At 34.4% G+C, this 118422-nt stretch overlaps 8 protein-coding genes, 2 long non-coding RNA genes and 2 pseudogenes across 11 annotated transcripts in view; 7 read left to right on the top strand and 5 right to left on the bottom strand.

Annotated features, from left to right (window-relative positions):
- Window positions 1–9124: 9124 nt before the first annotated feature.
- LOC124449270 (collagen triple helix repeat-containing protein 1-like) lies at window positions 9125–10185 on the top strand. Its single transcript, XM_047000207.1, has 3 exons — window positions 9125–9130; window positions 9213–9440; window positions 9550–10185. The coding sequence occupies exons 1-3, from the start codon at window positions 9125–9127 to the stop codon at window positions 9901–9903; spliced, it is 588 nt and encodes a 195-aa protein (XP_046856163.1). The 3' UTR covers window positions 9904–10185.
- Window positions 10186–12220: 2035 nt separating this feature from the next.
- On the bottom strand, window positions 12221–18572 carry LOC124449269 (annotated as a pseudogene).
- Window positions 18573–25189: 6617 nt separating this feature from the next.
- LOC124447840 (collagen triple helix repeat-containing protein 1-like) lies at window positions 25190–26642 on the top strand. The gene is made up of 3 exons (XM_046998832.1): window positions 25190–25323; window positions 25680–25907; window positions 26014–26642. The coding sequence occupies exons 1-3, from the start codon at window positions 25246–25248 to the stop codon at window positions 26365–26367; spliced, it is 660 nt and encodes a 219-aa protein (XP_046854788.1). The 5' UTR covers window positions 25190–25245; the 3' UTR covers window positions 26368–26642.
- Window positions 26643–27679: 1037 nt separating this feature from the next.
- Window positions 27680–39589, bottom strand: LOC124449268 (putative 3-phosphoinositide-dependent protein kinase 2). Its single transcript, XM_047000206.1, is given in 19 exon segments — window positions 27680–28289; window positions 28360–28414; window positions 28605–28623; window positions 28626–28701; window positions 28788–28821; window positions 28871–28927; window positions 29650–29746; window positions 29867–30032; window positions 30248–30427; window positions 31252–31348; window positions 31436–31504; window positions 31824–31899; window positions 32380–32483; window positions 33274–33365; window positions 34627–34679; window positions 35054–35191; window positions 37836–37878; window positions 38797–38913; window positions 39338–39589. Coding segments are annotated over 19 exon segments (1605 nt in total). The 5' UTR covers window positions 39350–39589; the 3' UTR covers window positions 27680–28169.
- On the top strand, window positions 39551–42500 carry LOC124447838 (thymidine kinase, cytosolic-like). Of its 2 annotated transcripts, XM_046998830.1 has the most exons (7): window positions 39551–39932; window positions 40085–40116; window positions 40250–40363; window positions 41007–41100; window positions 41174–41263; window positions 41678–41797; window positions 42039–42500. In XM_046998830.1, the coding sequence occupies exons 1-7, from the start codon at window positions 39822–39824 to the stop codon at window positions 42150–42152; spliced, it is 675 nt and encodes a 224-aa protein (XP_046854786.1). In that variant the 5' UTR covers window positions 39551–39821; the 3' UTR covers window positions 42153–42500. The 2 variants fall into 2 exon arrangements, with proteins under 2 accessions (XP_046854786.1, XP_046854787.1); XM_046998831.1 differs by lacking the exon at window positions 40250–40363.
- Window positions 42484–84307, bottom strand: LOC124449267 (TATA-binding protein-associated factor 172-like). Its single transcript, XM_047000204.1, is given in 45 exon segments — window positions 42484–43213; window positions 43688–43909; window positions 44176–44253; window positions 44602–44733; window positions 45231–45379; window positions 45712–45825; window positions 46745–46875; window positions 47008–47149; window positions 47748–47813; window positions 47896–47959; window positions 48675–48752; window positions 49177–49325; window positions 50370–50449; window positions 50648–50708; window positions 51266–51415; window positions 51799–51947; window positions 52756–52957; window positions 53392–53498; window positions 53762–53850; window positions 53853–53905; window positions 55864–55956; window positions 56713–56943; window positions 57316–57433; window positions 58227–58303; window positions 58903–58987; window positions 59717–59775; window positions 59876–59986; window positions 60251–60416; window positions 61521–61630; window positions 62630–62779; window positions 62848–62958; window positions 63855–63912; window positions 63914–64125; window positions 64255–64572; window positions 78483–78578; window positions 79285–79374; window positions 80283–80351; window positions 80475–80601; window positions 80985–81130; window positions 82324–82496; window positions 83026–83178; window positions 83851–83965; window positions 84060–84073; window positions 84076–84182; window positions 84297–84307. Coding segments are annotated over 45 exon segments (5472 nt in total). The 3' UTR covers window positions 42484–42957.
- A 1078-nt stretch (window positions 84308–85385) lies between these two features.
- On the top strand, window positions 85386–88755 carry LOC124448273 (28 kDa heat- and acid-stable phosphoprotein-like). Its single transcript, XM_046999279.1, has 5 exons — window positions 85386–85595; window positions 85879–85982; window positions 86141–86251; window positions 87172–87448; window positions 88318–88755. Exons 1-5 carry the CDS (start codon window positions 85481–85483, stop codon window positions 88344–88346), a joined length of 636 nt encoding a protein of 211 aa, XP_046855235.1. The 5' UTR covers window positions 85386–85480; the 3' UTR covers window positions 88347–88755.
- A 3130-nt stretch (window positions 88756–91885) lies between these two features.
- Window positions 91886–92712, top strand: LOC124449428. Its single transcript, XR_006949394.1, has 2 exons — window positions 91886–92007; window positions 92147–92712. It is a non-coding gene; the product is annotated as an uncharacterized LOC124449428 (long non-coding RNA).
- A 3518-nt stretch (window positions 92713–96230) lies between these two features.
- On the top strand, window positions 96231–96658 carry LOC124448583. The gene is made up of 2 exons (XR_006949156.1): window positions 96231–96359; window positions 96453–96658. It is a non-coding gene; the product is annotated as an uncharacterized LOC124448583 (long non-coding RNA).
- Window positions 96659–108235: 11577 nt separating this feature from the next.
- LOC124447825 (gamma-interferon-inducible lysosomal thiol reductase-like) lies at window positions 108236–109250 on the bottom strand. The gene has a single exon (XM_046998819.1). The coding sequence runs from the start codon at window positions 109182–109184 to the stop codon at window positions 108417–108419; it is 768 nt and encodes a 255-aa protein (XP_046854775.1). The 5' UTR covers window positions 109185–109250; the 3' UTR covers window positions 108236–108416.
- Window positions 109251–115263: 6013 nt separating this feature from the next.
- Window positions 115264–116710, top strand: LOC124449266 (annotated as a pseudogene).
- The window catches only part of LOC124447824 (protein N-terminal asparagine amidohydrolase-like), a 29613-nt gene continuing 27897 nt past the window's right edge, over window positions 116707–118422 (bottom strand). The window contains exons 9-10 of the mRNA XM_046998818.1: window positions 117894–118016; window positions 116707–117650 (exon numbers count right to left, since the gene is read on the bottom strand). Coding sequence (XP_046854774.1) covers window positions 117480–117650; window positions 117894–118016 — 294 coding nt within the window. The 3' untranslated portion in view covers window positions 116707–117479. The remainder of the gene's footprint in view (window positions 117651–117893; window positions 118017–118422) is intronic.

Genomic DNA, 118422 nt, shown 5'->3' with positions numbered 1-118422 from the left:
CTAGAAGCTACTAATCCAAGGGATGTGCTACCCCATTTCCTCTAATCAGCAAAATGGGATGTGCTGCCCCAGTCCCAAATGTTAGCAAAATGGAATATGCTGCACCAGGTCCCTTGTCAGCAAAATGGGATATGCTTTCCCAGTCCCCTTTTCAGAAAAATGGAACATGCTGCATCAGTCCTCTTGTCAGCAAAATGGAATGTGCTGCCCCAGTCCTCTTGTCAGCAAAATGGAATATACTACCCCAGCCCCTTTGACACCAAGTCGGATGTGCTGCTCCAGCCCCCTTGATACAATAACTGTGCAACGCTGGTGCGTGATAGTAATAAAATATTGTGAACGGGCGGTGACTTCATCAAAACCGAACACAAACTCAAGTGTTTCATTCCAAAATGACAGTAAACAAAAACAATTTCGTGCCAGAGCAAAGCTTCGAAATAAAGGCCTCAATTTGAAAAGAAAAATTGCAGAATTGTTTACCTTGTTTATATATGGAAGCAACTCTCCTTTCTTAGCCAAACTTAAGCCAACATCTGTAATTAATTTATTGCGAATCAATGGAATACAAAAAATACTCCTACACCGACACCTGAGTAGCAGCTATAAATAGCCACTCCAGTCTGGTGTCTTCATCAAGAGTGATCTGATGTTGAAATTGAGTCCTTATATACTACAGTCTAGTAATTTTATCAGGAAGAATCTGATGTTGAATCTTGAGTCCTTATACTTTGGTTGCCATATAAATATTACGACATCCTCCTCTCGTAGCACATAGGGAGATTTTTTCTCTTTTATGATATGAAGTTTCTCAAGAGTTTTACCTAGAAAAAACAGTTGCCATCTATAAAAAATAGATCTAAAAATAGAAGTTTGTGCCCTATAAGGGTGTATAGTTTTATCGCTCTAGTTCTACCATTATCATTCAAGTTCTATACAGTTGTCACTCTAGCCATACATTTGTCACTCTAGTTCTACAGTTGTCACTATAGTTCAACAGTTGTCACTTTAGTTCCACAGTTGGAACTCTAGTTCTACAGTTGAAACTATAGTTCAACATTTGTCACTCTAATTGTACAGTTGTCACATATCGATTCAATAAATGTTGCAAATGTTGGTATTTTACATTTAAGGGAGTAGAATGTAAAATTTCTGCTCCTATATTGATGGAGTTTTTCATATGGAAAATGGAATGTCCCAAAATGTTGATCGACATCTTCCCATTGAAGCATTTTGTAACAAAATCAATAAAGGAAAAGTGCAAGTTGGTTTTTGGGTAGGCAATTGTGCTGCTTATAGTAACGCAGATGTACAGAGTCGACTTAGGTCTGTTTCACGTATTGTTATTAAAGAAGTTCCCCCTTCACAAGATTAATTCACTTCAAAAAAAGCAATTCTAAAATAACTTTGAGACCAAGCATTTTCTCACTCAGTGTTGTTCATCTTAGGTTCAGTTTAAAGACATACATTATTAGGACTTATATGTAAATAATATGGGAACTCATTAGTATGTAATAATGTAGCTTCAGAAGTCGCATCTTTTGAGGAAACAAGATTTCTTCCATGAGCTATTTTAGCGTTAACAGCTTTTTCCTACAGTCATTATATTTCTTATTTATCAATTACAGGTCAATTTAATAATGAAGTTGGTTTCTTTCTTAATAACCTTCTTTCTTAACCGACTTTTGAGCGTAATTTAGCACATTACCATATTTTTTAATTAAAACACAGTCGTGGCGGACAAAAATCAACAAATAAAGATTCTTGAGAATCAAATGAGTATTTCAAACAAAAGTTGATTTTATCTTATCGTATGGAAAAACAGTGTCATTGGAGAACATCAACTTGTTTCAGGAGCAAATTCGTAGATTTATTGTATTGATGTACAGTCATTAAAATAATAAAGAGGAAAAAACATAAAAATTATCCTGTCAGTGCTTTATCTATAGACTTACAGATGTAGTAAGCAGATAAACTGAAGGATGTCGAGGGGATTTTTTTCACATAAACGCTGGCTGCGCTGACTACATTACAGTTGTTTTCTTTTCTCCTTTGGTAAATTTTGCTAAACATTTGTGTGCATGTTCATTACAACAAAAATTATGACATACACAAAAAAGGACGAAATCTACAAATAAGTTTTCATGCATCGGAAATTCTCAAAAATTAAAAAAAAATTATTTATAGAATTCCTTCAATGTTAAACATGTTCTTCCTTGAAAATCACAAAAATTCACGGAATTGACAAAAAGATGCGTCAATTCTTTTAAAAATGGACAATAAAAGTGTAAAAGAAATTCAGGCATGGTTGCCATAACAACGCAAACGCATATCCTATTCAAGCATATTTAGCTTTTACTAACATTCTTGAATATTCCCCGTAGAAGAGATTTCCAAAGTTTGAGTGTGTTTGATCGGAAAGTTCAAATTTAAGAACTTAAATGATTTAGTCCATTCTGTCGTGTATGGGTGTTTTTGTGTTAGGCTATTCTTGCTCTTATGTTATTAGAGATAAAGTTGTTTTTCAATTTTAAATGGTAAACTTCAAGCGGGTATATATTGTTGATGAAAAGAAACTTGTATGCTTGACATTAAAATAGCGTTTTCTATAATAAATTAGTAAACACAAATTTTGTATTTTTACATGGGTTGTTATGCAAAGCCCGAAGGTATGGCCGAGTTTCATATTTGATTTGGCAATATGCTCTGAGCTATTTGTAAAGCGTGAACAACTTTTGTTTTCTGGTGTAATATAATTTCAATATAAAGAAAATGCTCAAGTCTGTCTTGTTTAAATTCCATCATTTACAAATTACAATGCTTCAAGTCCCTTTCTAGTTGACAGTTTTGAATCACAAATTTCATTGCCTCCCCCCACGCAATCATGGGTTAGGTCATACTGATTACGTTACTCTGACCAACTACCTGGACGATCTACATTTACAAACATGTTACTCTAATTACGTCACACTGTAGGACCAATTACATTTTGCTAGATACGCCAATGAGCCCAGTTCAATCTGTGCGTTTGGAATTTGTCAATCGTAAAACGCTGCCTCAAATTTAAAGAATCGAGAGGTAATGTCTTTGTTGTTCTAAACTTTAGTAAATCAGTGTTTTCAAAAATAGACTTTCTTGAATATGGGAGGTGAAGAAATTTATTATGTTAATAGTCCTTGATAAAATACACTTTTTGTGTAAGATTGAACCTCATGATTTGCATAACTATTTTTCATGAGTTACCAATTAATCATCTACCGACTAAATGTGTCAAATATTAAGACAGTTTTCAAAACTTATAGGACTATCGCCGCTTCCTGGTAAACATAGACAAGGCAATAAAGCTTTATTCAATGTATTACAGTTATTTTTTATAATGGTTATTTGTAGTATTGTTGCAATTGTGGACAACGTGGCAAGTTTGTGTGATTTGTGCAATATTTAATATTGTGTTATTTTAAAATAATTTTGTTCTTTTGGTTTTTTCAGTGAAAACAGATGCTTTTTCCTCTAATTTAGAAAAAAATACAGATAATCATTGGAGAATGTTGTGAAATATAATTCATATGATTCATGCCGAAGCATGCAGAAGGTTCTGCCATTATTACGTGGGGTATATTAATTGACTAAAATAGGAATGATTCTTTAGAATATTATTTAGCAATTACTATGCGAAATGCAAAACGTTTAGCTGTAACAAGTATACAGAAAAGAAATTTTAATACAGGTACTTATTTAAAATATATGGTGAAGTTTACGTCGAAATAACACTGTAAATTTTGCATGACAAAGCAAAGACTAAGTAATATTTGCAAACGTTCATGTATTCATAACATTAATTTGTGTAATTTTGTTGATCGAGTGATTTAACAACCATAAAGTTAAAATATTTTTTCATTTTTCAATAGAAAGGACTAAGGTCATTTTTTCTATTGATAATTTTCTAACGTACCTAACTCACAATTATTCTCTAATTTAATCATATGTAATATGTTAGTTGTCGTAATCGAACAACGTAACATGTTGACGTTTGCACAACAATGAACAAAATACTTTAATCAAAATTTCTTCAATGATAAAATATATTCTGAAAATAGTTTTGCAATCCTCTTCTTATAACTTAGCGAGAAAATACAAGACGCGTTTGGTAAGTCCTGAATTATGAATGACCTTACATTAGTGACTGTTGGAAGACTTCATGTGATGTAAGGTTAAGCACTCCTATCAAAGCAATAAGCATTTTTTTAACAATACGGGGAATCCATATAAGGTGATTGCTGTGTGTAAATGCTTGAAGACATGAATTGTCTTTAAAAACGACTGTTAGATAAAGATCAAATAAAGCAGAATAACAATTTTGCATAAGACTTAAAAACACAATAGATATCAGCATGCAGAATATTCTGTTAAAATGACTTAGATTATTCTACTGAAGCAATTTTACGTTCAGTGCACAACATTAAAAAGAATCACTTCAAGAAGTTGAAATTGGTTTAATTGATGCCAGAGACGAATTCATAAAATTTATAGTCTTTTCTAACAATACTACCTAGAGACAAATTTTTGTGCAAAAATATTGAACTACCTACTAAAGGAGCTTTTGCACTTTACATCGGTTTTAAGACAAAGATCGCAATGTTATATACGTGGCAAACATTACTCTTAGTTCTACTTTTAACAAAGAAGTTGGTGCTGAAAAAAAACAATGGTCTTGGTTATTTTGGTATATTAACACGAACTATCAATAACATTGTATTTTTACTGAAGTTTTCGTTCAAACAAATTCAACAGTAAAATTTATCACGAAATTATGAATCAAACTTGATTAAATATTTGCAACTCTTTCGCAATGTTATTAGTTGTAATACTTCAATTGTCATGATCAACGTGGCAAATTGTGTTATTTGCACAACAAAGATAAACGATTTTAAATTAAAATTTCCATATTGATAAATTACAAGTCAGCTTTGCTATAATATCGTTTTTTAACTTGAAAATCTGAAGAATGTCAATCAGGTTCATTACTATAATAATGCTAAACGATGAATTGTCTTTGTTTAAAAATATGTTTTCAAAAAATGTGTGATACAGAGTCAGTAATTCAAGATAATAATCTTGCATAAACAATCTTAAATAAATATAGGTTCTCACAGCATGTAGAAGAATCAATTACTTTTACGTCGCGTATAATTAACACAATGTGATTCTATTAACACAAGTTTGATATTAACTGATTTTTGATTGAAAATGAAAATAAAGATTAAGAAGCTCTGAATTTCAGTCAGAACTTTTTAGCCGATAGCTGATTCAAGTGAGTTCTTCTTCAAATGCAAAGTTAGCAATAGCAATACTTGTAACTTTTATTTTGAAAGATAACAAACAATCTGTAGCATAATTTTAATTTGTGTACATACGTAGTAATATAATATGCTTAATTGTACTTTGAAGTTTAAAACCAATAGCAACAACAATTTAATATCTTGCGTCGAAGTCAAAAATAGCCCAAATAATTGTTCAAAAAATGCTCAGGTATCCATATGTCTATTTACTTGTTCACGTTGTAAATTGATTGAGACAACTAGCTGCTAAAATAGTCAATCTATCGGAACAAGGACATTCTTATTTTTTGTAAAATAATGACTGTTGTAGACAACGTGGCAAGATTATGTCATTTGTTCAAGAATAAAGAATACTATTCAATAAACGTTTCTTTAAGAAAACATGAGACAATCTGAATATTTTGTTGTAGTTTAAATGTTCTTTCAGCAGGAAAAAACTTAAAAGCTGCTCGTAATATATTGATTTGCTTTTGACATTTAAACACGTTAAATTAACGTGGATTTTAGTTCAAATGTAAGAAAAAACAATTCTGTTTAAAGCCACTTGTAGGATGCCTAAAAGTTCATGAAACACTATGGCTTTGTGTTGTTAAGAAGGTATAGTAAATCAATGATTAAATTTTAATCTCTTTAAAAAAGTTGTGAAATCCAGACTAGATCATGCACGATAATAAGCTTGAATAACATTAAACACATAATAGTTGTCACAGTGTGAACCAGGGGCGGATCTAGGATTTTTCAAACATCAGTCATAAAACGTCGGAGGCGCTCCGCACCTGGGGGGGTCTGAGGCATTCTCCCCTGAGAAATTTTGAATTTCAGAGCCTTAAAAATACCATTTTCAGCGTTTTAGAGCAATACAAAATGTATTTTGTGGGCATCGTTTTTGCGTAAAAACAACACATTTTGCTTACGTTTTTTTCAAAAAAAAAATGAAGTGAACAATACTTGAATGTTTTGCCAAATATATGGCTCATTAGCATGTCTAGGAACGTAAAATTTATTTTACAATAATGCTATTCAAAAACAGATGTAGTCTTTAAAAATTTCTACCAAGTTGTCAGGCATAGACCCCCCTAGAGACCCCCATTCAAACCTCTATGTAATGAGTTAAATTAGAAATTTGGTACGACAAGTGACAGTTCATAGATAGAGAAAAGCTCAGACTTCAAACCATGCAAGTTTATTGTAACCCTTTACCCATCTCCACAACAGTGACAGCAAATTCACCTTTTGAGAAAAAACTCAAAATTTTTTTCTGCCAAAGATTAAGCAAAAATTATCTGAGTGAAAATTTGCAGTTAAGGACAGCTTAATGCCATAAATGTTTATTAGGCATTTCACTAGACTATTATCTTCTGCAAGGTGTGCTATATAGCAATCACTAGTAGCATTGTATTATCAAATACAAACAGAATGTAACCAACATGTCTTTAATTATATAATTACATGAATGTTAAAATTGGTTCATGTGTCATGCTTACTGGTTATGATAAATATTTTTTCATATGATCAAAGCTCGTTTAAATGTAAATCTGAAATAATTTAGTTTAGAAATTATAATGATCATCTGAAAAATTACCTAGTGATCATGAAAAATACTTTGCTGTTTTGCCAAATTTCAAGGTTTATCTGCATACATAGGAAGACATTTTTACTTTATAGAAAATGCTTTTCATACATCAATAGCCCTTTGGAATTTATGGCAAACAATCTGGTATGAGCTGTAGATTAACACACCTTTACATCTCTACATGAGGTGTTCAGTTAGAAAAGGGGACAATATGTGACATGGGACAACATTTCATGTATGTGAAATACTCAGGTTTAATACCATTCCAGTCAAATTGTCAAAATAAAAAGCTTCATGAATCAGAAGACTCAAAATCACAGGTTATAGTAAACAGCTTCTCATCTAATCAATGTTAGTTTTCTCAAATCTTAAACAATATGTAGTATAACTGTCCAATGATTGAATGATCAATGATCATTAACTGAAAAGCCCCAAACATTTGTTTATGATAAAGTAAATAATAGTATGGCGCCTTATGGCTACAGATTTTTTGTCCATTGAAATATATTTGCAGGAATGTAGGATTTCGCTGCCATATAACGGTCACGATTCCCCAAGCACCAAAGAAATCTTAGCTAAAAGTCCTTCGGCAAAAACAATTTTAGAAGCATCAATCTGCTTACCATACGCCATATTAACATAAATCGCATCACACACTCGCATAAATTGACTTTGATATATTACATTCATGCATACACTTCACTTGTCCTTTACTTACGATTTTGGATGTAAATTTCTGCTGATAAAACTCAAAACAATGTTGGCTTGCTTTTGAACATCAATGACTGAAATGTCGCTCGCGAGATCGTCTTTGCCAAGCATTTACAATTCATCCATAAATTTTTCGCCCTCTTGAAAAAATTCCCAGTTTGGAAAGCAGCATTCATGTCAATATATGAATTTTTAAAAGATTTCCATAAATTCCATGTGATTGTAATTTAGTTTCTATCATGCTTTAAAAAATTACTATGAAACGATCAAATATTCAATTCAGACAGTGAGCTTGACTATGTTAGTTCAGTTGGCTATCAGTCGAAATCGGTCAAACCAATCACAGTAAGACAAAAATTTAAACGAACCAATTACACGATAGCAAGTGGACTCCCTTATAGGTCCGGCCGCCCCGCTTATCGGTCGAGATTATTCCAGATCGTCCACTGATCTGGCTATTGACCAATGAAATAAGCGTTTTTGGCGCTCATAGACTCCTTTATCAGTCGAACCAGTCAAGCCACCCCGCTTATCAGTCGGTTATTCCAGGTCAATTAAAATTCAACTGATCTGGTTACCAACGAGATATTCATTGGATTAGTCATTAGTTTTCAATAACAAATAAAGCTGGACTTTTATCACGAAGTCAATGAGATAATAAAGTAAGAATAATTAATGAATTTTTAATTAATATGAATAGGTAATTTTTGAATTTCAAACATCAGTCGCGCGACGGATTTGACTTACTTTAGATCCGCCCCTGGTGTGAACAAAACTATTGCTGTTACGTGGCGAACACTAACTCAATCTATTGATGTAGCATTATCTTTAATATGACTAAAACATCTAACATATCCTGACAACATTTTGCATGGTGTTTGATTACGTTTTACAATAACAATTAAAGACTAATAAAACCAAGCTTAATATGTTTAACAGCAATTTACGTTTTTTGCAAAACAATGATGTATTGTAAATAAGCTTTTCGTGCTGAAGCGGAAGTGCATAGATTGCCATTGAAGTAGCATATAATGAAGGGCAGCTTTTAATTCAGCATTCAGCATTGGACACCAACTACAAGTTAACAAACTTTATGTTAAGAAAAAGTTGACGAACAGTAAAAATGAATATACTTCCATGGATGGTATTAATTTTATCCATATCAAAAAGTATTGCCACTTTAAAGAAGAATAAAAAGAAGGTTTGAAGTAAAAAGTTATCACTTTAGTTTTTGTAATGTTTTGCTTTTAAGTTTACTCCGCATATATTCTTGATACTTAGGAATTTGAAGGATTTGCGATTTCAACTTATTTTTGCCAAAGTTGAACAACACAAATTTTGATTCGAAAGAAACAAGTATGCTTATGCTTTGTTGGTAGCCTAAATTCCAAGTACAGCTAATTGATTTACTGCATATTATATTTGTTTGTATCAAAATTAACGGGGTTTCAACGTATTTATCATAAGAAATGTCGTGTAAGATAAACGAAAGAGGTTGATTATGATGGCTGTAGGCATTATCTTTACAAACAAATGAAAGTGGTGATTTATAAATCTTTTACTCTCAAAAGCACCTTCTCCATCTTTACAAGGGTCAGTGTTTGTCATGTTGTTCACCTTCTGGCATCCCTGGAATCCCTGGAATCCCTGGAGCACCAGGAGCAGCAGGACGAGATGGACACAAAGGAGATGTAGGATCTAAAGGTGAAAAAGGTGATCGTGGTAGTCCTGGTGTTTCTATGAAAAGTGAAATATTTAATTTGAACTGGAAACAATGTGCTTGGAAAAGGAGAGACATTAAAGATCATGGATTGATACAGGTCAGATTAATTAATATATATGAATTTTTCATAGTCAAGAATAAATGTCAAATATCAGTTGAAAACTTAAAAATTCATAATTTTGCTGTAAACTCTAACTTTACTTTAGAACTGCATTTTCACAAAAAAATTTGAAAACACATCTCTTCAAGTTTTCTATGGTGGTAACTTACGTATCGCTTTTTGCAATACTTGTTGCAAACGTTGGTATTTTACATTTAATGGAGTGGAATGTAAAAATCCTCTTCCTATTGATGGAGTTTTTTATATACAAGGTGTAAAATCAGAAAATATCCATCGACATCGTCATATTGAAGGATATTGCAACAAAATCCATAAAGGAAAAGTACAAGTTGGTTTCTGGGTTGGTAATTGTGCTGGTTTTGGTAATGCAAATGCAGACAGTGGATGGAACTCAGTTTCTCGTATTGTTATTAAAGAAGTTTCTCCTCCACAAGATTAATTCACTTTCAGAAAAAGCAGTACTGAAATAATTCATGATAATTTATGATCGTTTTTCAAATCTTGGGCTCAGTTTGATGACCTATGTAATTCAGACTTATGTAAATGTTATGTTAATTTATTAGTATGTGATAATGTACGTTCATATATAGAAAATTTTGAACAAAGATGATTTCTTGCATGAGCAGATATAGCGTTAACAGCCTTTATTACTGTCGTTACGATCCTTTTATATCAAGATTGCGTTACTGGTCTATTTGATCAATAAATTTGGTTTTTTTCTTAAGAATTTTCCTCTTTAACATACTCCTGAGCGTAATTTAGCAAATTACTCTCAGGCATTGCTCTCGATTACTGGCATTTTCTTTAATTAATACACAATCATGGCTGACAAAAATCAACAAACAGTTTTAATCATTTTAAATAAATAAATAGTAATGTTTGTTGCTGCGTAATAATGCATCATCCATCATTTCATGTTGTTGTGTTTTACACAAAGAAATCAGAGCTAAATTAAAAAAAGAGCATTTGAATATTCAAGATTTTTTTTACTGGCAAGAAGACAAACCTATTCATTTCAATAGACAACATTTTTGGCAAAGCCATATGCTCACACATGTGGCAACATAACACCAAACAACAGCTTACCAGATTCACCAGAGACTCGAAAAATAGACTTCAAAACCGTCAAAATGTTTATTTTTAAAAAATTTTTAGACAAACCTAATACATAGTTCAAGAAAAGGGGAAATTTAGCTAGCAGTAGAAATAATTCAGAAACAATGTTGCCTTAAAACTGCAAACAATTGTAAAAACGAACGAGGCACAGAATTAACCTCATCTAAACTATATACTACAGCGAAAACCAACGTTACCATGTTTGCCAATACATGATGTCATTGCTAAAGTGCGATAGTCATTCTTAATGGTTTGACTATTTATGCTATCTATTATGATTATTTATGATTATTAATGCTATTTAATGTATAAATGTACATAGCTTTTATTATCTTAGATCACCTGTGAGTTTGGTTTTGGTAAACGTTGCACAATTTTTGAGATAAAATTTAAAGTTTTCATATGGGTCATATTTTTGAAGAGAGGGCCATATTTCCTAGAGAATTTGGCCCAGGGAGGGAAATTTTACTGTGGGAGGAGAGGGGAGGGGCAAATTCCCATGGACAACGGAAGAAATGGTAAACAAAGTGAATGTATTCTTGTGGACTGGCAAAGAAACATATTTTCGTATTACGTTATCACGACGTGGAAAGTCATTGACTAAACAAATGCTATTGACGTGCTTAAGCTTCCTAAGGAAAGAAAATCTTTATTAAAGGAAAAAATATAGAACATAAACGAAGTAACAACATAGTGGCGTTCTTTTAATTTTATTTACTGTTGCGTAGGCATTTTATGAACGTAATTATTGTTGTAGAAAACACAATACAAATTAAAAGAAAATAAAACTAAATAAAGGATAGGAATAGCATACTATACAAACTGAGAATTATAAAATATACTGAATGACATAAAGTTTTCCTCATTATCTTACTTTATACAAGACTGCACGAGTTGTTTTTGTGCATTACTTCATGTAATCTTCCACAAATTTCAGACTCGTTCATCTAAAAAACATCTATCCACTCTATAAAGAGCAGCACTTTCCTACTATTTGCAGTCAAAAAATTAATATAATCTACACCCTACGTTATAAAAACTTCGAGTAAAGGTTTCTTCACGATACTTTTCTAACCAGATATTAACTACTGTTTTCAAGTTTTTTAAGTGGTAGATAGAAAAGATGTAATTTTACCACTGATGAATTATTGATCATAGTTGATCAAAGATTTGAATTCATCGAGGTGCCCCTTGTGTCTTCATCTCTTATTTCCAACCTCATCGTGTTTTTTAAAGTACATTTGATGAACTTCGTTGATTTTATTAACCCAGCCATCTGCATTTCCCTCTGGATCTTCCAAATAATAAGTTCTGTTAGGCTATAAGGCGGAAAATATCCAATGTGAACAACAGAGATGCAATTTTAAAGATGATAACTACTACACTCACTGTATGCACAAAAAATATGCGAAAGTTCTTTGCCTCAACCTATAAATCTTTCGTCCTAAATAAAACATAACAAAACACAAAAAAATAGATTAAACATTGTGATCGTTTTAATATCAGATCCCTTGCCATGTAAACAGTTTCAACATCAGATAACTCCTAATGAAGGAAGGCACTATATATTATACCACATAAGGTCTCAATTTTAACTTGACATTTCTCCATATATTAACTAGAAAAATCAACAGCCATGGTATCTGGCCTTTTAAAACCATTTCTTGTGGATCAACGTAGTACAAATGTGGTCCCTCATTTAGTAACAATTGTCTTCTTCGAGCAAACAGTCCCTAATTGAAATAGATTCTTAAATGATATTTTCAAAAGGGATTGGCTGATGTTGCTAGAAGTTCATCAACAAATTATCGTTCTTTACCCCTCCCACCCGCCCAGGCATCTCCGTGAAGGTACCTGAGTTTAAAATGCAGTAATGAATTGTTCCTTTCAAATTTTAATTACCTTTCTTTTGTCAATAAGTCCAGTCTTAAGAATCAAATTATTCCCACAAAACTTGCCCTGAAAGTTTTCAGAAATTTAAACTGATTAATTCCATGTAAACAAAGTTGAATTTCTCTTTTAGGGATAAATTTACTGCAGAAAAGATATTCCAAAAGCCCAGCAATGTTCACGATAGTTTAAAGCATGACGGGATTAAAAAGGGCTAAGACTGGGAGAAGGCTGGGGAAACCTAACCTGTGAGAGGTCCATATTTATAAGAAGAAGAAACATTTGCACAGTAATCTGTATGAAAATAAGAAATTTGGAAGTAGCACTTGCAAAACTGGGGGTTTAATTATTTTTACTAAGGCTACCCAAATGTGGTGTTAAGCCTCTACTGATGGTAATTTAAAACCCGAATTAAGATGGATGGATCTACTGTTTACAAAGTTTTGAGGTTTAACAAAGTAAAAGTTCGTCAGTAAGAGCTTAATTATAATTACCAAAAGGAGTATAATTCACTAATAGTTTACTATCTCATAAAAGCCCTTCAAAACGTTTATATCGTTAATTTTTGAACTTGCAACAAACTGAATTCAATTTTGCCACTACATCGTCTAATTTATCTGAAGAGTTATTACAAAACATTGACTAACAACTATAGTTGACATTAAATACTATCGTTTGTCTTAGTTGCATGGAACACATGGACTACAATAACAAAATCCGTCATTTCTCAACCCAGAAAGTAGCCGTTACGCTATGATTAAACGGATATTGCACTTTGTTGACACACATTCTATAATGCTGGTTAACAGACAATCAAAACATTCGCAAGTACTTCAATGTATGCAGGATAAGAGCCAATAAAAACATTTTCCACTATTTCAATGCAAGCTATAGCCAATGAAAACTTACATACATAAGTGCTCCAATGCAGAGCTATATATCCAATCAAAACAATCGCAAATACAACAATGTGTTAGTTTTGTTCTCCAACACATAGCTAATTCCTACCATAAAGAGTCTTTCTCTTGGGTTTTTAGTTATTCAAGGCGCTCTTGTTTATGCAACGTAAAGTCGCCATCACTAACCAAGTGAAGCTTTGTGGCTTCCTCTTCCACTATGCCAAGGTTCTCTAATATTCCAACATCAATATCACTATCCGTTGAAGTAAAAGAGTCGATCTAAATTAATTCAAAAAAAAAATTATTTCCTATTTATAAATTCAAACTTTGCAGTAAGTTTTGGTTAAGCATTTCATAAAGAAACAAAACTGTATGGACATCGCGTTGCAACGAAACCATTTGGTCATTACAATACATAACAATTGAATCCGATACCAACATGAAAATGACTTCAACGTATGATTATGACACATAAATATCAACTGTGTACCTGGCTATCCCCCAGAAACCTGGTTCATCAACGCTGATTGCAGGCAGATAAGGGAAAAGACGAGGTGGTGTATCTTGGGGTAGACTCTCCCACTTGATTTCTTCATAAAACAAATGTTCTTTTAATGTTTCGTAGCCGCCCATCTCATCACAACCAAGTCTTTGCGTTGGATCCAATATCTACGTCCATAATCATAAGTATACTTAATGTATTAAAAATGGAAGTGGGAATAAAGTTTACAAAGAGGCAATCCTAAGAGCGGGAGAGAGTAAAATATACTTTTTAAAGACACAGAAGCTTTTTTTCATTTGCCCAACAATGCTAACTACAGTAACTAAATTCATAGCTGAATAATATAGACTAGAGTAACCGCTGCCACTATATATATTGCGGCGAGAAGAGGAATGCCTGCTAATTTGAACAATACAAAGATGATGCTGGTACGTAAATGTTTGTCATTGTTTGAAATATCGTCACTATTAAAAAGTTACAGTTGAACATAGAAAAACGTTAATTCAAAAGATAACAAAATTTCATTAACCACGCTTTTAATACGTTTAAAGTCACACCCTATGTCCTTTTTACCAAAAGAAATTCAAATTGCAATCATTTTCGTAAATTAAATTTGCCAGTCGCATAGCAAATAATATCAAAAATTTAATTTGTCTGTGCATAGTATAAAAAAAGTACATGTCAATGCATTCTTAATGCATTAAAACAGAATACTATTTTAATTGATCCAACTGTTTGTTTTTGCCTATATCGCCAGTAATTTCAGTTTGAATTTGCTTTAAAGTTTCCGATAAATATTGCGTTTTTGATCTTTTTAAGTGGAAACAAACCATCCGGTTTGAATGTAAAAGTCACTATGCAGTAAACTATTCCTGCTCTCGTCGCTGAGTTTTTGCAACTGCATGGTTGACGATTGTAGCTACAACATAAGTACACACAAAAATTCGTAATGAGAAAGTAAAGTTAATCACTTACCAAAAGTTGTTTAACGAGTGATTTTGGACATTCGGGAAAACCATTTGGAAATTCATACTCCAACTTTATAATCTTTTGGAATATCTGATATTCATTTCTGAAGCATAACCGGAAGTAATTGGTGAATTAGAGAGGATTGAGAAACCGTACTATTTTATAATATCAAATTGGCGGATTTATTACCCTGCTCTAAACGGCGGTAATCCCGATAACAGTTGATATATGATACATCCAAGAGCCCAAAGATCCGAGCTTTTTAAGAAAAAACTCATTTTATTCATGTAAAATGTATATACGTACAATGAAAATAATAATGTAGCAAAAACCAAAGTTAAAACAAACAATTTTTACTCGATTTTGCTTTGAGTTTTGATATCTATTTTAAAGATCACATCAAAAGTATTCATGTTTCTTAGAAACAATGTGCAAAACTGTTGATGTTTTCTTAATCAAAGAACATGACGACATATTGACTCCCGTGCTGGGTGAAACTGAAGGGGAGATTCTTTGCGTACTCGTAAGAATAAGCTACGGATAAAAAACATAGCAATACAGCAGTGCACTGTACCTTTGCACGCTTTTTATCAGTTAAAAGTTCGGGTGAAACATATTGAGCTGTCCCAACCAAAGAATTTCGTCCTTCTAAAGACAAATCAAAAACCTGATCGCAGGTCTTTACTGACAAGAAATCACTTCCTAGAATTACACTTTCCGGCACACATTGTGCTTATGTAATACGACTTAATATTCAATCCTAGTTGGGTGTTGTGCATGTTTTTCGCACATATTTCAAAGACTTTTCCAACTTCGCAAAGCTTTGTATTCCTGTTAAGTATTTTTTACGTTTACAGTAACGTTCATTAAATTCCTTTTATCTGCATTTTGTAGAAAATCACATAAAAAAATGACAATGACCAACACAAGCAACTACAGTTGTTTGATCTCACAAGTAAACGGAAATTTCAAAAAATAAGAAGGATATTTTTTGTAATGAGAGAGATAATAACAAGAAAGATCGCCTTTCTAAAACTAGGAACATAAGATTTTCAAACTGTGAAAACCACTTCACACTTTATGTTTCTTTGTATATCGCCTGCACGCAGGCTATTGTCTACCAACCTTTTCCGGTTTGATCTGGTTTGTCGAGAATCTTCGCGGTTCCAAAGTCTGTGATTTTGATATGCATGTCATCACCGAGCAAAATGTTTTCTGTTTTCAGGTCTCTGAAGAGAAAACAACAAGCCCTGAAATAATTTCTAATTTAATTAGAACTAAAGTTTGCTAATTTAAAAATGCTGGCGAATCACGTAGCTATCACGTAGGATTCCTGCTTTGAATATCGTATTTGCCATATACTGCCAATAATTGACACTAGGCCTTCCTATAGCCAACTCATGCAAATAAGAAACACTAAAAACTGTTGTAAATGTGAGTTGAATCAACCACCAAATCTGCAAAATGCATAGCGTTATCTACTTCAACAAAAACTTAAGTTTTCGTTCTATTTTTGTATTAAAAGTTATGGAGAATGTGAACAAATACAATGCTATTACGATCACCAAGAAATAATAACAATAGAAATCCCAAACGATGGAGGTACAAAGGAGATTTCTGAAATTAAAATTGCCCATGTGAGGCTCCTCATCAATTCAACATATGACAACACAGTGAAAATATTACAAATAATTTATAAGTTTATCGAACTACAAACGCCATAACATTACAGAAACAGGCACATAGCAATGATTTCAATGAAAATGAGATATACGTGATGTTTATTGACCACGTACAGGAGGAATCACAATCTCGTCCCAGACTCGCTGCTTTGAAAAAACAGAGTATAATAAATTAGAATACTATCCGCAAATATGATTTTTTAATGCAAAACTTCAGTATCAAAGCTACCAAGTTTTTGGTCGTTATTTATCATGGCAAATACCCTTGGCGAAGTCTCTGTTCAAAATTTCAAACAAAACATGATCAATTATAAATACCTGTGTATAATTCCTAGTGAGTGCAGATACTCCATAGCAGAAACAATTTCAGCTGGATAAAACTGTGTACATTTTTAATCAAAAGAGCCAAGCTGTATAATGAATGAATAAAAGAATATGTGGTAAATAGAAAAATGTTCATTCATCCCAACTTTCAATTTACGGCAGAAAAGAAATGTTAAACGAAAAATTCTGTCGTTTTTAATCTTCTATTATAAAAAACTTGGAAAGCAAAAAGCCAACGTTTTGCACGAAGAAGGCATTTTACATCAGTAAAGCTTGCGCAAGAAACGTATTTTTTTTCTAATGTACTTGAACTGCATTTAAACAAATTTTATTAAATTGGAAAAAAAAAATTTTTGTTGGTTGGAAAACTAATTCTTTCATGCTTTGTCCTTCATTGCATATTTGTAATTTATTTAAGTAGTTAAAGAAAGAATTAATATAATTTATGGTAAAAAAACTAGAGTCTACTAATCCAAGGGATGTGCTGCCACATTTCCTCTAGTCAGCAAAATGGGATATGTTGCCCCAATCCCCTTGTCAGCAAAATGGGATATGCTACCCCAGTCCTCTTGTCTGCAAAATGAAATGTGCTGCCCCAATCCTCTTGTCGAAAAAATGGGATATGCTGCCCCAGTTTCCTTGTCAGCAAAATGGGGTATGCTGCCCCAGTCCCCTTGTCAGAAAAATGGTATATGCTGCCCCAGTCCTCTTGTCAGGAAAATGGGCTGTGCTGCCCCAGTCCTCTTGACAGCAAAATGGAATGTGTTGCTCCAGCCCCCTTGTCAGCAAATTGAAAAGTTCTGCCTCAACCCCCTTGTTACAGTAAGTGTGCCACGCTGGTGCGTGATAGTAATAAAATATTGTGAACGGGCAGTGACTTCATCATAAAACCGAACAAAAACTGAAGTATTTCATTGCAAAATGACAGTAAACAAAAACAATTTCATACCATCGCAAAGCTTCGAAACAAAGGCCTCAATTTAGAAAAGAAAAATTGCAGAATTGTTTATCTTGTTTATATATGGAAGCAACTCTCCTTTCTTAGCCAAACTTAAACCAAAATCTGTAATTTATCGCGAATGAAGGGAATACAAAAAATACTCCAACACCGACACCTGTGTAAAAGTTGTAAGTAGCCACTCCAGTCTGGTGTCTTAATCAAGAGTGATCTGATGTTGAATCTTGAGTCCTTATACTATTGTTGCCATCGAAGTGCCAGGAGGGAAATGGATTCTCCATATAAATATTAAAACATCCTCCTCTCATAGCACATAGGGAGATTTCTTCTCTTTTATGATATGACGTTTCTCAAGAATTTTAACTAGAAAAAACAGTTGCCATCGACAAAAAATAGATCTGAAGATAGAAGTTTCTGCCCTATAAGTGTGTATAGTTTTATCACTCTAGTTCTACCATTATCATTCAAGTTCTATACAGTTGTCGCTATAGTTCAACAGTTGTCACTATAGTTCTAAAGTTGTCACTAAAGTTCCACAATTGGAACTCTAGTTTCACAGTTGAAAATATAATTTAACATTTGTCACTCTAATTCTACAGTTGTCACATATCGATTCAGTAAATGTTGCAAACGTTTGTATTTTACATTTAAGGGAGTAGAATGTAAAAATTCTGCTCCTGTATTGATGGAGCTTTTCATATGGAAAATGGAATGTCCCAAAATATCGATCAACATCGTCCCATTGAAGGATATTGTAACAAAATCCATAAAGGAAAAGTGCAAGTTGGTTTCTGGGTCGGTAATTGGGCTGCTTATGGTAACGCAGATGTACAGAATGGATTTAGGTCTGTTTCACGTATTGTTATTAAAGAAGTTCCTCCGTCACAAGATTAATTCATTTCAAAAAAAGCAATTCTAAAATAACTTTAAGACCATGCATTTTCTCACTCAGTGTTGTTCATCTTAGGTTCAGTTCAAAGACCTACATTATTAAGACTTATATGTAAATAATATGCTAACTTATTAGTATGTAAGAATGTAGCTTCACATGTTGCATCTTTTGAGGAAACATGATTTCTTGCAAGAGCTATTTTAGCGTTAACAGCTTTTTACAACAGTCATAAACGCTGGCTGCGCTAACTTTAATGAAGATTTTTTTCATTTTTCCTTCGGTAAATTTTGTTAAAAGTTTGTGTGGGTGTTCATTACATCAAAAATTCTAACATACGCAAAAAAGAACGAAATCTACAAATAAGTTTTCATGTATCAGAATTTCATAAATATTTAAAAAATTATTTATAAAATTCCTTCAACGTTAAACATGATCTTCCTTGAAAATAAGAAAAATTCATCGAACTGACCAAAAGATGCGGTCAATTCTTTTAAAACTAGACAATAAATGTGTAAAAGAAAATAAGACATGGTTGCCATAACAACGCAAACGGTTATCCAATTCAAGCATCTTCACATTTTACTGGCATTCTTGAATAATCCCGCAAGGTTTCCAAAGTTTTAGTGTGTTTTTTAGGAAAATTCAAATTCAAGAACTTAAATGATTTAGTCCATTCTTTCGTGTAAGGGTGTTTTGTGCTAGGCTATTCTTACTCTTATGTTATTAGCGATAAAGTTGTTTTTCCAAACAATTTTAAACGATAAACTTCAAGCGGGCATAATTGTTGATAAAAATCAACTTGCATGCTTGACATTAAAATAACGTTTTCTATAATAAATTAGTAATAACACAGGTTATTATGCAAAGCCCGAAGGTATGGCCGAGTTTTATATTTAGATTTTCCTATAGAGTGTCTTCATCACTCGCCATTCTGGGGGAAAATCGCATATAATGGAAAGAATTTATGTTAATTTCATTCTGTGTTGAGGATCGTTACTTTGATGTAGTCCCCCAAAATGGCCGCTTTGACGTCACATGCAAACACTCTATACTGTCACAAGATTACAAAAACCATGCATGAATGACACGAAGTCTTTGAAAGCACCAAAATTTTTCTTGCCTGAATGGAATCTCACGTGAGTGTTACTAATGACACGTATGATGAGACATGATATGACTTACTTATAACAAGACGCCGACCACAGTATAGATATCTTAACAGAAGGTTCACTCGAGTCGGAAACTTTGATGTTTGTGTCCCCCACTTTTCTAAAGCAAATTCTAAAGAAGACACTCCTTCCGCAAGATTGCATTAGAAAATAGAGTTTTTTTTACAAATATATCATTTTGCAATAAAAAAGCTTGGAACCTTATCTCCTTCCCAAGATGATAACTCTTTGTAAAAATTTCGGCAAGCGTTTGCTTTACCTTTAAACGTAAATTTATAGTAAAATAACATTTTCGTTCAATAATGTTCCATATTGATTTTGTGGAAGTATCTTGCTAGGCCGTCACGCATGCGTAATGAAAAAATACGCAACGATTTTAGTGAGTGAGCCTTCTGTTAGATATCTGCTCTGTGACGCCGACATAGACGTACGCATACGATCGTTCTCTGATGATGAAACGACTTCCGTTTTATGATGACCTGATTCAAATACAAGCGAAGCTGAAAACACATATCGATTGTTTTTTACGGTATTCTAAACTCAACAGTATTTCAAGAGGCAAATGTAACAAAATTTACAGTACAATTACTTCTTTCACTATAGGCGGAGTATATGATACGGAGAAATGATACTGTTGTAAGTAAACTAAAGTTTCATGTCTAAGTTTTAAAACAACATTCTGCAGTAGATTAGCTATTCATAAAAGAAGACAACTGTGTTTCATACTTTATACGTACATGATGTGTTTAAATTAATAGATTTAGTGATAACTTAAATAACACTTAACAGAGCTAACTTTTTAAGGTTGTCATCTTAAATCGAAGACGTATTTTGATTCCTTTCTTAGAGGAGAACATCCTATCCACAGAGCAAAATTAAAAAATATTAACTATAGTTAATATGAGTCTATAAGTGACTATATAAAATATTTCTTTGTATGATATACAAGACATCAATGTTGTACTCTTACGATCCAAGTGCGTGAAAAGTTTTTAAATGGCAATAATGAAATTCATGATTTAGCAAAACACGATAATTTGGCAATATGCTCTGAGCAATTTGTAAAGCGTGAACAACTTTATTTTCTGGTGTAATATAATTTCAATACAAAGAAAATGCTCAAGTCTGTCCTGTTTAAATTCATTTACAAATTAAAATACCTCAAGTCTCTTTGTAGTTGACAGTTTTGTAACACAAATCTCATTGCCTCCCCCCACGCAATCATGGGTTAGGTCACACTGATTACGTCTCTCTGATTACGTCACACTGCACGACCAATTGTATTTTGCTAGATAAGCCAATGAACCCCGTTGAATCTGTGGGTTTACAATTTGTCAATAGTAAAACGCTGCTTCAAATTTAAAGAATCGAGAGGTATTGTCTATGTTCTCTTACTCTTTAGTAAATCAGTGTTTTCAAAACTAGACTTTCTTGAATATGGGAGGTGAAGAAATTTATAATGTAAATAGTCATTAATAAAATACACTTTTGGTGTAACATTGAACCTCATGATTTGCGTATCTTATTTGCATGACTTATAAATTAATCATCTACTGACTAAATGTGTCAAATATTAAGACAGTTTGCAAAACTTATATGACTATCACCGTTTCCTAGCAAACATAGACAAGTCAATAATGCATTACAGTTATTTTTTGTAATGGTTATTTGTAATACTGTTGCAGTTATTGACAACGTGGCAAGTTTGTGTAGTTTGTGCAATAATTAGTAATGTGTTAGAAATAATTTTGTTCTTTTAGTTTTTTTTAGTGAAGACAGATCCTTTTTCCTCTAATTTAGAAAAAAATGCAGATCATCATTGGAGAATGTTGTGAAATATAATTCATATGATTCATTCATGCCGCAGCATGCAGAAGATTCTATCATTATTACGTGGCAAATATTAATTGACTAAAATAGCAAAGATTTTTTATAGAATATTATTTAGCAATAAAAGATATTCTGAAAATATTTTTGCAATCCTCTCTTCTTATAACTTAGCGAAAAAAATACGAAACGCGTTTGGTAAGTCCTGAATTATGAATGACCTTACATTAGTGACTGTTGGAAGACTTCATGTGATGTAAGATTAAACACTCCTTTATCAAAGCAATAAGCATTTTTTTAACAATACGGGGAATCCATATAAGGTGATTGCTATTTGTAATGAATGATTGAAGACATGAATGGTCTTTCAAAACGGCTGTTAGATAAAGATCAAATAAAGCAAAATAACAATTTTGCATAAGAATTAAAAACACAATAAATATCAGCATGCAGAATATTCTGTTAAAATGACTTAGATTATTCCACTGAAGCCATTTTATGTTCAGTGCACAATAAAAAGAATCACTTCAAGAAGTTGAAATTGGTTTAATTGATGCCAGAGACGAATTCATAAAATATATAGTCTCTTCTAACAATACTACCTAGAGAAAATTTTTGTGAAAAAATATCGAACTACCTACTAAAGAAACTTTTGCACTTTATATCGGTTTTAAGACAAAGATCGCAATGTTTTATACGTGGCAAACATTACTCTTAGTTCTACTTTAACAAAGAAGTTAGTGCTGAAAAGAACAATGGTCTTGGTTATTTTGGTATATTAACACGAACTACTGAATTATGTATGTCCTTATAATTATAACTACTATAAGACTTCATGTCATGTAAGAGTAAGCATTCCTCTCTAAAAGCAATAGCCATTTGTTCAAACATAACATGGAATTCATATGCAGAATGTTCCGTTAAAATGACTTGTTATTCTAAGTGAAGCAAATTTACGTTCAATGCACAGCATTAAAAAGAATCACTTTAAGAAGTTGAAATAGGTTTAATTGTTGCCAGAGACGAGTTTATAATATATACAGTTTTTCTATGATTACCAGCTTGAGACAAATTTTTGTGGAAAAATATCGAACAACCTACTAAAGGAACTTTTGCACTTTATATCGGTTTTAAGACAAAGATCGCAATGTTTTATACGTGGCAAACATTACTCTTAGTTCTACTTTTAACAAAGAAGTTGGTGCTGAAAAAGAACAATGGTCTTTGTTATTTTAGTAGATTGACACAAACTACCAATAACATTTATAATTTTACTAAGGTTGCGTTCAGACAAATTCAATAGCAAAATTTATCATAACATTATGAATCAGACTTGATTCAAAATTTGCAGCTCTTTCGTAATCTTATTAGTCGTAATACATCAATTGTCATGATCAACGTGGCAAATGGTGTTATTTGCACAACAATGATAAACGATTTTAAATTAAAATTTCCATATTGATAAATTACAATCAATTTTGCTATATTATCGTTTTTTAACTTGAATAGCTAAAGACTGTCAATCAGGTTCATTACTATAATAATGCTAAGAGATGAATGATCTTTGTTTAAAAAAATGTTTTCAAAAAATATGTGACACGGAGTCAGTAATACAAGATAATAATCTTGCATGACAATCTTAAACAAATATGCGTTCGCACAGCATGTAGAAGAATCTATTACTTTTACGTGGCATATATTTATTTTAAAATTGATGTAAAGATTACTTATTCAATAATATTTACCAAATATTATTGCATATTCTTCTTTAATGAAATTAAACGACAAATATTAGCGGTTTTTTAGTTCACTATAACTTTAGGTAAGTTTGACTGATTCTATTAACACAAGTTTGATATTAACTGATTCTGGATGGAAAATGAAAATAAAGGTAAAGAAGCTCTGAATTTTAGTCAGAACGTTTTATCTGATAGCTGATTCAACTACGTTCTTAGTCAAATATATACACGTTAGCAATAGCAATACTTTTATATTTTATTTTGAAAGATAACAATCCATCCGTAGCATAAAATTGATACGTGTACAAGCATACTATTATCATATGCTTAATTGTACTTTAAAGTTTAAAACCTATAGCAAAAAGAATTTCAAGTCTAACATCGAATCCAAAATAAAAACCAAATAATTGTCAAAAAAATGTTCAGGTATCCATTTGTCTATTTATTTGCTCACGTTGTAAATTGATTAAGACAACTAGCTGCTAATACAGTCAATGTATCAGAACAAGAACATTATTTTGTTTGTAAAATAATGACTATTGTAGACAACGTGGCAAGATTGTGTCATTTGTTCAAGAATAAAGAAGATTATTTAATAAAATCTTCTTCAAGAAAACATGGGACAATCTATATATTTTGTTGTAGCTTTCATGTTATTTCAGCAGGAATAAATTTAAAAGCTGCTCTTAATATATTGATTTACTTTTGACATTTAAACACATTAAATATATGTGTACTTTGGCTCAAATATAAGAACAAACAATTCTGTTTAAAGAAATTTTATCTGCTTAAAAGTTTTTAAACACTATGCTTTCGTCTTATTATGAAGTTAGTTAATCAATGACTAAATTTTATTATCTTTACAAAAGTTGTGAAATCAAGATAAGATCACAAAAAATAATAATCGAGAATAACAATGAATACATATAAATTTTCTCAGCATGAATAAAACTATTGCTGTTACGTGGCAAACATTAATCAGTTTACTGATGTATAAAAATCATTTATCCTGACCAATATCCTGACAACAGTTTTCATTAAAAGTTTAAATTACTTTATACAATAACAATGAAAGGCTAAGAAAACTATAACCAAGCCTTAAATGTCATAATTATTCTCAATTTTTTTACTTTATAGAATATTTTAGTTACCACCAACAACGTTGCAGTTTTGTGCATATCATTTGCAAAACAATAAGAAATAATTTTAAATAATTCATGATGCATGATGCAATATACTTTGCAATATTCTATATATTCTTCCACTGACGAAACTGAAAACGCTGTACTAAAGATCTTAATGAACCCACACAATTAGAAATTAGTATAAACTAGCAGTTATTATATTGATTCTAAAATATGATCTTACTGTCGGAGAAATTTGCAAATAATAAGTCAATGATACAAGATAACAATCTTCAATGACCTTGACACCATAATAACTGTCAATGTATGCAAAATGTTCTATCAGTACAATTTGGTGTATATCTATGTTGGCAAATATGTACTAATATGAATATTTAAGATAAAATGTATTTAGCATACTCCAGTAATGTACTTTCCTTTACATACTCGCTATTGCAAACATTGTTGCTGCCATTGACAACATGGAAAACTTTTAGTTACAGCAAATTACGTTTCTTTGCAAAAACAATGAGGAGTTGTAAATAAGCTTTTCGTGCTGAAGCGGAAGTGTATAGATTGCCATTGAAATAGCATATAATGCAAGGGCAAATTTTAATTCAGCATTCAGCATTCGACACCAACTACAAGTTAACAAACTTTAGGTTAAGGAAAAGTGGAAAATTGGCAAAAATGAATATACTTCTATGGATGGTATTAATTTTATTTGTATCAAATAGCGTTGCCACTCTTAAGAAGAGCAAAACAAAGGTTTGAATTAATAATTTATCAGTTAAGTTTATTATCTGTGTTGTTTTGCATTTAAGTCTACTTTGGAGGTGTATTTTCTTAAAACAGAGATTTTGAAGGCTTTGCAATATCATATTATTTTGGCACACGTAGTTAGTCAGATAGAAACGAATATGCTGATGTTTTGTTGCTTGCCAATATTGTAAATTTTTGTGCAACTAATTGACTTGCTGCATAGTGTTTTTTGTATTCTAATTGACGAGGTTTTCAACATTATTGTCATAAGAATTGTTGTGCAATGTAAATAAGAGTTCAAATGCGATTTAATAACGAAGAGGGCCAACAATCTTGACTGCACTTTCTTCGTCTTTATATAGGACCAATGTTCAACAAGATGTTCTGCAAATGGCATCCCAGGAATCCCTGGAATACCTGGTGCACCAGGATCGTCAGGACGAGACGGACTCAAAGGAGATGTAGGATCAAAAGGAGAAAAAGGTGAACCTGGTAAACCTGGCGTATCGGTAAATAATGAAATATTTAATCTGAACTGGAAACAATGTGCATGGAAAAGAGTTTACAGCAAAGATCATGGATTGATACAGGTCATATTAATTAATACTTTCAAATTTCTACAAGCAATAATGTCAAATATTGATAAGAAATAGAAATATCTTATAACTTCTTTCATAAACTATAATTTCATTTTAGAACTGTATTTTTACAAAAAAGTTCGAAAACACATCTCTTCAAGTTTTTTATGGAGGTAACTTACGTATCGCTTTTTGCAATACTTGTTGCAAACGTTGGTATTTTACGTTTAATGGAGTGGAATGTAAAAATCCTCTTCCTATTGATGGAGTTTTTTATATACACACTGTAAAACCAGAAAATATCCATCGGCATCGTCATATTGAAGGATACTGCAACAAAATCCATAAAGGAAAAGTACAAGTTGGTTTCTGGGTCGGCAATTGTGCTGGTTATGGTAACGCAGATGCGGACAGTGGATGGAATTCAGTTTCTCGTATTGTTATTAAAGAAGTTTCTCCTCCACAAGATTAATTCACTTTCAGAAAAAGCAGTGCTGAAATAATTCATGATAATTTATGATAATTTGTGTTCAATTTGATGACCTATGTAATTCAGACTTATGTAAATGTTATGTTAATTTATTAGTATGTGAAAATGTACGTCCATATATAGCAAATTTTGAACAAACATGATTTCTTGCATGAGCAGTTATAGCGATAACAGCGTTTATTACTGTCGTTATAATCCTTTTATATCAAGATTGCGTTACTGGTCTATTTAATCAATAAATTTTGTTTTTTTCTCAATAACTTTCTTATTTAACATACTCCTGAGCGTAATATAGCAAATTACTTTCAGGCATTACTCTCAATTACTCTCAATAAGCATTTTCTTCAATTAAAACACTATCGTGGCTGACAAAAATCAACAAACAGTTTTCATCATTCTAAATATACAAATAAAAATGTATTTTGCTACGTAATAATGAATCTTGCAGCATTTCATGTTGCCGTGTTTCACGCAAAGAAATCAGAGTTAAATTAAAAGAGGATTTGAAATTTTAAGAGTTTTTCTACTGGCAAGAAGACAAACCTATTCATTTTAAAAGACAACATTTTTGGCAAAAGCCATATGCTCACACATGTGGCAACATAACGGAAAATAACAGCTTACCAACTTCATAAGAGACTCGAAAAATTGAAGTCAAAAAAGTCAAAGCGTTTATTTTTAAAAATTTTCTTAGACAAATCTAATACATATTTTAGGATAAGCCGAAATTTAGCTAGCAGTCGAAAAATTCAGAAACAATGTTGCCTTCAAACTGCGAACAATTGTAAAAACGAATGACGCACAGAATTAACCTCATCTAAACTGTATACTACAGCAAAAACCAACATTAACATGTTTGCCAATATATGATGTCATTGCTAAAGTGAGATAGTTATTCTGACTGGTTTGATATTATGCTATTTAATATATAAATGTACATAGCTTTTAATATCTTAGATCATCTGTAATTTTGGTCTTGGAAAAAGTTGCACCATTTTCGAGATAAAACTTAAAGTTTTCATAAGGGCCAAATTTTTGAAGAGAAGGCCATATTTCCTAGAGAATTTGGTCCAGGCAGGGAAATTTTATTGTAGGGGAAGGGGGCAAATTCCCATTGACAACGGAAGAAATTGTAAACAAGGCTAATTTATTCTAGTGGACTGGCAAGAAACATGTTTTCATATTACGTTATCACAACGTAGAAAACCATTGACTAAACAAATGCTATTTAGGTACTTAAGAAACTCTTTAGTAAAGGAAAAAAATATAGAACATAAACGAAGTAACAACATAGTGGCGTTCTTTTAATTTTATTTACTATTGCGTAGGCATTTTATGAACGTAATTATTGTTGTAGAAAACACAATACGAATTAAAAGAAAATAAAACTAAATAAAGGATAGGAATAGCATACTATACAAACTGAAAATTATAAAATATACCGAACGACATAAGGTTTTCCTCATCTTACTTTACACAAGAGTGCACGTTTTTTTTTGTGCATTACTTCATGTAATCTTTGCCAAATTTCTAACTCGTCCATCTATCCACTCTATAAAGGGCAGCACTTTCCTAATATTTGTAGTCAAAAAATTAATATAATCTACATCCTACGTTATAAAAACTTCGAGTGAAGGTTCCTTCACAATATTTTTCAAACCAGATATTAGCTACTGTTTTCAAGTTTTTCAAGTGGTAGATAGAAAAGATGTAATTTTACCATTGATGAATTACTGATCACAGTTTATCAAAGATTTGAATTCATCGAGGTGTCCCTTGCGTCTTCATCTCTTATTTCCAACCTCATCGTGTTTTTTAAAGTACATTTGATGAACTTCGTTGATTTTATTAACCCAGCCATCTGCATTTCCCTCTGGATCTTCCAAATAATAAGTTCTGTTAGGCTATAAGGCAGAAAATATCCAATGTGAACAACAAAGAAGCGATTTTAAAGATGATAAATACTACACTCACTGTGTGCACAAAAAATATGCGAAAGTTCTTTGCCTCAACCTTTAAATCTTTCGTCCTAAATAAAACACAACAAAACACAAAAAATCGATTAAATATTGTGATCGTTTTAACATCAGATCCTTTGCCATGTAAACAGTTTCAACATCAGATAACTCTTAATGAAGGAAGGCACTATATATTATACCACATAAGGTCTCAATTTCAACTTTACACTTCTCCATATATTAACTAGAAAATCAACATACCATGGTATCTGGCCTTTAAAACCATTGCTTGTGGATCAACGTAGTACAAATGTGGTCCCTCAGTTAGTATCAATTGTCTTCTTCGAGCAAACAGTCCCTGAATGAAATAAATTCTTAAATGATATTTTCAGAAGGGATTGGCAGATGTTGCTAGAAGTTCATCAACAAATTATCGTTCTTTACCCTCCCACCCGCCCAAGCATCTCCGTGAAGGTACCTGAGTTTAAAATGTAGTAATGAATATGTTCCTTTCAAATTTTAATTACCTTTCTTTGTCAATAAGTCCAGTCTTAAGAATCAAATTATTCCCAACAAAACTTGCCCTGAAAGTTTTAGAAATTTAAACTGATTAATTCCATGTAAACAAAGTTGAATTCTTTTAGGGATAAATTTACTACAGAAAAAATATTCCAAAAGCCCAGCAATGTTCACGATTGTTTAAAGCATGACGTAACAAAACGGGCTAAGACTGGGCGAAGGCAGGGGATACCAAACCTGTGAGAGGTCCATATTTATAATAATGTAAAAGAAGAAACATTTGCACAGTAATCTGTATGAAAAATACGAAATTTGGAAGTAGCACTTGCAAAACTGGGGGGTTTAAATATTTTTACTACGGTTCCCAGATGTGGTGCTAAGCCTCTACTGACGGTAATTTAAAACCTAAATTAAGATGGATGGATCTCCTGTTTACAAAGTGTTGAGGTTTAACGAAGTAAAAGTTCGTCAGTAAGATCTTAATTATAATTACCAACAGGAGTATAATTCACTAATAGTTTACTATCTCATAAAAGCCCTTCAAAACGTTTACATCGTTAATTTTTGAACTTGCAACAAACTGAATTCAATTTTGCCACTACATCGTCTAATTTACCTGAAAAGTTATTAAAAAACATTGACTAACAACTTCATTTTACTTCAAATACTATTGTCTTTGATAGTTGCATGGAGCACAGAGACGAAAATAACAAAATCCGTCATTATCTCAACCCAGAAAATAGCCGTTACGCTATGATTGAACGGATATTGCACTTGGTTGACACACATTCTATAATGCTGGCTAACAATCAAAACATTCGCAAGTAATTCAATGCATGCAAGCCAATAGCCAATAAAAACATTTTCCAGTGTTTCAATGAAAGCTATAGCCAATGAAAACTTTCATACATAACTGCTTCAATGCGGAGCTAAATATCAAATCAAAACAATCGCAAATACAACAATGTGTTAGTTTTGTTCTCTAACACATAGCTAATTCCTACCATAAAGAGTCTTTCTCTTGGTTTTAGTTTTCAAGCGCTCTTGTTTAGGCAACATAAAGTCGCCATCACTAACCAAGTGAAGCTTTGTGGCTTCCTCTTCCACTATGCCAAGGTTTTCTAATATTCCAACATCAATATCACTATCCGTTGAAGTAAAAGAGTCGATCTAAATTAATTCAAAAAAAAAACAAATCATTTCCTATTTTTAAATTCAAACGTTGCAGTAAGTTTTGGTTAAGCATTTCATAAAGAAACAGAACTGTATGGACATCGCGTTGCAACGAAAACATTTGATCATTACAATGCATAACAATTGAATCCGATACCAACATTAAAATGACTTCAACGTATGATTATGACACATAAATGCCAACTGTGTACCTGGCTATCCCCCCAGAAACCTGGTTCATCAACGCTGGTTGCAGGCAGATAAGGGAGAAGACGAGGTGGTGTATCTTGGGGTAGACTCTCCCACTTGATTTCTTCATAAAACAAATGTTCTTTTAATGGTCCGTAGCATCCCATCTCATCACAACCAAGTCTTTGCGTTGGATCCAATATCTACGTCCATAATCATAAGTATACTTAATGTATTAAAAATGGAAGTGGGAATAAAGTTTACAAAGAGGCAATCCTAAGAGCGGGAGAGAGTAAAAAATACTTTTTAAAGACACAGAAGCTTTTCTTCATTTTCCCAACAACGCTAACTACAGCAACTAAATTCATAGCTGAATAATATAAACTAGAGTAACCGCTGCCACTATATATATTGCGGCGAGAAGAGGAATGCCTGCTAATTTGAACAATACAAAGATGATGCTGGTACGTAAATGTTTGTCATTGTTTGAAATATCGTCACTAGTAAAAAGTTACAGTTGAACATAGAAAAACATTGATTCAAAGATAACAAAATTCCATCCAGGCATATAGAATAAAACCACGCTTTTAATACGTTTAAAGTCACACCCTATGTCCTTTTTACCAAATGAAATTCAAATTGAAATCATTTTGGTAAATTAAATTTGCCAGTCGCATAGCAAATAATATCAAAAATTTAATTTGTCTGTGCATAGTATAAGAAAAGTACATGTCAATGCATTCTTAATGCATTAAAACATAATACTATTTTAATTGATCCAACTGTTTGTTTTTGCCTATATCGCCAGTAATTTCAGGTTGAACTTGCCTTAAAAGTTTCCCATAAATATTACGTTTTTGATCTTTTTAAGTGGGAATAAACCATCCAGTTTTAATGTAAAAGTCACTATACAGTAAACTATGCAGGCTCTCTTCGCTGAGTTTGTGCAACTGCATGGTTGACGATTGTAGCTACAACATAAATACACACAAAAATTCGTAATGAGAAAGTAAAGTTAATCACTTACCAAAAGTTGTTTAACGAGTGATTTTGGACATTCGGGAAAACCATTTGGAAATTCATACTCCAACTTTATAATCTTTTGGAATATCTGATATTCATTTCTGAAACACAACCGGAAGTAATTGGTGAATTAGAGAAGATTGAGAAACCGTACTATTTTATAACATCAAATCGGCGTAATTTTTTACCCTGCTCTAAACGGCGGTAATCCCGATAACAGTTGATATATGATACATCCAAGAGCCCAAAGATCCGAGCTTTTTAAGAAAAAACTCATTTTATTCATGTAAAATGTATATACGTACAATGAAAATAATAATGTAGCAAAAAACCAAAGTTAAAACAAACAATTTTTTTACTCGATTTTGCTTTGAGTTTTGATATCTATTTTTAAAGATCACATCAAAAGTATTCATGTCTCTTAGAAACAATGTGCAAAACTGTTGATGTTTTCTTAATCAAGAACATGACGACATATTGACTCTCGGGCTGGGTGAAACTGAAGGGGAGATTCTTTGCGTACTCGTAAGAATAAGCTACGGATAAAAAACATAGCAATACAGCAGTGCACTGTACCTTTTGCACGCTCTTTTATCAGTTAAAAGTTCCGGTGAAACATATTGAGCTGTCCCAACAAAAGAATTTCGTCCTTCTAAAGACAATCAAAAAAACCTGATCGCAGGTTTTTACTGACAAGAAATCACTTCCTAGAATTACACTTTCCGGCACACACATTGTGCTTATGAAATACGACTTAATATTCAATCCTAGTTGGGTGTTGTGCAAGTTTTTCGCACATATTTCAAAGACTTTTCCAACTTCGCAAAGCTTTGTATTCCTGCTAAGTATTTTTTACGTTTACAGCAACGTTCATTAAATTCCTTTTATCTGCATTTTGTACAAAATCAAATAAAAAAATGACAATGACCAACACAAACAACTACAGTTATTTGATCTTAAAACTAAACGAAAATTTCAAAAAATAACAAGGTAATTTTTTGTAATGAGAGAGATAACAACAAGAAAGATCGCCTTTCTAAAACTAGGAACATAAGATTTTCAAACTGTGAAAACCACTTCACACTTTACGTTTCTCTGTAGTTCGCCTGCACGCAGGCTATTGTCTACCAACCTTTTCCGGTTTGATCTGGTTTGTCGAGAATCTTCGCGGTTCCAAAGTCTGTGATTTTGATATGCATGTCATCACTGAGCAAAATGTTTTCTGGTTTCAGGTCTCTGAGAAGAAAACAACAAACCCTGAAATTAGAACTAAAGTTTGCCAATTTAAAAATGCTGGCAAATCACATAGCTATCAGGATTCCTGCTTTGAATATCGTATTTGCCTTATATTGCCAATAATTGACACTTGGCATTTCTATAGCCAACTCATCTAAATTAAGAAACACTAAAAACTGTTGTAAATGTGTGTTGAATCATCCACCAAATTTGCAAAAATGCATAGCGTTATCCAGCTCAACGTAAATTTAAGTTTTTTTCCTCTTTATTTTTTTGTATAAAAATTTTATGGAGAATGTGAACAAATACAATGCTATTACGATCACCATAAAATGATATAAATAGAAATCTCATACGATGGAGGTACGAAGGAGATTTCTAAAATTAAAACTGCCCATGTGAGGCTCCTCATCAACTCAACATATGACAACACTGTGAAAATAATTACAAATAATTTATATAAGTTTAACGCACAACAAACGCCATAAATTACAGAAACAGGCACATAGCAATGATTTCGATGAGAATGACATATATGTGATATTTATTGACCACGTACAGGAGGAATCAAAATCTCGTCCCAGGCTCCTTGCTTTGCAAAAATGGAGTATAAAAAATTTGAATACTATCCGCGAAGATGATCTTGTAATGCAAAGCTTCAGTATCAAAGCTACGAAGTTTTTGGTCGTTATTTATCATAGCAAATACGCTTTTTGAGGCAATTTAGATTTTTTACAAAGGCGAAGTCTCTGTTCAAAATTTCAAACAAAACATGATCAATTATAAATACCTGTGTATAATTCCTAGTGAGTGCAGATACTCCAAAGCAGAAATAATTTCAGCAGAATAAAACTGTGTACATTTCAAATCAAAAGAGCCAAGCTGTATAAAGAAGGAATAAAAGAATATCTGGTAAATAGAAAATGTTCATTTATCACAACTTGCATTTAACGTCAGAAAAGAAATGTTAACTGAAAATTCTGTCGTTTTAATCTTCTATTATGAAAAACGTGGAAAGCAAAAAGCCAGCGTTTTGCACGAGGAATGCATTTTACATCAGTAAAGCTTGCGCAAAAAAAACATCTTTTTTCTAATGTACTTGAACTGCAATTAAACAAATTTTATTAAAATGGAAATAAAAATTTAACTTTTGCTGGTTGGACAACCAATGCTTTCATGTTTTGTCCTTCATTGCATATTTGTAATTTATTTAAGTAGTTAAAGAAAGAATTAATATAATTTATGGTAAAAACTATAAGTAACTAATCCAAGGGATGTGCTGCCCCAGTCCTCTAGTCAGCAAAATGGGATATGCTGCCCCAGTCCCCTTGTCAGCAAAATGAGATATGCTGCCTCAGTCCTTTTGTAAACAAAATGAGATGTGCTGCTCCAGCCTCCTTGTCAGCAAAATGAAAAGTTCTGGTCCAGCCCCCTTGTTACAATAAGTGTGCCACGCTGGTGCGTGATAGTATTAAGATATTGTGAACGGACAGTGACTTCATCATAAAACAGAACAAAAACTGAAGTGTTTCACTCCTAATAAGATCGTTGAAAAAATATCTCAATTCTGATTGGTTAAGACCAGTGCATCTTTTCCTAAACACGAGTGCAAAAAAACGAAACACCAGTGCAAAAATTACAATGGCTGGCGTAAGTTTTAAGTAAATTTTCTTTGGCGACGGAGTCAACGATTCATCGTTTGCAACAAGTTTCTGATAAAAAATACGAACACTGCTAAAGGTAGATATCTTGTTCTAGCTGCAAGTGTAGAAACTATGGTGTTATGAAAACATTAACTGAAGGAATTGAAAATACAAGCAGGTCGATAGTACAACTTGCCCGTTGAAATGTACGTACGCTGAGTTAAAAATCAACAGAATTGAGAATTTTTTTCATGTATATTATTAACAAGAAGCAGCATGATTTCTCGAGCAGTTTTGAAAACATGCACTCGTGAGTTTTCTAAAGACTTCAAATTGCACACGTCCTTTGAAAAATTCACTCGTGTATGTTTTTCCCAAATTGCACTCGAAACCATGCTATTACATGTACAAAATGACAGTAAACAAAAACAATTTCGTACCAGAGCAAAGCTTCGAAATAAAGGCCTCAATTTGAAAAGAAAAATTGCAGAATTGTTTACCTTGTTTATATATGGAAGCAACTCTCCTTTCTTAGCCAAACTTAAACCAAAATCTGTAATTTGTAGCGAATGAAGGGAATACAAAAATACTCTAACATTGAATCTTGAGCAGCAGCTATAAGTAGCCATTCCAGTCTAATGTTGTTTTTTTTTGTCAGGTATGGTCTTATGTTGAAACCTGAGTTTTTATGTACTTTAGTCTAGTTTCTTAATGAAGAGTGACGTGGTGTTAAAATTTAGTCGTTATATACTCCAGTCTAATGTCTTCATTAGAAGTAATCTGATGTAGAAACTTTAGTGCTTATATTATATATAATCCAGTTTAGTGTCTTCATTAGAAATGATGTGATGTATATATAAACACCAGAATCTAGTCAGAAATTCTATTAGTAAATCAAAGAAAAACTATTGTGATGAAAAAGGATACAAAGACGTTCCTTGTCTTGAAAAGTGAAAAACAACTGCACAAAAAAAGGATGAGACAGACGGCTCAAGACATCCTTCTCTCGTAGCACATAGGGAGATTTCTTCTCTTTTATGATATGACGTTTCTCAAGAATTTTAACTAAAAAAAAACAGTTGACATCAACAAAAAAGAGATCTGAAGGTAGTAGTTGTGTCCTATAAGTGTGTATAGTTTTATCACTTTAGTGACGAGAATTGTGCCTCCAAATTCGTCGTCCTCGACAAGTTACAATCAATCAAAGTAAACCAAATAACATCAAGCAACAATAAGGTTTACAAAGATATATTAACTAGCAAAACTTTTTAAATAATAAGTACGTTCGTTACTGTATTGTACAATGGACTCCGTCTTGGTCACATACGTCTTACAACTGACTCGCTTCTTCCACTCTCTATCCTCACTATCACTCCCTAGTTTTGACGTCATTACTGATATTTCGTGCATGCAACTAACTAATGATGAGTGATGCCCTTATCAGTTTCCGACAATAGTTCTACAATTATCACTAAAGTAATTCTGCAGTTGTCACAAGGCCAAAGTCAGTGATATAAACCAACACAATACAGGGTTCAAAAACGACCGATCAACGGACAATGACCGGCATAAAAATGCTGACTGACCACATTTTTACGTCTTTGCCAAAAGTATTATAGTCATGCGATACATGACAACATATTGAGAGATTAAAACGTCAAACACGAGAATTTGTCTTCCCAAAAAATTATCATTTTGCGTTCTTTAGTGCAATTTATGCATGAATTGAATGGCGTGAACCTAGGAGTATTGTTACATGTATGTTTTTAGATGGTAGTTCTGACAGAGACAGTGGGACTGTTGGTGTAGGTGTAGGTGTAGACTGACGTTTCGACAACGTCAGCAGTAGTTATTTTGTAGTGTTAAGCGAGGACTACAAGTACAAATACAAGTAAAGTAAAGTTGTCGTTTTACTCTGAAGATGACTACTTCCATATTGGTAAAAAATCATCAACAACAACACTAATAGTACCACTACTAGTGCATGGTCCTCATGACACCACTTCACCATGGTTACCCAGCAACTCATTTTTATTGGTGGTTATTGAGAGAAAGTCGTTGGTTCGTGCAACGATATTTAGATATAATAATGATAATCAGTTTTTCAGGTGAATCATTGGAAAGAAGACATTTTCGCAAATTCTATTTTGCTTTGGAATCGAAGCTGTTTTATACTTGTCACTATACATGGTGTCTTAAAAAACGTGATCCAACTTCAACACGCTGCTGCTGTGTGCAAGTTACTGAACATGCTACCATATAGTTTTGAATTATTATGAAAGATTGTAGTTCTAGTTATAGAATGTCATGTTGCTAGATACAACTGGAAGGAAAATGAGCAAATGAAAGCGCGTTAAAAAATATATGTCAAAATTGCATGCTCTAACATATGAGATTAAGGCTAAATATTTTGAAAATCAACGTTGTTTACTTCAGAGCCCTGTATTTGTAAGAGTTGGGAAACGTATTGTTCTCTAAACTTTGCATTATGATCAAGGTGATTCAGTGATTGGGTACATATGGTCATGTGGGGAAGTAGCGGCCATTTTTGTTCCAAAAGCGCAAATTATAACCATTTTTTACATAGGAGATAAACTATAAAAAAATGTTAAGAGCGATTTTATGTTGCGTTATAATAATGCCGATGACAGCGATGAAGAATAGAAACTCAAACGTACCCGATCCCTTGTGGAAAAAACAGTAGTAAAGGCGTATGAATTACATTCACTGCATTAAATAAATGCTTTTCTATTATTATGACATCTATAAACAACTGAATCCTAAAGGTAGGGATTGCTGTCTATTCATGAAAAAAAAAGACAACAAAAATTTCTCTTTGCGCCACTTAATGCTCCATATTTGCTGACTTTTGGAACAAGAATGGCGAACGCTAAGCAATTTTACTTCCAGTGTCCCACTCTCCTAATACACGACTCTGGTTTAGTTCCTCCGGAGCCTTACATCTTAATTATGTATGGTATTTTTATGCAGTTTGCCTTAACATTGTTTTTTCGAATTTGGTCATTATGAAAAAGTAAACAAGGTTTTTGAGACGGCATGCTGTTTACAAACAACGCCGAGTGAACGCTGTAAATGTTTTCTTGCACAGACATAAAAACCATTTAGGAACCTGAGTAAAATTTTGACTAATTCTATCTAAATATGTTTTGACTCTTTACGTCTCAACTTTTTTCGTCCTTTGAGTTTTGGATGGTTTTCTTGATGTTGCAATAGGGCAAGGCCGGGAGACAAAGGGTCATTAAAAAAATACTAGCTGCTAGCCGCATCTGTAGTGGATAGCAACCCTCTCCAGGGAAGTGATTCGCATAACTTGAAGCTCGTCGGCCACGGGCAGCAAATTTTTGGAAGCTTTTTGACGGGCGTGCGCTGTACGCATGATATTGTGTTTAGATATAATGACTCTTTACGTTCCTAGTTTACGTTAAAGTTTGTTTTGACACCATTGTTATTAATTAGTTTTTCTTTTGTCTCACTCAACACAGCGATGAAAGAATGTAATTTCGACTAAATATTTTTAACGTGCTCGCATTCGCTTATTTTAGTTCCATATGCTACGAACATATGTTCGTTCATTTATTTAGGGATTTCTGCATACCAGGTGCATAAAGTTGAATTACTTTTTTTTTGAGACAGCCTTTGGTTCTACAGTTATTACTAAAGTTTAACAGTCATTGCTACTTTTACATACTTGCATATTCCTTGCCTGTGTTGATCTCCTTTGCATACTGGACCTACATCAATAATTTATTATTTGAAAAAAATCATATTTGCTGCATCAATTAGGGACATAAAAAGGGAAGCCTTATGGTCGAGAAGAAAACCAATGCATAATTTATACTAATCTAAGTGTAGACTTGCACAAAAGTTTCAATTTCACTGTTGAGTCATGGAAAATTAAAATTCCATGGTTGAGATATTGAAAAAATGCAAAAGGAATGAGTGGTTGGAGAAAGAAAAGTTGTAAAAAGATTTAAAAATTTGATCCAAAATAGTCATATTTATCATAAGCACTATTGACATTTCATGCCATTATGTCTTCCGAATACATAAATGAAAACTTATCATAAATTATTAAAAGTTATAAAAGTTATCATAACACATCATCAGTTTATACAAGTTATCATAAGTTTTTGAGAGTTTTCATGAGATCTTACATTACTTGTCTTATTTTAATTCTCCTCGTTTAGATAGCTCAGGTAAATAAAAATTCTTCAATTTTTAGACACATTTTGAAAAACTTATGCCACTATACTGCAAGTAATCTAAAACCCACAAGATAACAAGGTAATCACAAGGAATTATACATTGATTATACATAAGTAGATCACTAAGAAGTGTATTGGAAGAGAGGCTTAAGGGACTCAACCTTCCTTGTTAAAATTTGGCAGTCTTGTATTGGTAGTGGTAATATATATAACAGAGCAAGCATTAGAGGTACCTATATACCTATCAGAGAGTCTTTTTTGCTAAAATTGTGGCAGCACATCTCTAAGATCCATCAATGAGTACTAAGGACAGATTAGTTCAGTAAAAAAAATGTCTGCAAGTAGAAGTATTGTCATTTACATACCTACAATGTCTTAGTGATGTATGCTTATAATTTATATAATTTATCATAAGGTATCATGGAGTTTATCAACAAAACTTACAGTCGAATATGATCCTTCACCAAGTATTTTGCCAAAACTGAAATCCTGTGGCTGTTTCTTTTTCTTGGGGCTGGTGATTGCAATGGCGGATTCTGACTTTCTGATCGAAGTTTCAGTCTGTAATTAACAATGTTAAATAACAAATAGAAATTGAGAAAAGCATCAGTCTAAATGTATACAGTACATAAAAGCATGAAAACAGTCCTTTTAGAGGTCTCAAGACTCATTGCTTGATACACCTGTAGTAGTTTCTACAGACAGATTTCACCCAGCACAGGTATTGGTAACTAAACTGGGTTTGAAAGTCAATGATTATCAACTTACAAACGAACAAAAATTTAATTTTAAATTCATAATGTCCATTTGCATTTTGCTTCGTGTAAAAATCTCAATGCCAAAGGCAAGAACAAAGGCAAGAACAACAAACTTGGGCAAACCTCAAAGACAACAAACACTACTCAATCGATCAGTTGAAGTTAACAATCTTTTATCAAGAAAATTGCTCTTAGAACACTTCAAAACACAATAAATCAGATAAAACCTTGTCTCCCATGCCGATGATCTTTCAAGTTCTCCGCATGCTTCATACAAGACGGAAAAAAACCATTCCTCCTCGTGGAGCCTTTTTGTATTGGCACTTTCGACAACCATCTTAAGTTTGAGCCCGCCATATAAAGAAAATGTCAGCGTTTGAAGACTCGCAAAACAGTTTTGTATCGCGGAATAGTGCGCTTTCTAAACCGCAATGACACACAACATGTAACGTAAAATAGAAACTCAGAAAACGAACTGTCATCTTTGGTTTACTTCTTTTAGGTTTCACTTACACTGACTTACGTAAGCTCCGCGTATTCGATTTTACTTTTTGGCTAATTGCTAATATGTAATGACATATTCATGACTTCGTGTGTACAATCACGAACGCTCGGTCGCTCACGAATTAATCAAATTAAAATAACGTAAAGTGCGCGCAGAAGCAACAGCGCGCTTAGTTTGAAAGCATTTCATAAAAAAGACAAAGATAAATGGTTGGTGACTTTATTACTGTCTTTACTCACTTAAATACAACGCAAATGGCTTGCGTCACTGTTCCTGGTCTTCTTCATCATGCTTCCCAATGTAAAGGACAAATTCAGGTTAGCTTTAGATATTAGAATAAATTTTCTCACTTTGCTGGCATAGGAAGTTTCAAGTTTGGTTCCTAAATTATCAGTATGAATTCTATGAAATACCAAAAACAAACTTTCAAATATGGAAGATTAACAGCGATTGTTTCCCTTTTGTACAGGTCATATTTGGACCCATGTTTAGTGGTAAAACGTAAGTTTGAGTGTATTGGGGTCCTTTCATTTTTTTCATGGGTTTTATTGTTACTTGTGAAATGACATTCCATGTTTGATCTTTCTACAAGATTTTCTATCCGTGTTAAAGTAGAACTATTGGTGTTCTTTAGAACAGAATTGATGAGACGAGTGAAGCGCTATCAATTTGCCAATCATTCATGTCTGTTAATTAAATATGAGCAAGATGATCGTTATGATGAGAGAAAAGTTTCAACACATGATAAGTTTGTAATATGTGTCATATTATATCAAATTTGTATCACCTTCACTATTGGTTCCCCTACAGGTGGATATGTTGTATTACGTATATGTAGAGTGCTAAAATGAGATCAATTGTTAAAAAGGGATAACACAAGATTTAACTTTCCTTCAAGCATTATGAGCAAGAATTAATAAATCATTGTGGCCTGTTATTGTAATTTTGCACTCCACCTCCACATCTCAAAATTGTGCATTTCGATGTGTGTTGTCATTCCATGTTAAGCTTGTATTTATTTATGGAGCATCTTATTGCATGATAGACACACATTGCAAGGACTTAAGGAGAATTTCAGGCAGGGGGGTGGGGACAATGCTTTTCTGCTTAACATATTGTTCTATCCACTAGATCTCAAAAGATATTATTGATAAACATTATTCTTGTAATGTGCTGTCCTCTTTTTTTGTCATTCAAATTCCTTTGCACTTTTTTGCAGCTCAAAGAATTAAACAGTTTTCACAACTTAACTTCTGGAATGAAATGTTTTTTTTTGTTATTAAAGGCAGTTACTTTCACTAATTGGAGATTGTCAATATCATAAATTTTAAATTTGGGAGCCTTTGTCCAAAATAACCTCTCTTCTAACCTATGTAACCTCTCCTTCATAGACAGAGAATGGGTGCAGTTCCATGTCATCAATTGTTCAAAGTCAAAGGTCAAGCTATGAAGTATAATGTCATTGGTATTGATGAAGGACAGTTTGTATGTTGCTTCCTTTCTGATGTATTTTTATGAATGTACCAAACACCAAACCTGTGCCAATTTATTGTTTAAGTTTCCTGATATTGCTGAATTTTGTGAAGAGCTTGCTAATAAAGGAAAAACTGTTATTGTCGCAGCTTTGGATGGCACCTTTCAAAGACAGGTACATATAAATAATGTAGCTATATTGCTATACTTTTATGGATAATGGTTGGTATTGGCACATCATGTTCTTTTTTTACTTCCTATGGTATGTATGGTTTATCCTCACAATGACATCAAGCACATTAATTTCTTATGTACCATCTTCATTATGACAGAAGTATAAGGAGATCAAGTACATTGATTTCTTATGTACCATCCTCACTATCACATAAGTATAAGGAGATCAAGTACATTGATTTCTTATGTACCATCCTCACTATAAGATAAGTATAATAAGATCAAGTACATTGATTTCTTTTGTATCATTCTCACTATCACATAAATACAAGGAGATCAAGTACATTGATTTTTTATGTACCATACACAAAAATGTATGTCTATAAACGCAATGATTAAATAAGCTGTTTTCCAGGCATTTGGCAATGTTCTATCACTCGTTCCACTTGCTGAAAGCGTTGTTAAGTTGAATGCTGTGTGTATGAACTGTTTTAAGGATGCTGCATTTTCTATGAGATTGGGGAGTGAAACACAGGTGATGAGAATACAACATCACTAAACATATAGAGAAGTATTTAAGAATTCCTGCTCAGTGACATAGCCAGTTGGCATGGTCTTGTCATGTAAATTTTACAACGTTATAATTATTCATTACTTCGGAATTCTATTTTTTTCGTAGTGAGTGAACAGGAAAAATTAACATAGCAGGATTTACCTAAGCAGACTGGCTGTGCCGTACACGTGTTGCTCCTACTAAACTTTCTCTGTTTCAACAGGTTAAATTAATAGGAGGAGCAGAAAGATACTGGTCTGTTTGCAGAGAATGTTTTCATCTGCCAAAGTACTACGATATTGTTATGAAATTGCAAAACACTCATGATCAAAACTGACAAATACAACACTTATGGCTTTTCCACAAAAGGACATTGGATCATGCGCTCGTGAAATGCACGAAGATAGCAATCCACATTGCCGTATTCCTTGTTCCCGATTATCATTAATCGCGTTTCCTTTCTCGCGTAATAGAGTGAATAGAATCATAGAATGACAGTGAAAACTTAATGCTTTTTTAGCAAACTTTCTTACGTATCTAATCAGCTTCACGTCAGGTAACCCATTTCCCTTAGTTAGAATTTTAATTCAAGGTTCTATAATTTAGATATTTGCTTCAAGATATTAATTAGCCCGACAAGCGTTGCGAAATGCCTAAAATATTACGCATTTTACACAATTTCAAATTGAGTTTAATCTTCATTGAATGAAACGACTCCTGAATATGTACTAAATTACTATACGTACGGCGCTCGAGCAAAAATCACAGTGTATCCATCAATGTCACTACAACCCCTGTTTCAACCTACGTAACAAGTCCAAATTACACAAAACTGCTTTCTTTCCATTAGCTACGTTTTGACGCAAAAGTTTTTAAGCAGGTCTTCTTGTTGGGACAAATAAGTTACACAAAGTAGATTACCACAAGGACTTATTCATAAGTCATTATTTGAATCCACAATCCTTAACTTGGGGTGAGAGTTGTTTCAGTGTTTCACTCATTCACCATATACGCTACACGAAACCTCGCCGTACCCAGGCCACGCAAATGTTTAAAGACCACGTAATTTTGTCCATACACGTGACTTAATAACGTGTACAATTATGACATAACTATGATAAGCAACATAATTATGATTTTCGTCATGACGCTAGTTTATTCATAAAAGTGTTGAGATCATATTCTTGTTCGTACTGTCCTTCGTCCCACAGTTCGCCTAAATTCTCCAGAATCTCGGACATCGATGTTTTTGCTGATGATTTACTAGCAGTTGACTTTTTCTCTTTCTTATTATCGACTGTGAACAAGTCTAACATATTTGACGTATCCATGGCGGCAAAACTTGAGTTTTCCTGGGTGATGACCGTATTCGCGATGTTCAGTTTGAATTTTTGAAGTCTTTTGCAAAAAGAGAAAAGAAAATCATTACGACAGAAAGCATTCGTTCTATAGGCCCTAGGTAGAGAAACTGTTTTTTTTAACTTATCAAGTAAATTGCATTTTGGATTGAACAGTCCGGAGTTGTTCTTCCCAAAGATCTAAAGATTGCGACATTCATAAGCAAACTAGAAGTACTTCATGTAGAAATCTTATAAAAACACATAAGTCCACCAGTGCACTAATACTGCAATTTTACTACAAATAATGCATTCAAGATCATCTTCATTTCTTGTTGTCAAAGGTATTATCACACAAAGAAGCCTTAAATCATAAACTACACTAATTTCATACCAACAATATCTCTATTTCCTGTTACCAAAGGCACCTGCTCACACAACCTTTAAAACATTCTATACTACACTAACTTTAAACTAGCTCTGCTGTTCTACATTTAAACAAATCATTCGTGATCATTTCAACGGAGAACATTACCCCATTATCTTTTCCTCGAGGGTTCCACGCGTGATTAGTCTGTAGACGTTGACTACTTTCTTCTGTCCAATACGATGGGCTCGGTCCATGGCCTGCGCGTCCTTCATTGGATTCCAGTCGTGCTCAACAAATATCACAGTGTCTGCTCCAGTGAGATTAAGACCCAGACCTCCGACGTGCGTCGTCAAAAGTAAGACATCGATTGAAGGATCATCGTTAAATCTGAAATGTCGAACACATGTCACAAATTTGTAAATTGAAAACGTTGTTTAGAGATGTATTTTGTATAGAGATGTGCGTTGTCTGGATGTTCGTTGCTTATAAATGTTGTGTAGATGTTTGATTTATGCTGTGTATTAAGAGATGTTTGTTGTTTACATTACAAAAGAGTTAGTATTTTCCATCATGAACTAATCTCTCTGCAAATGCAAAACACTAAGTTGGGCTATATGCTGCTGATAGAATCATCTGTTGATATAAATGAGTACCTTTGAACAAGCGAATGTCGTTGGCCAGCCGCTGTACTACCATCTAAACGGAGATACGTCACAGTGGGCATATGACACCTGAAAAAGACAGATTTTACTTCAATAAAATTGACATCAAACACAAAAAATTCATAAAACTCGTTCCAAATGTTTGGGAAAAAACCTCGCAACAAAAAAGGGTCATTTCGAAGTAGAGACATGGCAGGTTTCAATCCGCTTGATTATAATTCAAGATAAAACATTAAAATGGGCGTAATTACTGGATTTTAGCCTGTAGTAAGGAAACTGACAGATAAACTTACATAAGTAGATTTGCATATATGCGTAAAATATAGTACATTATAGTTAAAACAGCGACACTAAATTCTTTGTTTCAAGGTTTCACTGTTATCAATGAACATATTTCTCGGTAAAAGCAAAACATACTTGAATAGATCACTCTCGATGATATCCAACATGCTTTTGAACTGACAGAAAAGCAAAACGCGATGTTGCGACACAATTGCTTCCGTTTCTGAGGACTGACTAACTCCAATACCGCAATCTTGAAGAAGTTGCCTACAATAAAACGGTTTGGGCCGATCAACTTATACACAACGTTAATTAAACCTGCTTCTAAAATTCGTTTGTTATGATTCATAAGACTTCACAGGGATCAAGGAAGGGATTCCATATCACAGCAGTTTAAAGTCTGTCCTGTTATTGATGGAAACAAAGTGATTTTCTGATAAAAAGAATCAGATTCTTTGAAACGAGATCTAGACATATTGTCTTATCCAGCAAGAGGCTAAGATTGTCAGTTTTTGTAAACTGAGTTAGAAAGCATTACAAAATTAATGTAAAACAGCAGCGGATGTTTAATCTCTAATCCATGCAGCAAAAACTTTTACGAATCCTAAAAAACACTGGGTTAATAATTCAACTTACATCAAAAGTTAATAGCTATAACATCATTCACTTGACAAACAAGACAGTACTGTTTCTAACAGTTTAAAAAATGCTTTTGAAAGTGCGATAGCACAAGATAGCCGGAAGTGTTTAAAGCAAGAGCTTACCTTAAAGCAACCAGTTTACTGGCGTTATTAATGTCATGAAGTGATGTCGCCTGATTCTTTAGCTGTGCCATGATTCGCTCATATTCAGGATGAGTGGGAGTTAAAACTAGGGCAGGATGGTTACATACTTTCCTCAAGTATTGAAGAGCCTAAAAAAAAGAAAAAAAGGTTAACTTGAAGAAAACTCATCACAAAATTAGAAATTTCCTCAATGAAAAATTTTCATTCATAAACAACAGAATACTTTTTCATTCCTAACTTTCATGATTAACATAAATACATTGATTTATTAAGCTCACAATTTTTCACACAACGCCTTTTCAATTGTCTTTTGATTATTTTCAGAACGTTTTTAATGATACCAAAAACAAAGATGGCGCCAAACGTTTCAAATATACCATTCTCTTTTTTGTAAAAAAATAATCTAACTCCGCAAGGGGACAGTGAACGTGTAGAGTAAAAAACTAAAAAATTAAGTAACCTGGAAAACGTGCGTCGATCCTCTCTTTTTGTCAAGCTTTTCACCATCTTCATTCAGATTGCTCTCTACATCTTGTTTCGCTTTGCTCTTCGCAAAATCTTCGTATAATTGCAGCTAAGACAGAAGATGGATTTTATCGTAGATAAAAATGCTTCAAAAGATAGTTGATGGACATTCATGATAAAGAAATTAGACTAAGAGTGTATTAGGACATAAGTTTCTACGTCAGATCACACCTGTTGAAGACAACAGTTTTTGATAGGAGGACATAATGCTACTTCGCATTTATCGCAAAACGTCGGCAATAGAACTTTTACGACGTTGGCGAGCGCTTACGATTAGTGAGAACGCATTCAAAATAATCCGAATTTACTGTGACGGTCGCCAAATTCTCGCAATCATCGCCGATCATTGCCGACACATACTTGCTTGAAAAATCTTTTAGCACGAGAATCTGTTCAGTCAGGCAAGTTCAGGGACAACTTATATTAAAAACAATTGAATCTGCACAGAAATTATCAGCTTAAGATTAATAGGAGCCATTTTTCTTTGGTATAAATGTCAAAGCGTGTACACTTATATATCATCGACGATTTATGAGAGCGTTTTGTGCACTGGCCATCACCGACCATCGGCGATAAACATCGCCTATTCTAGCGACGCCTTGCGATGAGTGAGAAGAAGGCTTATGTTTGAACATCAGATCACTTCTGATGAAGACATTACGCTGAAGTATGTAAGAGGTTAATTTTAAACATCAGAATGATCGAATCACTCCTGAATAAAGATACTAGACTGGAGTGTAAAAGCACACAAATTTCAACATCAGCCCGATAAATACACAGTCGAGAAAAAATAGGGAGTCAAGTTTTAACATTGGATCACTTCAGATGAAGACACAACACTGGAGTATATACGTAAGAACTTAAGTGTCAACATCAGATTATTGCTCAACATATAACTCCAAATAGACACATCATGCAGCTAAATTGAAACATTTAGTTATCCTAAAGTTAAGTGTTAGGTGTATTACCTGTAATGGAGATAGCTCACAATAATAATCCTGGATAATTTTTGGAGGTAAATCTTGTAAGACATCTTCTTTCATTCTTCGTAAAAGGAATGGTAAAACTTGACGATGTAGGGCCTCCATAGCCAATGCACCTATAAAAATTGCATTTCATTATCTTTTGGTTGCAAGTTATTTCGATAATCAAAAACATCTCGATTCTGAAGACATTTTTTTTCAATTATGAGAGACAGCAGAAAAAATCGTTCAATAAAATTAAATTACACCTTCCTCTTGCTCTTTCGACGAAGATTTTGCGTCTCTGCTCATCAAAATCGGTTTTCCATATTGCGCTTGAAATTTTTTCTCGCTGCCCAAGAAACCAGGCATGAGGAAATCAAACAGCGACCACAATTCAAGAACATTGTTCTAAAAGTGTTAATTATGACAATTAATGTATTATAATGTATGTCAGAGATGATAAAGCCAACGCCGTGGGTAGTGATATACTTGGGGGTGAGGGTGGGGTGGGTTTTATTAATATATACAAGGTATTCTCCACAGAAAACAATTGATTTGACACGAGCATAATACATAAGGACAAGCATGAATGATCTAGCTGGCTATACCACTGATGACGACAAGCCATTTTTGATGTGTCATGAGGTTGCCAACGCATTTACACAAAAAACTCTACGCAAATCTAATTCAACAAATATTTCACTCATAAAATTGTTAATGTATTATTGCCTAATGCAATGCCATAACCAGGATCTCTATCTCTAAAGATTTTACAAGAATAATGACCAAATAAAATAAATTAATCAATTTAAGTAATAAATTAATTGTTTATTAAACTAATCATAATTAACAATAATAATATATTAAGTGATTAAACCATCAATTAAAGAATTTTCAACAAAATTGTTCATTTCTTTCGAAAATTCGTTGTAGTCATTTTTCTTCTGAATGAACACAAGAATTTTCAGAAATTTTAAGGACTGGCTTCGCTAATCATAAAACAAACCTGTATTGGCGTTCCTGACAAAATAAGACGATGATTGGCTCGTAATTCTTTTATGACTTTAGACATCTAATGAAATTAAAGATGGTGAGCAAAATGACAGAAGTTATAAAAAGGTTTGCGTGCGCACTAAAACAACGTGTTCACATACTTTTGTTTTTGCATTCTTTATGATGTGTCCTTCGTCCAAAACGCAGTAATTCCAGGAAATCGATCTATTTGATAAGAATCATCCTAGTTGGAACTTAAGTCTTGGTATACTCTAGTGTAATGTCTTCATCATGAGTGATCTGATGTTGCAACTTAAGTTCCTAAATACCCCAGTCTAGTCATTTGATAAGAATCATCCTAGTTAGAACTTGAGTCTTGGTATACTCTAGTGTAATGTCTTCATCATGAGTGATCTGATGTTGCAACTTTAGTTCCTAAATACCCCAGTCTAGTCATTTGATAAGAATCATCCTAGTTGGAACTTAAGTCTTGGTATACTCTAGTGTAATGTCTTCATCATGAGTGATCTGATGTTACAACTTAAGTTCTTAAATACCCCAGTCTAGTGATCTTATCCTCAAACTTAAGTTGTTAATGTTATATACTCAAGTCAACTATCTTAATGAGTAATAACGGATTTAGGGAAGGTCAAAATACATTACTAAAAACATATTTTTAATTTAAAGTAGAGCTTATTCTCTTGGAGTATTTTAGCCTTAAATAGGCTTTACAAAGTATTTTGAATTTAAAATGAGCCTCTATAATTTATTTCAATCTAACTTGGATCTGCCAGTGTTTTGGAGGAAATATCTAAAGTATATCCAATGTTCAAACTTAAGTTGCTAAACATATACTCCAGTCTAGTGCCATCAACTACAATTGTGTTTCTTATGTGAAAGTTGAATCTGTAAACGGCGAACGGGTGAAATTAGAGCTTACTTGAAAAAGTCACTGTCATTACGAACAATATCATAAGACGCTACAACAAGATTATGTCGCTTGACTTTCTCCCTCAACCTTAAACAACAAAAATGCAAATTTCACAGTCAATGAACGAATCAATCAACTACTCGATTAACCAATCGATTGGTCATTCAATCAATCAATTAATTAATCAATCAACTAATCAATCAACAATCTGACATAAAAGAACTGGAAAAATAGCAATATTCTTTATTTAAAATAATTGTGGGAGCCGGAAAAGCTCTTACTCATCACAAATACTTGCCTTATTGTATTTTAAAACAAACAAAAATACTCCACCAATGGTGCATTGAATTTTTACATAATCCTACCGAACGCCTTTCCATTTAAAGGAAGTCACTAATATTAAATGTCATGATTTGCTATTTTCATGGTCTAATACTTCGGGGGTACGAAAAATCAATAAATGTCATACTGACAAAAATCATTCAATCCAAAAAATTTAGTGTCAACTTGCCGGTATCTTTCTCCCGGTGATCCAGTATAATGCAACGGATTAAGGAAGTCTTTAGTGACGAACTTTTCGACCTCGTAACACCAATGACCGGTGAGGGTAGGAGGACAAACCACAAGAGATGGCAAAATTTGATGATTGTTCCCGTCGTGCTGAAAAAATCTCCGTTTCATTAAAAATAGTAAGTCAATAAAACATGCAGGTTCAAACAGGTATGTAGGATTGATTATCCTAGTTCATAAACTCAATATGACGAACTCTACAATTAACTGCACATATTGTTGTAGCCAAAGAGCGTCGGAAACAAGGCTCATGGACCTAATAATAAAATAAACTTAACATTTTGTAAGTTAATTTTAAAATCTTCCAATGATTCCGCTCTTCGAATGTCAATGTACAGATCAATAAATGTTTTGACACCAATAAAGTAGAAACCCTTTTAGTTCAATAAAGGCGTATTTTTGAAGACGTATCAAGCTCTTATTATTTCTTGTAGCGTGAAATGACAAAATATTGTAAAATGACAAAATATTGACGGAAAGGAAATACATAAAACCGTAGATGTGAAAAAATTATTAACAAGCCTCATTTATTACACATCAAAGGAATTTTTATAATTATACATCTTCATACCCCAAACAATTATATGAAGAACGAAGTCAAGTTTTTTTCATTGAAAAGGGACAAGACAAGAAAAGCCAAAATCGTGTTATTTGGTATGAAAAGGCTAACCTAATAATCCACAAACGCTCTGTATATTTGGCCTGAGAAAAACTCGTTGACAAATAAAAAAGACACAATATGTATTAGTGGCTGTGCTCTTTTACATTTTTCTTTTCTCTTAATTACTTACACCTCGCAACAGTGGTCGTTGTTAACCCACATGCCGCGTGGAATCTAGTGTAAATCCAGGTAACTTATGGGCAGTGTGACCATGCATGCAAATGTTTTACCAGATTCGGTCGAATGAGCTTAAACACTTTCCCTGTTCTGAACTTTGCAACGACACAAAGCAGGCTGGAGTAAAGGTTATTAGACCAAATCAAGTGAAAACAATTTGAAATTTGCCACACTGCTTATGGGTGCCTTCACTAAACTATATTGGGAACAGGAAAGGCTTATGGATACAAAAACTGTACCGCTTAAATGTTACGATACCTTCTGTTTTGGTTTTAGTCAAAAAAAAATATGCAAACCTCGTTGATAGCAACTTTTTTCTCATGGTGGTCACCAGCTACCATACAGATCGTCTGAAGAGTCTTACCCAGTCCCATATCTAACAAAGAAAACAATTGATATTCTTCACGCCAATCATATTGCATGTCTGATACAAAAGAATATTTTATCTAATTGTGAACTCGAGCAGGTGTGGACAAATGTTGTTTGGTTAATCCCATGCAAAACATTAGTTGCAGGTGAAGAATAGACAAATTTAGCATTCAGGCACATTAGGAAAACAAATTAATAATCATACCATCACAGAGTATACCATGGAGTTTGTATTTCCTCAGGAACGCTAACCAATTTACACCATCCTGTAAAATATAATATCTTAAAAGAATACTAACCTCGTTACCAAGCCCTTTTCAATAACCTAACCCAGCTGTGAAAGCAAAAGGCCCTGGAGACAAGTTTTGACAACAACGTAACAGAATAATATATTTCCAAATATAAAGAGATGGGCAATACGACAAGTTCAAGGTTTAAACTGGCGCGGGAGGGTTTGGTCATCAAAAACTACATATCATAAAAACTACATCCCTCTTAAATAACAAGATAAGACTTTCACTTACAAAGTGCGAAAAAAATATTGCCTTCGAGTGAAATTAATAAAATTACGGAGATGTCAGCACTTTAATTTACTTTAAAACTTCAACCACTCTATAAAAGTAACTTCAGTTTCGGTTTTGAAAATGGTAGCGGAGTTAGCCTTCCAATTTTATAACAAAGAGACGCCGGTTGTATCGTTTCGTTGTGTAAGTGAAGTTTCGGTCAAGCACAAAGACAGAGTGGTTGATCAACAACTTTAAAAACAAATCCCTACGCGTTCGAAATACTATCTACTAAGTCGACCAAAAAACATTCACCTTACCTGTTGATACTTTCTTAATTCTGCCTTGATTGGTACAGGAACTATGAAATTATCTAAGCTAGCTTCGCCGAACAATTGTTGTAGAAAATGTCTTTCCTTGTCACGTTTACAGCTCAGTGATTCTGACAGTTGCACAGATTTCGAGGATGACTAAAGGAATGTACGAAAGTTTGTCGTTTTAGCTACTGTCCTAATGAAGGGAAATATGGTAGTTCACACAAGCATAAAAAAAAAGACGGGGAAGAGGCTTCATATTTGTGTTGGGTGTCATTATTACCATCTCTTGTATGACTTCTGCACATCTAAGAGTGTAAACTACAGCTCGATATTGCTATATAGTAGTCTATTGATTGTTAAAAAAATATTCGCTCCCCCCAAATATTTTACCAGCTTCCATAAGCTATACACACGAGTTGAAAAGAGTAAAGAAATGATACAAGGATGCTCATCAAATCTACAAATTAATATAGCTTCAGTGCAGTAGAAAATGTAAATTATTGTCACGCATAAGATAACAATAGTCAATATCTCACCTCTAGAGGAATTAGACTTATTAAGGTTGCAAAGCATTGAGCCGCCATGAGTCTCACATGCTCCGAGTAATCACTCATTGCTCCTAACGTTGGAATGATGAGCAAAACTGTGTAAGGTATAACATCAACTTGAAGACAAGTCGTAATGTCTGATGGCTTTAGTTAAGAAACATATGATGGTTGACATATAACTGTTAGTGTTCTGCCATAACCCCATTCACACGACATATAAACTATCCCGGTTTTAAGCCAGGTTTATATTTTGCGTGTAACCATTACTAACCAAAGTTTATTTGAGATGGGTTGAGTTTGATCTAGGTTAAATCTGGGTTAGTGGTGTTTAAATGCAGAAAAAATAAACTTGCGTTGAACCCGGGTTAGTTTATGTAGTGTGAATAGGGCCCATGACTTGTAAACATAACTTGCTCTTGTTTGATATCTTCATGTCAGAGATGGCGTATACTAAATCAAAGATGGTAAAAGCAATCTACTTGATCTCCTTATACATATGTCATAGTGAGGATGGTACATAAGAAATCAATGTACTTGATCTCCTTATATTTATGCCATAGTGAAGATGGTACATAAGAAATTAATGTATTTGATCTCTTTATACTTATGTCATAGTGAGGATGGTACATAAGAAATCAACGTACTTGATCTCTTTATACTTATGTCATAGCGAGGATGATACATGAGAAATCAATGTACTTGATCTCTTTATACTTATGTCATAGTGAGGATGGTACATAAGAAATCAATGTACTTGATCTCCTTATACTTAAGTCATAGTGAGGATGGTACATAAGAAATCAATGTACTTGATCTTCTCATACTTATGTCATAGTGAGGATGGTACATACGAAACTAATAATAATTGTAGCATTAAAAAACTGGAGGAAGCCCTCTGATTAGATTAAAGGATTATCTCAGCTTCGTATGTAAATAAAAGGATACAATATATCGTCTCTATTGCTCCCTCTCGACCACCAACATTCTCCCCATCATTTAGAAGGGGAATAACTTTTTCCAATAAAATCTCCATCACGTTTGAACTAAACAATATGCTCAATGTTCCCACTACTCTCGCAGCCATGTGACGTACGCTGTTGTACGGATGTACAATACACTGAAGGATTGTGGGCATAAGATCGAAAATCTAATGGAAATACAGGAACCATAACATTGAGATCATTGCACTGGCTATACAACTGGACCTCTACATATAGTTACTCTAACAGTTGTGACCAAGCCTTATTTGTTAGCATAAAGGTAGAAGTTGCTAAGTTACAATTTTAGATAAGTGTTTAGGATAGGAGTTTCATCCACGTAGTTCTCTTATATCATTGCAAAGATCATTTAAAATGACTTAACAACTTTTGTCATATAGTGTGTTAGTTTAAATCTTTCTAAAAACATTTAAATTCGTTTAGTACATCAATAGTATCACTGTCACATCACATTGCACAATTAGCTTCAAAGAACAGTAGTTTTCATTGATAATTTGCACAAAATATCCAAATTTTGCCTCCTACACATACCCTCTACTCGTGAAATTATTAAATGGTATATATCCATGAACGAATTTCACACCTTTTTCTGTAAGTTTTCGTGAAGAGCTGGAATAAGAAGTTCCAGTAACTGTAACGTGTTTACAATTTCTTGAGCCGACGTAACGTTGTTGCGAAGTTTTTCAACATCTAAAAAGCGAAAAATATTTACGCCAAAACTCTTTTAAAGGTTGCGTAAATACAACATTTCTGCTTGTTGCATATAAAGTGTTTCAATGAAATGAAACCTGAACGGTAAAATCTAGCATAAAATTAAATCTCTTGGCAGCAAAATATAAAAATAAAAACATGCAATATTCTAACACTAAACTTTTATAAGTCTTGATCGCTACATTTTCCCATCATTCAGAAAGCAAAGCATACAATGACTTCTAACTACGTCCGTTTCTCACCCTCTTCTGAAAGATTCCTTCCAAGAGTTTGTGTCAGCCATCCCAAAGTTCGGGATTTTGCGGCAAATCCTCCTTGAAATGTCTTGCAATATTACGTAACGTTATCTCCGACCCAATCCTTTGCAGTCGCACGTTCTTTCTATGCTAAAATCATGACAGGTGTATGTAAGGATAAAGATGGACTGGTGTGACAACTTAAGAGGTGACAGGATAAAAGGAAAATTTTGGGTTAAAAAGGATAAAAGAAACATTATATTGGAAACTTTAGAAGACGAAATATAATGTTGTATAGTTAAGACGGACATGGTGGATAGTGTTAAGGAAGGATAAGGTGGATCTTTGAGATATTTGGAGGGAAAATAGAGACCGATGTATGGAGAGCAAAGAGGTGAGAGAGAGAGATATTTGAAGAGAAAACAGAAAGAGGTATTTCAATGCGAAACAGATGAAAATACAAAAAGGGCAAACAGAGAGTGAGAGAGAAAAAGAGAGAGATTTGGGGAGCAAACACATATAGATACAGATACATTGAGGATAAACAGAGGTCAGAGAGCGATAGTTGGAGAGTGAACAGAGAGAAAGATTTGGAAAGCAAACAAAAACAGATACATTGAGGATAAACAGAGGTCAGAGAGCGATAGTTGGAGAGTGAACAGAGAGAAAGATTTGGAAAGCAAACAAAAACAGACACATGGAGGTTAAACTGAGCTCAGAGAGCGATAGTTGGAGTGAGTGAAGAGAAAGATTTGAAAGCAAACAAAAAGACACATGGAGGTTAAACTGAGGTCGAGAGCGATAGTTGGAGAGTGAACAGAGAGAAAGATTGGAAAGCAAACAAAACAGACACATGGAGGTTAAACTGAGGTCAGAGAGCGATAGTTGGAGTGAACAGAGAGAAAGATTTGAAAGCAAACAAAACAGACACATGGAGGTTAAACTGAGGTCAGAGAGCGATAGTTGGAGAGGAACAGAGAAAAGATTTGGAAAGCAAACAAAAACAGATACATGGAGGTTAAACTGAGGTCAGAGAGCGATAGTTGAGAGGAATAGAGAGAAAGATTTGGAAAGCAAACAAAAACAGACACATGGAGGTTAAACAGAGGTCAGAGAGCGATAGTTGGAGAGTGAACAGAGAGAAAGATTTGAGCAAACAAGTTCAGATACATGGAGGGTAAACTGAGGTCAGAGAGCGATAGTTGAGAGGAACAGAGAGAAAGATTTGGAAAGCAAACAAAACAGACACATGGAGGTTAAACTGAGGTCAGAGAGCGATAGTTGAGAGTGAAACAGAGAGAAAGATTTGGAAAGCAAACTAAAACAGACACATGGAGGTTAAACTGAGGTCAGAGATAGTTGGAGAGTGAACAGAGAAAGATTTGGAAAGCAAACAAAACAGATACATGGAGGTTAAACTGAGGTCAGAGATGATAGTTGGAGTGAACAGAGAGAAGATTTGAAAGCAAACAAAAACAGACATGGAGGTTAAACAGAGGTCAGAGAGCGATAGTTGAGAGTGAATAGAGAGAAAGATTTGGAAAGCAAACAAAAACAGATACATGGAGGGTAAACTGAGGTCAGAGAGCGATAGTTGGAGAGTGAACAGAGAGAAAGATTTGGAAAGCAAACAAAAACAGACACATGGAGGTTAAACAGAGGTCAGAGAGCGATAGTTGGAGAGTGAACAGAGAGAAAGATTTGGAAAGCAAACAAAAACAGACACATGGAGGTTAAACTGAGGTCAGAGAGCGATAGTTGGAGAGTGAACAGAGAGAAAGATTTGGAAAGCAAACAAAAAACAGATACATGGAGGTTAAACTGAGGTCAGAGAGCGATAGTTGGAGAGTGAATGAGAGAAAGATTTGGAAAGCAAACAAAAACAGACACATGGAGGTTAAACAGAGGTCAGAGAGCGATAGTTGGAGAGTGAACAGAGAGAAAGATTTGGAAAGCAAACAAAAACAGATACATGGAGGGTAAACAGAGGTTAGCAAGAGATATTTGGAGTGAGAACGGAACACGATATTCAAAGGTCAAAAGATATATTTAGAGAATAGACCGAAAATGACATTTGGATGGTAAAAATTGTAAGTACCTAAAAGTACCTCCTCATCTTTTTGTGTGTCATTCACTGACGACGGCATGTCCGAGGCAACACCAACTTTGGATACATCTTTCTTGGTGTTAGATAAATTACTCTACAATAAAATAATATTCACTTATGTCAAAACTTACAAACTTCTATAGTACATAAAAAAACACATTTGACATCCACATAAATTTAACCAAACCAACAAAGTTTTTCAATACATATAGGTTACTGATATGCCCCTGTGAAAAAGGCGATATGTTTAGAGCACCAATGCACGACGATGTACGATTTTTTAAAGTGCTAACGTATGAAGCGAAAATTTTACTTTTTGAATTAGATTTTTATCAAACAGAATTTTTAAAACGAAAGTGGACTTTCTAAAACAATTTTTGCTTAACTCTTTTCAGTCTCGGGATATTAAAGTTTTTGTTTTTGTTTCAAATGTCCAATTTTGTACAACCAGTGACGGCATAATGAATAATGAGAATATTAATTACCCATTGTATTCGATTATATTTTACTACGACCGCACAGGTTTGCCTTCGCTAAATAGTTTTAATGGTATAAAATTCTTCCGAAGAATTTCATCTGAAATTTTCCTGGAAACTAAGGATATTTAAAGTTTTCGGCAACTTATTATATACTATAACGTCCCTAGTTGTGCAAAACTGGACATCGGCAAAAACTGGAATATATTGAAAGTGAAAACAAATATTCGTAAACTGTTTTAGAAAGTCTACTGTGAATTTAAAAGTTCTGTGAAACATATTTATAATTTAAAAATCAAAATTTTGGCATCGAGAGTTTTTGAGTACATGCACAAAAAATCACGTGACATTTGATGTTGATAATGAACACTCACTTTGTTCTGCTTATATAAAGTAATTATGCCAGTGTAGCAACTGTCCATTTCTATATTCGTTGATCCAGAATGGGAGTTTGAAGGAGTTTCCATTTGGCGCGCGATGATTGGAGTCTGGTTAGGATCGTTGCAAGCATACGAGCAAAGATTCTTTACAATTTTTGCATTGGGACATGGCATTCTTTGAAGACAACATTCCAACAACTTGGTTAAGTTACAGGCGGCAAATTGCTAAAAATTGCGAAAAACGAAATTTCGCCATTCAAAGAAAATGAACTTCTAGTTCTAAACTAAGTCATTTAATCGCCTACCAAATTTCTTACCTATAAATTAATTTCTAATTCTCACAATATCACCAGCTCAAAAATCAACCTCCACTCCTTAAACAATTCAATGTCCGTATTCTATCATTATTAGTTATTCAAAAATCAATTCACTAATCACTACACAAAAATGAAAACAAGTGTTTCTCTGCGGAACCCGTTCTTTCTAACTTTTCCCCAAAACCCATCCCCTCTGACTCCATTGATCCTAAATATTGTAAACATTTAGCCCCCTCCCCCCTGACTCCATTCAACATTGTCTAGTTTAGCAAGAGCTTACCTGCATGCCTGCATCCTCTTCCTTTTTTATAGCCTCCATTAACGGTCGAATGATCGGGTTGAGTTTGGAAGGTAATGCGTTCATTGTGACGAGAGCCCCAGCAATGACGGAAGATACACTAAAGTAGAAAGAATATTTTTCAAATACTTATTTAACTCACATAACATGCTCTAGTCTGATGTCTTTAAAAGAAGTGATCTAATGTAGAAACTGGAGTTGTTATGTAGCCCGAATTCTATTACCATGAAGCCAACAATTTAATAAAAAATACAACGAAACAAACTCCGAATACAATTTACATCTTTAGTTTAACATTTGCGATAAAAAAGAGATAATATCTCATGATGAATTCGTAATAAATTCAAAATATTACTACATTATTTACACTTCATATCTGTGAGGAGTGATCAAACGTTGAAACTTTTCTCTTAATAAACTCAAGTTTATAGTGTCTTTCTCACGAGTAACCTGACGTTAAAACTTTGGTCCTTTTATGCTCCAGTCAGGTGTCCTCATAAGGAATCATCTGATTATGAATCTTTAGTCTTTATTTATTCAAGTAAAATGTCTTTATCAGGAGTGACATAATTTTAAAACTTGAGTCCTTATATACTCCTGGTCTAACGTCTTCATCATGATTAATCTGATGTTGAAACTTGACTTATACACTCCAGTCTAGTGTCTTCATCAGGAGTGATCTGATGTTGAAACTTGACTTCTTATACACTCCAGTCTAGTGTCTTCATCAGGAGTGATCTGATGTTGAAACTTGACTCTTATACACTCCAGTCTAGTGTTTCATCAGGAGTAATGCACTGGAGTGATGTCAGAAACTTCATGACTTCATGACAAAAGATATAATTTTTGGGACAAGTTCATAACAAAAAGAATGTTATAACTCAACAATATACCGAATGCTGTGTTTCTCATATTCACTCTGTAGTTGTCCAATAGTTGATACAAGATGTTGACGCTTGCCTTCAAGAGCCTTTAATAACACCAAATCAAATAAAAAATTCAGTAAATTATAACTTGAAACAATTTAAATATCACTGACGATACACTTTAAAGAATGAGTATCAGGGTCATGCTTTGCGAGCTTAATGTTATGTTTTCATATACGGGAAATTTCGGGCACTTTCGCGGGATAAGCAATCCGATGCATATTCAGTAGAGATTTTGTTTCGTTTTTGACTTATGTGATCATATTTATTTATAGGAAGCATTTATGGTTGATAGTTTGACTGTTGCTACGATATTCACGCCGTATTTACATGCTGTACTTTTGTACTTAAATCAAACATATTACAGCAGCCATTTTCGGGGTCCTTTAAATGGCCAACCAAGCGCAAAGCATTACCTTTGAGTCCCTTAAAATGACCAACCAAGCGCGCAAAGCATTGACCCTGATACTCATTCTTTAAGACAAAATAATTGCCCACGCAAACTAGTCTGCGCATGCTCAACACAGGTTCGAAATCAAAAACAAAAGTTTCTTTTAACGCTAAAACGCACTATAGAACAGACCTGCGATAAGAGAATGACGAAACCCGCTAAAAACATTTCAGTAATACAAAAATTACTTACACTGATGTCTTTGGACGGTAAAATTTTTACAGCTTCTTGAAAAACATTAGAGACAAGAGCTGAAGCAGATTCAATTGTGTGATAACTACAAAAAACAACATTTTTAGTTATGTCGTTAAAAGCTAAAACGTAATGCTAAATATAACAAATACTTAATGTGAACATTTCATTTCTATAGAGCGGTAAATGGATTTCTTCCAGTTTAATATTGATGACGGTAACTTTTTCAAGCGTTTTAAAAATCGTTATTATACATTGTGTGCAATAAATGGAACGTAGAAATCTTTGATCAATATTTAATATTATTAATTGCTCCTTTAAATTGACCATTCCTTTAAATTGCACTGATTGGTTCTTTAAATTGACCGTTCAATGCCATTGATTGTCACGCTCAAATCCGACGTCAGTTGGTACTGAGTGTTCTCTTCAAATCCAAACGTCTTCATAATTAAGAGATTTTTAAAACGATATAAAAAATCTTGAATTTGTTCAACCGCCCTTACTTCACTGGGGCATAAAGTAACAATGCGGCCATGCGGATGAGACATTTCACTATGGGGCAGTTTTAAAGAACTCAAACGTATTTTAATAAAATCGGGAGGAAAATGTTTAATTCGGTAAATTTTTGGAGAACATGGCGACAAATTGAGTGATGTATTTTACTCTCCGGTAAAAAAGAACGCGTAACGAAGTAGCAACAAAGGTTTCTTTCACTTCCCATTAACATGCATGGCAGGAAAGTTTTCTCGTGATTTTGCTCAGTCACTTGAAAACATTAAATGGACAAAATTGTAAACAAGAGAATTTCTCTTACTTTGAATTATTCTGGGGTGAAGTGCTGATTCCTTTCTCTTGAAACGTGTTTTGCAAGTTCTTAGAAAATAAAAACAAGGTTACATTGAGTTAGATAAATGCTCTTTCTCATCGATAGAACTTAAAACCGGGGGGGAAACAAGGCAAATAAATCACAAACCTGACAATCCGTTTGCAATCTCGTAAATAATAAACTGACTTCATCGTAAACGACAGACGAGGTCAGATTTTCAATAAGTTTGGTAGAAAGCGTAGACAAATGTTTATGATTCTGTGGAAGAAGAAATAGTCGATCAAATTTTAATCTTCAATCATGTCAAACAAGTTTAAATTCTAATCTGCAATAATGTCCAACAAACTCAAGTTCTAATCTTCAACAATGTCAGACAAACTGAAATTCTAATTGTTACTCAAGCCAGAGCTACTCAAGTTCTAATTTTCAATAATATCATACAAACTGAAGTTCTAATTTTCAATGTCAGAAAAACGCTTTTGCCGTTCCATTTATACTTTATCTAACAATATCAAATTATACCTTATCAAGTGAAGCCCATTCTGTGATTGTCATGGAAACAATGATATGTTGAGAAGAGGAGTTTGAACTAAGCGCTCCGTGGAGACATTGCACGATGAGATCCAACACAGCTAAACACGCATCATCACCGAATGTACTCAGATGACAACAAAGGAACCCCAATGCACTACAAAAAGCAAAATGCGTTTTCTTGCAGAAGACAATTCATTGCCATTGTTTTGAATGAAAACACGAAATGTTTAGTAAATTAACAGGACATGGGTGTCAAAGACTTGATCAAAGCTAGCATATAGCTAAAGTTTATCAAAGCTCGACAGTTTTTCTGAAGCAGTTGTTGTTCTACACATAGGAACATTTGAAATGGTGAGCTAAGGCCTTATTCATATCATTCCGTAAAGGCAATTCTTCCATAGAGATATTCCATTGCAAATACCACAATCACCCACCTCACCCCCCGGAAAAAAGAATGATGATGAATGAAAGAGTGACAGCCCCGGTCGTAAAAACTACTGATTACTATGTGTCGTATCAATGGTTACGTTTATTTTGTAAACATAACATAATTTTGAAGAATAATTATGTGTGTAACTTAACGATACAAAATATTTTACTGTCTTAAACAAAAGGTCGTCTTTAAAAACTATAATGGATTTTCTAGTTGACATTGTTTATTGATTGCTCACATTTTGAACTATTGAAATTTTTGAGGTACCATGGCCTACTCAAATTACTGTAATTTGAGTAGGCCATGGAGGTACGTAAAGTAGAAAAATTAGTTACATGTTTGTAAATGTAGATCGTCCAGGTTGGTATACTCCTGAGGACTGTTTTAGTTGTTGTTGACTGACGTTTCGACAACCTTAGCGGTAGTTATCTTCAGAGACATTTTTTTTGACTCTGAAGATGACTACCGCTAAGGTTGTCGAAACGTCAGTCAACAATAACAAAAACAGTCCTTCTCAGGACTATACCAACCTGGACGATCTACATTTACAAACATGTAACGATACTCCCGGGTTCAAACCATTTACTTTATGTAGAGAATTAGTTGTAATTGGTTTTTCATAATCTAAATACATCACAGAAAGTTTTAACAGCTCAAACAATAATTTAAGCCTCGCAACAGTTTTATATTAGAAAATCAAGAGTAAAAATATCATGTCGTCAGCACCATAAAGACGCTAAAAAACTCGCAGCTCTTGATTTATTGCATCAAAAAATTTATTCCCCTTCGTTAAATCAAACATAAAATAAAACATAGCAAACATACCGTGCAGCGGCGTGTCTACAACGTAAGATAATAGCTTCAACTTCAGAGAGAGTTTTACCAACCAACAAACCTCCTATACGGTCAGTAACCACAGCGTTTTTAGCGCCTTCCTGAAAAAAGTCATTTTTTTGGATAATAGCATTCAAAGACTTCCTAAGTTTGTGGCCGGTTGCACGGAGGTCGAAAAGCGTTATAAACTGAATTGTAGCTAATGATTTTCAACGCTTCAAAAATCTTTTAAAAAGGAAAAATCTACGATTTGAGCACGACAATTAATGAAATACAATATTGGTTCTAGAATTACAAAGTTTCATTATCGTAAAGAAAATATAACCAGATTTTTATAAGTTTAAAATATTACCATCATAACGCTACATCTGGCTTCGTGTAACCGGTCGCAAGAGAGTTTGCATAGGACATTTTAAACATTTCTGGCAGAAATCACTGAAATGCTTGCTAAAACCTTCTACTAATTCCAGTGCATTTTCCATCACAATTATCGATAAAAAACCTAAATGACTCAAATAAAAGCGTTTTAAGCATCGACAAAACGACGCTAAACGTGGTTTTTAAGTAACCAAAAAAGGTTTATATCTAAAAAAATTGGTCTACAAATATTTTCGTAGAAAAAGAGAGCTCAAAAATTCAGGAGTAATGTCGGTGAAAACCTAGTAACTAGTCAGACAAGAAGTGTTTCGAAAAGATTTGAGTTTTTCATAATTTAAACGTGAAACATTATTTACAAAAATGACTCTCGCTTTTTCGTCAATTCTTGATGGCAGGGTGAACAAAAACGATACTCTTTAATTTATTCATATGAAAACAATAATTATTACTTAACAAAATTTTCATACATATTATAAGAAAATGCAATATATTATTGATAATATCAATGTAATACACAAAACTAGCAAATATTATTCTAGCAAATGAAGCCATCAGGCCCCAATCTTAAGACCCGAGCTACGTATATTCCTTGTAAACAAACCACAGAGACCAAACAGTTGTAAACAAGAAAAAAACTTTCATAAAATTTTTACAGGTATCAAAAATATCCTTTGATGATCATAACGACCACCTTAACGATACAGTACATCTATAAACCTTACCTTAACTTGTGCTGGAGTGCTGATAACAAGGGCTTCATTGAATTCCGCTGACTTTGGATACATTGATAGCGACAACCAAACATTGCCCCATTGTGACGTCAGATGAGCTACTTGCTTGTATTGTCCACAACGAATAATGCTCCTCCACACCTACAGAGATCAGAGTGAGTTGGCTAAAAGCAAGCACGTCGTACATATTGTAACTCTAATAACATCACCTCTTGAAGCAATCCAAGTAGTTCAATGTCTTGTTCGACAAGAAATCTTTCAAAGCAATATCGCATTGCGTTTTCCAGTATTGGTGTCAACCAGAAATCCAATGGAGCAAGCTAAACACGAAAAAAAACAATTTAAGTTGATTAAAGATCGGCAAGTCAACGTGTTGTTCCACTGATCTATATTGTACAACTTTTTTTTCCCAACTTTAAAGACTTTCAAGGACATTCCAAGCACAAAAACATCAATTTTTAAATACGAAATAAAAATTAAGAGATTTTAATCGAGTGGTACACAGTATACTTGGATTATGCGACGCATGCGTACATGGATTACGATATGTGCCGCATGCGTACAAAAGAAAGTCATGGGAATTTAAAAATGACTATTGTCATCAGCTCGTCATAAGGGCAAATACTGGCAAAATATACGCTCAGTCATTGCTGCAGTAGCATGAGCCCTGTGATGATTGAGTAGTGTAATGGGCTGCATGCCATTGAACTGAATATAACTGGATGATTACCTCCAGCAAAAATTTTAATTCGGCAAATAAGCAAGTCACAATGTTTCATGAACGGCCTAAAGAAAGTTTATCACAACAGTACGCTAAATCCAGGGGCAGTTGCAGGGAGCCTGGATAGCGTTTCCATTCGATAGTAAACATGTGAAAATAGATTTAAAACTTGTGAAAAAATGTGGTTGGATTTTCTTTAGTAAAATGAAACTCTAGAAACAAGATTGTATTTAATTAATTGTCTACTTGAAATCATACATTCTTCTCTTTTAAGAGATTTTTCAACGCAAAGCAAAGCGAGCAGATGTGAAAGGAACGAAATAAATTATAACAAATTATCGGCTAGTGGGAGCCCTTTAAAAAGTGTAGCATATCTACATCTACATCAAAAACCAAATACAGATACAGTAACATCGGACAAATTTTTCGTGTGAAAACGCTTCGATGTAAGAAACAAAAAATATCCATATACATACACGTATATCCACAACAAACCTCATTTGAACGTACATCCGACGTATCAAGGATGACCTTCAAAGTTTGAAGTGTGGCCTCGTACGCACAAGATATTATGACGAAGAAACGGCCACAGTCTGGGTAAGACACAACTCAACGAAATATCTTGACGTCCGGTCACGGCCCATTCCGATTGAGCTCGAGAAGACGATACGATGGCGGCTAACAACATAAGAATGCTACTGGTAGATGCAGAAAGATCATCTAGAAGACACAAGGATTCCCATAGGATCCAAAGGATAGACGGAATCTGAAATAAACATCAAATTCTTCCGTTGTTCGATTTCTGTGCTCTTAAACACAAAAAAAACAACTTGTACTGTAATAAGAGCACAAATTTTAATGAGATACTATCGTGTTATTTACAAATATGATTTACCTTAGCAACGCTCAACTTTAACATTTGATCAACAACTGGTAACATCGCCGTCGCTGACACAGCTCTGACGTCATCATCACAATCTTCTAATCCGGTAGTTAGAGGAGACAGCACGAGAGGAAGTAACTGCTCGGTCATATCTTTCCGAACGGCAAGCAAATACTTGATCCCCAGTAGTCCCCCATGTCTCACTTGCCACTCGTTTTGAGCCTGCAGTGTCAGCAAGATGTTTAATATACTCTTGACTGCTTCACATTTCATATGTTTCACGACAACGCCCAGGGTTTGAGCACAAGTTTCGCGTACTGGAGCAACTACCTAAAGATTTGTGACAAAGATAGGAGCTTACTACACAGAAGTTCATCACGTTTTATAGATAGCCTAGATCGTCTCTCACCACATCCCCCACCCTTTCCGATGCTTTAAAGTTGTCTTTAGCTGCCGTTTTCTAATTTATATTTCAATTTACGAGGATTCGAATATCACAAAACCAACTTTTGCAGCGACTGCAACAACATATCGTACATATTTATGTTTTAAGAATTTTAGTATTCATTTTATGGCTAAAATCCCGTGACGAGTGCTAAATATACATGCATATACACGTATACATGCAAACTCGGCTAGATAGAGAATGAGAATACATAAAACAGGCTTGACGGGATGAGATTGTAGTTTTTGGCGAATATTTTGCTATCTCTACCTATCTATACATGCAAACTCGGCTAGATAAAGAATGAGAATACATAAAAAGGCTTGACGGGATGAGATTGTAGTTTTGGCGAATATTTTGCTATCTCTACCTATCTATACATGCAAACTCGGCTAGATAGAGAATGAGAATACATAAAAAGGCTTGACGGGATGAGATTGTAGTTTTATGAATATTTTGCTATCTCTACCTATCTATACATGCAAACTCGGCTAGATAGAGAATGAGAATACATAAAACAGGCTTGACGGGATGAGATTGTAGTTTTTGGCGAATATTTTGCTATCTCTACCTATCTATACATGCAAACTCGGCTAGATAAAGAATGAGAATACATAAAAAAGGCTTGACGGGATGAGATTGTAGTTTTTGACGAATATTTTGCTATCTCTACCTATCTATACATGCAAACTCGGCTAGATAGAGAATGAGAATACATAAAAAGGCTTGACGGAATGAGATTGTAGTTTTGGCGAATATTTTGCTATCTCTACCTATCTATACATGCAAACTCGGCTAGATAAAGAATGAGAATACATAAAAAGGCTTGACGGGATGAGATTGTAGTTTTTGACGAATATTTTGCTATCTCTACCTATCTATACATGCAAACTCGGCTAGATAGAAAATAAGAATACATAAAACAGGCTTGACGGGATGAGATTGTAGTTTTTGGCGAATATTTTGCATCTCTACCTATCTATACATGCAAACTCGGCTAGATAAAGAATGAGAATACATAAAAAGGCTTGACGGGATGAGATTGTAGTTTTTATGAATATTTTGCTATCTCTACCTATCTATACATGCAAACTCGGCTAGATAGAGAATGAGAATACATAAAAAGGCTTGACGGGATGAGATTGTAGTTTTGGCGAATATTTTGCTATCTCTACCTATCTATACATGCAAACTCGGCTAGATAGAGAATGAGAATACATAAAAAGGCTTCACGGGATGAGATTGTAGTTTTTGGCGAATATTTTGCTATCTCTACCTATCTATACATGCAAACTCGGCTAGATAAAGAATGAGAATACATAAAAAGGCTTGACGGGATGAGATTGTAGTTTTTGACGAATATTTTGCTATCTCTACCCATCTATACATGCAAACTCGGCTAGATAGAGAATGAGAATACATAAAAAGGCTTGACGGGATGAGATTGTAGCTTTTATGAATATTTTGCTATCTCTACCTATCTATACATGCAAACTCGGCTAGATAAAGAATGAGAATACATAAAAAGGCTTGACGGCATGAGATTAGTTTTGGCGAATATTTTGTTATCTCTACTATCTATACATGCAAACTCGTCTAGATAGAGGATGAGAATACATAAAACAGGCTTGACGGGATGAGATTGTAGTTTTACGAATATTTTGCTATCTCTACCTATCTATACATGCAAACTCGGCTAGATAAAGAATGAGAATACATAAAAAAGGCTTCTTGATGGGATGAGATTGTATTTTGACGAATATTTTGCTATCTCTACCTATCTATACATGCAAACTCGGCTAGATAGAGAATGAGAAATACATAAAGGCTTGACGGGATGAGATTGTGTTTTGGGAATATTTTGTCTCTACCTATCTATACATGCAAACTCGGCTAGATAAAGAATGAGAATACACAAAAAAGGCTTGACGGCATGAGATTGTAGTTTTTACGAATATTTTGCTATCTCTACCTATCTATACATGCAAACTCGGCTAGATAAAGAATGAGAATACAAAAAAAGGCTTGATTTGGATGAGATTGTAGTTTTTGACGAATATTTTATATCTCTACCTATCTACATGCAAACTCGGCTAGATAGAGAATGAGAATACATAAAAAGGCTTGACGGGATGAGATTGTAGTTTTTGACGAATATTTTGCTATCTCTACCTATATCTATACATGCAAACCGGCTAGATAAAGAATGAGAATATAAAAAAGGCTTGACGGGATGAGACAGTTTGACGAATATTTTGCTATCTCTACCTATCTATACATGCAAACTCGGCTAGATAGAGAATGAAAATACATAAAAAGGCTTGACGGATGAGATTGTAGTTTTGGCGAATATTTTGCTATCTCTACCTATCTATACATACAAACTCGGCTAGATAAAGAATGAGAATACAAAAAGCATTTGACGGATGAGATTGTAGTTTTTGGCGAATGTTTTATATTCTACCCATCTATACATGCAAACTCGGCTAGATAGAGAATGAGAATACATAAACAGGCTTGACGGGATGAGATTGTAGTTTTGACGAATATTTTGCATCTCTACCTATCTATACATGCAAACTCGGCTAGAAGAATGAGAATAATACAAAAAGGCTTGACGGGATGAGATGTAGTTTTGACGAATATTTTGCTATCTCTACCTATCTATACATGCAAACTCGGCTAAATAGAGAATGAGAATACATAAAAAGGCTTGACGGAATGAGATTGTAGTTTTGGCGAATATTTTGCTATCTCTACCTATCTATACATGCAAACTCGGCTAGATAAAGAATGAGAATACATAAAAAGGCTGACGGGATGATTGTAGTTTTGACGAATATTGCTATCTCTACCCATCTATACATGCAAACTCGGCTAGATAAAGAATGAGAATACATAAAAAGGCTTGATGGATGAGATTGTAGTTTTGACGAATATTTTGCTATCTCTACCTATCTATACATGCAAACTCGGCTTGATAGAGAATGAAAATACATAAAAAGGCTTGACGGGATGAGATTGTAGTTTTTATGAATATTTTGCTATCTCTACCCATCATCTATATCCAAACTCGGCTAGATAAAGAATGAGAATACATAAAAAGGCTTGACGGGATGAGATTGTAGTTTTATGAATATTTTGCTATCTCTACCCATCTATACATGCAAACTCGGCTAGATAGAGAAATGAGAATACATAAAACAGGCTTGACGGGATGAGATTGTAGTTTTGACGAATATTTTGCATATCTCTACCTATCTATACATGCAAACTCGGCTAGATAAAGAATGAGAATACATAAAAGGCTTGACGGGATGAGATTGTAGTTTTGAAGAATTTTGTTATCTCTACCCATCTATACATGCAAACTCGGCTAGATAGAAAATGAGAATACATAAAACAGGCTTGACGGGATGAGATTGTAGTTTTGACGAATATTTATATCTCTACCTATCTATACATGCAAACTCGGCTAGATAAAGAATGAGAATACATAAAAAGCTTGACGGGATGAGATTGTAGTTTTGACGAATATTTTGCTATCTCTACCTATCTATACATGCAAACTCGGCTAGATAGAAAATGAGAATACATAAAACAGGCTTGACGGGATGAGATTGTAGTTTTGGCGAATATTTTACTATCTCTACCTATCTATACATGCAAACTCTCGGCTAGATAAAGAATGAGAATAAAAAGGCTTGACGGGATGAGATTGTAGTTTTTGGCGAATATTTTATATTCTACCCATCTATACATGCAAACTCGGCTAGATAGAGAATGAGAATACAAAAAAGGCTTGACGGGATGAGATTTGTGGTTTTATGAATATTTTATATCTCTACCTATCTATACATGCAAACTCGGCTAGATAGAGAATGAGAATACATAAAAAGGCTTGACGGATGAGATTGTAGTTTTGGCGAATATTTTGCTATCTCTACCTATCTATACATGCAAACCTCGGCTAGATAAAGAATGAGAATACATAAAAAGGCTTGACGGGATGAGATTGTAGTTTTGACGAATATTTTGCTATCTCTACCTATCTATACATGCAAACTCGGCTAGATAGAGAATGAGAATACATAAAAAGGCTTGACGGGATGAGATTGTAGCTTTGGCGAATATTTTGCTATCTCTCTACCTATCTATACAAACTCGGCTAGATAAAGAATGAGAATACATAAAAAAAGGCTTGACGGCATGAGATTGTAGTTTTGGCGAATATTTTGCTATCTCTACCTATCTATACATGCAAACCTGGCTAGATAGAGGATGAGAATACATAAAATAGGCTTGATGGGATGAGATTGTAGTTTGGCGAATATTTTGCTATCTCTACCTATCTATACATGCAAACTCGGCTAGATAAAGAATGAGAATACATAAAAAGGCTTGACGGGATGAGATTGTAGTTTTGACGAATATTTTGCTATCTCTACCTATCTATACATGCAAACTCGGCTAGATAGAGAATGAGAATACATAAAAAAAGGCTTGACGGGATGAGATTGTGAAGCTTAAGAATATTTTGCCATTCCTCACCATCTATACATGCAAACTCGGCTAGATAAAGAATTGAGAATACATAAAAAGGCTTTGACGGCATGAGATTGTAGTTTTTGAATATTTTGCTATCTCTACCTATCTATACATGCAAACTCGGCTAGATAAAGAATGAGAATACATAAAAAGGCTTGACGGGATGAGATTGTAGTTTTGGCGAATATTTTGCTATCTCTACCTATCTATACATGCAAACTCGGCTAGATAGAGAATGAGAATACATAAAACAGGCTTGACGGGATGAGATTGTAGTTTTTGGCGAATATTTTGCTATCTTTACCTATCTATACATGCAAACTCGGCTAGATAGAGAATGAGAATACATAAAAAAGGCCTGACGGGATGAGATTGTAGTTTTTATGAATATTTTGCTATCTCTCTACTCATCTATACATGCAAACTCGGCTAGATAGAGAATGAGAATACATAAAAAAGGCCTGACGGGATGAGATTGTAGTTTTTGGCGAATATTTTGCTATCTCTACCTATCTATACATGCAAACTCGGCTAGATAGAGAATGAGAATACATAAAAAGGCTTGACGGGATGAGATTGTAGTTTTGGCGAATATTTTGCTATCTCTACCTATCTATACATGCAAACTCGGCTAGATAAAGAATGAGAATACATAAAAAGGCTTGACGGGATGAGATTGTAGTTTTGGCGAATATTTTGCTATCTCTACTTATCTATACATGCAAACTCGGCTAGATAAAGAATGAGAATACATAAAAAAGGCCTGACGGGATGAGATTGTAGTTTTTGGCGAATATTTTGCTATCTCTACCTATCTATACATGCAAACTCGGCTAGATAAAGAATGAGAATACATAAAAAGGCTTGATGGATGAGATTGTAGTTTTGGCGAATATTTTGCTATCTCTACCTATCTATACATGCAAACTCGGCTAGATAAAGAATGAGAATACATAAAAAGGCTTGACGGGATGAGATTGTAGTTTTGGCGAATATTTTGCTATCTCTACCTATCTATACATGCAAACTCGGCTAGATAAAGAATGAGAATACATAAAAAGGCTTGACGGGATGAGATTGTAGTTTTGGCGAATATTTTGCTATCTCTACCTATCTATACATGCAAACTCGGCTAGATAGAGAATGAGAATACATAAAAAGGCTTGACGGGATGAGATTGTAGTTTTGGCGAATATTTTGCTATCTCTACCTATCTATACATGCAAACTCGGCTAGATAAAGAATGAGAATACATAAAAAAGGCTTGATGGATGAGATTGTAGTTTTTGGCGAATATTTTGCTATCTCTACCTATCTATACATGCAAACTCGGCTAGATAAAGAATGAGAATACATAAAAAGGCTTGACGGGATGAGATTGTAGTTTTGGCAAATATTTTGCTATCTCTACCTATCTATACATGCAAACTCGGCTAGATAAAGAATGAGAATACATAAAAAGGCTTGACGGGATGAGATTGTAGTTTTGGCGAATATTTTTGCTATCTCTACCTATCTATACATGCAAACTCGGCTAGATAGAGAATGAGAATACATAAAAACAGGCTTGACGGGATGAGATTGTAGTTTTGGCGAATATTTTGCATATCTTTACCTATCTATACATGCAAACTCGGCTAGATAAAGAATGAGAATACATAAAAAGGCCTGACGGGATGAGATTGTAGTTTTGGCGAATATTTTGCTATCTCTACCTATCTATACATGCAAACTCGGCTAGATAGAGAATGAGAATACATAAAAAAGGCCTGACGGGATGAGATTGTAGTTTTTGGCGAATATTTTGCTATCTCTACCATCTATACATGCAAACTCGGCTAGATAAAGAATGAGAATACATAAAAAGGCTTGACGGGATGAGATTGTAGTTTTTGGCGAATATTTTGCTATCTCTACCTATCTATACATGCAAACTCGGCTAGATAGAGAATGAGAATACATAAAACAGGCTTGACGGGGTGAGATTGTAGTTTTGGCGAATATTTTGCTATCTCTACCTATCTATACATGCAAACTCGGCTAGATAGACAATGAGAATACATAAAACAGGCTTGACGGGAGAGGTAGTTTTGACGAATATTTTGCTATCTCTACCTATCTATACATGCAAACTCGGCTAGATAGAGAATGAGAATACATAAAAAAGGCTTGACGTGATGAGATTGTAGTTTTGGCGAATATTTTGCTATCTCTACCTATCTATACATACAAACTCGGCTAGATAAAGAATGAGAATACATAAAAAGCTTGACGGGATGAGATTGTAGTTTTATGAATATTTTGTTATCTCTACCTATCTATACATGCAAACCCGGCTAGATAGAGAATGAGAATACATAAAAGGCTTGACGGGATGAGATTGTAGTTTTTTATGAATATTTTGCTATCTCTACCTATCTATACATGCAAACTCGGCTAGATAGAGAATGAGAATACATAAAACAGGCTTGACGGGATGAGATTGTAGTTTTGGCGAATATTTTGCTATCTCTACCTATCTATACATGCAAACTCGGCTAGATAAAGAATGAGAATACATAAAAAGGCTTGACGGGATGAGATTGTAGTTTTGGCGAATATTTTGCTATCTCTACCTATCTATACATGCAAACTCGGCTAGATAAAGAATGAGAATACATAAAAAAGGCCTGACGGGATGAGATTGTAGTTTTTGACGAATATTTTGCTATCTCTACCTATCTATACATGCAAACTCGGCTAGATAGAGAATGAAAATACATAAAAAAGGCTTGACGGGATGAGATTGTAGTTTTTGGCGAATATTTTGCTATCTCTACCTATCTATACATCCAAACTCGGCTAGATAAAGAATGAGAATACATAAAAAAGGCTTGACGGGATGAGATTGTAGTTTTGGCGAATATTTTATATCTCTACCTATCTATACATGCAAACTCGGCTAGATAGAGAATGAGAATACATAAAACAGGCTTGACGGGATGAGATTGTAGTTTTTGACGAATATTTTGCTATCTCTACCTATCTATACATGCAAACTCGGCTAGATAAAGAATGAGAATACATAAAAAAGGCTTGACGGGATGAGATTGTAGTTTTGAAGAATATTTTGCTATCTCTACCTATCTATACATGCAAACTCGGCTAGATAGAAAATGAGAATACATAAAACAGGCTTGACGGGATGAGATTGTAGTTTTGACGAATATTTTGCTATCTCTACCTATCTATACATGCAAACTCGGCTAGATAAAGAATGAGAATACATAAAAAAGGCTTGACGGGATGAGATTGTAGTTTTTGACGAATATTTTGCTATCTCTACCTATCTATACATGCAAACTCGGCTAGATAGAAAATGAGAATACATAAAACAGGCTTGACGGGATGAGATTGTAGTTTTTGGCGAATATTTTGCTATCTCTACCTATCTATACATGCAAACTCGGCTAGATAAAGAATGAGAATACATAAAAAGGCTTGACGGGATGAGATTGTAGTTTTGGCGAATATTTTGCTATCTCTACCTATCTATACATGCAAACTCGGCTAGATAGAGAATGAGAATACATAAAAAGGCTTGACGGGATGAGATTGTAGTTTTGGCGAATATTTTGTTATCTCTACCTATCTATACATGCAAACTCGGCTAGATAGAGAATGAGAATACATAAAAAAGGCTTGACGGGATGAGATTATAGTTTTTGGCGAATATTTTGCTATCTCTACCTATCTATACATGCAAACTCGGCTAGATAAAGAATGAGAATACATAAAAAGGCTTGACGGGATGAGATTGTAGTTTTGACGAATATTTTGCTATCTCTACCTATCTATACATGCAAACTCGGCTAGATAGAGAATGAGAATACATAAAAAGGCTTGACGGGATGAGATTGTAGCTTTGAATATTTTGCTATCTCTACCTATCTATACATGCAAACTCGGCTAGATAAAGAATGAGAATACATACAAAAAGGCTTGACGGCATGAGATTGTAGTTTTGGCGAATATTTTGCTATCTCTACCTATCTATACATGCAAACTCGTCTAGATAGAGATGAGAATACATAAAACAGGCTTGACGGGATGAGATTGTAGTTTTGGCGAATATTTTGCTATCTCTACCTATCTATACATGCAACTCGGCTAGATAAAGAATGAGAATACATAAAAAGGCTTGACGGGATGAGATTGTAGTTTTGACGAATATTTTGCTATCTCTACCTATCTATACATGCAAACTCGGCTAGATAGAGAATGAGAATACATAAAAAGGCTTGACGGGATGAGATTGTAGCTTTTGCGAATATTTTGCTATCTCTACCTATCTATACATGCAAACTCGGCTAGATAAAGAATGAGAATACATAAAAAGGCTTGACGGCATGAGATTGTAGTTTTTGGCGAATATTTTGCTATCTCTACCTATCTATACATGCAAACTCGGCTAGATAAAGAATGAGAATACATAAAAAAGGCTTGACGGGATGAGATTGTAGTTTTTGGCGAATATTTTGCTATCTCTACCTATCTATACATGCAAACTCGGCTAGATAGAGAATGAGAATACATAAAACAGGCTTGACGGGATGAGATTGTAGTTTTTGGCGAATATTTTGCTATCTTTACCTATCTATACATGCAAACTCGGCTAGATAGAGAATGAGAATACATAAAAAAGGCCTGACGGGATGAGATTGTAGTTTTTGGCGAATATTTTGCTATCTCTACCTATCTATACATGCAAAACTCGGCTAGATAGAGAATGAGAATACATAAAAAAGGCCTGACGGGATGAGATTGTAGTTTTGGCGAATATTTTGCTATCTCTACCTATCTATACATGCAAACTCGGCTAGATAGAGAATGAGAATACATAAAAAAGGCCTGACGGGATGAGATTGTAGTTTTTGGCGAATATTTTGCTATCTCTACCTATCTATACATGCAAACTCGGCTAGATAAAGAATGAGAATACATAAAAGGCTTGACGGGATGAGATTGTAGTTTTTGGCGAATATTTTGCTATCTCTACTTATCTATACATGCAAACTCGGCTAGATAAAGAATGAGAATACATAAAAAAGGCCTGACGGGATGAGATTGTAGTTTTTGGCGAATATTTTGCTATCTCTACCTATCTATACATGCAAACTCGGCTAGATAAAGAATGAGAATACATAAAAAGGCTTGATGGATGAGATTGTAGTTTTGGCGAATATTTTGCTATCTCTACCTATCTATACATGCAAACTCGGCTAGATAAAGAATGAGAATACATAAAAAGGCTTGACGGGATGAGATTGTAGTTTTGGCAAATATTTTGCTATCTCTACCTATCTATACATGCAAACTCGGCTAGATAAAGAATGAGAATACATAAAAAGGCTTGACGGGATGAGATTGTAGTTTTGGCGAATATTTTGCTATCTCTACCTATCTATACATGCAAACTCGGCTAGATAGAGAATGAGAATACATAAAAAAGGCTTGACGGGATGAGATTGTAGTTTTGGCGAATATTTTGCTATCTCTACCTATCTATACATGCAAACTCGGCTAGATAAAGAATGAGAATACATAAAAAAGGCTTGATGGATGAGATTGTAGTTTTTGGCGAATATTTTGCTATCTCTACCTATCTATACATGCAAACTCGGCTAGATAAAGAATGAGAATACATAAAAAAGGCTTGACGGGATGAGATTGTAGTTTTTGGCAAATATTTTGCTATCTCTACCTATCTATACATGCAAACTCGGCTAGATAAAGAATGAGAATACATAAAAAGGCTTGACGGGATGAGATTGTAGTTTTGGCGAATATTTTGCTATTCTCTACCTATCTATACATGCAAACTCGGCTAGATAGAGAATGAGAATACATAAAACAGGCTTGACGGGATGAGATTGTAGTTTTGGCGAATATTTTGCTATCTTTACCTATCTATACATGCAAACTCGGCTAGATAGAGAATGAGAATACATAAAAAGGCCTGACGGGATGAGATTGTAGTTTTGGCGAATATTTTGCATCTCTACCTATCTATACATGCAAACTCGGCTAGATAGAGAATGAGAATACATAAAAAGGCCTGACGGGATGAGATTGTAGTTTTGGCGAATATTTTGCTATCTCTACCTATCTATACATGCAAACTCGGCTAGATAAAGAATGAGAATACATAAAAAAGGCTTGACGGGATGAGATTGTAGTTTTTGGCGAATATTTTGCTATCTCTACCTATCTATACATGCAAACTCGGCTAGATAGAGAATGAGAATACATAAAACAGGCTTGACGGGGTGAGATTGTAGTTTTTGGCGAATATTTTGCTATCTTTACCTATCTATACATGCAAACTCGGCTAGATAGACAATGAGAATACATAAAACAGGCTTGACGGGATGAGATTGTAGTTTTTGACGAATATTTTGCTATCTCTACCTATCTATACATGCAAACTCGGCTAGATAGAGAATGAGAATACATAAAAAAGGCTTGACGTGATGAGATTGTAGTTTTTGGCGAATATTTTGCTATCTCTACCTATCTATACATACAAACTCGGCTAGATAAAGAATGAGAATACATAAAAAAGGCTTGACGGGATGAGATTGTAGTTTTTGGCGAATATTTTGCTATCTCTACCTATCTATACATGCAAACCCGGCTAGATAGAGAATGAGAATACATAAAAAAGGCTTGACGGATGAGATTGTAGTTTTTGCGAATATTTTATATCTCTACCTATCTATACATGCAAACTCGGCTAGATAGAGAATGAGAATACATAAACAGGCTTGACGGGATGATTGTAGTTTTGGCGAATATTTTGCTATCTCTACCTATCTATACATGCAAACTCGGCTAGATAAAGAATGAGAATACATAAAAAGGCTTGACGGGATGAGATTGTAGTTTTGGCGAATATTTTGCTATCTCTACCTATCTATACATGCAAACTCGGCTAGATAAAGAATGAGAATACATAAAAAGGCCTGACGGGATGAGATTGTAGTTTTGGCGAATATTTTGCTATCTCTACCTATCTATACATGCAAACTCGGCTAGATAAAGAATGAGAATACATAAAAAGGCTTGATGGATGAGATTGTAGTTTTGGCGAATATTTTGCTATTTCTACCTATCTATACATGCAAACTCGGCTAGATAAAGAATGAGAATACATAAAAAAGGCTTGACGGGATGAGATTGTAGTTTTGGCGAATATTTTGCTATCTCTACCTATCTATACATGCAAACTCGGCTAGATAAAGAATGAGAATACATAAAAAGGCTTGACGGGATGATTGTAGTTTTTGACGAATATTTTGCTATCTCTACCTATCTATACATGCAAACTCGGCTAGATAGAAAATGAGAATACATAAAACAGGCTTGACGGGATGAGATTGTAGTTTTGGCGAATATTTTGCTATCTCTACCTATCTATACATGCAAACTCGGCTAGATAAAGAATGAGAATACATAAAAGGCTTAACGGGATGAGATTGTAGTTTTGGCGAGTATTTTGCTATCTCTACCTATCTATACATGCAAACTCGGCTAGATAGAGAATGAGAATACATAAAAAGGCTTGACGGGATGAGATTGTAGTTTTGGCGAATATTTTGCTATCTCTACCTATCTATACATGCAAACTCGGCTAGATAGAGAATGAGAATACATAAAAAGGCTTGACGGGATGAGATTGTAGTTTTTGGCGAATATTTTGCTATCTCTACCTATCTATACATGCAAACTCGGCTAGATAAAGAATGAGAATACATAAAAAGGCTTGACGGGATGAGATTGTAGTTTTGACGAATATTTTGCTATCTCTACCTATCTATACATGCAAACTCGGCTAGATAGAAAATGAGAATACATAAAACAGGCTTGACGGGATGAGATTGTAGTTTTTGGCGAATATTTTGCTATCTCTACCTATCTATACATGCAAACTCGGCTAGATAAAGAATGAGAATACATAAAAAAGGCTTGACGGGATGAGATTGTAGTTTTTGGCGAGTATTTTGCTATCTCTACCTATCTATACATGCAAACTCGGCTAGATAGAGAATGAGAATACATAAAAAAGGCTTGACGGGATGAGATTGTAGTTTTGGCGAATATTTTGCTATCTCTACCTATCTATACATGCAAACTCGGCTAGATAGAGAATGAGAATACATAAAAAGGCTTGACGGGATGAGATTGTAGTTTTGGCGAATATTTTGCTATCTCTACCTATCTATACATGCAAACTCGGCTAGATAAAGAATGAGAATACATAAAAAGGCTTGACGGGATGAGATTGTAGTTTTGACGAATATTTTGCTATCTCTACCTATCTATACATGCAAACTCGGCTAGATAGAAAAATGAGAATACATAAAACAGGCTTGACGGGATGAGATTGTAGTTTTGGCGAATATTTTGCTATCTCTACCTATCTATACATGCAAACTCGGCTAGATAAAGAATGAGAATACATAAAAAGGCTTGACGGGATGAGATTGTAGTTTTGGCGAGTATTTTGCTATCTCTACCTATCTATACATGCAAACTCGGCTAGATAGAGAATGAGAATACATAAAAAAGGCTTGACGGGATGAGATTGTAGTTTTGGCGAATATTTTGCTATCTCTACCTATCTATACATGCAAACTCGGCTAGATAGAGAATGAGAATACATAAAAAGGCTTGACGGGATGAGATTGTAGTTTTGGCGAATATTTTGCTATCTCTACCTATCTATACATGCAAACTCGGCTAGATAAAGAATGAGAATACATAAAAAGGCTTGACGGGATGATTGTAGTTTTGACGAATATTTTGCTATCTCTACCTATCTATACATGCAAACTCGGCTAGATAAAGAATGAGAATACATAAAAAGGCTTGATGGATGAGATTGTAGTTTTGGCGAATATTTTGCTATCTCTACCTATCTATACATGCAAACTCGGCTAGATAAAGAATGAGAATACATAAAAAGGCTTGACGGGATGAGATTGTAGTTTTGGCAAATATTTTGCTATCTCTACCTATCTATACATGCAAACTCGGCTAGATAAAGAATGAGAATACATAAAAAAGGCTTGACGGGATGAGATTGTAGTTTTTGGCGAATATTTTGCTATCTCTACCTATCTATACATGCAAACTCGGTTACATATCTCAATCAGCGCGCGCGTTTTATAGCTGTCGTTTTACATATGACAGACTGTTTACGTACCTCATCCGTTACAAAATCACCAAAACGATCTAATGCAAACACACATAACAACTTTAAAGACATATCTTCCAACCATAGCTCGTTGGCAGTCCTCATCTGAGTACAAAATAAAACACAAAAGCATTATCGACACCATTTGTACAAAAGCTGAATGTTGGGGTTATGCTACGTACGGCTAATGGGATAGTGATTTATAGTTTAGGAAAATAATGATGCTATACGAGAGGGATATTTATTTTATATATTTGAGATCTTCAATCATTGATGCTATGACTAATGTAAAAAATGCCTAACACCAAATTTTAATTTTCTAAAGTGACAAAAAATTGGACTTCTAACATACGTAGACAATATCCGAACATTGCAACGAAACTTTCAATCGTTTTTGAACTTTATTGTACAACTAAAGAGCTCAGATTGTTACGACATATTGAATCGTTGAAGGAATGTCAAATTTATCTGGGTTTTTTTATGTTAAATTCATCAGTTCTTGTGCCGTTGGTGGCACTAAATTTGATACGCAATCATCCTACGCAATCAACTAAAGTTGATACACATTCATCCTACTTTATCCATTAATTCATCTTATGCCATTGTTGGCACTAAAGTTGATACGCATTCATCCTACTTTATCCATTAATTCATCTTATGCCATTGGTGGCACTAAAGTTGATACACATTCATCCTACTTTATCCAATAATTCAAAAATCTACTCATTGACAACAAATTAACACTGGCACCTACGTAGAAATAGTATCTATGTTTATACGACACATCTAACTATTTGTAAAAAAAACTTACTTCGTCCTGAGGAGTATCCGTTCTTTTACCAGCTCCAGTGCCGTGTATACGTACAATATGCCTCAAACCTATAGCAGCACCATGACGTACCTATAGATGATACGAGAACCGTTTGGAAACAAAACAGGGAGAAATCGACGTTCCCATCTTTTTATGTCATCAATGATAAAAAAAGATGAAAACGATAGACATCATTGTCAATAATAAAAGAAAAGCTGGACGGCGGGGCGTTATATTGGATGTACGTATCGTGACGAAACATGGATATAATTAAAGTCATTTAGGTCAACTGGGTAATCTTGAGTGTTTTGTTATGAAATACAAGTTTATCTTGATTAAACACGTGCTCTTTTATCGAGGGGTATACCGGAGGGGCAAAGGCACAGCCAAAATAAAATCTTAATTTCACTAAATTTTAATCCAAACTGGAGTCCCACCCCCTCCTTAGAAAGTTACTCGAATACATTCAATACGGTTAGAAAAACGGTCAGAACTGGAACAGCATGCATGTGCTTGATTTCAATACATTGCTATAGTATGAAAAAAAATAAGCAAAAAAAAGGGATATAAATGAGTTGCCACAACTAAAGGAATGACCGAATGTTTCATCATACAACGATGTTTAACGAGATTTAGTTTAAAACAGTAAAAAAATTAACCATTCGAATAAAGGGACTTTCAGTTTCTGTCAGAAAGACCTGTCTGGAATGTTTTGAATCAGGCTAGAACTAAAAACTTTATTTTCAATGACCCTATTCATTATTCAAACGACTTTGTTGTAAGTAGCCACCGTTTATAAAGCTTTATTGCGGGGAAAGAAGCTCGCAGTTTTTCATGAGCGTAGCCAATACGACTTTTAGACGAACTGTGTAAATTTCAGTAAGTTTTAAAAATATATTTTTGTCATAAAACTTATTGTTTAGGAAATATTTGCATCGTTGAAATAAATGAACAAGCGGAAACTCCGTATATAATGCAACCATACATTCATTGCTTACCTCCCAAGATGGATGGAAGAGTTCATGGCAAAGTTCTTGGCAAAACAATGTAAAAGGCCATTCAACTTCCTAAAAAAGAGACATCGTTGAGATTTGGAGAGGTTTAAAGCTTTACATTACAGTCAGCGTAGGGTTAGATTACTCTTAAAGTTATCGAGCAAAGTTATGTTGTCCAAGAAAGAAAATGAAAACCTCTTCAATCCACGATGTTGTGTCAGGAATGGAATCAATGACAATCTTGTCAGGATCCTCCGGCTGATCGACAACAACTTGTGCTGTGAGCTTCATTTTCTTTTCTGGTAGAAATTCTTTCTCGTCTCTATATTGAGTGAAAAAAATGCATTTAAATATTGCTTTCTTATGTAGCTACCATCTTCACTGTAACGCAAGTATAAAGAGACCAAGTATGTTGATTTCTTATGTACCATCTTCACTATGACATCAGTATAAGGACATCAAGTACATTGATTTCTTATATACCATCCTCACTATCACATAAGTATAAAGAGATCAAGTACATTGATTTCTTATGTACCATCCTCACTATGACATATGCATAAAGAGATCATGTACACTGATTTCTGATGTACCATCTTCACTATGACATATGTATAAGGTGATCAAGTATATTGATTTCTTATGTAACATACTTACTTTGAGAAACATGTAAGTGTAAGCACAAAAAGTATTAAGATTTCTTACTTTGGAGTAGAAGGGGAATTATTTTCTCTTGATCTCTGTTTCGCTATAATCTTCACTCTCCTCTTGGCTCGATTCTTTTCTCGCGAGCTCATCCCAGCGGAATTTGAAATTGCAGCAATTTCCGCAGCAACAAGATCTGCTGTTGACTAAATCAGATATCATTCAGATCAGTTCAAAAAGCGTTTTAATGAGTGATTTGAGGTTATATGTTATGATGAAATGAAAGCTATCTACGATGAAATGAAATCAATCCAAAATGAAATGGAAGCTAATGAAATGGTAGCTACCAATAATGCAATAAAAGCTATTTATGATAAAATGGAAGGTGCGCATGATGAAATGAAAGCTACTTTTGATGAAATGGAAGCAGCCTATCATAAAAAAGGAGATTTGGCTAAAATGATTTCGTAATACAATCATTCATTAGTGAGTCGTCGATTGGGCTCAGAAATCGTTTATTTAGTGTTGGTTTTGTTGTCATGTGTTACACACTCAGGTGACAGAGCCTGGCAGCTATTTAATCCCCCCCCCCCCTTCCTTTACAACCGTTATAATTTATTTGAAGTTTATTTAGCATGAAGCCCTTAATAACCGAGGCCTTCACGGAGAAATATTGGACCGAAGTCTTTTTGTACAGACCGAGCCCGTAGAGCAAGGTTTGTACAAAAAACAAAGGTCCGATATTTCTCCGTAAAGACCGAGAAAGCGAGGTTATTAAAAGGTTCATTATATGGCATTATTTGACCTGAAACGATTATGCCAACACCGAATAAAAATGCATTCATTACAGCTGCTGGTCGTGGGCACGTATTTCAGCTATAATTTATTGCAAACATTAAAACCATCATTTATTGTAATTACTATTTTAAGTAAGCCATGATCAATGACCTAAAACCCAATCCGACTCTTTACGAGTGAGAGTGAGGCAACTAGCCGCCATCTAGAAAAGCGGCAAAACTGACCAAACGCACGAATAAAATCTGCGTTGTCCACATTGAAACACAGTTGCTGAGTTTATAGTCCTGGTTAAGTTGTAAAAATATTTCATAGGATTGGTTTTTTAAACTTTCTTTTAACTTCTTTTAACTTTCTTTTAAAGAAGGTTGGACATCTAGGGGATTGGGTTCTAAATCATTCGCCATGATTTATTGCTAACAATCATGGTTTATTGCATATTATTAATACACTATAGCATAATTACTGCAGCATTATAATGTGATTTGCCACATACATTATGAAATTTATTTACTGCATAAATTATAAGCATGATTTTCTGCATAAATTATACATAAACATGCTATAAATAAGAAAAATCTTCTAATTTTGAGAAAAAACTAACCTGACATTCCCTTGACCTTTGTTTTTGAAAAGATTTCTTCACCACAAGATGTGGTGACAAAATATCTTCATCATCCAAAACAATATCCAAATTAGTCTCAAGACCAGGAACCAGGCCTAAACGCTTCCTAAGCAATTCTTGCTGACGAGCAAGTCGCTCTTTGGCATCAAGTCCTTGAAGTTAGCAATAGAAATCCACATTGAAATGGCTCCGTGTTGTGAAAGATGCAGTGCTGTAGAAGTGGGGGCTTTGGGAGGAGCCCCGTTTCTACCTTTGAAATGGGTAATTTTAAAAGGGCACTATTGACAAAAGCATCAAGAGAGCCCCACCATTTAATAAATTTAGTTCTACAGCACCGGAAAGAGGGGGGGGGGTGAATGTAGATTTTGATTTACACATTAGTACTTGATAGAACATAACTATGATTTGGCACCATGAACCACTTGCAAAATGCTATAATTGAGGAAAATTGGTCAGCAATGTTTATATGGATGCATACAAACAAAAATCTTTAGTTTTGCCATAATAACTTGCATTGAATAGACAGTAGTCAAATTTTGTGATTTGCAAAACAATGCTAGCCAATATATGTGATTCACGGCAAAAAGCAACACACTTAAATAAAGTATAGGGTATGATTCAACTTTACGGTACAATGTAAACAAGGGCTGGCAGTGTTTGATTCAATTAATCAACACATACCCAGCAATTCCTCATCTACAACATCATATTCTTGACCAGATGATCCCAGAAGAGCCTCGCCATGTTTCAAAACATGAGTAATGTCAAACTTTTCAAACATCAACATATCTTGTTTCTTTTCCAAACTTCCTGGAACAACAGATGCTTCATCACCTACACATAACATAGTTCATATAATATTTTATGGTGAATAGTTTGAACCAAGAAGTATTGTTACATGTTTGCGTAGGTCAATTGCCCAGGTTACTGAACTTCTCAGAAAAATTCTTAGTGTTGGTGACAATTATTCATCATTCATAAGACTGTGAAGATGACTAGCACTAGGAATGTCAAAATGTCAGTCAACACTAACACCAACAATCCTTCTCAAGACTACACTATTCTGGACAATCAAAATCAAGTTCCTTGTTTGTTTTCTCAAATATCAAATTGAACATGGACCTTTTATTTGAAGTATGTTTCTTATTCTACGTACTTCATAAAATTGTCTGCTGGTAATGGATAAAAATATTATGTTTTTGGCAAGCCCCATGGTACAGAGGATTGAATTTGAAAACAAGATTACCAGTATCATTTTTTGCCCAAATTTTGAATATCAGCATCCAACATGTGGTGAATTTTTAAATAAATTAAAATATATATAACATTGAACTTGCAGAGTTAAAACTTCATGCCATTACAAGTTGCTGTGCATTGAGTAAGGCTGTAAATGTCCCTGTGCAATGCAACTAAGAACAAATCATTTCAGAATAAAGAACTGACAATTGTAGGTAGATATGCACAAGGACTTCAACTTTAACATGAAAACATTACACTATGTCTTACATTGAGCTTTGCATCCATAAGGTACCCATTTTGGAACATTTGATGCTATGGCTTCAATAGCTTCACCAGCAGCAATTCTTGTGTCCCAGTTATTGCTTTTCAAATGAACATGAACCTAGAGTATTGACCACACTGGGTTGCATAATCATTTTGATATAGTACCAAATCAAGTGAATTTTGAAAGAAACATCAAAATCCTTTTATTATACCCGCTTCAAGAGGTTTTCAGCTCGTGGGGATGAAGTTTCTGAACTTCACCCAGCTGCTGGGCAGCCGTTCTTCGTATGACCGGCGTTGATCCGGTATCCAAAAGTACCAGCAAACGGTCAAGTCTTCACGCAAAATTTACAAAAATATTTTTCAAAACAATATAAGACAGCACTGTCAATATTGAAGTGACTGTCAAATCTCTCGCAGAAAACAAATGGATATAATGAAATAAATACCTGCTTGTCATGGCGTTACGCTATTTCAAAACACAGAAAATATCCTGTTCGGTGGGAGTTCGTTAAGCATTTTGTAAAATTAAATAAATAATACTTTGAAAACTTGCACTTGCCGCTTTATATGAAACTTTTTTCTGCAACATCTATTGTTTAGGAGGTCTGGGCACTAAATTGCCAATAAGGGATGGGGTGGTGTGAACACGGTGTGACAGTGTAACATGAGAGGTCATATATGAGTCACATCCACAGTGGTCATATCTTTAATGTTCCAACTTTAGGGTTTTATTTCTATATTATGATGATTTTAGAGCACTTGGATTTTCTTGGAATTTTTATTTTAGGAACAAAAACTTGGAATAGAATCTATTCTTTTCAAACTGGGTAAACACAAAAAAAAATTGCGCAGGAGTAAATAATGAATATCTTAATGGTTATCTTAAAATTTTTCATGGTAGTTCCTATCAGGGGCCGCAGAGAAGGGGGGCAGGGAGAAATTGCCCGCCGCCACTGCCGGAGTGCGATACCGTGGTTCGGGCAAAAATCTCCAGGCCTATCACACTACGTAATACCCACTAGCTTCTTCTATTTATAACTTCATGTTTTTCTTTGCAACAAGTTTTGAAACCATGTGCTGAATAAGTGTCTCTGTACATGTTACTCCGGTGTCGCCGTTCACGTTGGTGCCCGTGCCCAAACACCGTACTTGGGTACTCACTTTTCGTGGTGCTCAGATAACTAGGTATGTTAAACAAACATTTACAATGTGTACTTTCGAAACCTTTAGGATTCTTACGGTTTTTCAAGTAAAATGCAAGTATTAAAATGCACTATGTAATTCTATGTTAATTTCTCAGTTTTTCAGTTCATTATTTTTAATTAAACTGTTGTGATACACCAATAACACCATATTGTTACATAGGTGCTTTGTATGTTTAATGTGATTGGCTCATTATAAGTCATATGACTTGAAACAAGTGAAAATTTAATATCATAACAAATAAAACAGCTATTAAAAAATAAGAGTTCAGATAACACTGGGAAGTCAACCAAAAATGCTGTGGTCGTTGCATTTTGCAACAAAATTTCGCCTGACAAATCTCCTTCGCGCAAACTCCACAAAACACGTACACTTTGGCCGTCGGAAAACTATCTTCGGAAACGGTCTTTACGAATGCCTCCTTTTGATGGATGTACGTTTGAATATTCAAATTTGGACAGATCTTTTCGAAGAAAGGATAATAAAAGTACAAATTTGTTCAGAATTGAAGGTACACGTCTTTGAAAATATGTCTAAGAGAGGTGAGAGTGCTTCTTTGATTGTTTGCACTTTTATTTGAGTCAATTGTGCGTGTTGTGGCCTTAATATTGGGTGAGGAAATGGATGATGCAATATTAGATTAAGAAGTTTCTTTTGAAAACATAAATAGTGGCATAAGTTAACTTTCCTGATAACAGTCGCATCTCTCCTTGCTTTTCTTAAAATGTGTAAATGCTTTTCCTTTCACTCTATTGAAATTATTCCACGTGCAGTTGGTTACAACAACATAGCCTTTGAAATCTCTTGTTGTTATTTTTTGCTTAGGAGGACGAGGAAAAGTTAACCACAAAGGAAGGAATCGACATTTCATTACTGAAGCAGAGGTTGAGGCTGAGCAAGAAAAGGAACGCAAAGATAAAGAATGGAGGGTAAAAGAAATGCATCAATTTTTAATGCAATGTTTTTCATTGTGTTTCTTATTCATTATAAACAATGGAAGCTAAAAAACATACACTACTTGAAAACCATAGTTTTTAACAAGGTTTCTTCTGTATTGTGTCAGACAATAGCCATTATGATGTTTTAGCAAAGACGAGGCAATACTGCTGATGATGATGATGGTGACAATGAACCAGAGATAGAAGAAAGTGAAGAAAGCGATGAATCTGATGAAGAGAGTAATTCAGATGAAGAGGAGGTAAAATAAAGCAATAATTTTCATTTAGTTAAAATACATAGTGAAGTCAATTAAAACTTACAAATTTGACATCATATAACTCCTCGTGAAAATATATTGCACTTGAGTATGCCAGGATTAAAATCTTAACATCAGATTTCTCCTAATGAAAACACTTCACTGTACTATATATGATCACTCCTGATAAAAACATTAAACTGGAGTTTATAAGAACTGAAGTTTCAACTTCAGATCACTCCTGATGAAGACATTAGAATTAAGTGTTTAAGAACTCAATTTTTGATTTCAGATCCCTCCTGATGAAGACACTTGACTGGAGTATATAAGTGACATAACAATAGCCTTCAAGTTTGATCATGCTATAAAATGACATTTTTCTTTAAGAATCTATTATTTGTCACAGTGAGTGAACACCAATCTTTTTAAAATGCACATCTAAACTTGAAGCCACTGCTCAATAGAGACTACACTGAAATATGTGGAGACTTAAAATTCAGATCACTCCTGATAAAGACAGTAGACTGGACCAAGGAAAAATTTTCTGGGAGAGTTTCAAGGGGATGCAACCCTCGTCCCAAGTTTCAGATTTCACCCCCTAAATAAATTGTCCACCCATCTAAGAAACATTTCAACCCCTTCCCCCATTTTTCAAAAACAAATCACTAGAATAGCTTAACTTAGTTTTTCTGGGCAATGTTTCAACTCTCAACCACTACCTTTGTTACCCACTATCCTCTTGGTATACACTACCTAACCACCCCTAAAGCTCTTATTCTCTTACTTTGTCTTGCATCCTTTACTGATCAGCTTAACCCCACCCCTAAAATTTTTAGCATCACCTCTGCAAAAAATATCAAAATTTGATTACTCTTAAATAGAAATTGATTGCAATTATGAGCATTGTTCCTTACTTCATCTAGAAAATAAGAAAACCTAAAGGGGTTGATGGACTCATTGAGGTAAATAATCCAAACAGAAATCAAAAGCGGCAAAAGGTCACTGATCTCGATACAAATGCTGAGGCAACATTATCACGTCGGGAACGTGAGGAGATCGAAAAACAACAGGCGCAGCAACGTTATCAAAAACTCCACATGGAGGGCAAAACAGAACAGGCACAAAAAGACCTTGCGAGACTGGCCATTATAAGAAAACAGCGAGAGGAGGCAGCCAGAAAGAAAGAAGAAGCTAAGAAAGGTATTTCTGGTGTTTAGCATTCAAAAACCGTTACTTTAACACATAAAAGAACTCCATACTATAGCTTAAATAAAAAGTAAAACATACTTCAAAAAGCATCATGGTTTAAACTCAAGATTCAAGTTAAAGATATCGTATTACTCGAATCTTGAGTTTACAAGATGATGATTTTTGGAAAAGTTCTATTTTATATTTCTTCAAATTGTCGACTAGAATAGGTTTTGTGTTGAGTTGCTGCGCATGCGCGGCTAGAAAGAAGTATCTCTGAGGCTGTGCATGTCTGAGTGTCCGTTGTTATCCTCGGTGAAGTTGGATCACTGTGAGACGGATATACGTACGCGCAATCACGAAGAATACCGTTTTGAGCATTTTGTCGCTTTCTCCTGAAAATATCGCAGGTTGTTTTCCTAACGATTCCGAGTAAACTTGTGATGCAATATCATGCAAATGCTTTGTTGAAGATACAGAGTAAACTTGTGATGCAATATCGTGCAAAGCTTTATTTGCAACATGTTGTTTTTGGACTTTGAGTCAATGAAAATGCAAGTTTACAATTCAAGTAATTAATCTTGCTATATTATAGTCATATTTTGGTGTTTTGATTTTGTATTTTGTGTCAGTACTATTAAATTTATATTATATCAATTGCCTTCATCAACTTACTTCATTTTGGTTGCGATGAAATTAAGAAGCTTGCCGCATGTACGCAATGCGTACCTATTTTCTATTGCGTGATCTTTATCCGAATGCTTAAAATATATTTTGTAATAATTGACTCCATTCAGCATGAACAACTAAACAAATGTTAGGAAATCCAAAGTTAGACTAAGTTTGTTTACCAGATTACTTCTTGTTTTTTTCAATTTTAGCCCAACTGAAGAACAAGGGAAAACGCTAATGAAACACTGGCATGAATAACATACATTGTAAAGTTTCATCAACAACTATGGCCATGCAAAGATCGTATGTGATGTTGGACATATCGTTAACAATTTTTAAATAAATATTGAAATCTGAATGGATAAAGGATGATTAAATAAATAAATATCACAGTCTTTCTTATAAAAGATTGCTGTTTTATTCATTCCATGGTATAACATGCCATACAAGTAACTATGGACTTATGAATTTGGATAAGTGATTGTTATTAGATGAAGTAATCGAGAACAGAGAATAGTATCTGCTAAACATTCACACTTTAGGTCAGTACATAGAAATTCCGCTCAATTCGTTAGAATTACTTGATGATTTGCGCAGATACAAAAAGAATCGAGAAGTTCAACAAACTGTCCTACTGATGTTGAAAATTTTCCCGAGTTTTTAAATTTCAAACTCTCTTGGTGCCACCCCCAATATTATATTTCAACCTCCTAAATAAGTTGTTAACCCCTCCAAAACAAATTACTAACATACTGCTGAACTGAGTTTACTGGGAAATTTTTAAGGTGTCCCTTTCAGGAAAAGTTTTTAAGTGCGATTAAAAACTTTTCCTGAAAGAGACACCTTAAAAATTTAATAAAGATGTGATTTTCATTTAATTCATTTAATTTCATTTAATTTCATTTAATTTCCTTCAACATTTAATAAAGGTGTGATAAAGACTTTTAATGAAGGTGTGATTTTCAACACATCAGTAAAAAATAGTTTTTAAGTTAAAAAAAGTTGAAAAGCAAACTTTAACCGCAATAAAGGAAGACGATTTGACCAAATTGAAAATTTTTCTCACCTATACGTTAGACATTACACCTAGTTTTGATATCGCAAATAAAATTTTTTGCTGATTGGGGCACTTTAAAAAAAGAAAGGAAGAGTTCTTTGCCGTACGTATGTTTCTCACATTTTGTTGTGTTTTCACACGTATATAGTCGCGGTTAGACCTCGACCATTGCCCTATGTATATTCGGTTCTTCGTTAAATGCGAATCGCACGTGTTTTGTTGACTCAAGAAACATTGTTGTAACATGTTCAATTTCAATAGTTGAAATCTAAAATCTTGTTTCAATATATCGTGTAAGACGTTTTCCTTTTTAATATTAGTGCTTAAAAACTATTCGAAGCGACGAGGACGGTATTTTTACGCGACTGATTGTTGGATTTTAAATGTTTTCACAAAAATCTTGCATTGATGGAGAATTAAATTTGTTTATTGCTATTCATTAGTACGAACGTCATTTCTATATGTCTCAAAATAAGAATAATGTATATCTGTGATTAATCATGGCAGATATGAAAATTGACCGACTTGATGAGTCGATTTTAAAAAGTCAAGTAATATCGTCAATAGAATTAACAAATTTTCGATATTGTTAAGCCGATTGCTGCAACCTGTTTTTGCTCCACTTTAGGTTAAGCTATAACGTAGAAAAAGACATTTGATAAAACTGAATTAGAAATCTAGAATTCATCCAAAACTCTTACACCTTTAACACTGTCTTTTTTAATACTAAGATTTTGCCAAAACGCATACATTTATATTAAAATGAACTTGATGTACAGCATGAAACCGTTCATTTTAAACATTCTTGGCTCGTTGGCCTTACAGACATGCCGAAAACTGCGCAACAGATTTAAATAAAGAGCTTTAAAGGCGTTAACTTTGCAGCATTTTTATATATCATTAAGAGCAATATTTAGAATTTGTGAGTTGACTGAGGTGCAAATGTTTCAAGAATTAAGAGCTTCAAAAGTGGCCCAACGTTGTGACATGTTCCCTTATTAAAAAACATCACTTATCTTTTTTTTATTTATGGACACCGACATAATACATCATTAACTTTTTATGCTTGAAGACCGAAATTGATGTTTTCAAAAATTGGTCAACGGAAACAGAAAACAGGGCGACAATTACGCTGAAGATATTGATCGTGACTAAAACACCACACGAGTAACATACAAGTACATACGAGTAACATACGAGTACATACGAGTAACATACGACTATTTTCTGGTCAACAAATGATAAACAACACAATTTCTTCAATACATTGATATTTGCGTTTATTTTTCCATGTATTTGTGTGGACTTTGGGGCAACCATTCGATGGATTTAAATACTGAAAAGGTATTTTACTTTCATACTACATTCATTTGTATGTTTTAGTTGAATTTGTTATAGATATTTTGTCGATGCGATTTGCCAGTATTTGAGCGCTTTTTGACACACTTTCACCTAGGAAATACATATTTATGAAAGCGATTAAATAAACAACGTATAAATAATGCTTTCAAAACGTGCTTTATGAAATAAATGTACATTATATATATTTGAATTAAATGAGAGTTGCACTGTGTTACGTATCATATTATGCGTACAATTTCAGCTTACTTTTAATGTTTTTAAAGTTCTAGCTGATATAATTCAGTCTTTTAACTGAAAAATCAGTATCTTAAAGACAAAAATGAATGTATAATCGCTTTCATAAATATGTATTTCCTAGGTGAAAGTATGTCAAAAAGCGCTCAAATACTGGCAAATCGCATCGACAAAATATCTATAACAAATTCAACTAAAACATACAAATGAATGTAGTATGAAAGTAAAATACCTTTTCAGTATTTAAATCCATCGAATGGTTGCCCCAAAGTCCTCACAAATACATGGAAAAATAAACGCAAATATCAATGTATTGAAGAAATTGTGTTGTTTATCATTTGTTGACCAGAAAATAGTCGTATGTTACTCGTATGTACTCGTATGTTACTCGTATGTACTTGTATGTTACTCGTATGTACTCGTATGTTACTCGTATGTACTCGTATGTACTCGTATGTTACTCGTATGTACTCGTATGTACTCGTGTGGTGTTTTAGTCACGATCGAAGATATTAGCCATTATTCTTAAAAACAAAGGAAAGCATTGTCCGAAACTAAAAACGTGTTGTTCTGACAAGTGGATACTCTCAATTCCAAAGTGTGTGGTGGAAGCACGATACAAAAACCTTTATAGTTATCTCCATGGCTACACAATTTAATTTATATCAAATGTGACAAAGATTTAAAGTGGTACTATGACGAAAACTGAACATTAAAAAATCATCGATTTTAGCATTCAATAGTTTAAACACATATCAATTATTGCTTTCGTAAAATTTAAGCCAAAATAATAGTATAACGAGGGAGTTATGAACATTTGAAATGTCTAATTTTCATGTCCGCCATTAAAATCGGCCATTTTGAATATTTGCAATCAGCACATTGAACTAAATATAACTGGAAGGCTACCTTCTGATATATCGGTAACACACGAAATGAAGCCAAAATTTTGCGTGATCTGACCTCCAGACACGCGTTTCTGGTAGTCAAATCACGCGAGTTCGGCCTCGCGATGCGTGATTGGAAGGAGTGAGTAAAGAGTCTGAACGAATAAACTACATGTTTTGGCCAAGCTTTAGAAAGGAAAATTACTGAATTTATTTAGTTTTGCTGCGTTTTTTTGATATTAATACAGGAAATTTAAGTTTCTTGCCGACCAAATAATTTTTTACCCAGAAGGCTTACCGATGGCAAAGGATTGTGCTCGGATATTGGCGAAAACTTTCAAATGTAAAAATCCCAATGGGTAAGTGTTTATTCATTGTATTCATAAAGTGTTTACACATTAAATTTATTCATTGTTAAACAAGATTAGCTTATTGAGTCGGTGCCTGTCGCTTGTTTTGCCTTTATTTACGATCTCCCTCGTATATTTTTTACCGTAGTTGAAAAGACGCAGTGTGAAATATTTGTCTGCGATATGCTTTGTCAGTTGAGTGCTGTGATCGTCTTCGATAACAGCCTCGTTAACACCATCTTCGTGATCTCTGAATAGAGGAAAGGTCGATTCCAGATTAAAATGTTGGCAAACTGCAATAATCATACTGTTCTTCAACTTTGCCCTGTTACTAATATGCTGATTGTCGTTGCCTGTCACCGTTGCTTTGAAAACGTGTTCGCAGAACTCTATACAACGATACACCGCTGTGGATGGAATCTGTAAACCACCGTTGTTCACGAAGTTGACGAAAGCTGACGCTTTTCCAGCTTCATGATATTTTGTGGCAGTATAATCATGGTCATCTACGGATAACGATTTTGGTAAAGGACAAAGGCATCGTTTGCATTCTGGGCAAGATAAATTGTTGACTAACTTCGAAACTATGTATCCTGCAATATAAAATATAACGTTCGAAATAAATTTGCTGTTGCCTTCTTGGAGATGTTGCACCATTGCATTAATTTTATTGTCAGTGTCTTGGGCAGCAGTTTCTTGTGACTGATTATGTAATGTGGGTGAATGTTTTCTTGTACGAAAAAGTGGTATCAGGTTGTTGCAGCCAGTAAAGTCCAAACAGTTTGCATTTTTTGATGCAGTAATGGCATTTCTCATCAACATTTTCTCGAAGGGCATACTTCATTTGGAGACTGTTGGGGTTGTTGTTCCATCCACCTCTTGAGCGAATGCAGGAAAACAGGAGTTCAATATGGTCCTGTGAATATTTGTAGGTTAAGAGATACTTGAATGGATTGATGGATGAAGAGAGCATCTGTGTTGCCATTGAAATAGTGGATTTGATGCAGGTAACAAACCCAATTACAAATGTTTTGCGCTGAGATGTACAAATTGGTTGAGAGGAAGCTGTGTTGGTTTTTAATGATAGTAAATATTCTGCTGATGATGATAACACTTCTTGCCATGTTTCCTGACTTGAAAGTCGGAGGTGCCTTAAAACCCTTACCCAGTGGATTCCGGAATTAAGGATGTCAAAAGTCGGTCGATAATGCTAATAAATGTCACTGTCCCATTACTGCCAGAGAAATTTGGTTGTTTAGCGGATTTGTCTAAAAACTCAATAGCATTTGCCACAGAGGAGCTCAATGTTTGTGCAGCAAGTCGCACATTCATTTTGTGTTTGTGAAAGTTAAGGTGATTACTCGTAAGTTTGTTTGTTAGGTTTAATCCTTCTTCCATATGTGGTTTTGAAGTTGTTCTATGTAACTCCACTTTATAATGTTTTCCTTGCCATCCTTAAAAGAACCAAGTTGGGCCAGTGCATTGTGCAAGCTTTAACATATGGCAAGGGTCAAGAATTACAAACACATCTTCGCCAGTAGTTGGATGGGTAAATGAAGACCGCATTTCATCATATGTACCGTTAAAGTTGCAACCAAGACTTTCAAATGTATGAAGATTTACAGCAGTACCATCAGCTGTTACAGACCATACCTTTAAACCTGCCTTTGATGCCTTTTCAAGACATTGTATTACCAATGATGCTTGGTCTTTACCATTGATTTTGTCAACCAAAAGTACCCAACGGGCATTTCCAATGACTTTTGGTGCCAACTAATAAAAATACTAGTGCCTCAGAAGCCAATTTCTCTGTTTTATGATTAGGAGTGTATCTCCAAGATTAACAAACCCTGAATACTGGTCATCTTCTGGATTCCATATTGTTTGTTTTCAGTATTGACATTGCATCAATAACCAAACAGCAGTCTCTGGAATTTGGGGAAGCAGCAACTTCATTTGATAGTGATTGGAATGCATCTTTAATGAAACCAGGGTCACATTTCATGGACGAGACCATTTTTCATCAAAGATGGATTGGGTAGTGGAACAATGGATCGAACATATTTATAAGCTTTTGGAGAATAAAATATAAAGTAAGTGCAAATTCTTTGATTTCATCAGAGTATCTTCTGCCTGAACGAGGACATTTTAAATTATCTCTAATATTGTATAAAATCCCAACTGAGTATCATTGAAAGTGGACAAAAGACTTTCTGCCTCTTTTGAATTGATCACCAACTTATCTTTTAAAATCTTGACAACTTCACCCATGGTTTCAACCTTTTGTTTTGTGCGCCTCAGTTGTTGTTGCAAGTTTCAATTTTTGTTGAAGCTTATTTTTAAACAAATCTCTTTTTTCTTCTGTAGATGTTTTGGAGATTTTTTTGGGTGGAGAAGTTTCATCAACGGAATCAGAGGTAGCTGCAAAAGGTCTTTTATTTGAAAGCTCGAGTCTATTCAGCAGTGCGCTTGAGTGGGTTGTAGTTGAAACATTTTGAACATGCAAGCTATTGGACATGGATGGTATGGCATACTTTTTAGTCGGCATTTGCCATTTTGTGAGGGGGACAATGTAGTCAGTTAGTTGAAAATGGTCACTGCATATAACGATGTGCACTTTTGCTGTCCATGGTACTTCAAGATGGTTTACTTGTTGAACAAAATGCTCCCATAATTTTATGGCTGCCTTGTTTTCATGGGAAATCTGTAATACATATAAATATTCATGATCTAGTATTTTAAATATTATACTTCCAGTAATTTCACTACAAATCCTTGTCCAGTTAAATAAAGTTGTAAGCCCTGTACTAACAATATGATACCAGTTATATCTACTTTACACTTTTACTGTGAAAAGTATTATTTTATTGCAATTGTGACCAGCTAAACAAATAAATACTGTATATGACTAAACTGTCAAAATATAGAATTTATATATGTTAGTATTTAACTGAATTTTATTAAAATTTCATTTTTGTAGTTGAAGCATGTTTAATCTTTCCAAATTGCAGTTTTGTTTGATGTCATTTTTTCAACTTATGTATTGGAATTTTACCTGTGAAAAGCAACAGTTTCTGCACCTATGTGGTGAGAAATAGCCCTGTTCCTGCACCCAATTATCACACATGTAAGTGGCATGTTTACTGAACAATCCTGAATACTTATCTTTGTCCTAAAGACGACAATTTATGAAAAATAACTTTTGTTTGCAAAATCAAGGAAATATACGCTCTAACGTTAAAAAAAGGACTGGGGTGAGAAGAAGCTATACTTGTTTTTCTTCGTAAATATTACTTTAAAACATAATTTTGCTAACGTTCTGTTATGTTAATGTCATTATTGGTTTAACGTTTTTTAAGAAATTTTTAAAACAATACCATGCAAATTTGCAAGATGTCAAAATCGCATTTGTCGAGGCTTGTTAAGTTTGTTTTTTTCAAAAGGCACGATTGCTTGATTGATCTATTACCGTAATCAAACTTACTATAAATGACCTGGAAAATTTACATTTTTGCAATTTACTTCCAGTTTTTTTCATAGTTTTGCAAAATCCGCTGTCAAAATGACTAAAACACTGACATATTTTGTTTTGGTCGTGTTTATCACAAGCGTGGAAAGACTGGGAACGATACTGTCGACTTAGGCTTCAAATTTCCGGGCGAAGGTAGCCTTCCAGTTATATTTAGTTCAATGAATCAGCAAAGGTCTGTGACGTCATAGTCTTAACACGCAGAGAAGCGCACACTGGAAAGTATACAAAGAAAAACATAAATAGAGCAAAAAAATGTCAAATTCATCGAGATCTAGCTCGCTCTCTGAGTCTTCGATCGAGACAAACGCATCGATTTCTTCATCGGAATTTGTGACGGCAAATTTGAACGAATATAATTCGGAAATGTTGCCATTTGTCGATAATATTGAACCGCTTGCTTCGCCCGATGAAATTGCTGAGTACGAAGCTACAGTCGCAGAAGAACGGCGGGTTGAAGACATGCTGCAAGATCGTTTTGATGCCCGTGTTGATGTTACTTCAAGGTAAGATGTCATTCTTAGTGTGTTACTTTGATCTGAATCGTCTGCCGTTAGCTATGATAACTTTATGGAAACATACAATTTGGCCAACATTAAAGGTGTGAATGTGGCCATTGTTCGTTGGATCTTGTTGTCAACCCTCAAGAGTGCCGATGCTGCATGGAAATACAGCAATGCCGTGGTAAAATGTATCAGTTCGAAATCGATGAAAGGAAATGCATTTTGGATCACCCTGGCTTTAACGAAGTTTGCCTGAACGAATTTGTTCTTCAAGTTATGTGTCGCAGTTATGTGACCGTTTTTCGAGATGGTCAAAATACCAGAGAGGAGTAAGCCTTTTTCTTTGTGAAAATTCTAAAAATATTATTTTGTGCGCCTGCATCTATGTTTACTTTTTGAAATTTATCGGTTCTTTCGAGCAGTATCGTACAGACAACTCGTGCGTCTTCTATGGGACTTTACAGGCAGCTCCAGACATTTGCCACCGCCTTGTTGTTGTTACAACAAAATACGGACGATATTTTTCTTCTTGAAAATAGCACGAATCTTCTTTCTTCATGCATGATACAGACACTTCATTTTGTATTTCCTTTAAACCCTTAGTATAAATGTATATTATATATTGAAAGTTTGCCTGGATGCATTATTGGTTCTCTCAAATTGTGAAAATTTGTCATCTGCAATATGTGTAAGTATATAATAATTGCAACTTGTGCTAACCTGACGCCGCTCTCTTGACGTTGTTGGTGTTGGCGATTTCTTCCAAATAGTAGGTACGGCACCAGGTTTGAGCATTGAGCTCTATAAGACCTGGAGGGGCAAAGGGGCCTGGGCCTCGTGGTCAAAAACATGGCGGTAATGGCGGATTTTGGTGGTCAAAACTTCCACTTTAAAAGTTTTTTTCAATATTCACTCCCTCCTGATTTCTAATACTGTTTGTATGAACGAAAACAAGTGAGAAAAAAAAACAATTACGATACCGACAGCATATCATGTGAAAATAATGCTTCATCATTGCGTGAAAACACAGTACATACACACACATCAAAGTAAAGAAAATCGACGGTAGAGAAACGCATATTTTGATGTAACATTTAAGTTATTTTATGACATTTTAACCTTTAAAAGTGAAAATCAAACGGCATTCTTTACTAGACCTGTCAATCTCGTCAAACTTATACATTATTTCATGCTTTTGTGTGTTTGACTGTTTGTCAACAGTTTGGTGCACCTATTTTTCTTGCTTCAAATGGATAAATTTGTGTAAAAATGCTCCTAAGGAAGCGAGAAAATGTTTGCTTCAGTCCTACGACATAAGTCAACTAAAAATTTACCATGGATAAGTATCATAAGTGTATTGTCATTACCTGATAAATCTACTGAAAACTCATAAAGAAAGTATGTTGAACTAGAAGAGCTACAAAAGAAAAAATTCAAAACACCATGACACTGTTGCTTGGTAATTTGTATTTTGTAAACAGCTTGGCAGAATCTTGGATCTATTACTGAACAGAACTACATTAATTTGCCATTGAAATTACAAACTTGGAAACTAAAGTGCATTGGTTTCTCTGACAAAAACACTGTCTATTGCTGCATGAAGGCAAAATAGTTATTTGACAGTGTAGGTGAAGAAATTTATCAAGTTCTATAGATATTATTGTGCATCACTTACAGTTTTTTGGAATTGTGTAATATATGTCATGAACAAGATATAATTTTTCAAAAATGCTAACCCCTTCGAGCACTACTACTCTTCTGTTTTGCTTAAACAACTTACAGCTACCAATACTAATTATTTATATGTACAAACTAACATTTGGGAATTAAATGATAAACAACTTGTTAAATCTTTGTATTTTACATCAAGCCTTTGAATTAGTTCCTTTTATCTCTTGGTAAAAAAATATTAATGAAAGACTTACAAATCAAGTTTCTCGAAAATAGTATTTTGTACAAAGAAACTAAATAATTGGAAAGGTCACATGTTGAAGACAGACTTTGCTTCTTTGACTAGGTTGCTTGACCATGAGCAAATTTAAATTTGTTTACAATTTGTTTAAAGAATCCTTTTTATTGATTTCTACTAATTCTTCATAAGACACAAAGCATTTCTTTGCCATCTATTTTTGCTTCTTCTACATTCAACTTCATTGTAACCAATGCATCCGATGTGAATTTGTGGATCATCTGGAATCATACCAAGTATGGATTTGATGAGATGAGACAATAATATGTTTAATTTTTCATGCATATTAATGATATAATCATAAGCTACTGTTGAACAAAAATTTCAAGGTAGAAACAAATCTTAGCACATTGTTCAACACACTACTTTTATCTTAGTTTTGAAGTAGTAACCTGTTTACTATAACAATAAATATTTCATTTACAGAAACGCTAAGTAGTACTTTAAAATTGTTTGCATAAATCCAACTTTCCAATCCCATTATAATTGTCTACACTATACAGTCAGTCAAATTGAGCAGGCAAACAGTTTAATAGTTATTTTTATTATACAACATATACCATAGTTCTCATTAATTTTGCATGGCACTGCATTCAATTTCAACACAACTCTGTTGTAAATTTTCCCTTCATCTTTTCAACAAAAAACATGAACAAATTATGCCCCATTTTTGGGAGGTAAACTCAATTCAAATCAGGAGAGTTTAGCTTGATGCCTTGATCATGATAGAAGATGGATGCAAAACTCGATAAAAATTGACAGCTTCGACACGTCTGGCGAGCGATTAAGTGAAGAACAAACAAGACTGGACCAAAATAACTTTAAATTAAAACTTAGTAGTAGAAACACTCTTCAAGTATCGTGTTAAAAACAAAATAGTAAAACTAATACTGTGCTACTTACCGGAGTCATGAAATGTTTCCTTTTCTGTCGCTATTTCAGCATCCGCAAACCACAGAAGTTGGCAATTTAATAAATAAATTTTAAAAAAGTGTTTATGTTAGGAAAATAAAAAGTTTTGATATTTTCTATACTCGCAATTGTGGTGGTCAAATCAGGGTGGGCGCCAAAAATTTTATTTCATGAGCCCGCGTCTCTCCGCTGACTTTGACCACCAAAATCCGCCATGTTTTTGACCACGCGGCCGCGCGCTAATAATTTATACAAATTTTGTTGACGTTTCCCCTCCAGTTATTATAGAACTCAATGGGTTTGAGCCGTCTAGTCATACCACCCAAATGGAAAAAACGCTCAAAACAATCATCCGAGAAGTGATTCGAACAAATCATAAATCGAATTTCGCGCGAACTCGGATTAAAGTTTGCGCGCTTCGTCTCAACAAATTTAACCCAAATTCTTCTTAAAGACTCGTCGTTTGGGCTTTTATGTAATGAAATGCCTGTACTTCTATCAGACGTATTACTGCAATCTTGCACGACACAGCGTGTTGAAGGCATGTTAAAAAAATTGAGTTATACAACCTTTTATATCTCTATTTGTATATAGTGTTATATTGTAAACAGCCGCGAGCTAAGACTATGACGTCACAAGCACCTTCCATCTTGAAAATTCAAATATGGCGCATTTTAATGGCGGCTCTTAAAGGGGAAGTCAGAGTTCGGAACAACTTTGGCCCAAATGAAAGATTATATTTTTATTACCTTATATACCAAATATTATATCTTCTAGTTAAATACAAGTCGAGATATAAAGCGATGAAACCACGAAATTTTGTATATTTTGTATCAGCTATTATGTACATGCGTGCGAACCTGCGATCAAGCAGCGGCAAAGTCTCGTGACGTCACTGCGCGCTTTCGCGGGAGCGTATATATATTCAAATAGACAACATATCAGGAAAAGCGACACAATTACAATTACTTTGTTTACTTTAAATATTTCGGAACAATGCCACATTGCATGGTGCCTAATTGCACTAACGGATCTAGAAAACAAAAGGTAGCGATGTATCGTATCATCGATTGCCAAACGACCCAACAATGCAAAAATATGGCTTGCACGGGTTCGTCGTGATAATATACCGAAGCCAAATTCGTGTTACGTATGTAGCGACCATTTCACCCCAGATTGCTTTAGTACTTCTCTAAAGGAGATATTCGGCATGAAATCGAAAAGATATTAAAACCTAGTAGTGTACCATCGATATTTCCATTTTAAATCGTAAACCCGAGCGAAAAATGTCACACAGAAGAGAACAAATGAGAGATAGAATTGCAAGACATGAGGTAAATAGGATATTGCAACCATATAGATTATATTTGAAGTTATTGAACTGTTCTTTAAACAATTAGCTTTGTACTCTCTTGGTTGAGAAGTTTGACTATTTTGTAGGAAGTTAGAAGCATAATACAATCACTAGATGAAGATACAAATCTTGCAACATGCATTGAAGATCAGCCTCCCAGTCCATTGTCCAAGGATGCCCAGATTCAATGTGAGCCAAAGTTTTCATTGATGCAGAAGCACAGTGTGATACACCAAGACAAAGGACAGTTGCCATACAAACTCTTGCACAAAGAAAAAGGAAACCATTAAAAAATTAAAACGCTTCAAAAAATGTTGCCCCCTCTTTAAATGCAGTTTCTTCAAGTCGTACACCAAAACCAGTAACATCTCCCACAACTCCTAACACAACAACTCCTATCATAACAACTCCTATTATATCATCTGATTCAGAAATCTCTTTAGGAAGCAGTGATGATATTGCTGCATCAGATAGTGATGATGATTATACCTATCTTGAGGAACTAGATACAGATGAGGAATCTGAAGGTGAGGAACTAAAAAATCAAAGAAAATTCATTGTCTTTGAAAGCATGCTTGATAAGCTGTTCGCAACATGTAGAATATGTGGTTCTCTTTGTGAGATTGAGAAGTCCCATATTGGTAGTATGGTTGCCATAAAACAACATGTAGCAATAATCATACTTACCAGTGGAAGTCTCAACCATATTTCACAATAAACCAGCAGGTAATATTTTAATTCCTGCTGCAACTATCATGACTGGAGGAACCTATGAAGCCACCAAACAATTTGCAAATGCAATTAATTTAAACTTTGTAAATAAAGATCAGTTTTATGAAGTTCAAAATAAGATTGTCTTCCCAGTCATTGACAATGTCTATAAAAAACAACAAAAAGAAATTATTGAAACCATCAAAAACAAAATGAAACCGGTTGACTTATGTGGTGATGGTAGATCAGACAGTCCTGGTCATAGCGCAAAATTATTGACTTTTCTCTTGTTCAAGTCTCTGAAGTTTCATCCTCTAATGCAATGGAGAAAAAAGGATGCCAAAGAGCACTTGACAATGTCATTGAGCAAGGTGTGAAAGTGAGATCATTGACAACTGACCGCCACATTCAAATAACCTCTGAAATGCGAAAGAGGTACCCTTCCATAGTGCACCAATATGATGTTTGGCATCTCTCAAAGTGGGTGACAAAAAAATTGACAGAGAAGGCAAAGAAAAAAGAAAATCATGAGCTACTAGAGTGGATTCAGTCTGTATCCAATCACCTTTGGTGGTGTGCACAAAGTTGTCAGGGAAATGCTGAAGTGCTCCATGAGAAATGGGTGTCCATTTTACATCATATAGTCAACAAACATAATTGGAGAAATAGCAAACATTTTTGCAAATGTGCACATGGCCCTTTATCTAAAAACAAAGAAAGAAAACGAAATGGTTGCAGGCTGGATCTGCCCCACATATAGCATTGGAGGAGGTTGTTCTGAATAGAAAGCTTTTAAAAGATATACAACAGCTTACAGAATTTCACCATACTGGCAACCTTGAGGTCTACCATTCCTTGCTGCTAAAATATGTACCAAAACGTAAACACTTCTCATACAGGGAATGGTGGCCAGACTCAACTAGCTGTGATTGATCACAACTCCAACACTGGAAGGAGGCAAGCAACAGTCACCAGAGGTAAGGAAGAAGGGGAAAAAGGTATAAGGTGGTCTTCCCAAAAGGACGTAAAAAATGGATAGTGAAACCGGTGTTGGAGAAAAAGTGTTTTGATTTTGTACTGCAACTGATGGATGATGTGGTAGAGTTCAATGTGGACATGAATCCTCAACCATCAGACAAGCATGTTAAACTTCCAAAGAATATTGCACCTACTCCAAGACCAAGCAAAAGAAGTGATAGCAGCACACGATCACGAATGGCTGAAATACACACATAGGTGTGGCTAAATTATAGAATACCTGGCAATTTTAAATATCAGAAATTTTTCTTGTTAGAGAATGACTAGACAGACCTGGCTTTTATAGGCCAAGTAAACAGTCAATTAAGTATTTAATAAATGATAATATGACAGCAAACAACTAGCTGCTACAAAAAGAAACAGTCAAGCCAGGTATCCTATAGTTTATTACTCTGACAAAATGTAATCTTTGCAATTGAACAAATTATAGCTACATATGAGACAAAGCCAGCCTGCAAATTTGGTTCTAAAGAAATTAATAATGGTAAAGCTAAGAAATTAACATCACAGGACAAATTTGCAAGCTAGCTTGGCTAGTGATTGTTTATATTATTATTACTATACATAAAACTAGGTGTTTATGTCCTACTTTTGTCAGTCGTGCAGATAATTAACATGCTATTCTATAGCTAGTGCCACATGGCAATTTGAAGCATGTTGTCCCGTTACTTGAGAAATAGCTACCATGTTGCCAGTAATTTTACGCCATCGTGGGCTTTGTAGTAATTATGGTTAGAATAAGGTTCGGTGTAAGTATAAGTTAGCAACAGCGCTTTGAAATTCAGAAATTGAAGATGGCATCAACAGCAAGGTTTTACGATTTACCTACAATTTACAACACAGAATACCGTGTACTAAAACAGAAAAACAAAGTGGGAACAGTTTCTTAAGTAGCGGAGAGTTACACAACCGGTTATCTAACACTTAAATATTAATCTTCCATGACTGCCAAGTATGTGGGCACGGCCTACATATTAATACAATTCTTTAATAAACAAACTGTGATTTCGAGGACTGTAAATATGGTGAACCAGATAAAAAGAGTACATATATATATATATATAAAATGTTATATAGAAATATACAAATACCTCGAAAATTGTGGTGTCGTTAAAACTCTGAATTAGAATCTTCAATACACATATTTTCTGCTTTCGTCTTAGCATGTCAGAAAAATATGTCCCCGTTTCATTAACCAGTTCAAAAGTATAATATTTAAACCCTCCATTTATCTTTGAAATTTCTTTACCATCTTTTAAGTTAGAACAGGTTAAAATATCGCTCGAAGAATCGTTTAAATACGCCATTTACCTAGAAGACTTTAAAATTGACAGACAAAATATCTATTCTATTCTCTTCGAAATTGCTCGATTACAGAGTCGCGCAGTGACGTAACGATGTAATTCCGCTGCTTGATCGCAGGTTCGCTCGGATGTACATTTATATTTGCAAAATAACGCAGTTTCATTGCTTTATTTCTCGAGTTGTATTAAACGTAAAGATTTTAGACTTGGTATGCAAAGTAATAATACAATACTCTTTCATTTGAGCCTAAGTTGTTCCGAGCTCTGACTTCCCCTTTAAAGTTCAAGTTTTATCGCTACGTAACTCGAGCAGCATTAAATACATTGCGCTAAAATTTCGCCAGAAGAGATTCTTTTACATACACTATTAATCTATGAAAAAAAAACGGGAGGCAAAATTTTCGTCATAGTACCACTTTAACAGATGCCAATAATATGCATGCTTGTTATTGGTGAATTAGAATAAAAACCAAGACCGATAGTTTGTGTGAAAAGTCAATGGAAAAGTCAGAACACATAAGCTAACATTACAAGCTGCAACATTTACTGGAATTGGAATTTGTGTCAAATTTTATCTGCTATTTTAAAAGAACTTTTTCACTGAGCGAATTTAGTTTTGTCACAACTTGGCTTAAGCAGCTGAAGCAAAATTAACTTGCTTTTGAAAAGTGCTCCCATATTGACCATTGTTTTCAATATTACAAAGTAAACTATAATACAATAAAAAGAAAACGAATTTCTAATGAAGGCAAAAGTAAAAATTGCCCACATCAACAAATGTTCTAAATAATTTCGTAAAAGCACTATAGCCAATACACATTTAATATAAACGACAACTTTTTTGAAAATAGACATGTTTCGACATCTCATGATGTCATCTTCAGTATGAATGAAATAATAGGTGATACAGGGTTTATATAAAAGTAATTTGATACATAAATTAGAACAATAAAAAGGAAGTAAGATAATATAATGAGGAGCGTCCGAGCGTATTATAAACTAAATATTGTATTGAATTTAAAAACTTGAACATTGAGGTCAGGGTTAGTTTTGTTAATGTGGAGTGCTTCCTTGATTTTAAGGGTGAATGAGGTGTCGGCAGTGTCGATGATTTTGAAACAAGAGGGTGAATACTTGGTTTTGCATGAGTGAGATTTAAGAAGGTGTCGGTAGATGTGAGAGTTTTTGTCTGTTGTGGTATGTTCCCTGATTCTGGTGGATAAATGGCGCGAAGTTTCGCCAATGTATCGGGAATTACATCCCGCGCAATTGAATTCATATACCACCATAGATTTAATTGAATCAGGGATTGGGTCTTTAAATGAAAAAAGGCTTTTGATTTTGAATGATGTGAAAATTAGTCGAATGTCAATATCTGTACAGAAGCGTTTCATAATGTTTGTAAGTCTGCGTTGTGTGTGTCGTGAGTAATGTCCGATGTATGGTAGTTTGAAGTATAGAGTTGTTATTTTGGAATTTTCATTTGTGTTGGTTGTGATCGTCGTGTCAGGAGTTTCGGTGTCTAGGTTGAGGTTGTTGCTATGTTTGTTGTCGAGATATCGTTTTACGGTTCTGTTAATAAAGTGAAGTGGGAAAGAGTTTCGTAAAAGAGTGGATGTGATGTTTTTTATGTCTCGTTGAAAGCCATTGTTCGTATTGTTAAGTTTGTATGCTCTGTCGATTAGTGTGCGTATAAGTCCGGTTTTGTATGAAAGTGGTGTGAAACTAAAATAGTTCGTCAGAAGTCCTGTGTACGTTGGTTTGTGGTATGTAGATGTTGTACAGCTGTCGTGAGATTTTGTTAGTAAAATGTCAAGAAATGGCAGTTGATCTTGTTGTTCAGTTTCAAAAGAAAATCTAATGTTTGCGTGCTGTGTGTTAATGTAATTATAAAACTTCATGGCCTCAGTTTCGTTAGTAAAAACACAAAAAATATCGTCAACGTTACCAAATTACCAAATACCTACATTACCAAATACCAAACATTACCAAATACCTACAAAAGACAATTGCCACACACCGGAAAAAACTAAGTAATCTCACGAGGAACAGAACCCTACCATTCACACACAACGAGACGATAACCAATCTATCATCACACCAATTAAAAGACGAAGAACTAGAACTCCTGAAAAATGGCCTTGGCTTCAGCATTAAACCACTGCGACTCAACTCAACCGACATTCTGGCAACATTCGAAAAAATCCACCAAACTATAAAACACAACATTCGCAATCAAGAAGACTACACGCATCTCAAAACAGAGCTGGCACACATCGCTCACTCGTACATCTCATCTTATCACCCGACACCAGCTGACTTCAAAAAACATCACATCCTTAAAAACATTCGCAACAATCCAAACATTATCATTCTCAAACCGGACAAAGGCAACGGCGTTGTAATCATGGATCGTCAAATGTACCGTAACTCCTGCCTTAAAATCATTAACAATACAGCAAAGTTTACCCCACTCAAAGAAGACGTCACACTACCACGTGAAGCCAAACTACAACGACTGTTAAGGAAGCTTCTAAAGAAAGACTCCATTAGCAACAAAGTTTATAATGATATCTTCCCCAGAGGTTCTCAACCCTCACGCTTCTATGGCTTACCGAAACTTCACAAGAAACGAGAACCAGAACAATCGCCTCCACTACGACCGATAGTTTCATCAATCAACGCATACAATTATAATTTAGCTAAGTATCTTAGTTCTCTACTAACACCACTCATACCAGATGACCACTCCACTAAAGATTCTTTCACTTTCCTCAACGACTTCTCATCTTTCAACTCATCAACTTCTTGTCACAAATTCTTCATCTCCTACGACGTTGAAAGCCTATTTACTAAAAAGCCTATTTGTAACATACCACTTACTGAAACCATCAACCTAGCAATCGACTTAATATTCACTCACAACCCCACGTTCAGTATAAACAGGACCGACCTCACACAACTGTTTTTAATAGCAACAGCACAGACGCATTTTTTATTTAATGGAAAATTTTATGACCAGACGGACGGTGTTGCGATGGGCTCTCCCTTAGCACCCATACTTGCTAACATTTTCATGGGCTCACATGAACGAAACTGGCTAAACAACTACAACGACACTAAACCACTATTTTACCGCAGATACGTTGACGATATCCCTAGAGGATAAGTGACGGGAAGTTTCACCAATGTATTGGGAATTACATCCCGCACAAACGAATTGGTATACCACCATAGATTTTATAGAATCAGGGATAGGATCTTTGAATGAAAAGTAATATTTGGTTTTAAATGAAATGAATTAAAGTTAGTCGAATGTTAATGTAAGGGCAGGAGCGTTTGATGATGTTTGTAAGTCTGCTTTGTGTGTGTCGTGAATGAGGTCCCATGTGCGGTAGTTTAAACTAAAGAGTTTTTATGGACTGTTCGTTGTTGTTGGTCGTGGTTGTTATATCGGATGTTTTAGTGTTTGCTTTGCAGTTAGTATAAGTTGTCATGGAGATTTCGTTGTACAAATTTGTTGATGAAGTGTAGTGGGAAAGAGTTGCGTAATAAAATAGATGTGATGTTCTTTAGGTCTTGTTGGAAGCCATTGCCGGTGTTGTTCATTTTGTATGCTCTGTCAATGAGTGTGTGTATTAATCCATGCAGTCTAGTATGAAAGTGGTAAAAAATGGAAGTAGTTTATCAGTAGTCCTGTGTATGTTGGTTTATGATACGTCGACGGTGTATAGATGTCATGTGATTTTGTAAATAAAATATCCAGAAAAGGTAGTTGGTTTGGTTATTAATGTAATTTAGTATTTTGGATATCGTGAAAAATTGGCCTAAAATGATAAAACAAACATCCCACCAGGAAGATGCTGAAATTGACGAAATTTTTTCCATACGAGTCTTTGACAAAGTTCGAAAGGTCTGCTAAATCATAAATACTTTACGACGTGGTGGCGTCCTAGAACCAGACTCCATGGGAAAAATTGACGACATCTTAGACGAAACGTCGTACGTTATTCTTATATCTTGTAAGCTGAGGTCCGTCTAACCCTCACATACTGAAGCTCTAGCAAATGATTGTATTAAATCTGGTGCATCCAGAAATGGTAGTTCTACTTCTGGTAGATGAAAACTTGTATCAAACTTATAACCAACTTTCTGTTTACGATCTGATATACAGAAAAAAAACAAAAAAGAACTAGTTTTATAATTGAAACTGTAAGAAATTCATTTATTTTACTATTTTTAGTCTTTTTACAAGACTGTGTTATGGTAGGGGATTTATGCACGTTTGTTCCTTCGACGACGTGCTCTTTTTGCTCGGTCATGAGAGGCAGAAGTTTTTGTTTTTATTTTACTATGTCCAATATTGACAGTTGGTGCCTAAGCATAGGAAGGAACAAAAAGTGAAGAGCCATAGCTACGAAAATAAGTATTAGGAATTTTGAAACTTACCAAATATAAAATGAGAACTGCAAACGCGTGTGTGTAGAAGTTTTTCTTCTGTAAAGTCCGCACGCGAGATGTTAGCAAGCACATTTTTCTGCGCTTTTCTGTTAACTCATGGGTTTTTTCCTTTGAGATATACCTATATTCCTTGTCGCTTGTTGTATTGTGACCGCAATTAAATACAACGAATAGAACAGGCATTGTATCAAAATAATAGCGAAATCGACTAACGAGATGAAGTTCATGTATATCAATTAAGATGGCAGACCACTAATTTGCATAAGAGCTGTGACGTATATTGAAAACTAGCAATTTTAGTTTAAATGCATGTATTTGATTTTGTGTGCATGTATATGATTTTTTATGTGTGCGACTAATTTTGTATGCGCGTGTGTGATTTTATATGCGTGTATTTGATTTTGTAAACGTGTGTGCAATTATGTGTCAGTGCATGTTATTGATTTCGTATGCGTGTTTGCACTTGTGGGCCACCATACGATACGATACCAAATTTAATCACTCATAGTGTCTACAAGATTAGCAGTTTTAAAAATTTTAAACCTGCTTTATTGAGTAAGATATAATTTCAATCATGAATTAATCAAGACCTTTTATATGTGTTTATTCCTTTCTTTGATTTTTAGAAAACATAGGTTTAGGCTCTACTCGATGTCTTCTTCTTGCTTGGTAAACATGCTTTAGGTTTTCGACTACCTTGATATGTGTCGCAAATAAGCTTGATGAGATTTTCTGTAGCTGCAGTTTGAATACTTTCCGTGTGTACCCCATTTAAGGTTACCCAAGGTACATATTTTTGTGGTGGGTCGAGAGCCATGGTTTTCTTAGCCATTTTGTGTTCTAACTTATTGCCAACACGACCTTTTACGCATGAGATGATTTGAGAATAGTCTAAACCGAATTTTTTTGCACATTTATGAGCGATATTTCGAGGCAATGAATTTGATGACTCGATGCAGTAGATAAAAGGCATAAAGGCAGAGGCATTTTTGTTGTAGTGTATAGCACATGTCTCAATTAAGTTTCCATGGCATTCTTCCTTGCCGTGTTGACACATAAATTTCCACCTGTTGCCTTTCTTTATCTCGATTGCGTTGCCGTACGGCACAATGGCCAAATTCATTATTTCACCAATGGCTTTAAATGAGGGCCATAATTTATTGTTAACAAATTCCCTGCAATAAGGACACAGGCTTTCCATGTAAAGCGTAAAGTTCACAAGCTCGGCTTTTGATTTAGAGTGGGATGAAAAATACAAATCACATTGCTTTTCGACGTTGCATTTTATTGCAACTTGACGCGATGAACACCAAACGCTTGGCGGTAAGTTACAAGATATTGCCGATGCGTGGGCTGTTACGCTCGTTACGACAAAAATTGCAACAAAAACTACTTTAATATCCATTTTGGTGTTGTTGTAAACAATGGCAAGAAAATCGTTGTTGACGTCAGGCGTAGTACTATTGCTTGTTAATTATGATGACACCTGCAAAGTTATAAAGGCGGAAGTATGTCGTGCTGTTTCATTTTTTACATTACTTAACTTATACAGATCTCTTTCATCAAAAAGACATAATTTAAATGGTTAGGATTGCACTTAAGACTTAAATAACTCAATTGCACGTGACAATTCACTCAAAAGCTCGGGTGGCTATATGAAAAACAGCTTAAGAGTAATATATTATGTTGCTTTATAGGCTCTTGCTAAGCAAATGTTTTAATATGTCTTTATTTTCATGAAATTTCTTATGAAAAAATCGCTTTCTATCAAGCATGTTTATTCATCTCCAAAGCTCATACTTGGTCATTTTTATTTGTAATGTGATAAATGATGACTTCTGAAGCGTCAACATAGAAGAATAATGAGTCTGACATTTTCATTTAGGTGCGTTCTGCTGCAGAAGCCAAAGCTGATAAGAAATTTGAGGAATACTTAAGAAATAAAAGGGGTTTATGGTATTTGCATAGGTTTATGCAAACCGAGGAGACATTTGGAAGATTTCGAAAGCAGATCAGTGTAACTCTGAGACCGAAGGTCGAGGTTTGCACCAGCTCGAGAGTTCTCACAAACTTCTCCAAGGATTGCATAAGCCAGTGCAAACACGAAAAACATCTTTTATTTCTTTTATAAACTAAAATAATGGGAAAAATTATGATCGATTTGCAAATTCTCTTTGACTGGTTGATTGTTTCGATTGATTTGATTGGTTGAGCTCAGATGTGTTTTGCACAGGCTAATGCAAACACAGCTCTAAGCCTGTCTGTCCACACGTTTTCAACTATTGTAGCACTTTTCTCCTTTGCGCGTTAGCACAAAGCATCTATGCGTCTGCAGATTCGTTTATGGGACTGTATGCTATCCAATTGTATGCGCAGTCGACACACAATTTTCAATTTTACTTAATAGAACTATTCCAATAAAACCATTGCACATCACAGACAATCTTAAACATTTCAAGCTTTTACATTCACAGCCAGGGACAGAAGAAGACTCACTTTTTACGTGTAACAACTAATAAATGTTTTTCATAGTGCATCAGCGTGGCAGCACACTATTCTTGACAAGACTCGGCCCATTCGCCTGCGGGACCTACATACTGGTGAAATCTCGATTCGTGTCTGTCTGTCTGTTAACGATTCTGGGGGGGACTATACAGAATGAGGGGGAGCGGATCATTCGCGGCCAGTGTTCGCAGCTCGCGCATTTTTCTTTCCATGTGTTTATATATAATTTCGAAGACCGGAAGTCGTAAAAAATACAAGAAAAAGGCTGGAAATTGTTTGGAAAAAGTTTGGTAAGCAAAAATACTTCAATAAATGGCTAATCTATAAATTGAAGGAAGTTTACATTAATGCATCAAGGTGATGAACATTTTAGTGTTCAATCGAGAGGTAAGCAATGTGCTTTCATGCGTTTATCGGCAGTTTTGACTGCCGAAAATATTTCTATTGTAGCTTGGTCTAAATCAACATTAGATAATGTCTTACTGCATGGAGATAAAATGTATTCGTTAGCTTTAAAGAACTATGAAATTGTTCAGGATCTAGGTGATGAATTTTTGTCAGTGGATGACTTACCTAAAGTTGTTATGTGTCATGTTGTAAGAGCATATTTTCTTACGAAATTGAATTTCCCATGGTGACAGCAGATAGTACTCTATATATACTAAGCCCTTAATGACCGAGCGCGAGGTCTTTTTGTACAGACTGAGCCCGTAGGGCGACGTTTGTACAAAAAGACAGAGGTCCGACATTTCTCAGTAAAGACCGAGAAAGCAAGGCATTATTTGACTTGAGACGAAGCTTGCTTTCTTTCTCGGCCTTGCTGTTTTTTACCGGTCGGTTTTCACTTTTCTACTTTTCGGCCATAAAAAGTAAAAGTAAATCGGCCATAAAAATTGTCTCGTCTGGATAGTCAAACTGTTTTCCAAATATTTTCCCTTGGAATCACATTTGTAAAAGATTTTTTGTTCGTTTATTTTGCATTTTGCAGTTTGCTTTACGAAGTTTGTTTACATTTGACAGTAAAATTACGCGTTTTTGGACCGTGGTCGATTACGGGAAAATAATGCAAAAATGTTTCTGAGCCAATCAAAGCGCACCATTTTGTCGGAAGTTACGCTTGCCATATAATAATAAATGATAATGAACTACTTATCGTTGTAGACAAGTAAGGCACAAAATTGCAAACAAATACCTGTTTAGGCAAAGCCCATTGAGGCACAAAATAACACTGAACTACCTATTGAGATGGAGACTATTGAGGCTCAAAATAACACTGATTTACCTATTGTGGTAAAGCCCATTGAGGCACAAAATAACACTGAACTACCTATTGAGGTAGAGACTATTAAGGTATAGAATAACCCAGAACTACCTGTGATTGAAGAAAACAATGAAGTAATTGCATGTGCAAAAAACAATGACCCACCAAGGGTGGTACAACCCTTCGGTAATAAACTGATTTGTTTTATAAATTATGAACAAAAGCTGCAAGGTCTTGTAATAACTAACCGTGAAGTTGAATCTCGCTACTATACCATTCATTCAGCACTTTTGAATACATTCATGAAGCATAGCTATGCTATATTAATATTAGATGGCTATATAATGGCTATAATAAAACGATCAAACTATTTTTACTTATTTGATTCTCATGCCAGAGACTTAAATGGCATGCTAGATCTTAATGGCACTGCAGTTGTCCTAAAATTTACATGTATTCTGGAGTTAGAGCATTTTTTGTGTTCTCTTGCAAATAACCTACATGTCAATGTATTTGAAATAGTACCTATTCTTGTTACAAAAAGTAATGTAAAACCTATAATAGGTAATGAAACTGACTGTAAGCAACAAATCAGACTTAGAAAAGTAAATGAGTCCATGAAAAGAAAGCGGTCAGAGGAAACCGACTATGCTAAACAGAATAGACTTGAGAAAGATAGACTGCCTAAAAGACAAAAGAGGTCAGTCGAAACTAGCTTTGAGCGACAATCCAGAGTTATCTATGATAAACAGTCTAAACGACAAAAAAGGTCCGTTGAAACTGATATTGAGCGGCTAGCCAGTCTGGAGAAAGATAGACAGTCTAAAAAACAAAAGCGGGCAACAATATTGTCACAATCTCAACAGAGAATAAATCAACAAGATTATTTGAATGATTTTGACAACACTAACTTGGTGGTCTGGAATATGGACAAGTCTCATAAGTCAGTGCAATATATTGTTAGTCATTGTACAATTTGTCATGAGGCATGGCCCCTTAAATCTAAACCAACATCAACTTATGTGTGTTCACGATGCTCTAAAGACAAAAAATATCATAGAAAGTTCTCATTTGAAAACTCCATGATTCCCTCATCTGTCGCAGAAGAACTGCAAAACTTAACTCAAGTTGAAGAAATGTTAATTGCTCGGGCATTTCCAATTATGAGAGTTAATGAGAGATGTTAAATCAGGTGATCAACGAGGTTATTCAGGGCATTGTATCATATTGCCACAAAATGTCACAGAACTTACCAAATTTTGCCATGATATCCTAAAGATTTGGCTGTAATTATCATCAAAGTTAAAGGCAAGGACAACACATTTAAAGATGTGATAGTGAGAAAACAAAAAGTATACAATGCTTTAGATTGGTTGAAGAGCAATAACCCACACTATTCTGAAATATTAATTAATGACAATGCATTGAGTTTGTTGCCTGCGAATGGTGTACCGCCAGAGCTTATGACTGTGGAGACAGATGATAATATTGCTTCTGAGATTAGCTCTTCACCTGATATGGATCCTCCTACTGATAATCCTTCTAAGGATATTGTTTACAATGACTAAACAGATATGAGTAGTTTTTTACCTGTTGGTGAGCAGCAACAACAGGAAGTTGAAATTGCCAAAAATAAGCCTAATGCAAATGACCCAATGTTATGGCATACAGTTGAAAATGAGCCAATAAATGAGTATCAAATTTCGCATTTAGCCACAATGGCTTTCCCAACGTTATTTCCTGATGGAAAAGGTGATTGTACTAATCAAGCGATTTTAAGAGAAGTTCCTCTTCAAGAACAAATAAAGCATCTTTTAAAGTTTGCTGAAATTATTGATGGTAAATGGGTATACCGTTTTGCAAATCACCCTTGATTTTCGTATTGGGTTTTTAATATGCTTCAAAGGAGACGAATTTTACAACAAAGTGGTCTTCTTGAGGCAAAATCCAGGTGAAGCTCATCTCACCATAGATGAACTGCGTCAAATGGCAGCCAGTAGCAGTGCTAATATTTTCATGTCTAAACTTTTCAGATGTGTTAAGAATATTACAGGGTGAAATGCTTACTGGAATTGAGTTCGAGAAAAGTTGAAAGCCATGCAATATTATAAATGTTGGATCACCAACATTATTTTTTACATTCTCCTCAGCAGATATGCATTGGCCAGAGTTACATGCAGTATTTAACGCTAATAATGATGGTGAACGTTCTCAAACCACCATGAGACAAGGCGACAAAACGTCATAAGAAACCTCATTTTGTGGATTGGTTTTTCACACAAAGATGCACGCTTTATCAAACATTGGCTTTTTGAAACACTTGGTGCAAAATGGCACTGCTTCAGATATGAGTACCAAGGTAGAGGCAGTATACATTGTCATGGAACTGCTAAGCTGAAAAATGACCCACGTTTGTGTCAACTTACTGAAACTGACTTAAAAGGTTTCTTAGCACAAAAATTTAAAGATGAAAATGATTGTTTTGATACAGAGCTGCTGAGACTGTGTGTCAGTATGTTGATGTCAGTATGTTGATGTCATCATGTTGATTGGTTATTGTCAACCATCAATCTAAATCCACCAGATGAAGACATTTGGATAAGACCCAAGGTTCATTCATGTCGACGACCTCATAAAGATATCCCTGAATATGAAAAACAATCAGATTATGAAGATCTTGTGAACATGGCTCAACAACACACTCGTTGTAGCACAGGTTCCTGTCTTAAGAAAAAGGCAAATGAAGCAGAATTGAAATGTCGATTTCGTTTTCCATTGGAACATAATGCCAAGACAAAATTAGAATTTAAAAAAATTCACACTAAAGATGTTGATAATCATTACAGGAAAGTTGTAACTAAGCAAAATGATGCATGGTTGAATAATCATCAACAACTTCAACCCCAAGGATGGAGAGCCAATTACGATATACTAGTTGTAATCGATCACTATGCTTGTGTTGAATATCTGACGAAATATGCAGCTAAAGGTGAATAAAGATCTCCTTTGTTAACGCAAGCATTCAATTCTATTTTTCAAAATGTAGATTGGCTAATAATGAGCCTCACCGAGCTGTTAAAAAAATCGTCATGAAATCTCTTGGTGAAAGAGATGATGCAGCGCAAGAGACTATGCATCATTTGTTGTCACTAAACTCCGCAGTTCATCATTTAATGTGATTCCAGTAAGTCTAAACGGTTCACGTAGAGTGCGTGAAAGTGTTGCAGAAGTGAATCGTGCACCGATCGTTCTCTTCTTGATGTATACGCCAATCGTCATGAATATGATAGTTCACAAGATGTATTGACTATGAACTTTTTCCAATTTGCTACAACGTACAAAGTTGTAAAAAATAAACTTGGAAATCTGCCTGAAAATGTTGTACCAAGAATATTTCCAACATATTCTCCAAATCCAAGAGGTCAAAACTTTTGACTCTATTGCAAATACCAACTTTTAAGGTACAAACCTTGGAGAAGGTCTCAGAATAACGTATGGGTTGATGAGGAAACCCTACTGACGAGACTTTCATCAACTCTTGGAAGAATTTTTGCAAACATCTTATGGACAAAAGAATGTCCCTGATTAGTTTGACAAGTTACAAGCTGTCATTATAAGTGAACAATCGGAAGCTGAGTCTTCTGAACAACCAGAGATAACTCGAGAAGAATGGATGATTATATCAGACCTTCATACACCTTTTAACCAATCAGATTAAATGCCAGAGTTGGTGAATGACTGGTATGCTGACAGTAATAATTACTCTGAACAACAAATCCATGAATTGCCATCATGGTTAAAAACAAAAATGAAAGAATTCTCTGTGGATGAGCAATATGATGATGTTGATATTGACACATTCAGTGAAATGCAAAAAAATGCCTATGACATTGTCAAATCTTGTTTTTATGACACAAAGCTAGATAAAGAGCCATTGTGTTTAATAAAAAATGGTGTAGCGGGAACTGGTAAGAGTTACCTAATTAATGGAATTGAAAATTTGTTACAAAGCACATGTGCTATTGCCGCCACAACTGGAAAAGCAGCGTATAATATACGAGTAACGACAATTCATTCCTTATTGAAGTTACCGATAGGATCACGAGGTAAGAAAGACGTAACAGGACAAAGCTTGTGTAGATTACAAGAGAATTTGATTAATATACAATAGTGTATATTATACAATATGGTATATTGGTTGTTATGGTAAAGTATTTGGAAGAATTTCATTAATTTTAACTGGCGATCGAGGTAAGTTACCACCAGTTGCTGATAAGCCTCTCTATCATGCAAAACCATCTAGTGCAGTTGGCGACCAAGGCTTTCAAGCATATTTAATGTTTGATAAAGTTGTTAAACTTACAGAGAATCAACGAGTGCAAGGTATGGCACCTGAACAAATCACTTTTAGAAAGTTATTGTTGAGACTTCGCAAAGGCGAGTCAACACTTGATGATTGGAAATTGCATCTTTCTCGTCAACCTTCCAGAGTCTCAAACATACAAGTATTCGAAGATGCTACTAGACTTTTCTATAGCAATGAACAAGTTGCAAGTTACAATCATGATCAACTAATAAAGCTTGAGCATCCAACTACACAAATTAATGCTCGCCATTCATCAGAAATCGCAAAAAAGATTTCCTCTGATGACATGTCCGGTTTAGAACCAGTTGTTTTTCTGGCAAAAGGGCCAGAGTTATGCTAACCATGAATTTGTGGTCAACTGTAGGGCTCTGTAATGAAGCTACGGAAAAAGTTGTTGATACTATTTTTCAGGACAACCATCAACCACAAGACTTGCCTATTGCAATCATAATTGAGTTTGAAAACTATAGAGGTTATGCTTTTAAAGCAGACAAACCATTTTGTGTTCCTATATGTCCAATCACAGTCTCTTTACAATTAGAAACTGGTTTTCACGAGAGGCAACAGCTACCTCTAGGACTCGTTCTAGCAATACACTAGAGCCAAGGACTAACTCTTCCTAAAGAGTGGATAGATATTGGCAAGTCTGAAAAAACTGCTGGAGTTTCATACGTTGCAATAAGAAGAGTAAAATCAATTTCAATTTGTGTCATTGAACCAATGACATATGAACGATTAACAAGCTTGAAATAATCAGCTAATTTACAATACAGGCTTGAAGAGGAAAACCACCTAGATAATTTAGCACAGACTTCTTACAGCAGTGCACTTAAATGAACAAACTCTACAGTTTGCAAAAGACACAGGATTCTCCTGTAGGTCCCATTCATCTTTGTTTAATGTAATGTGTAATCAGTCCTGTACAACAAATCAATTTCATGTCCATAATCACTGTATGTATAATGTTTGCAAATAAGATCATCAGCAAAAACAATAAAAGGTAAGTTATTTTTTCGAGCTTAGTATATTGTTTTCTCACACTCAAGTGCAAGTGATAGTGCAAGTGTTTTTAAATACAATCTTTTTTTGTAGATTTCTACATGTACTTATGAAGAACTGGGTTATTAATCACAAAGCCATCACACTTTCAAAACACTACGATTTATCACTTTCAATAATGGGAATGCCATGAATAATGAGAATTAGCTTGTCTTTGTTCAATGACTAAGTATACAAGTTATTGCGGCTTGTTGTTGTGTTTTTACTTTGTCCATTCGTTATTGTGTTGTTTATGGCAGATGATAAATGATGGAAAACACGCAGTAGCAAATTGTAAATAGCAGTTTTAGCCCACTGGATGGGGGCAGAGGCAGCACTTCCCTTGTGTTAGTAACTCCTAGTTTTAAGTCACGATATTTGGGCAGGTAAAAAAATATGCTCAAAGAAAAGCAGTTTTCCCTTTATACGATATGTCAAACATATCAACTTAGCAAGTTCCAAAAGAAAATTTTAAGTGTAAATTAAGTTGATATGTTAACATAATATAACAAATGTGCTACTTTGCGATTTCATTTCAACACCAACGCCCAAACGCCCCCGTGTCTACATTGAAATGGCCTGGGATTTCCTTCGGGAAAAAATGTCTCTTGAATGTTCTTGTTTTCCACTAAAAATTGATGCACCTCTCGTAACTTAGTGCAGAAATTTGCGGGCTCACAATGTGGTGAAGTTGAGAATGTCTGAAAGATAAAAGCAGCATCTTTGTAGGATTTTATAATGCTATTTATGTTGTCTGCATACAGAATAGGGCAAGTTAACAACTCTTAAACAACAATCAGCTAAACGAAGTGGTCATTGTTATTCAATTATTAGCAATTACTTTCGAACAAGGTTGTATGCAAATTGTCACAAAAAAACAACAGTTATATAAAGGGAAATTCTGGGTATCAGCTGACAGATTAATGATGAAGAAAATATTATACCTCAGTAAGAAGGTCTTCATCGGAAAGATTGGCAATAATTCTAGAGGTCTTGCGAGGAAAACATTCTTCAAAAGGTGTTATTCTTATTTCTCGGTTAAGAGAACAATACACTTGCCTCACTAACTGCAAGAAAGACATTCATGTTCCATGTTGGATCACAATGGAATTCATCGTAGACCGCAGAAGATGGATGATTGGAGTGGTGTATTTTTTCAAATATGCACGTATGCTCTACCTTATTGATTTCTATTGAAATCAATTCTAATTACAGATTATAACTAATGAATATTTATAAATACTAACAGTAAAGCGCGTAGACTGATTGGTGAATAGCTGAGTTTGCATTAGCCTGTGCAAATCATAGAGTTCTATATTAACTGGAGCAGCTATCTCTGTCACGGCTTCAAATGTCAGATAATGCCGAAAATGGAGAATTTTGTCCACTTCCGCTGATATTTACCAAAATTGACCGCTTTTCATAAAATTTTACAATCCCCCCCTGAAGATAACGTGTGTAATATGTGTATAA

Source organism: Xenia sp. Carnegie-2017, unplaced genomic scaffold, assembly GCF_021976095.1.
Source record: "Xenia sp. Carnegie-2017 unplaced genomic scaffold, XeniaSp_v1 HiC_scaffold_23, whole genome shotgun sequence".
Classification (NCBI taxonomy): domain Eukaryota; kingdom Metazoa; phylum Cnidaria; class Anthozoa; order Malacalcyonacea; family Xeniidae; genus Xenia; species Xenia sp. Carnegie-2017.
Note: the sequence above shows the minus strand (reverse complement) of the source record. Positions and strands in the feature narration are given on the sequence as shown.

Bases quoted from the DNA above. Each gene is read 5' to 3' on its own strand.
- LOC124449270 (XM_047000207.1), top strand. The intron at 9,441-9,549 runs GTCAGATTAATT...ACTTTACTTTAG, and splicing joins AAGATCATGGATTGATACAG to AACTGCATTTTCACAAAAAA.
- LOC124447840 (XM_046998832.1), top strand. From the start codon at position 25,246: ATGAATATACTTCTATGGATGGTATTAATTTTATTTGTATCAAATAGC. The intron at 25,324-25,679 runs GTTTGAATTAAT...GTCTTTATATAG, and splicing joins TTAAGAAGAGCAAAACAAAG to GACCAATGTTCAACAAGATG. The intron at 25,908-26,013 runs GTCATATTAATT...ATTTCATTTTAG, and splicing joins AAGATCATGGATTGATACAG to AACTGTATTTTTACAAAAAA.
- LOC124447838 (XM_046998830.1), top strand. From the start codon at position 39,822: ATGGTTGGTGACTTTATTACTGTCTTTACTCACTTAAATACAACGCAA. The intron at 39,933-40,084 runs GTTAGCTTTAGA...CCTTTTGTACAG, and splicing joins AATGTAAAGGACAAATTCAG to GTCATATTTGGACCCATGTT. The intron at 40,364-41,006 runs GTTTGTAATATG...TCTCCTTCATAG, and splicing joins AAAGTTTCAACACATGATAA to ACAGAGAATGGGTGCAGTTC.
- LOC124448273 (XM_046999279.1), top strand. From the start codon at position 85,481: ATGGATGTACGTTTGAATATTCAAATTTGGACAGATCTTTTCGAAGAA. The intron at 85,983-86,140 runs GTAAAAGAAATG...ATGATGTTTTAG, and splicing joins GCAAAGATAAAGAATGGAGG to CAAAGACGAGGCAATACTGC. The intron at 87,449-88,317 runs GTATTTCTGGTG...TTTCAATTTTAG, and splicing joins GAAAGAAGAAGCTAAGAAAG to CCCAACTGAAGAACAAGGGA.
- LOC124447825 (XM_046998819.1), bottom strand. From the start codon at position 109,184: ATGGATATTAAAGTAGTTTTTGTTGCAATTTTTGTCGTAACGAGCGTA.